Raw genomic sequence first — 144179 nt, forward strand, 5'->3', positions numbered from 1 at the left:
ATCTCAATTCCCCCAAGCCTGACGACAGAGCTGGGTTTTAAGGAGCTTATGAAAGGCAAGGAGGGTGGGGGCAACTCTGATATCTGGGGGGAGTTGGTTCTAGAGGGTCGGGGCCGCCACAGAGAAGGCTCTTCCCCTGGGTCTCGTCAAATGACATTGTTTAGTTGACGGGACCCGGAGAAGGCCAACTCTGTGGGACCTAACTGGTCACTGGGATTCATGCGGCAGAAGAGTTCTCATGGGTGCACCTTGGTACACCCATACAATACCTATATTCCCCCTGAGCTGCCCTGGCTCCCTATTCGTCTCTGGGCACAATTCAAGGTGTTGGGTCTTCCCTATAAAGCCCTCTCTGGCTCAGGGACAGGCTATCTACGGGACGGCCTTCTGCCACATATCTGCCAGAGACCTACAAGAGCACACAGAGTTGGCTTCCTCCAGGTCCCATCAGCTAAACAATGTAGGTCACCTTAGTGTAGTTGCCCATATAAAAAACCCATTTTGCTATTTCTGCTATGATGATCAGAAGCTTCGCCTTACAAGGAAAAAAGGTGCAACCATTTATCAGGTATATTAGAAATGCTCAGGGAAACCGAAAGATCAGGAAATATTTGCACGGCCACATTTGTCTACTTTCTGGATTGTTATTTTTCCACCTAAAAGATTTCAAATAGATTTTCAGTTGAATTGAATAGCTTACTTTTTGTATTCAAGGTGAAGGGGAAGTGATTTATTTTGGTTTGATTTTTAAAATTTGCATCTCAGGAACATCTCTGCAGACTTTCTATGTCCACCATGAAGAGGGTCCTTGACTTGCAACCTCAGTGGAGCCCAAATTATCTGTTGCTAAGCGAGACTGTTGTTAAGCGAATTTTGCCTACATTGTATGACCTATCCTGCCACAGTTGTTGAGTGAATCACTGCGGTTGTTGAGTGACTCACACAGGATGTGAAGTGAACCTGGTTTCCCCATTGACTTTGCTTGTCAGGAGGTCCCAAAAGGGGATCACGTGACTCCCAGACACTGTGACCATCACAAATGTGAGTCAGCCACAAAGCCTTGGAATGTCAATCACGTGACCCTGGGGATGCTGCAAGGGACATAAGGGTGGGAAATGGTCCTGAGTCCCTTCTTTCTACAAACGGTCTCTGAGGGAACCGCCATCAGTTGAGGGCTGCCTGTATTTATGCCCCCAAGGCACCTCTAGACGGAAAGGCCTTTTCCTCACAGGGGCCACAAAAGGCCCATAGTCTTTCAAGACGCTTCCCAGAGGGAGGGGGAGGGAGGGAGGTAGGAGGGGGGAAAGGCCTCCCTTCTCCCCAATCTGTGGCCATACTTGGACCCAAAAGTCACCACAGGCAGAAATAGTCAGATTGTATTGAGACATATTTCTTTAGGACATTTTCATTAGGGGGAATGTAGTGAAATTGCACTCTGGGTAATGTAGCTTTACATGTGACCACATCTGCACATTCCTATATTTATATATCTTCAAATAAAAATGTTCAAAAAGCCTTGTGAGAATGGGCCTAAAAAATAATCAGATGGGTCTTTGCCAGCTTTAGTTCTCCAACTCACTGCCTGAGGAGGCCAGTTAGGATTTAAAGGCCAGAGCCCAGACTGCCCCCTACAGGCAGCGGGAAAGACAGCTAAAGAATGGAAAGGCCCAGGGAAGGAAGGTCCCTGTATGCTGACTGTGGAATTCATTTATTTATTTATTTTTATTTATTTATTTTGTCCAATACACAAGGAGGGTTTTAGTGGGTATATATTTATAAACACATAGTAAAATACATGATGAAGGTTGCTAAGCTAGCCAGTTTTTTTCTACCTTCTCTCTGTTTTTTGTGCATGTTTCTCTTTGTGTGTGTCTCTGTGTTTGTGTGTATGTGAGAGACAGAGAGAGAAAGTTTTTTTTAAAAAAGTTTAAAGTTCATTAAAGTTGCATCAGCCCTTTTGTGTCTGTGTATGTGAGACTCTGCAAAGTTCTGGTAACTTGTTTTTCATTAAAGTTGCATCAGCCCTTTTGTGTCTGTGTATTTGAGACTCTGCAAAGTTCTGGTAACTTGTTTTTCACTAAAGTTGCATCAGCCCTTTTAAGTGGAGCCTTTGAGCTTTAACTTTCAAAATAAAGTGAAATACATGTTGGTTTTAACTCAGCAGGCAGCTATTTCAGATCTGTGAGATGCTCTGGCATTAACTGGCCCCTGGGATTTTGTCTTAATGCCAACAAATCTCAGATTTATTTGTTCCTTCAGCCACAGTTACAGTGTATTCCCTCTGGGGTCAGTTTCAAGCATGGAGCTCCCAAACCTCTCAATTCTAGATGACCGATTTAATTCCATCTCTGTCCCTGCCATTATGAGCCATAGGTGGATTATTTCCCTTTCATTTCTCTCCAGAGAATTCCCCAAAGTTGCATTATCCAAGGATCTCTCCTGAGAAGGATAATGACGATCAAAGTTACAGCTCTGGTCTTTGGCTGAATCCTCCAAGGGAGACTTTGGCCAGAGAAATATGGAGTTTGAGGACAGGCAGAATCTATGTTCTTGCATGTACATATCTTTCCTTTCCAGGTGAAGCTGTGTTTCAATCAGGAAAGTAACTGGATCTGTTGAATATTCACTACCCAAGAATAAAGAAAGTAGCAACCGGACCCCTAGTCTCATTCATTTCAGAATCATATTCCACCTTCTGAGAATCCTCTGCATTCTTCTAATTTTTCTTTAGGAAGAGGAAGGAGATTGATTGATTCACTCCATGAATTATGGACCTCCTGCTTCTGCTTCTGGTGCTGCTTTTGTCCCATCCAGTCTCTGGGAAGCTGAGAAGGAAATGCCCACTGAGTTTGGAGCACCAGGATGGAAAACAACCACGGAGCTTATACAGCCCAGGAGACCATCTCATTGGTATAGTCCTCTCTAAAGATGAAATATCGCCTACAAAGTTACTTTTCAATGCGGCTCCTTCTCTTCAGCGTGGTTTCCGTGATCTGTAAGTCATTCAGGGTGAGGGAGTTGCACTTCCTTCTTTCTAATACTCTCCTTATTTTCTGGGGGTTTCCCCCCATTTATTCCTATACTGGGGAATATGTCTAATTTCCTGAATGATTTTGATTTCCACGGCTTCTCTCTCTTGTCTGATTTTGTGAAAGAGACTCAAATCCAAATAGGGATCTGAAAAAAAAGATGAAAGGGCTCCAGATTATTTTCCTCTCTCTCTTCAATCTTCAATTTATTACTTGAATGAATTTTATTTAAACTAGTGGTGGAATTAGTTGTAGTTACCGTACCTCAGCCAATTTCCATATTTGAGTAATTGATTTGGTTCAATGTTGGCTTAAGGCTTATGGAGGATTATATCCTAAAAGGTGTTTGTTGTTGCTATCCATTATAATAACCCTTTTTTTACAATAGGGCTGCTGATAATTTTTTCTTAGGCTTGCCATTAATTTTCAACATTCAACTGATCAACAAGAACTCCCAGCTCCTGCACAACCTCACACTTGGCTACAATATCCATGTCAACCATCTGAGCACTTTCCGCGCTTCAGATGTCCTGCTGGACATTCTCTCCAACCTTCTGGCTCTTCTTGATAAAGCTAGAAGGGAAATCTCCACACAGATGTCAACCTTAGTAGGCACCTATAAAGTTCCACAGGTTTGTGTGTGTTTTTCTCCATCTGGTAAATGGTGGGTGAGCAACAGATGCAATCATGTCTTCTCCATGGAATTCAAGCGCTGCTTTTCTCCATATTAGCAAAAATCTCAATATTTTATCCCATTATGTTCATGTTGAGATTAATCATAAAAGGCTTGAAATGCAAGCAATACATTCCATTGGGAAGACATTCTACCAACTATTTAACTGACCAAAAATATCCCTGGTTGTTGGGGCCTCTATTGGCATCTTCATTTTCACATATAAATAAAGTCTGCTGTATCCACTCAGATTGAATTTGGCAATAGTAGCATTTTATGTATCTAAAATGTGGAATAAAAAGGACTCTTGCAATTGTAGACCAAATGGACCAGCAGATATTGTGGCTAAAATCTATACCATGATCCTCTTAGCTAAATGTGAGAAAAATGCATTGCTTGCAGAAGAACCAGAAGGTTTTAGGTAGTTAAAAGCTATGCAGATTTTATAAGAAATAATAATAATAATAATAATAATAATAATAATTATTATTATTATTATTATTATTATTATTATTATTACAGTATTATTATTTAGATTTGTATGCCACCCCTCTCCGAGGGCTCGGAGCAGCTCACAACAAAAATACCATATCAAAAATCCAATATATTAAAACACATTTAAACCCATTATTTAAAAAATCACACACTCAAACAAACCATACACAATTCTACCATAGCCTTAGCATAGCCTAGGGGCAACTCAGTTACCCCATGCCTGGCGACATTCATGAGTTAATAATCATATATTGGCTGAAGTTGGTCTTGAAATATCTTATCTACATCAGTGAGGTAAAACAAGGTTTGCAGGCTTTCTAGATGCTAGTGCAGCATTTGACTCAATAAACAGAGCAATATGATGGAGAAAATGGATTGCCCTCCAAATGGAGCTCAGCCTGTTGGCCCTGATCGAAGCCGGGGGTTTGGGCTCAGTGGAGCCATGAGAAAAAGGATCTATGCTTACCAAGTGGGGAGAGAAAGATGCATTTTTGAACCTTTGTTATTCAGTATAGATATGGAGGATTTACAGGACTAATGTAGGATTTAAAAAAACATTATAAATAAATGTTATTTCACCTTTGACCAAAAAATACTAAATTAGTGGACCAATGAAATGCAGTGCACATAGTATACAGCACTTGGATTTCAGAAAGTCTTTGCAAAGTAAACCATAATCTATTTCTCGGTAAACTAAAAATATGTGGGATAGAGAGCGTCATGCCCAGATGGAGTCAGCCTGTGGTCCTCAATGGAACTACGTCTGCATGGAAGAAACCAGCAGTGGGAGAAGCCAAGGTTCCATTTTAGGCCCAGGACTCTTCAACATCTTCATGAATGATTTGGATGAGGGGTGAGAAGAGGAAATCATTAAATTTGAAGACAACACTAAAGTGGCAGGAATAGCCAACTCCCCAGAAGATAGGCTGAAGATCCAAATGGATCTAGATAGACTTGAGCCCTAACAAGATGAAATTCAAGATAGAGAAATGTAAAGTTTTCCACTTAGGCTAGAAAAAACCAAATGTACACTTTCAGATTAGGTGAAACCTGCCTCAATAGCAGTAACTATGAGAAGTATCTTGGAGTCTTACTGGACAATCACTTAAAAAGCTATGTGTGGCACCAGCCAAAAAAGCCCAAAATATTTGCATTAACAGATGGATAAAATCATGTGAAGTATTATTATTGCTTTATAATGCCTTGGCAAGACCACACTTGAAATACTGCATCCAATTTTCATCAAAATATTATAAAAAGATGTAGAGACTAAGATGATTAAGGGTCTGGAGACGAAAACATGTGAAGAACAGTCGCAGGAATTGGGTGTGTCTAGTTTAATGAAAAGGACTGGGTGTGCCATAATAACAGTGTGCAATATTTCAGGGGCTGCCACAAAGAATGGGGGGGGGGAGAGGTCAATCTATTTTCCAAAAACCAGAAAACAAGAGAAGAAACAATGGATTGAAAGTTGAAACTAATCAAGGAGAGAAACAACCTAGAACTAATTTATCTCCAGAAGTTGTGGGTGCTCCAACACTGGAGGTTTTAAAAAAGACACTAGACGGCTACTTGTCTGGAATAGTATAGGGTCCCCTGTTTGAGCAGGGGGTTAGACTAGAAGACCTTCAAGGTCCCTTCCAATTCTTTTATTTTGTTTTAAGTTCTGTTATAGCTGCACATGCTTAACATGCTAAATACCTATTGGAACACACTAATTTACACTGACAAAATGATATTATCATACGTACACATTGGATTGTATACCCTGTGAACAAGACTTGGATTATTTTGCCCTAATAATTATCTGATAATTAATCAATCAAGATCAAAAGTTATAGTCAATGGAAAATAACATGGTAGCCACAGTTGGTCAGCCAATAGAGCATTTAACACCTTTCTTTACCTGGGTTTTTTTTCTGATACTGAATCTGGGACCCACATCATCAAAGGAGCTCAGCGAGAGAAAGGGCCTGAGTGAAAGTGGTGCTTAAATAAAAACCTCATAGCTCTCCAGCTTCCTCAGCCCCAATTATCAAAGTATAAGAGGCCAAGGTTTCCCCCATGTTCTTATATCCATCTGATGTTTGGGGCTTCAGAGAGAAATCTCTAGCAGAACCAACCCAATCACAGCCTCTGAGGGGTATTTTGGGGTGGGTAAAAGGACTCCAGCTGCTGCCCTCACACTTGTATTGGGAATTTATACAATTTCTGATTTGTCTAAATTCAGAAAATATGGATATCGGCATAACATTTAATCTATGGAAACTGACAGACTCCAAAAAGAGACAAAAGTTCAATTAAAGAGAAATCTTGAATTATACAACTGACAAATCGTATTAGGATCTGAGGTCTCCCAGTTTCTTGTATAACTGGAGAAGAAGCTAAAAGGATTCCTGCAGAAAAAATCTGGGATACAGAAACAGAAAAAGATGCACCAATCCTCAAAAATTATGATAGGCCCTTTATTGGAATATAATACTTCAGTCAGCATTTCAATGTGTTATTCTAATTGTAGAGGTGATACAGTAATATTATTCACATTGTTTATAGTTGTTAAACTTTATTATTTTTCAATTGTTATAATACATTCATGAGAAGCAGGTTGGATTTATTAAAATCTAATATTTTGGATTTGATCTGACCCCAAATATAAAACAGTGTCCTTCATTGCTTTTTCAGATCAATTATATACCAGCTCCAGAGGCTCTGAGTGATAAAAGCAAATTCCCCTTTTTCCACCAGATGTTTCCCAAACAAGGGTTCCACTACCCAGCCATTGTCCAACTTCTCCTCCATTTCAGATGGACCCTGATTGGCCTCTTTGCTTCAGACACAGAGCAGGGAGAGAATTTCATGAGGACTTTCCCTCCTGCGCTTGTCAGGAATGGAATTTGTGTGGTGATATCACAACAATTCTCAACCACTGAACATACAGCCTCCCTCAGGGATGCTCTCTCCAAGTGGAGACACATCAATGTCTTTGTTCACTTCATGGAATTTGATTCCCTTTGGGACAGAATTCTTCCTTTCCATGAAACATTTCTGCGCTTGCCGGGACTCATTGAAGGGAAAGTCTGGATCTTCACAACTTCTGCACAGCATAAAATAGAAAAGCACAGACTTCTCAAATACATCCACAGTATTTTGAAATTTGGTTATCTGACCAAACAAAGCCCAAAAGATGAAGCCTTTGTACTCTTTTTCTTTATGGAAGAAAAGTTTCGAGATCTTTATTTTCTTTGTTCTCTTTCAAGGAACATCTTTTCTGTCAAAGGCCGCAGAAGATGCACCCAGAAAGCCCCACTGGAAACCCAGAGGAAAAGGAACAAAAGAAGGATCACAAATTACTATGACATTTACAGCCTCATGAAGACTCTGGCCCAGGCCTTGAATGCAGCCTATTCCCCCAGACTGAGGAGGAGAAGGAAGGAGGGAGAAAAGAGGTTGGGGTCTCCAAGGCTGCAGCCGTGGCAGGTAGAGATGAATCTGAGATCCTTTGGAGGAGGAATCCAGGCCTTCCTTGTCACCCCCAGCCTCAATGATTCTGCATATTGTTCAAAACAGTCATTAGTGTTATGGCTGATGTGGCTGAACATGGAATGGAATAGCGCACTAAGCTGGACTTATGCAACCTGATGTACAAAATAAACATAGCCATATTTATGCTCTTGACTATTTACATGAATGTACGTAATTCCCTGAAAAATATGTGGTAGCCCTGAGCAAAAGAAAGGCAGTAAAATCACTCTGTCTGAAAAATACAGTGATCCCCCGGTTATTGCGTCCCCGACCATTGCGAACAGGGTAATTTGCGATTTTTCAACCCGGAAGTCAAAATACCATCTACGCATGGGTGCCCTTTTTTTTCTATGGGCACGCATGCGTAGATGGCAACCGGGAAATCAGCTGCTGGGCGGCTTCCCTGGGTCTTCCCCCTCTTGCTGGCATCAGAGAGGAGTTTCCCCACCGCCCACGCAAACTCCTCGCTGCCGCTCGCCCGCCCTTCGCCTGCCCACGCCGTTCGCTCCCCCTCTTGCTGGCGGGAGGGCGAGAAGCCCTCCCCAGCACCCGCTCGCCCGCCCTTCGCCGCTCGCCCGCCCTTCGCCCTGGTGGAGAAATTCCAGCCCCCACCTGGTCCTGCCCGATCCTCCTCCCTGAGGCAGCTCGCCCTCCCATGGCCGCTTCCTCCACCCTCCATCGCAAGCCCTCGCCACCGCAGCCAACGCGCGCTGCGATCTTCAAGCCCGGCTCCTTTCAGCCCAGCATCCCGGGCCAAGCAGCTGCCTTCCGTGACTGAGCCTGGCTGGCCCGGAAGATCGTAGCGCGCGTTGGCTGCAGCGGCGAGCGAAGCCAAGCCGGCAGCAATGTCGCCGCCGCTGCAGCCAACGTGCGCTACGATCTTCCGGGCCAGCCAGGCTCAGTCACGGAAGGCAGCCGCTTGGCCCAGGATGCTGGGCCGAGAGGAGCCGGGCTTGATCCGCTGAGCCTGGCTGGCCCGGAAGATTGTAGCGCGCGTTGGCTGCAGCGGCGGCGACATTGCTGCCGGCTTGGCTTCGCTCGCTCGCCGCTGAGGAGCCGAAGATTGGGGGGCGGCGCGGCGAGCGAGCGAGCGAAGCCAAGCCGGCAGCAATGTCGATGCCTCTCTATGCACTTTGTAAGTCTTAATATGATCTCTTACAAATGTTTGATCGAATTTGGACTTACTCTTCCTCCAGTGCTTTTCTAGATGTCTCTTCTGGCGTTTCAACTCCCAGAGCTCCCCGGTAAACCAGTTGCCACAGAGAGGTCGCAATGGCGCAATCCGGTCTAGAGCCTCCATTGCAGCCTTGTTCCAGGCTACAGCAAGAGACTCTGCTGAACTGTGGACGAGTGCATCTGGAATAACCCCAGAAACTCACAACCCGCAATCTCTGGAGCAATGAGTCTATGTAGGCAAAGGCTCTCCTTGGCTATAATAGCCACTACTCCCCCCCCTTCCCTGAGGTCGAGGCTGATGCCCTACCTGAAACCCAGCTGGGCAGATTTCAGAGAGAGGAACTCCTCCCAGGTTTCAGTCACACATGCCATGTCAGCCTCCTCCTCCAGGATCAAATCCCGGATGAGGAGAGCTTTATTTACCACCGACCTGGCATTGAGTAGCAGCAGCCTGAGCCCTGGGCCAAGATTACACTCATCACCAGTGCTCTGGGTTGAGTTCATGGAGCTGGAACAAGGGATTGCTATTAAGCAGCGATCCCTCCTTCCCCTGGAACAGCTAGCTCCGTGGCTCCCACCATACCTGCCCCTCCCCAGCAGCATTGGGATATTCTGACCCTCTGCCACCCTAGAGATAGGTGCCCCCTCCCCTCCTGCCTCTCCAATGTCAGGTGGGCCAAACATGTCATTCATACCATTCCCATTCACCTCACCCATCCCATAATCCCACCCATCCCAATCATTCATTCCAAATATATTGCTACACCCACCCCAGTTATCCATCAATTAAAAAAAAGCCCAGATAACTTAACTAAAAACAGTAAGCATAAACATTTAAACATAAAAAATATACAAAAATTGGGAATCAATTGTTAGCTAATAGTTCTTAGTCATTAGTCAGCTAAAAGTTCTTATAGAACAGCAGCAGCAAGATGACACCAGACTTCAGGCTGGGAAGTTCTAGAAAAATCCAATGCAAATGTCCAGGTCTCTGAATACATTTGGTGTGGGATTACTAGTTTGAACATTCCTGATCCTAAGAAAAATATAAATGAACTGAAAAAAATGATGCTTATTGATTTTTTAAAATCAGAAATAACCCCCCCCCCCCAGCTGCTTGCAACCATTTTCAGTTTAAATTTTTTTTAGGCTCCAAATCCAAAATATTTTTATTATCTTAGGCATTCATTTACTCAATTTAACACTTCTGATCACCATAAAAATATTTTTATGGTGGGGGGGGGACTTTTTTCTGGGCAAAAAAACCTCACGTTGAGTCTGTTTCTGGTCGTATACGATCCAGACCAAAAAAAAATTTTAGGTACTTAAATTTGGTCTTTTTGAAAACCTTTTTCACTGGGAAACTAGTTTGAGAATTTCTGAACATAATGAAAATTGAACTGAAAAGAATTGATACTTATATTTTTATTTTGAGCATTTTGTGTCAGTTTATATTTTTTTTATGCTACAAATCTCTAAGGAATTTCCCCCCAAAAGTTTTGATATACTAAATTGAACATTCCTGATCATAAGAAAAATAGAAATGAACTGAAAAAAATGATGCTTATTTGTTTATTTTGGTCACAAAAGGGCCACCCCCCTCGACCTTGCTGTGTGCCATTAATTTCACTTTTTATATAGATTTGGCTAGAAATATTGGGAATATCCTTTTGAAAAGCAAGCACATGATAGCTGGAGAACTAATTTTATGAAAGAAATCAATTTTACTAAAAACAAGTATGTATTTTTGAAATTAACAGCATAATTTTTATGTAAATTGAAATAATTGAACACAGCGAGGGGGACTTTTATGTGCAAAATAGACAAATAAGCACCAATGTTTTCATTATGTTCAGAAATGTTCAAATAATTCCACACCAAATTTAGTAAAATTGTACATTGTTTGCAGGCAAAACTATGTATAAATTGAAAAACAAATCACAAAAAAGGGAGGGCTTTTATGAGCAAAATAAACCAATAAGCATTATTTTTTTTATTTCAATTTTCATTTCATTGTGTGCATAAATGTTCAACCTAGTTTCCAAGGGAAAGAAGCTTTCAAATTGACCAAATATAAGCACTTAAAATAAAGAATTTTTGGTGCGAGTCACACAGACTCGTAAACAGTACAAGTGTATAGTGATTTTGAACAGAGCAGCAGGGTTAAAGAGAATGAAAGAAACAGGATTTCCTTCAAAATAACTCCTGATCATAGAGCACAGAAGTCATGAGAGGCTGAGAGAGGCTGTCAGTGAGCATCCCTCCCTTCTCCTCTCTATGGGCCCACAGGGGTCCTTCCCCTTCGATTCCAGCCAAAGGCTTCTAGCTTTGCAGAGCTGTGAGTGCCTGACAGCAGGGGAGGGGGCCAGGGGAGGAGGGGGATACCAGCCTCCTTCTTTTAGTTATGTAGGATTTTAAGCCGGAAGAAGAATTCAGACTGATTTGCTTCTTGCCACATTTCTGCATATGTATCCAAACACAGAAAGGCTACAAAAATTGTCCAGCAACCAATTTGGTGGATGTACTTTATATATGGCAAGAACCAAAGCAGTGGGTGAATTCTCCTTCAGGCCTTACACTGTAGTTGCAATTGAATTAGTGTTAGCCAACTTCAGCTGATTTTGAAAAAGCTAGGAGACATGGAAACATGTCCCCCACCCACCCACTTTTAAAGGGCTACTTTTCAAAGCAGCCCTCTCCCCATCTCACCCACCGGCAGCAGCTGTGTCATCAGAAGGGCAGCTCAACCAGTGACAGAAGCGCCAATGGAGTAGATGTTCATGGGAAGATAAGGCCAATGGCAAGGGGTGGAGCAAGGGGCGGGGCTTAAGTCTACCACTCCGTGCATGGTATACTTTGCATTGGTGGGCTATATCCAGTCCACGAACCCTAGTTTGAGGATCCCTGTATTAGAACATAGAATAACAGAGTTGAAAAGGATGTTGGAGGTCTTCTAGTCCAACCCCCTGCCTAGGCAAGAAACCCTACACCACTTCAGATAAATGGTTATCCAACATCTTTAGAACTTCCAGTGTTCACTATAAGATGCACCTGTGCATAAGACACACAAAGATTTCAAAGAGGTAAATAAAAAAAAAAGGTTTTGCCTTCCCTCAGCCCCCAGGATCATTTTCACACCTCCCAAACCATCTACTCGCCAGTTTTCACATGGAGCTGGCCTTAGGGAGGCCAAAAATGGCTGCATTCAGTGTATAAGATACACTAACGTTTCCACCCACTTTTTGGGGGGAGAGGAAGTGCGTCTAATACTCCAAAAATATGGTACTTAAGAAATGTAATGGTATCTGAGAATGACTTTAGGGATGAGGAGAAGAGAGGCTGCCTAGGGAAGGATCAGATCAGAGGGGAGAATCCTGCAGCTGCATAAGGGGAGAGAAAGAAACTCAGAAAGGATCCTGGATAACTTTTCAGGCTGAGAAAACACTTCGTGGGTGATTTGTTCTTTCAGATTTGCAACATTTGGTTAATGTCACATTACCATCGAGTAGAATTAGCGCATCTGAAGGTGTTTTCCATCAGGATGACCAGGGTGAAGATTAGCCTAACACCTTTCTTCTTGATAAACCCATGTGTTCTAGGAATCTACCTGTGGTTTCTAAAGCGTTTATGAATCATCTTTTTTTCCTGTTCATTTTATTCGTCATCTGTTCTAGAATGTTCCCTATAATTGACCAATTGTGTCAATTATATTTTCTCTATATTTTGTCAGTATATGATTGACTATTTTTCTCAAACTTTTTCATTCACTTTTGAAGACAATGGCAGTTTTATTTAACCATATTTGGAGATTAGACAATTATACAAGAAAGACTGAATGTGGGATAAGAACAATGTTTTCTGTATTTCAAATTCCTGGATGTTTCCTTTCTAGTTTCATCCCTTTCTGGAGAAGAATGAATATTGGAATATTTCAAAAAACAAACTGTACTTGGACAAAAATGGAGAGATAAAAGCAGATCTGGGCATTGTCAGCAACTTGGTTCTCCGCAAGGGGGATGTCAAGGAAAAAACTCTGGCGTATTTTATAAGACAGAGACTTTCTATCAAACAAGATGCTCTTTCACGGCTAAAGTTGCTTAATAAGGTGGGCTAAATTTTGCTGTCTTTTCTCTGTTTTCCAAAGCCTGAGGTCCCATTTCAAGTGGGGAAAGCCTAGAGTCTCCAGGGTGGTTGGCCTACCATGCCAATTGGTGTCATCTAATGGATGTTCTTCAACAGACAGTATCAAAAGTGGAGCAACTTTGCCCTGTTTTATGGAAACCTTTCAAGATCTTACTGGTCACAGGTTACTTTCTTCATCATAGTTTTATTCCACATTAAAAACCCTGAATGAAATAAAAGTTTCCTAAACCTTTTACAGTAAACTTTATTCTCAGTTTTAATATGAATATATCATTCTACTTAAATCTTTTTTCTGCAATTCCCTTTTTTTATATAGAAAAGTATTTTATTGTAATATCAAATTCCAAAAGCAAAAGGTAGGAATTAAATGAAGAATCTGCCAGTTGTTATACCTCTTGCATCTGTTTAGAAGTAGTCAGAGATTTCATATTTACTTCAGTGAAGGCTAATTGTCTCCGTCCATTTCTACCTCCGTTTTCCATGGATGGAGAGTCCTGATGTATTTCCTAACACATTCTCTTTTTTCTGCTCAGTCCCTGCCTGAGTCCAAATGTGTGGAAAGTTGTCATCCTGGATTTGTCAAGAGGGCTCGAGAAGGAGAGCCAGTTTGCTGCTACGACTGCGTTCCTTGTCCGGAGGGGACCTTCTCCACTCAGGAAGGTGGGTGACACTGAGGAAAATGGGAGGCTCTGTGGAACTGGATCCATCCAGAACCTTTTCATGAAAGTGCAAGTTAAAAGGCAGATTGAAGCAAAGCTGTTTTTTTTTAACCTGCACAATTTGTTATCTAAAAGGAAGTAAATCAAAAAGACTTTGAAGGAGGACTGGGAAGAAGTGGGAGGAGGGGGTGGCAGACTGAGCAAACGTTACTAATGGTGGGAGAGGGAGTAAATATTGCTTCAGCTTTTTAGTTTGGATAAATGCTGCTAAGTTTACCTTTCTAGGAACATCTGAGATCTTTTAAACTTGATGAAGTCTTTGAGGTCCACCTTTGGAGCGACCTGGCAATTCACTGTATATTGGCCTCCCCTTGAGGATCACTGAGCACGTCCATAATGCGGTGTTGTGGATAGTTTTTGGGGAAACTCATTAAACAAATATTCTGGCAATTATATCGATCAATTGTTCAATCAAAAGAGCTGGAAGGAACTTTGGAGGTCTTCTAGTCTAGCCCCCTGCTCAAACAGGAGAACTTATACCAGTAATAGCGACCGTGTTCGGCACCAAGTGCCCAAACCAGAACATGCAGATACACATGCTGGAGCAACGGAAACCCAAAGACCAGCTGTCCAGTGTGCATATGCCTGTTTTGGCCATTTTGGGGGCATTTTCTGGCTGTTTTTTGGGTCATTTTTGGTCCAAAAAATGGCGTGAAAACTATCTTCCTTTTGGCTGTTTCCTGGACCATTTTTCAGTCCGTTTTCAGGCTGTTTCCCAGTGGTCCAGTGCCTGCAAAGACTGGCATGTACACTGGAAATCAGAAGATCAGCTGACAATGGCACACGTGCCCACAGTGAGGGCTCTGCCTGCCACCTCTGGCATCCATGTCACAGTTTGCTATCATGGAGCTATACCATTTCAGACAAGTCACTGTGCAGTCTCTTCTTGAATACCTCCAACACTGAAGAACCCAAAACCTCTTGAGGCCAGCTGTTCCACTGGTTCATTGTTCTCACTGTTAGGACATTTCTCTTTAATTCCATATTGCTTCCAGATGTTAAGGATGCTGTATGCATCCTCCAAGTCCCTTTAACTGCCATGGGGCAGGACTCAGGATATTTGGCTGAAAAGAGTATATGATTCATTATTAATCTCTAATAATGTAGGTTCCAATGAAGATTCTACACTTTACACAGGAAATAATTAACATCCTATGACTCCTCTCAAATTCATATACCTAGCTACATCTTTTTTTTAAAAAATTATATCATTCTTATACTCTTTTAAATGAATTCAATAAGAAATACTTCTTGGAAATTGCTCATGGTAACAACTGTTATCCAAAGAATGTATTTCTTGTCAGATGAAAGTACAGAATATTAAAGAAAGTTGCTTTTTGCTTTCTCAGATATAGAAAAATGCATCAAGTGTCCAGATGATAAATATCCTAATGAGCGCAGAGTCCAATGTATCCCCAAAGTTATAACCTTCCTGTCTTATGAAGAATTTCTGAGCATCATCCTGGTCTCTTTTGCCCTACTTTTCTTCCTAACCACTGGCCTTGTTTTAATCATCTTCATTAAGTACCGAGAAACCCCCATTGTCAAAGCCAACAACCGGGACCTCTCCTACATCCTCCTGGTCTCCCTCCTGCTTTGTTTCTTGTCTTCTTCTCTCTTCATTGGCCAACCAAGGAAAGCCACCTGCCTTCTCCGACAAACTGTTTTCAGCACCATCTTCTCAGTTTCTATTTCTTCTCTCTTAGCCAAAACCATCATGGTGGTGCTGGCTTTCCTGGCCACAAAACCAGGAAACCAAATGAACAGATGGTTGGGGAAGAGCTTGGCCAACTCCATCATCCTGTCTTCTTCTGCTGTCCAAATTGTCATCTGCTCCATCTGGCTGGGAGTTTCTCCCCCCTTCCCTGACTCTGACCTCCACTCCCAGCATGGAGAGATCATCCTGCAATGCAATGAAGGGGCTGTTGTCATGTTCTACGTCACCCTTAGCTACATGGGCTTTCTGGCTGCCATCTGCTTCACGGTGGCTTTCCTGGCTAGGAATCTCCCTGGGGCCTTCAACGAAGCCAAGCTGATCACCTTCAGCATGCTGGTCTTCTGCAGTGTCTGGGTGACCTTTGTGCCCACCTACCTGAGCACCAAAGGGAAATACATGGTGGCAGTTCAGGTCTTCTCCATCCTGGCCTCCAGTGCTGGTCTGCTAGGTTGCATCTTCATCCCCAAGTGCTACATTATCCTTCTGAGGCCAGACCTGAACACAAAGGAGCATCTCACAGCCAGAACAAATGTAAAAACATGACATGTAACACCATTGTGACAGTGGAAAAATTGTTATCATGATGTTCATTTCATTTCCATTTAGATAGTATGCAGAAGTCAAAGAAAACCCAATCTACATGTTTCAAAATGGGACGTTATTGAATGATGAGTATTCTTGCAGCCCCGTTCTCTTTCAATAAATCTTGTTAAAGAAATCTTTGAAAAATTCAGAGGAATTCAGCTGTTCAACAACAGCTACTGAACGTGAAAGCTTATAGAAAATAATGTGGGCACTTCTTCTTGACAGCAGCTAAAAGTCTTTGTGAGAGAGAATGAGTAGGAAAAGAGGTCAGGACGAAGCTGTTGGGACCAGGTACCAGCCTGGTTGCCTGATCCTCTCCGTGAGAATGCCAGAATGGTGTGAAATGACATGTTTGATTGGTTCTCAGCTTGGAAGGGAAATCTTCATCCTATATAATTCTGTCTTTCTTTGGGATCTGAGTTTGAGATTATTATTTTTTGTTTCTTTACTTTGCACCAAAATAAAAAAAATAAAGTAAATTTTAAAAAATAAAATTTGCAATGAAATTTCCACTGTGTTTTTCTCTTTCAAGCAGAAAAATAAAATCACAGTTTTCATGCCTTTTAATTTTCCACTCTACAATTTCTGCCTAAAGCATTTTCTCTGCTCCTCTTCCAAGCTCTTCTTGTCTGTGAAGGACTGGAGAAGATGTCCAGAAAAAAGGACCTGGAGACTCTTCCCAGGAGGAGTTGAAGGGATCCTGTCTAAAGGCAGGAGGAAGAGGATTAGACATCAAGTGGACTTTGGCTAAACTGGAAAACAGACTGGAAAACACACAAACCTTTAAATATGTACCACACTTTACATCCACAAAGTAACATCGACAAGTTGTACCTGCCAAGAAAAATAGGAGGCTGGAGTGACAATTTGCTTTGCATTTCCCAGACTCTCCTTCCTGGGTTGTCCCCAACCTCAGGCTGGGTAGCTAGGTGAACAGGTGCCAATCAACAGTTGAGAAAAGAGGGGGGAGGAAAAGGCCCCCTGCAACTCCTGCCAGTGCTGGTCTCCCTGCCGCTTTCCAAGGAGGAGAACTGGAGGGGGAGATTTAAAAATATCGGAAAGCCAAGGGAGAGTCACACGGTTATTATTGCCGCACGATGCCTTTTCATCTCAGCTGCGGGTGGAGTAAGGACTTCGCAAGGGGGAAAAGATTTTATTTATTTATTTATTCATTCATTCATTCATCCAATACACAATACATATGGAAGAGGATAGACATGAAGTAATATATATAAAGATAATATGTAAAAATAGAGAAGATATATGAAAGGAAGAAAATATATATGATATATGAGAGAAAGGAAAGACAATTGGACAGGGGACGAAAGGCACACTAGTGCACTTATGTACACCCCTTACTGACCTCTTAGGAACCTGGAGAGGTCAATTGTGGATAGTCTAAGAGAGAAATGTTGGGGGTTAGGGGTTGACACTATTGAGTCCAGTAATGAGTTCCACGCTTCGACAACTCGATTGTTAAAGTCATATTTTTTACAGTCAAGTTTGGAGCGGTTAATATTATGTTTGAATCTGTTGCGCGCTCTTGTGTTGTTGCGGTTGAAGCTGAAGTAGTCATTGACCGGTAGGACGTTGCAGCATATGATCTTGTGGGCAATACTTAAATCGTGTTTTAGGCGCTGTAGTTCTAAGCTTTCTAGACCCAGGATTGTTAGTCTATTTTTGTAGGGTATGGCAGCCCAGACCTCTTTGGCACGGCTCTCCTTTTTCCCCTTGCTGCTGCTGCTGCGTGCTCCTCACTTTTTTCCTCTTTCCTCCTTCCTGGCCTCAGACTGATTAGCCTCCAAAGGAAACTGAGCATGCCTGTCTGCCTTTTGCCTGTTCTGCTTTTCTGGCTCTCCAGCCTGATGAAAAGACTCCGAGGGGGGAGGGGCAAGGGCTTCCCGGCTTCATTGACCCCTGTCCTCGCAGCGGGGATGGCTGGGGTGGGCTGCTGCCCGGATGTGAGGAATGCAGTAGGGTAGCAAAAATAGAGCTCCACCCCAGAGCACCTAATTTGCACTGAAAGTTGAAAGAAAATGCATGGCATCCTGCATAAGCCACCCTACAGTGTGGTAGTAACAATTTTGGTAGCCCTTCACTGGCCGGGAGGAACCGCTGCGCAGCAGGGGGTCCCAGCAGATGGGAGGCTATGGGGTGGGTCCCCTGACCCCCAGGATGGAATCCCATCTTTAGGGGGTTTTCCCAGCATTGGCAGAAAAGTCCTTTCCTTGAACAATCCAGGCTGTCCCTGCAGGATCTCGGAGTAAAAGAATCTCATGGAACCAGCCAGGGATCCCTCCTGAGAGGGAGGAGGAGGGGCCAAGGTTCTCCTCTTCCCCACTGAAGATCAGGGCTGCCTGGAGCCGTTCCCATTCAATAGGTCTGTGGGGCGGGGGGGGGGAGAGAAAGGCTGGCTCCAACTCCAGCCTCCAAGAAATCTCCTGGACCATAAAACCCATCACTCCCTGTTCAGGCCAGCCTCCTCCCCGGAAGAATCCACAAATGGGGGGGAAGGGCGGTCAGTCTCTTTTAGGGCATTCGGGACTCCACCGCCAAGAGTCTCTGCCAAAGGGGGCGACCCAGAAAGGCCCCTTGTTGACCCCCCCTGCCGCCCCCAGTAAAAAGCCCCCAGCAGTACCTGCACGCCAAGTCTCCCCAGCACTTCAGCGAAGGGAAAAGTAATTGCCTGCCTCCCCCAGCTGGCCGCTCCCTGTGTATTCGCTCCCATCTCCTCAGGACTGACAGAAGCTTCCGAGCCTCGCGCGCAGAACGGCAGTTTCAGAGGACCAACGGAACATACGCGAGATAATATTTCCCCACAGTAGCTCCTGGATGGGAGGGGCAGTAATTGCACGTGGGAGGACCTTTTGCAAGAAAGGCAGGAAGCCGGAATTTCTTTCACCTCTAGGACTTCACAACTCTCTGGCCTTAACCCTTGCGCTGCGGCTCCATCAGACATAGATGATGCAGACTCTGTCCGTGAACTCCCCGGTGTCAATTGGCGTTGGGCCTTTCTCGGGAGCCGAAATGAACCCCTTGGTGACCCGTCAGATCTCAGCCCCACTTGGATTGCAGTGCCAAAGAGGCAAAGTCCTGTCTCTCTCTTGCCTCCGGCTCGCAAGGGGAGCTGCCATGGCCGTGGCCGACCACCAGGGGGCTCCTTCCACAGGCAATGCTGCCCTGGCAGCTCTTTAGCCTCAAAGAGGAGCTGAGCATGCGCATCTGCCTTTTGCCCATCTCTGCTCCTTTTGCTCTCCATCCTGATGAAAAGGCATGGAGGGGGGAGGGGAGGAAAGACTTCCCCGGCGTCCGTCCCTTTCCCCCACCCTTTGCATGGATACACCCCCTCCTCCCCAGTCAAGAGGTTGCAAGGGGGTCTGGCCGGAAGGGAGGCGCAGGGGTCCCACCAGATGGCAGGCAGCCATGGGAGGGAGGGGGAGGGCTTGCAAGGAGGGGGGGCTTCCTATCTCCTCCGAGCCCCAATCGCAGCCAGCACAAGAATTTCTTTCCTTTGGGGCTTCTTTCCCACTTGGTGTCAGGAATGTTTAGATGCTCTTCGGGAGCCCAGGAAGGAACCCACCCTTTATATGGGGTCTCCAAGCATCGCCAAGCAAAGGGGGGGGGCTGTCTCCCCTCCCTCCAATCCGGGATTTCCCTCCAGGAAATAAGCTGCTGGCAGCATTGCTGGGGCTTCCCTGTAGGGGGCTGGCGGGGGGGGCGTTTGGGGACCCCTCCTGGGAGGGAGAGAGATACAAGCCTCCCCCCTCCTGGTTTTATGCGTTTGTTTGTGTGGTTGTCTATCTGGGAATCCCCTGTTCGCAAGACGAAGACGTGGGTGGGGTATTGTTGATGTGGTGTTGTGGTTGCATGTTGCATGTGGGTGAAGGAGAGCAGTGGCGAGGGAGGAGGAGGAAGAAGAGGAGGAGGGGGTGGGGGTTTAAAGCCGGGAGGGAACCAAAGGGAACGAGAGAGCAGCAGGCGAGGGACAGGCAAAGCGCCCGAGAAAGTTAGTGATGTATATAGCACATAAAGTGAAAGGTGGATACATTTAGACAAGATGTTATGGGAGAGATAATTGTAATGGGTTGGAATTTAATGAATTGAATATAGATAAGGTAACGAATAAGTGTTGTAGATACACAGAAAATATACCAATACGTAATACTGCTAAATGAATATGTCTTGTTGCTGTCTTTTGAAAGTTTGTTTTGTACATGTGTATATTTGTATTTATGTTTTTTGAAACTGTTCAATAATTATTTTTAAAAAGAGGGAGAGTCAGAAGCTGAAAGAGACCTCGGAGAGTCCCAGGCAAAGTCTGTGGAATGAATAGAAAAAACAGGAGTGAAAGGCCTTGGGAAGATCTGGGGCTAAATGACTTGGGGAGGGAGAGAGAAGGAGAGAGAGGGGGGGGGAGGAAAGGAGGGAGGGAAGAGAAAAATACAGGGAAGGGAGGAGTGGTGGAATTTAGCTGGTTCTCCCTGGTTCAGGAGGTTGGGAGTTCAATCCTAGGTAGAGGCAGATGTTGCTTGGACAGAGGGTTGGACTACCGTGTTTCCCCGATAGTAAGACCCCCCCGATTGTAAGACATATGGGGGGTTTCAGGGGGGTCGGCTTATATAAGCCATACCCCGAAAGTAAGACATATGTCTTACTTTCGGGGAAACACGGTACTAAAAGCGAGGGAGCAGTTCGCAGCGCCCTGGCGGCGGTTCCCTCCGCTTTGACGGCGCTGGTCCGCTCGCTCGTCCCCGCAACCGACCCACATTTCCGGGTTGGCGAGCCTGGATTGTTTTTCCTGCGAGCGCTGGTCCCCGCTAAGCCTTCGCTTAGCGGGGACCAGCGCTCGCAGGAAAAACAATCCAGGCTGAGTGAGGCTTCGGACCAGCGCCGTCCTTCGCCTCACATTTCCGGGTTGGCGAGCCTGGATTGTTTTTCCTGCGAGCGCTGGTCCCCGCTAAGCCTTCGCTTAGTGGGGACCAGCGCTCGCAGGAAAAACAATCCAGGCTGAGTGAGGCTTCGGACCAGCGCCGTCCTTCGCCTCACATTTCCGGGTTGGCGAGCCTGGATTGTTTTTCCTGCGAGCGCTGGTCCCCGCTAAGCCTTCGCTTAGCGGGGACCAGCGCTCGCAGGAAAAACAATCCAGGCTGAGTGAGGCTTCGGACCAGCGCCGTCCTTCGCCTCACATTTCCGGGTTGGCGAGCCTGGATTGTTTTTCCTGCGAGCGCTGGTCCCCGCTAAGCCTTCGCTTAGCGGGGACCAGCGCTCGCAGGAAAAACAATCCAGGCTGAGTGAGGCTTCGGACCAGCGCCGTCCTTCGCCTCACATTTCCGGGTTGGCGAGCCTGGATTGTTTTTCCTGCGAGCGCTGGTCCCCGCTAAGCCTTCGCTTAGCGGGGACCAGCGCTCGCAGGAAAAACAATCCAGGCTCGCCAACCCGGAAATGCGAGGCGAAGGACGGCGCTGGTCCGAAGTTGTAGAAGCGAGCCGAGCGGGCAGCCGGAGCTGCGCCCTCCTTCGCCCGCCTCCTTTCCGGCAGGCAGGTGGGGCTGCCCAACTGCGCAGAGCGGCTCCTCCCCTCCAGACGCGTGTCGGGGAAGCGGGTCGGTTGCGGGAACGAGCGAGCGGACCAGCGCCGTCAAAGCGGAGAGAACCGAGCAGATCAGCTGCTGGGCGGCCTCCCTGGGTCTTCCCGACTTCACCCTGTCAATTTGGTTAGTGGAGGCGGGAAACGGCAGGGGGGGGGTATGTAAGACATACCCCGAAAGTAAGACCTAGTGGGGCTTTTGCGGGTAAAAAGATAGTAAGACACTGTCTTACTATCGGGGAAACACGGTAGATGACCTGCAAGGTCCCTTCCAACTCTGTTGATGCGTTCATCTGAACTGGCTGAGTTGCCTGGGCCTGGCCCCTCCTTCTGGCCTCCCTTGCCTGGCCCTGCCCTGCCTCCCCCCTCCCCCTCCTCAGGGTCCCAACCCCCCAGGAAAACAATATGTCTCAAAAATCCTGTGAATCCCTTTGGCTCAGGCCCGGGGATTCCCCGCCGGTTCCCTCTGTGTGCCAAGCGAAGGAATTGTAGAAAGGTAGCTGAGCCCTGAATGGGGCTTCTTCGAAGTTAGGAATTGTGAGCATCCAGAAAGGAGGAGGACCAATAAGAATTCTCTCTTCTGTAGCGTTAACGGTCTCCGGGCAGACTCTCCCTCGACTTCATTACCTGGAGGAGAGAGTCCCGCCCACAGAAGAAGCCCCAGTTGGTTCTTCGTGCCAAGATTCCCCCTCCCTCCCCCCTCCCAGTTTCCCCGCTTCTCTCTCTCCTCCTTCAGGTGAAGCCACAAAGGACTCTGCCCAGAAACCGATGACGCTCAAGCAGGGAGAATGCCCATTGGTGCTGCCCTTCGTTCTGGCCCCTCCCACCTCCAACGGCAGAGATAAACGTTTCCTCGCGACACACACCCCCCCCCCGCCCCACGCAGAACCGCGGATTCTTCCTCTGGAGCTGGAAGCATCTGGCTGCACACACACACACACGCACGCACAGAAAGACATGTACCCCCCCCAGTGAAATTTTCATAATTCATCCTAAAACATTTGTATTATCATGGCATAAAATAGAAAATAAAAGTAGTAAAGAAACGAGAAAGGGGGGAAAGAGGGAGGCGGAAACGTGTGGAAAAAAGGGGACAAGTAAAGAAAGGGGAAAGAGAAAGAGAAACGAAAGGAAGATAGAAGGAGAGAAAGGGAATCCCTTTGGCTCAGGCAGTGGGATTCCCCGCCGGTTCCCCCTCTGGGCAAAGCAAAGGGATCACGAAAAGGCTGCCCAGCCCCGAATGGGGCTTCAGGCGACGCCCGGCCGGGGAAACGAGAAAGGCTGCCTACAACCAGCCAGGCCAGTTGTGCCAGGAACCCCCGAAGCCCCCGGGGCTCTTTTGGGAGGGATGGAGAGAATGCAGCCGCTCAGCCCCAGAAACGGAGGGGCTGCATGAGGGGGGGGGGGGGCTTTGCCTCGAACTTCGGAATTGGGAGGGCTCAGAAAAGCGGAAGGACCAATGGGAATCCCCCTTTCTTTAGCGTCATCGGTCTCCGGGCAGAGTCTCCCTGGAGTTCACCCGAGGGAGGAGACTTCAGGGGCAGAGAGAGGGGGGGAGGGAGGGGGAGGGAAGGGGGATATTCTCAGTGTTGGGGGGCTCAGCTGAAGGGGGGTCATGGCAGCCCTGGAGGGGAGGGTGGACTTCCTCCTGCCCTCCCCCCATCCATCCATCATGCAGGGGGGCTGCAGTGGATGACTGAAGGGGAGACTCAGCCCCACAGCCAGGGGGGACTTGGGGGGTCTCAGAGGGCTGACTGAGGAGTCCCCGGCAGTGGTGGGATTCCAAGAATTGAACAACCGGTTCTGTGCCCTAATGAGGATTTTAAGTATAAAAAACCCAATATTAAGTCTTATTTGGGGGGAATGTCTGACTTTATAGCAGGTGGGGGGGGCACAGAGGGAGGCTGCATAGAATTCAGCACTTGGCGCCCAGATTTCTTCTGTTTCTGTACATTTGACTCATAGCACGGACAGTAGAAACCTTATGATCTGTGGTATGTTTGTGTGTGTGTTTGGTTTTTATAATAAGGGGTTTTAGTTGTTTTATTAAATTATATTGTTACATGTTGTGAGCCGCCCCAAGGCTGTGGAGAGGGGCGGCATACAAATCCCAATAATAATAATAATAATAATAATAATAATAATAATAATAATAAGATTTAAGAGTATCAGGATGAGGATGGTGTGTATTTTATATAGTTGGTCCTGAGAGCATCAACCAGGCAGGGCAACTGTGTAGTGTTGAAAAATGAATAAAAGTAGTAGTAGTAGTAGTAGTAGTAATAACAACAACAATAACAACAACAATAATTATTATTGTTGTTGTTGTTGTTGTTATTATTATTATTATTATTATTTATTAGATTTGTATGCCGCCCCTCTCCAAAGACTCGGGGCGGCTCACAACACTTTGGGTGGCTCACTAGCCAATAAGAGACTCATTATCATCTGAAGCATTAAAAAAATTCTGTAATTCCCTTAGTAACCAGGACATCGCATGAAAAAAGCAGTTAGTGGTAGTCCTCTACTTATGACCACAACTGAAACCAACATTTCTGTTGTTTTAGGAGATATTTGTTAATATCCCTCCTTCCCTCTCCCCCCTCCTCCTTCTCTCCCCACCCCCAAGTCATTTAGCCCAAGGTCTTTCCTGGGTCTTTCACTCCCCATTTTTTTTTCTATTCATTCCACAGACTTTGCCTGGGACTCTCCGAGTGTCTCTTTCAGCTTCTGACTCTCCATCTTGAAAGACCCACAGTGGCTGGAGGGTCTCTGAGGGAACACCCCCCAGCATCTCCCCACAGCTGGATCAAAGGTTGTGACATAACACCAAAGGTCAGGAAACCTTTCCTGGGCTGATGGTGGACTGGGCTCCATGGGGTCATCCATCAGGGCTCCCTCGGAGGGTCTGCCCAGCTTTTGAGGGGAAGCAATGCAGCAGGAGCCCCCACCTCATTGAAGGAGCTGAGGAAGATCCTGGCAAGGAAGCAGATCTGAAGAGAGGACCCTTCGGAGAATGGGACTCCATGAAAAGTCTCCAGAAAGAGAAGAGAAAAAGAAAACAGGAGACAGCAAGAGAAGGAAGAAGGGGCTCTTGCCGGTGCCGGGAGATTGCCTGGCACACCCATCCACTGGCTCTTTGGGCAGGGGCACTTTCTCCCTCCCCCCCCCAGCCCCCATCATCCCGGAGGCCAGCACAGCTCCATAAGTTCCTGCCCTGACGCTTCCCAGCCCACAAAGATCCTGGAGCTGAACTGGGAAGGCACAGAAAAAGCAGCTCCTTGTTAAAGCGGGGGGGGGGGGAGCCGAGGGAAGGAGACAAGAGCCTGTTGCAGTATAGCATAAATGTTAGAAATAGGATTTATAAATCTGGACCTCTAGCATAAAGAATACTCTACTCATCTTGATTCTATAACCCAGGACAAAGAAGGGCACTAATCTGCCTAATCTGCATTCCTGGCAATCACTACAGGGAAACAAAAGGGGCTGAAATAAACATCTCACAATAAACAAAGTTTTCACCACTCCAGACAGAATGTTATAGGATCAAAGGTGGTGGGGGAGATTTACATTGCCTGAAGCAAACATCAGGACGACAGAGTAATTAAGGAAGATTAGTGAGATAAGAAGATTTTAGAGAAATTAGGTGTGAGGAACATCTGCTCTTGGGGAGAGTTTTCCAGGAAATTGTTTCTTGTTATCTATGGGAAAGGAAGAACTCAAAAGAAACGTTTGAAGTTGTGTTGTTGGATGTATCATTTGACATGTATATGTAATTATCCCCCATTTCCTTATGTTCCTAAATAAAAAGGGGTACATGGCTCTACACCATGTCACTTCACCCAGAGAGAGAATGTGTCCAGGTTTTTCTTTCTAGGATTCACGTTCATGGGTGACCCCACACGGCTGGGTTGCACTTAGCCCCTTTTGAGGACAAAGCCCTCACTAGGGACTTTGACAGCATCCACAAGAGCCAAAGATTGTTTTGCTTCGGGGGCTTCAGGAAAGCTTCCCTGAAGCATCCAGAGGGAGAAACGGCTATTGGCCAGCGCACGCCTGTGTCTGGAGCTGACATGGGGCAACTCTGGCAATCTCACAGTACTTACCAGAGTTTATAAAACTTTCACCAGACCCATTATAGAATACAGCTCATCTGTTTGGAACCCATGTGGTATTTCTGACATTAATACCCTCTAAAATGTCCAGAGATACTTCACCAGAAGAGCCCTTCACTCCTCTACCCATAACAGAACACCCTACAAAACCAGACTTACAATCCTGGGTCCAGAAAGCTTAGAACTAAGATGCCTCAAACATGATCTAAGTATTGCCCACAAGATCATATGCTGCAACGTCCTGCCTCTCAAAGACTACTTCAGCTTCAACCATAACAACACAAGAACCCACAACAGATTAACGTTTAATATTAACCACTCCAAACTTGACTGTAAAAACTACGACTTTAGTAATCAAGTTGTCAAAGCGTGGAATTCACTACCGGACTCTGTAGTATCATCCCATAACCCCCAACACTTTACCCTTAGACTATCCATGGTTGACCTCACCAAATTCCTAAGTGCTCCAGAGTGCCTACCGTCCCCTGTCCTATTGTCTCTCCTATATTTCATATATCTTGTCTTCTATACCTATATCTTTTTCTGCTATTCTTTCGTAGTTATGTTTCACTCCTTTATTTTCTCCTCTATTCCCCCTTTAATACATTCTACCTCATTATAATCCGTTGTGTATTATTGTGTATTGGACAAAACAAACAAACAAATAAATAAATGCTTTGCATGCCCTCCGATATGGCTCTGTATGCCACCTGTGCCATAGGTTTGCCATCCCAGTTCTAGGTGATCTGACACATTCCTCATTGGAGTAGAGCAGCAAGATGCCCCTTCAAACAACATACTTATCATGAGTACATTAACAGTACTGCTTTGGACAGATTTGTAAATACATCCTGATCAGTAAACGGGGAAAGTTTTTTCTCTTCCTGATGTCAGTCTAGGGCTGTGCAACCTTGACAAATGGCTCTTTATAGAAAGATCTGAGTCACCTCAGTTTGTAAACTCAGTCTCCCCTCTTGCTCCCCACCACCATTGGGTAAACAGCTGGATTCTGTGGTGGGCAGTGGAACAGGGCCCCATGCAACGTTTGAAAGACAACACAGTAAGGATTCAGGCCCAGCTACAGCACAGAAACTGCTTTGGTCACATTGATGGATGATCTCTGGCGGGCCCGGGACAGGGGTTTATCCTCTGTCCTGGTGCTTCTTGACCTCTCAGCGGCTTTCGATACCATCGACCATGGTATCCTTCTGCGCCGGCTGGAGGGGTTGGGAGTGGGAGGCACTGTTCTTCAGTGGTTCTCCTCCTACCTCTCTGGTCGGTCACAGTTGGTGTTAGTGGGGGGTCAGAGGTCGACTTCTAGGTTACTCCCTTGAGGGGTGCCTCAGGGGTTGGTCCTCTCCCCCTGCTGTTTAATATCTACATGAAACCACTGGGCGAGATCATCCAACGGGTGAGGTATCATCAGTACGCTGATGATACCCAGCTTTACATCTCCACCCCATGTCCAGTCAGCGAAGCAGTGGAAGTGATGTGCTGGTGCACATCACGGCTGCCATTGTGGAGGCTGTTGGGGTCTGGATGGGTGTCAACAGACTCAAATTCAACCCTGATAAGACGGAGTGGCTGTGGGTTTTGCCTCCCAAGGACAATTCCATCTGTCCATAATTACTGACCCCCTCAGAGAGGGTTCACAACTTGGGAGTCCTCCTCAATCCACAGCTAACATTAGAAAGCCATCTTTCAGCTGTGGTGAGGGGGACGTTTGCCCAGGTTCCCCTTGTGCACCAGTTGCGGCCCTATTTGGACCGGGAGTCTCTGCTCACAGTCTCTGCTCCTGCCCTCATCACCTTGAGGTTCAACTACTGTAACGGTCTCTACATGGGGCTACCTTTGAAGAGTGTTCGAAAACTTCAGATCGTGCAAAATGCAGCTGCGAAAGCAATCATGGGCTTCCCTAGGTATGCCCATGTTACATCAACACTCCGCAGTCTGCATTGGTTGCCGATCAGTTTCCGGTCACAATTCAAAGTGTAGGTTATGACCTATAAAGCCCTTCATGGCATCGGGCCAGAATATCTCCGAGACCGCCTTCTGCCGCACGAATCCCAGCGACCGGTTAGGTCCCACAGAGTTGGCCTTCTCTGGGTCCTGTCGACTAAACAATGTCATCTGGCAGGACCCAGGGGAAGAGCCTTCTCTGTGGCGGTCCCAACCCTCTGGAACCAGCTCCTCCCCGGAGCTTAGAACTGACCCACCCTCCTTGTCTTTCGTAAACTTCTTAAAACCCACCTTTACCGCCAAGCATGGGGGAAGTGAGACATCTCCCCCGGGCCATACAGTTTATGAATGGTATGTTTGAGTGTATGTTTTCTTTTAATAAGGGTTTTAATGATCTTAATTATTAGATTTCTCATATACTGTTTATTATTGTGAGCCGCCCCGAGTCTATGGAGAGGGGCACCATACAAATCTAATAAATAAATAAATAGATAGATAAACACACACAAAGGCTTCCCAAGAGGCCACTTCCAGTTTGGGGACACAACTGGGTGGGTGCAATGCCCTGCTTGAAGAGAGGGTGGGCTGTTCAGGACTCTAAGATTACTTTTAGGACCGCCTTCTGCCACAGGAGTCCCAGCGACTGGTTATGTCCCACAGAGTCGGCCTTCTCTAGGTCCTGTCAACTAGACAGTGTCGCTTGGTGGGACCTAGAGGAAGAGCCTTCTCTGTGGGGGCCCCTGCCCTCTGGATTCAGCTCCCCCTGGAGATTCTTACTGCCCCCCCTCACCTTTCGTAAGAGTCTAAAGACTCATTTACGCCATCAGGCTTGAGGCTATTTAGACTCTAGCAATTTTATTTTTAACAGGGGCAATTGGAACCTTATTTAAACCACGCTAATGGCCTTTTAGGCTTCCTCCACATGAGCAGGAGTTCACTTTTTGAATAGTAAGAACTATATGTCATGGGAGGGGGGCGATCAGGATTTTAGAGATGCTTAGGTGGGACATGGGCAAAAAATGGTTGGGAACCTCTGCTCTAGAGCCTGGGGAGGGTGAAAAACAGGTCTACTGGACCCACCAAAAGTTGGGAATCAGGCCATTGGAAGGGGAGCAGAGAAAATCCTTTAGGCAGATATTGTAGAGTGGAAAATTAAAGCACCTGGAAACTTCTACTTTATTTCTCTGCTTGAAAGAAAAAACCACAGTGGAAATTTCATTAGAAACTTTATTTTTAAATTTTAATTTTTTTTAAAATTTTGCTGTGAAGTACAGAAACAAAAAATAATAATCCCAAATTGAAATCCCAAACAGCTGTTCTGCTGAACCCTTTCTGCAATTTTTTTTAAAAAGAAAGAATTCTGTAAGATTTCCCTTCCAAGCTGACGACCGATCAAACATGGCATTTCACATCCTTCTGGCATTCTCACAGAATCAGGCAACTAGGCTGGTATTTGGTTCCAAGAGCTTCCTCCTGACCTCCTGACCTCTTTTCCTACTCATTTTCTCCCACAAACATTTTAGCTGCTGTCAAGAGGAACAAGTGCCCACATTATTTTCTATAAGCTTCCACATTCAGTGGCTGTTGCTGAACAGCTGAATTCCTCTGAATTTTACAGAGATCTCTTTAGCAAGTGTTGTGAGTGCTCCTTGTCCACCTCTGGCAATGTCAGATTCTGAGGAGGGTGAGCCAGGCCTCTCTGGATACCCTGGGACAGTGGGGGTTGCCAGCTGATGTAGAGAATGAGAGTGAGGGAGAAAGTGACCTGCATAAACCTGAGGAGCCACCAGAGGGCGTTGATGTACCAATGGGGGAGTGGTCTCAGTTGGAGGGTGAAGAAGACATTAGAGGGGATAATTCACTCTTAGATGCCAGATATCAGAGGTTTCTGAGAAGACAACAGGACTTCAGGAAACAAGCTTGCATTTTTACCTCTTAGGGGGTTGATGCCAATCCCAGCCATTATAAAAGCAAAGGATCTTGGGAAATTCGGGGTGGGGTTTCAATGTCACTTCATGGAAGCTGTGTTAGAGTTGGGGTGTTTGAAAATGCCCCCCTGAAACCTGATTGCTGCCTTGCTAAAAACTCTTTGCCGGACACTGATGACTGATAGAACCTGGTGAGCTGATTTCTCTCCTCTATGATGAATTTCCCTTTCTAATTGCAATGGAATGCCATTAGACCGAAGATGGCACCTTTCCCAGAATTTTATCTGCTTTTCTCCTCAGAAACAAAAAATACTCCAACATTCTATAGAGGTGGCCTCATTTTCTCTTGTAATAATCCTTCAATTGTTCTCTCTATGCATCACTCTATGCATGCGTGGATCTGTCATAAGTTGTTGTTCAGAATCCAAGGATGATTATGATGATTGATCTCCTCCTGGGCTGTCTGCCAAACTCCCCCCTTCCCTGCTACCCACACTTTCTTCGTCAGAGGAGCCTTCATCGGGAGATTCTATCGGGAGCAAAACAGACGTATGGCATGTGGATGTTTTCCCCACATCCACCTCCATATTCCCCCACATCCACCTCCACATTCCTTGGGGAAGGAGCTGGGCCAGAGCCAACCACAACACCTTCAGTGACATTTTATTCAGATGTGGATGTTTTCCCCACACCCACCTCCATATTCCCCCACATCCACCTCCACATTCCTTGGGGAAGGAGCTGGGCCAGAGCCAACCACAACACCTTCAGTGACATTTTATTCAGATGGCTTTCTGCTTTATACTGAATTTCATAATAAAGAGTGTGATTTTAAACTTAAATAGTGGAGTTTTAGTAGGTGGTTTCACTCTGAAAGCCCAGGAATAGAACAAGATTTATTGCATTTATTCAAGATTTATTGAAAGAGGATGGAGCTGCAAGAATTCCCATGGTTCAATAATTTCCCACTTTGAAACATAGGGTTTTCTTTGACTCCTGCATACCATCTAAATGGAAATGAAATGAAACTCACATTAACAATTTTCCCAATATCATAATGGTGTTATATATCATGTTTTTACATTTGTTCTGGCTGTGAGATGCTCCTTTGTGTTCAGGTCTGGCCTCAAAAGGATAATGTAGCACTTAGGGATGAAGATGCAACCTAGCAGACCAGCACTTGAGGCCAGGATGGAGAAGACCTGAACAGCCACCATGTATTTCCCTTTGGTGCTCAGGTAGGTGGGCACAAAAGTCACCCAGACACTGCAGAAGACCAGCATGCTGAAGGTGATCAACTTGGCTTCGTTGAAGGCTCCAGGCAGATTCCTGGCCAGGAAAGCCACCGTGAAGCAGATGGCAGCCAGGAAGCCCATGTAGCTGAGGGTGACGTAGAACATGACAACAGCCCCTTCGTTGCATTGCAGGATGATCTCCCCATGGTGGGAGTGGAGGTCAGAGTCAGGGAAGGGGGGAGAAACTCCCAGCCAGATGGAGCAGATGACAATTTGGACAGCAGAACAAGAAAGGATGGTGGAGTTGGCCAAGCTCTTCCCCAACCATCTCTTCACTTGGTTTCCTGGTTTTGTGGCCAGGAAGGCCAGCACCACCATGATGGTTTTGGCCAAGAGAGAAGAAACAGCAACTGAGAAGATGATGCTGAATGCTGTTTGTCGGAGAAGGCAGGTGGCTTTCCTCGGTCGACTAATGAAGAGAGAAGAAGATAAGAAGCAAAGCAGGAGGGAGACCAGGAGGATGTAGGAGAGGTCCCGGTTGTTGGCTTTGACAATGGGAGTTTCTCGATATTTAATGAAGATGATTAAAACAAGGCCAGTGGTTAGAAAGAAGAGTAGAGCAAAAGAGACCAGGATGATGCCCAAATATTCTTCATAAGACAAGAAAGTTATAACTTTGGGGATACATTGGACTCTGTGCTCATTTGGATATTTGTCATCTGGACACTTGGTGCACTTTTCAGTGTCTGAAAAATAAAAAGCAATATTTTCTTATTTTTTTGTTTAAAATTGCAAGAAATACCGGTTTTGGATAAAACCTAATTCCAGGAACATTTTCCAATATGTATTTCTAAACAATTTGCTTCAAAAGAACTAAGGATATTTTTTTAAATGTAGCTAGGTTTATAAAGTTGAGGGGAGTCATAGGATGTTAATTATTTTCTGTGTACAGTGATCCCCCGCTCGTTGCGAGGGTTCCGTTCCAGGACCCCCCACAACGAGCGGGTTTTCGCGAAGTAGCGCTGCGGAAGTAAAAACCCCATCTGCGCATGTGCAGATGGTGTTTTTAACTTCCGCAGCGCTAGCGAGGAGCCGAAGATTGGGGGCGGCGCGGCTGTTTTAAAACGTCGCTGCCGACATGGGGGGCTCGCTAGCACCCCCCCGAACCCCCAACCCGGGTTTGGGGGGGTGCTAGCAAGCCCCCCATGTCGGCGGCGACGTTTTAAAACACCCGTGCGGCTTTCCAATGAGTCCCAAAGACAAACGCGGAAGTTTGACGTTTGTCTTCAGGACTCATTGGAAAGCTCCGATCGTTTTAAAGCAGGCGCGCCATTCTCCGCTGACTTCTAAAGCGGGGAAGTTCACCAGGAGTCAGCGGAGAACGGCGTGCCTGCTTTAAAACGATCGGAGCCAGCCGGCTCCGATCGTTTTAAAGCAGGTGCGCCGTTCTCCGCTGACTTCTAAAGCGGGGAAGTTCGCCAGGAGTCAGCGGAGAACGGCGTGCCTGCTTTAAAACGATCGGAGCCGGCCGGCTCCGATCGTTTTAAAGCAGGCGCGCCGTTCTCCGCTGACTTCTAAAGCGGGGAAGTTCGCCAGGAGTCAGCGGAGAACGGCGTGCCTGCTTTAAAACGATCGGAGCCGGCCGGCTCCGATCGTTTTAAAGCAGGCGCGCCGTTCTCCGCTGACTTCTAAAGCGGGGAAGTTCGCCAGGAGTCAGCGGAGAACGGCGCGCCTGCTTTAAAACGATCGGAGCCAGCCGGCTCCAATCGTTTTAAAGCAGGCGCGCCGTTCTCCGCTGACTCCTGGTGAACTTCCCCGCTTTAGGAGTCAGCGGAGAACGGCGCGCCTGCTTTAAAACGATCGGAGCCGGCGGGGCGAAGGGCGAGCGGGTGGGCGAGCGGGTGGCCGGGCGAAGGGTGAAGGGCGGGCGAGCGGGTGCTGGGGGGCTTCGCCCTCCCGCCAGCAAGAGGGGGAAGACCCAGGGAAGCCACCCAGCAGCTGATCTGCCCGGCGCCATCTACGCATGCGTGCCCATAGAAAAAAAGGGCACGCATGCGCAGATGGTGTTTTGACTTCCGGGTTAAAAAATCGCAAATTACCCTGTTCGCAATGGTCGGGGACGCAATAACCGGGGGATCACTGTAATGTGAAAAATCTTCAAAGGAACTTACATTAACAGAGGTTAAAAAGTCTTTTTTTATTTACTTCCTTTTAGATAAGAAATTGTGCAGGTTACAAATAAAGAAAAAAAACAGGTTTGCTCCAATCTACCTTTTAACTTGCACTTTCATGAAAATGTTCTGGATGGATCCAGTTCCACAAAGCCTCCCATTTTCTTCAGTGTCACCCACCTTCCTGAGTGGAGAAGGTCCCCTCCGGACAAGGAACGCAGTCGTAGCAGCAAACTGGCTCTCCTTCTCGAGCCTTCTTGACAAATCCAGGACAACAACTTTCCACACATTTGGACTCAGGGAGAGACTGAACAGAAAATTGAGAATGTGTTAGGAAATATGTTAGGACTCTCCATCCATGGAAAACGGAGGTAAAAATGGATGGAGACAAGTAGCCTCTGGTCTTCCCTGAGGTTAATATGAAATCTCTGACTTCTTCTGAACAGATGTAACAACTGGCAGGTTCTTCATTTAATTCCTCCCTTTTGCTTTTGGAATTTAACATTACAATAAAGTACTTTTTTATTCAATAAAGTCTGGAGGGATGGAATTGCAGGAAAAAAGATTTAAGTATGGTGATACATTCATATTAAAACTGAAGTTTACTGTAAAAGTTTAGGTCACTTTTATTTCATTCAGAGTTTTTTTTATGTAGAATAAAACTGTGATGAAAAAAGACACCACTGACCAGTAAGATCTTGAAAGATTTCCATAAAACATGTCAAAACTGCTTCACTTAGGTTCTGTTTCTTGAAGAACAATGCTATCACTAGTCTAGGACTAGTGCAACTAGTTACTGACGACACCAGACTCAACAACTGCCTAGACCCCATCTTCTGCAACAGTTTACACTCAATTTATGGACTCCAAGTAAGAGAACCCTTTTCTAACAGTGACCACAGCACAAGAGACTTTTACCTCAATGTACATCCTCTCATAAACAACCCCAAAGGCAGGACAACCAATTTCAACTTTAAAAAGGCCAACTATGAGAACATAGAATCTGACCTCTCATCTCTTGATTGGAACACAATACTCTCTGGCTGTATCACTGTAGATGACTATTACAATATATTTCTGCTCGAAATCCAAAGAGTCATAAAATTACATGTACCTTCAATATTCACCAAACCCAAGAGAAATAAATTACCCATAAAAATAAGAAAGCTACAATCCAAAAAAAGATTACTTTGGCATAAAAACTAAACAGGCTATATTGCAAACTTTAAAAACTGCTATAAAATTTATGTCATCAAATAAACACTCAATGTACCAACTATCATATAAAACAAGAAGAAAACCTCCTACGCACAAAATCCACTCGTGCCTTCTATAACTTTGTAAACAACAAACTTAAGAACTCTAGATCCATCCCACCACTTATGGGACCAAACGACAAAGAGTATATCAATGAAACAATTACAACCAACCTCTTTAACAACTTCTTCAGCTCTGTCTTTGTGAACAGCAACAGCTCATGCCTATCATTTCCTAGTCGCACCCCAACAAACTTCACTGATCTAACACAAATCAACTTTACCGAAGAAAACGTTAAAAAATCACTACACAACCTCTATGTATCGGACCTGATGGACTATGTGCATACTTCTTTAAAAACAACTCTCCTCAACTCTGGCGGAACCCCTAAGCATAATTTTCAAAATATCATCTACAAGTAGCTCCCTACCTAAACTCTGGTCACTAGCCACAGTCATCCCTATCTTCAAAAAAGGTGACCCTAGCAATGTTGAAAATTATAGACCAATCTCCTTGACCTGAGTCACTTGCAAAGTCATGGAATCCATCATTAACCAATCCATTACACTCCACCTTGAAACAAATAACCTACTTTCCAACAAACAATTCAGTTTCAGGAAAAAAATATCCTGCAACCTGTAACTCTTACACTGCAAAACCATGTGGACTACCCAAATTGACCAGAGTAAATCAATTGATGCAATCTAGATAGACTTTTGCAAAGCCTTTGATTCAGTAGTTCATGACAAACTTCTTATGAAACTAAAATCTTATGGCAACTCAGGACCACTGCACAATTGGATATCAGTGTTCTTGTCAAACAGACAATAGGTGGTCAAAATAGGTAATGCCATATCTAATCATGCTCCAGTTAATAGTGGCATTCCCCAAGGCAGTGTCCTAGGATCCACTCTCTTTATACTCTACATAAATGATCTCTGTGACAATATTACAAGTAATTGTGTACTCTTTGCTGATGATGTTAAACTATTTAATACCTACCCTTCAAAAGGACCTTGACCACGTAGCTGAATGGTCTAACAACTGGCAACTCCAAATCGCATCCAAGAAATGTTCTGTCCTATACATTGGTAAAAAGAATCCAAATGCTAAATACACACTTGGACAAACTGAACTCGTGGAGGACCCTCACTCAGTCAAAGACCTTGGATTACTCATTTCCAATGACCTAAGTGCCAGAGTCTACTGCAAGTTTGTTAGTTTGTGACTAACTTAATTCTACACAGCATCTTCTCTAGAAATACTGATCTACCAACTGGAGCATACAAAACATTTGTCAGACCAATTCTTGAATACAGCTCACCTGTATGGAATCCATACTGCATAACAGATATTAATACAATTGAAGGAGTCCAAAAATACTTCACAAGAAGAGTCCTCCACTCCTCTTCACGCAACAAATTACCTTACTCCTCCAGACTTCAATTCCTACATTTAGAAAATTTACAGCTACACCGCCTCTGAACTGATTTAACCGTTGTTCCTAAAATCATACATCATAATATGCTCCCTGTTAGTGACTACTTCACCTTAAACAACAACACAAGAGCATGCAATAGATACAAACTAAATATAAATTGCTCCAAACTAGACTGCAGAAAATACAATTTCAGCAATAGAGTGGTCAATGCCTGGAATTCACTACCGGACTCTGTTGTTTCCTCCCCTAATCCCAAAACTTTCAACCTTACATTATCTACAAAAGACCTCTCCCCTTTTCTAAGAGGTCTGTAAGGGGCGTGCAAAAGTGCACCTTCATGCCTACCATACCTGTCCTAATATCTTTTAGTCTTTTCTATCTCTACTTTATACTTATATTATGTTAAACATACTACAATACTATATTTTTATGACAAAACAAACAAACAAACAAACATTTGATGACCCCAACTGGCTGGAAGGCCAACCACTCTGGAGACTCTAGGCTAGTGATGGTGAACCATTTTTCATTCGCGTGCCAAAAAGTGGGTGGGGTGGGATGCCAGCATGCCTGATGTGCCCACACCCATTCCCTCCCCCGCTCATGCGCACAGGGGTTTCTGAAGCCTGGTAGGTGAAAGAAATTGCCTAATGGACAAACCAGAAGTTTGGAAAAACATACTTGCGGTTTGACGTTGTGCTGGGTTTTTTGCACTCGGGGCAGGCAGAAGCTGCTGAGAGCAGGAGTTTGGGGGAAATAAAGCTTTCCAAAGTGAAAGCTTTCCTCTCAATTTACTCTCTCGTGCGCATCTGAGGAACGCAATCAATGAAGGGCTACCAAAATTTTTACTACCACACTGTGGGCGTAGCTTATGCATTTTCTTTCAACATCTTCCAGTGCAAATTGGGTGTTATGGGGTGGAGCTCCATTTTCGCTATCCCATTGTGTTTCCCCCATATGGGCAGTAGCCCACCCCTGAATGCAACGGACCTATCGTGCAGCAAGGGGGAGAAGCGGCTTCTGCCTGTACCTTGCTGGACACGTGCCTGTGAGATCAATTGAGAAGCTGTCAAGAGCAGGAGTTTGGGAAAAGAAAGCTTTCGAGAGTGAAAGCTTTCTGTTAGATTCGAAGTAACGAGAGAGACACGTGGTGGCCTGATTTGTATTAATTAGAAATTAATAATAATAATTAATAATAATTTATTAGATTTGTATGCCCCTCTCTGAAGACTCGGGGCGGCTCACAACAATAACAAAAAAACAATATTACACTGGAACAAATCTAATATTGGAAAAGAAAAGACATATAAAACTCCATCATTTAAAACCATACAACACATACATACCAAACATAAAATATAAAAGCCTGGGGGAGGTTTCTCAGTTCCCCCATCCCTGTCGATATAGGTGGGTCTTGAGCAATTTGTGAAAGACAAGGATCTAACCAGTAACGAACTTGCAACAAAGTGTAACAAAGTAACTCGAGGCAAAAGACAAGCCGCGTAGCTGGGTTTCCCTTTTTTTCCTATAGGCGTGGCTTTGACAGCATCTTGAATTTCCCAGCTGCAGCTTAGCCAATCCGCAGCCGGTATGCATATACACTTATTTAACATAATGTATTTACATATTGGCTATTGGCATACTCAGTATTTGCCTACATAACACCCCTCCCCTCATAGTTCCTATTCACCCATCAATCATTTAACCACGTAATGTAATCATCCAATCGGGGTGGCTGTCGACTTTCCCATTTGGACCTGTGCAGTTCAGTTGACTCATCGGTGCCAGAAGAGGAAGTCAGCTCGTTCACAGCTCTGCAGATCTTCACAGGCCAAGCCTGTGTTGATTCTCCCTGTGTCGAGTCAGCGATACCTATGCCGACCTCCTGGGGTCCATGACTCCCCCGCACTGGATCCCTGGGGACGTGCAGGTAAGCAGTCCATTATGTCCATGATTGTTTGCACATCCTGGGGAGGGGGGTGTCAGGTGGAGTTGCTCCCTGTGGGAAGCCAAGGGTCAAAGTGTTTATTTATTGTTTGATTGTCCGTCAATCAAAGGCTGGCTGACTCTAGTCACCTCTGGAGGTGAGCTATATGCGTCCACCATTCTCGCCCATTGTCTAAAGTCATAGTGTAAGGTTTGGGTCCAGTTTTATGTACAACTGTACCTTTTAACCAAGTCACACACACACCATCAAAGTTCTTTGTGCAGACAGTTTCCTCCACCTTAAAGTTACGCTCTAAAATGTTTTTATTTTAGTTTGGTGGTTCATGTATGAGGGGTGAAGCTGGTCTAATTTTGACCTTAATTTCCGTCACATTAGGAGCTCTGCTGGGCTTTTATTTGTCGTAGTGCTAGGGGTTATGTGCTGCATTAGAAGGAATTGGTCTGTTTTTTCTTGCCAATCCCCTGATGTTGAGTGGCACAGAGCTTCTTTGGCTACTCTAACCATTCATTCTACTTGTCCATTACCAGATGGAAAATAAGGTGAAACTAATGCATGCCTAATGCCCAGCTCTGCCAGAAATATTTCTATCTGTCTTGCTGTAAACTGGGGGCTGTTGTCAGACACAATTACATCTGGGTATCCATGTGTGGCAAAAAGTTTCTGCAACACTTTTACGGTTGCCGAAGTGGTTGTTGAACTGATGAGTATTATCTCTACCCACTTAGAATAGGTGTCTACCACTATGAGGAATGATTGAGAGTTGATGGGCCCTGCAAAATCTATGTGCAGTCTTGACCAAGGGCTCCTGGGAGACTCCCACTCTGTTGGTGTTGTCTTTGAAGGGCTTGGTCTAGATTCCTGGCAAGGGTTGCATGTGGCCACCCAATGTTCTATATCTGTATCTAATCCTGGCCACCACAACTGGCTTCTGGCTCACTAAGTGGTTTCATCCTCACTATCCCTGGGTGGTCCTTTGTGTAAGCTATCCATTACTCTTTTCCATAGGCTTGGGGGGTTTTCCAGTCTGTGTCTGCCTGGCTCCCCTCCTTGCCTCCTCTGCCAAAGGCGGAGGCTGCTACTCCCTTCCACGCATGCCTACACACACACACACACACACACACACATGCACAGCAGTTTCCAGAATCTTTTACATGGGGAAAGCCCCAGAAACAGCAGTTCAGGCACAATTTGGAAGGCAAAGAGCTCCGATCCCCCCATATTGCAAAGCCTCCCGATTCCTCTCTCTCTCTCTCTCTCTCTCTCTCTCTCTCTCTCTCTCTCTCTCTCTCTCTCTCTCTCTCTCTCTCTCTGTGACATGTGGAAGGCAACAGCTGCTATGCCAAAGGAGGCACAAAAGTTTGTTTGGCCTTTGACAGAGGAGGGGAGGAAGAGAGCTGAGTGCTGTGAGAGGCAGGAGGGGAGTTAGTGTATTTCTTTTAAAAAATGGACTGGAGCCGTGCAAGAGCTCCAGCCGCCTCTCCTGCACAGCTCTGGTCCATTGGCGAAAGCTTCCGCCGGGCTCTCCTCTGCTTCCCTCCCATCGTCAGAAACAGGTTAGGTAGGATGGGTGGTTGCCGTCAGGTGGTGGTGGCAGGGACACACCTACCTCTCCAATTCCTGCAGGCTGCAGCTGCTCGTCCAGCACCCTGACTTTCTCATTGGCAAGCACAGCCGGCAAACCAGTCAGCAGCTTTTGCAGGTCTGGCAGCTGCTCCTCCCTTTTCTCCTCATTGCGCATGCATCACGGCTCTAGGCTTTCCCCACTTGGGGACCTCAGGCATTGGAAAACAGAGAAAAGACAGCAAAATTTATCTCACCTTATTAAGCAACTTTAGCCGTGAAAGAACACCTTGGATGATAAAAAGTCTCTCCCTTTCCAAATATGCCAGAATCTCTCTCTTGACATCCTTCTTGGGGAGAACCAACCGGCTGTTAATGAACAGATCTGCTTTTATCTCTCCATTTTGGTCCAAGTAGAGACCAAAGTCTGAAATATTCCAATATTCATTCTTCTCCAGAAAGGGATGAAACTAGAATGGGAACATCCATGAATTTGAAACACAGAAATCACTGTTTCTTATCCAACAATAAATCTTTCTTCTACAATTGTCTAATCTCCAAATATGGTTAAATAATACTGCCACTATATTCAAAAGTGAATGAAAAAGTTTGAGAAAAATCTAGTGACAAAATTTATAGAAAATATAATTGACATAATTGGTCAATTATAGAGAAGATTCTAGAGCAGATGACAAATAAAATGAACAGAGAAAAAAAGATGATTCCTAAACACTTTAGAAACCACAGGTTGTTTCCCAGAAAGCATGGGGGTTTATCAAGAAGAAAGGTGTCCAGCTAATCTTCTCCCAGGTCATCCTGATGGAAAATACCTCCAGATGTGCTTATTCTACTTGATGGTAATGCGACATTAACCAAATGTTGCAAATCTTCTTCCCTCTTATCTGATCTTTCCCTAGGCAGCCTCTCTTCTCCTGATCCCTAAAGTCATTCTCAGATACCATTATACTTCCTAAATATCATATTTTTGGAGTATAAGCTGCACTTTCTCCCCCCCCAAAAAGAAGGTGGAAATGTTGGTGCTTCTTATACACCAAATACAGCCATTTTTGCCCTCCCGAAGCCCCACCCATGTGAAAACAGTTGTGCAGAAAGTTTGGGAGGTATGCAGAGTGCTCCTGGGAGTTAGTGGAGGGCAAAAACTTTTTTTCTTACTTACCATATTTTTCGGTGCATAAGACACACCTGTTTACCTTTAAAAAGTGCTTTAAAAATTGGGTGCATCTTATACACTGAATGTTGCTGAGACCTCCTGGCAGCCCACACCTTCCCTCCCAATGGGAGACTGGCAGGAGCTGGCCGATGAGCCCTCCCAGCAGGCTGAAAAGAGGCTCGGGCGAGTGGCTCTGGAACGGGGTGAAGCCACTTGGCTGAGCTGCTTTTCAGCCTGCCGAGAGGGCTCCTCGGCAAATGCTGGCTGGCAGGGGTCCCAGCTGGCAGGGAGAATGCATGCCACCTGAGTTAGCCGGTCCCAGCAGATGCAGCGGTGGCGGTGGCAACTGCTGAGGTGACTTGTCCCCTCGGTTGCCTTTCCATGGCAGGAGTGGAGGTGGTGGTGTTCCAGAGCCTGGACAAGCATGTCTCCCAGGACCTGCCACTGGCCATGGGTTTACTGGTGGCTCTGGCCAAGGATCACCCCCTTGTCTCTCCACCCTCCTTCCCTAGCCCTAAGGGGGCTTCGTGGAAGGAGCCAACTGCACCCTGTCACCTGCCTATTGTGCTTAGATGGGCTCAAAAAGCCCCCTCCCCTCCCTCGCAAACCCGCTGCCCGGCTGAGTCTCTGGATTGCAGCAGGCAGCCCATTTCACCGATCCATCTGCCGGTGCAGCAGTCAACGCCAGGACCGCTTGGCTGGGAGGGGGGCATTTCTGGGCAGGCATAGTGGAGAAGGAGGGGAGCAGTTTGGCCACTTTTGCAGCTGCATGGCTACAAACATTGCCGGGTCGCCTTCCCCTCTTCTTGCCCTCTTGCTGGCCAGCACCTCCTTATACTCATTCGGAGCTTCTCCAGCTGACACATGGTTCTGCCAAGGTGGGAGGGAAACAAGAGAGAGCTGCTGCTGCCTGCCCCCCCCCCCCCAGCAATGCTGAGCTGGAGAAGCTACGAACACGTGATTGAATTATTGCACTATTAACTATATTTTGTATACTCTATATTTCTATTTTTATTAGTGTTTTAACCTTTAATATTAATTGATTTATTTTTTAACTAAATTATCGGGGGGGGGGTTTAAATGATGGATAATTGGGGTGAGTATAGTATGTATGGAGTGAATGATTGATATGGATGGGATGGCTGGGATGGGTGGGATTACAAAATGGATGAGATGAATAGGAGAGATGTAAGTAATATATTTGGCCTACCTGGTGCTGGAGAGGCAGGGGGGGGGCATCTGTCTCTGGGGTGGAAAGGGTTGGAATATCCCAGTGTTGCTGGGGAGAGGCAGATATGACGGGAACCACAGAGCTAGCTGTTCCAGGGGAACGAGGGATCGTTGCTTAATAACAATCCCTTGTTCCGGCTCCGTGAGCTCAACCCTGGGAACTGGTGATGAGCGTAATTCTGGCCCTGGGCTCAGGTTGCTGCTACTCAATGCCAGGTCGGTGGTAAATAAAGCTCTCCTCATCCGGGATTTGATCCTGGAGGAGAAGGCCAACCTGGCATGTGTAACTGAAACCTGGCTGGGCCCAGAGGGAGGAGTTCCTCTCTCTGAAATCTGCCCAGCCGGGTTTCAGATATGGCATCAACCTTGACCCCAGGGAAGGGGGGGGAGGAGTGGCTATTATAGCCAGGGGGAGCCTGTGCCTACGTAGGCTCGTTGCTCCAGAGATTGCAGGTTGCGAGTCCCCCCTGGTAAAGTTGGACTTAGGGGTTCAGGTGGGCTTGTTTCTCACGTACTTGCCTCCCAGCTGCGTGGCACAAGCCCTGCCTGTGCTACTCAAGGAGGTAGCTGGGCTGGAGGTGGGGTTCCCAGACTTATTGTCTTGGGGGACCTCAACCTCCCATCACTCGGCAAATCCTCTGGGCTGGCACAGGAGTTCATGGCCAGAAGTAGTACAGGGTCTGACTCACGAGGGGGGGCATGCACCCGACATGGTATTCCTCTCTGAGCAACTGAGTAAGGATCTGAGACTAAGGGGCGTAGAAGTGTTGCCTTTGTCATGGTAAGACCATTTTCTGCTGTGGCTTGACTTCCTGGCTCCAATCCTCCCCCACAGGGAGGCGAAACCGATTAAGTTGTTCCGCCCCAGGCGCCTGATGGATCCAGAAGGTTGTCAGAAGGCCCTTGGGGTTTTTCCAGATACACTCGTCCACAGTTCAGCAGAGTCTCTGGCTGAGGCCTGGAACAAGGCAGCAGCGGAGGCCCTTGACCGAATTGCGCCACTGCGATCTCTCCGTGGCACTATACCCCGTAGAGCTCCATGGTTCAACGAGGAGCTCCGGGTGTTGAAACGCCAGAAGAGACGTCTAGAGAAGCGATGGAGGAAGAGTAAGTCCGAATCCGATCGAACACTTGTAAGAGCTCATATTAAGACTTACAAAGTGGCGCTTAAGGAGGCAAGATATGCGTATCATGCCGCCTTGATTGCATCAGTGGAATCCCGCCCAACCACCCTGTTTAGGGTAACCCGTTCCCTTCTTAACCAGGGGGGAGTTGGGGAGCCCTTACAGAGTAGTGCCAAGGATTTTAACACATTTTTCGCTGATAAAATCGCTCGGATCCGAGCAGACCTCGACTCCAATTGTAAAACAGAGTCGACTGACAACGAGTCAGTCGAGGTGTCTGGGGCTAAACGCCTTTGTCCATCTGTCTGGGGGGAGTTTGACTTGGTGACACCTGATGAAGTGGACAAGGCCATTGGAGCTGTAAGCTCCGCCACCTGTCTACTGCATCCAGGTCCCTCTTGGTTGGTTTTGGCCAGTCGGGAGGTGACACGGAGCTGGGTCCAGGAGATTGCCAATGCCTCCTTGGGGAGGCGGTCCTTTCCGGCTCCTGATAAGGAGGCACTTGTGCGCCCCCTCCTCAAGAAGCCTTCCCTGGACCCAGCCGTGGTTAATAACTACCGTCCAGTCTCCAACCTTCCCTTTATGGGGAAGGTTGTCGAGAAGGTGGTGGTGCTCCAACTCCAGCGGTCCTTGGAAGAAGCCGATTATCTAGGTCCCCAGCAGTCTGGATTCAGGCCCGGCTACAACATGGAAAGTGCTTTGGTCGCGTTGATGGATGATCTCTGGCAGGCCCGGGACAGGCCTGGTGCTACTTGACCTCTCAGCGGCTTTCGATACTATTGACCATGGTATCCTTCTGCGCCGGCTGGAGGGGTTGGGAGTGGGAGGCACTGTTCTTCAGTGGTTCTCCTCCTACCTCTCCGGTCGGTCGTAGTCGGTGTTAGTAGGGGGTCAGAGGTCGACCTCGAGGTCTCTCTCTTGTGGGGTACCTCAGGGGTCGGTCCTCTCCCCCCTGCTATTTAATATCTACATGAAACCACTGGGTGAGATCATCCAAAGGCATGGGGTGAGGTATCATCAGTATGCCGATGATACCCAATTATACAACTCCACCCCATGTCCAGTCAACAAAGCAGTGGAAGTGATGTGCCGGTGCCTGGAGGCTGTTGGGGCCTGGATGGGTGTCAACAAACTCAAACTCAACCCAGACAAGACAGAGTGGCTGTGGGTCTTGCCTCCCAAGGACAATTCCATCTGTCCATCCATTACCTTGGGGGGAGAATCATTGACCCCCTCAGAGAGGGTCCGCAACTTGGGTGTCCTCCTCAATCCACAGCTCACATTAGAGAAACATCTTTCAGCTGTGGCGAGGGGGGCGTTCGCCCAGGTTCGCCTGGTGCACCAGTTGCGACCCTATTTGGACCGGGAGTCACTGCTCACAGTCACTCATGCCCTTATCACCTCGAGGCTTGACTACTGTAACGCTCTCTGCATGAAAAGTGTTCGGAAACTTCAGATCGTGCAGAATGCAGCTGCGAGAGCAATCATGGGCTTTCCCAAATATGCCCATGCTACAGCAACACTCCGCAGTCTGCATTGGTTACCAATCAGTTTCCGGTCACAATTCAAAGTGTTGGTTATGACCTATAAAGCCCTTCATGGCACCGGACCAGATTACCTCAGGGACCGCCTTCTGCTGCACGAATCCCAGCAACCAGTTAGGTCCCACAGAGTGGGTCTTCTCCGGGTCCTGTCAACCAAACAGTGTCGCTTGGCGGGACCCAGGGGAAGAGGCTTCTCTGTGGCAGCCCCGGCCCTCTGGAACCAACTCCCCCGAGAGATTAGAATTGCCCCCACCCTCCTTGCCTTTCGAAAGCTGCTTAAAACCCACCTCTGCCGCCAGGCATGGGGGAACTGAGATACACTTCCCCCTAGGCCTTTACAATTTTATGCATGGTATGTCTGTATGTATGATTGGTTTTTATATAATGGGTTTTTAACTGTTTTTAGTATTGGATTTTGTTATATACTGTTTTATTGCTGTTGTTAGCCGCCCCGAGTCTGCAGAGAGAGGCGGCATACAAATCCAATAAATAAATAAATAAACAAACAAACAAATAAACAAACAAACAAACAAACAAACAAACACACAAACAAAAAGATGTAGATCTACTTTCATAATGCATTCTCACCAGCCTCTTGTTATTTTTGTAGCTCTCCCCCCCCCGTGTCCCTCAATGCTTCCAGTTTTTCAATATCCTTCAGAGAATGAGCCACTATTGCAGAGAGCAAAAGGGGAGGGAGAGAAAGTAGCAGGGGGGAGGGGTGCGTTTGTGAGCGGAAGTGAAGGCTCTGTCTCTTGGATTGCTTTTGCCGTAATGTATTTAATGTGGACCAGAGATCTTGGCCTTTCCATGCCTCTGTGTGCATAGGCACGGCTTCATTTGGCTCAAGGGTATTGAATCAGGGCTGTTTCGGGTAAGGAACCGCTTGAGGAAGAAGTAGGACCCTCTTGAAAGTGCCCTGAGACGTGCAGAGTGGATTCCCAGGTGACTGATTCGGGAGAGAAAGCTCTTGCACGAGGAGGACTTTAGGAGACCATCCCAGATTCTAAGATGGGGATTGCCAGCCAAATGCACTTCTGTTTTGATGCCACATTTTAAGGGATTGCATTCGATTTTGCAGATTCGCATGTAACTTTTTGCCAAGGCTAGGCTACTTAATGTGTTGGTATGGCCGTCCCCTCAATTTCTCAGCTTCTTACACATCCTATTGTAGTAGGAGAAGGAAAGAAATGGAAGGAAGGGAAAGGAGGAAAGGAAAGGAAAGGGGAGGAAAGGGAGGGAGAGAGAGGCAGAGGGAGACAGGGAGGGAGGGAGGGAGGGAGGAAGGAAGGAAAGAAGGAAGGAGTGAGGAAGAAGGTTGGGTGGGCGGGTGGGAGGGAGGGGGAAAAAAGAAAGAAACAGAGAAAAAGGAAGGAAGGAGAAGGAAGGTTGGGAGGGAGGGAGGGAAGAAAGAAAAAGAGGGGGCAGAGAAAGAAAAAGAGAGGGGAGGAGGGAGGAGGGGAAGAGGAATGTTGGGTGAGTGGAATGTATAGAAAGAAAGGGGGGAGAGAGAAAGAAAGAAAAAGAAAGAAAAGAAAGAAGGAAGGAAGGAGAGAAAGAAAGAAAGAGAAGGTAGGGAGGGAGGGATAGATGAGAAAGAGAATGAAAAAGGAAGAAAGACAAAAAGAGAAAAACTGTACTATTACTGTATTTTTAACTGTTCCATTATTTATCATGTCTTATTATTTTATACACTATTTTACAGATAGAGTGATTTTACTGCCTTTCTTTTGCCCAGTGCTACCACATATTTTTCAGGGATTTACTTGCATTCAGCATTTATAGTCCAGAGCATAAATATGGTTGTGTTTATTCTGTACATCGGGTTGCATAGGTCCAGCTTAATATGCTAATCCATTCCATAATCAACCACATCAGCCATAACACTAATGACTGTTTTGAACAATATGCAGGTTGTATTCCACGAATGGCAATTTTATATGTGAAATTGCAACCAACTTTTTTCTGCACCTCTATTGGTTCTCACGGTCAGGAAATGTTTCCTTAGTTTTAAGTGGCTTCTCTCTTTCTTCTGTTTCCATTCATTGCTTCTTGTTTGGCCTTCTGGTGCTTTGGAAAATACATTGCCTCCCCATCTTTCTGGGATCCCTCCAGAGCCAGTTGCCTCTCACACTCTTGGGCAAAGCATGGGGGCCATTTCCTCCTTTCAGGGGTCCATGAAAGGACATCTTGAGTATGTAAAGTTAGAAAAAAGGTGAACATCATTTTTGCAGAACTGTAGATTCATTGAGGCTGAGTGCGACAAGGAATGGCAGGGAGGGGAGGGGCCAGGGAGGCACCCCTTGATGTGAGTGACATTGAGTTGGTCACGCCCACCCAGTCACATGGCCACCAAGCCTCACCTGCTGAATCACATGACCATGAAGCCACACCCACCCAGTCACATGGCTGGCAAGCAACTCCCACCCGGTTACATGACCAAGCCACATCCACAAAATAAGCCACGGCCACAGAGTGGTACTAAAAAATTTAGGAAACCCCACCCCACACACTTTGGAACCATTATTCCCTGAGTAATTAAATTGGGCAGATCTGTTTAGGTGGTTCCCCTCCTTCTCCTCTGGATTCCTCCTCCAAAGACCTCAGATTAAATGATCCATATTGGGACCCCTACCTGCCATGGCTGCAGCCTTGGAGACCCCAACCTCTTTTCTCCCTCCTTCCTTCTCCTCCTCAATCTGGGGGAATAGGCGGCATTCAAGGCCTGGGCTAGAGTCTTCATGACGCTGTAAAGTTTATAGTCATTTGGGATATGTAGGCTGTTCCTCTGGGTCTCCAGTGGGGCTTTCTGGGTGCATCTTCTGCGGCCTTTGACAGAAAAGACGTTCTTTGAAAGAGAACAGAGAAAATAAATATCTTGAAACTTTTCTTCCACAAAGAAATGGGGTTCAAAGGATTCATCTTTTGGCCTTCTTTTGGTCAGATAACCAAACTGCAAAATACTGTGGACGAATTTGAGAAGTCTGCGCTTGTCTATTGGATACCCTGCAAAAGTTGTGAGGATCCAGACTTTCTCTTCAATGAGTCCGGGCAAGCGCAGAAATGTTTCATGAAAAGGAAGAATTCTGTCACTAAGAGACTCATATTCAATGAAGTGAACAAAGACATTGACTTGTCTCCACTTAGAGAGGGCATCCCTGAGGGAAGCTGTATGTTCAGTTGTGGAGAATTGTTGTGATATAACCACACAAATTCCATTCCTGATAAGCAGAGGAGGGAAAGTCCTCATGAAATTCTCTCCCTTCTCTGTGTCTGAAGCAAAGAGGCCAATCAGGGTCCATTTGAAATGGAGGAGCAGTTGGACAATGGCTGGGTAGTGGAACCCTTCTTTGGGCTTCATCTGGTGGAAAAAGGGGAATTTGCTTTTATCACTCAGAGCCTCTGGAGCAGTTGAATAAATGATCTGAAAAAGCAATGAAGAATGCTGTGTTATATTTGGGGGAAGATTAAATCCAAAATATTAGATTTTAATGAATCCAACCCACTTCTCATGAAGGATTAAAACAATTTGTATTTAGACATTGTTTGAAATATTAAAGACAGAATATTAGCTTGACTCTATTATAAAAAGGAAAAAGAATAAAATTTAAAAACTATAAACAATGTGAATAATATTACTGTATCACCTCTATAATTTACCATAATTTGATTAACACATTGAAATGCCGACTGAAGTATTATATTCCAATAAAGGGCATATTATAATTTTTGAGGATTGGTGCATCTTTTTCTGTTTCTGTATCCCAGATTTTTTCTGGAGGACTATTTTTAGCTTCTTCTCCAGTTATACAAGAAACAGGGAGACCTCAGTTCCTAATACGATTTGTCAATTTTTATAATCCAAGATTTCTCTTTAATTAAACTTTTGTCTATTTTGGGAGTCTGTAAGTTTCCATAGATTAAATTTTATGCTGATATCCATATTTTCTGAATTTAGGCAAAGCAGAAATTGTGTAAATTCCCTATACAACTGTGAGGGCAGCAGCTGGAGTCCTTCTACCCACCCCAAGATACTCCTCAGAGGCTGTGATTAGATTGGTTCTGCTAGTGATTAGATTGGTTCTGCTAGTGAGCCCCAAACATCAGATGGATGTAAGAACATGGGGGAAACCTTGGCTTTTTATACTTTGATAATTGGTGCTGAGGAAGCTGGAGAGCTATGAGGTCTTTCATTTAAGCACCACTTTCACTCATGGCCTTTCTCTGACTGAGCTCCTTTGATGATGAGGGTCCCAGATTCAGTCTCAGAGAAAACAACCCCAGGTAAAGAAAGGTGTTAAATGCTCTATTGGCTGACCAACTGTGGCTACCATGTCAATTCCCAAAGACCATAGGTTTTGAACCTTATTTGATTAATTATCAGATAATTATTATGACAAAAGAATCCAAGTCTTATTCACAGGATATACAATCCAATGTGTAAGTATAATAATATCATTTTGTTAGTGTAAATTAGTGAGTTCCAATAGGTATTTAGCATGCTCAACATGTGTACCTATAACATAACTTAAAACAGAATAAAAGAATTAGAAGGGACATTGGAGGTCGTCTAGTCTAACCACCTCCTCAATCATGTGACCCTATACTATTCCTGACAAGTAGCTGTCTAGTCTCTTTTTAAAAATCTAGTGTTGGCGCTCCCACAACTTCTGGAGATAAGTTATTCCACTAATTAATTGTTCTAAGTGCCAGAAAAGTTTTCTTCAATTCTAGGTTATTTCTCTCCTTGATTAGTTCAATCCATTGTTTCTTGTCTAGTTTTCCGGTTTTTGGAAAATAGGTTTTTCAACCAGTGTGCTGTGGTGCACTAGTGTGCCATGAGACATTCATTCATTCATTCATTCATTCATTCATTCATTCATTCATTTATTTATTTATTTACTCATTCATTCATTCATTCATTAGATTTGTATGCCGCCCCTCTCTGAAGACTCGGGGTGGCTCACAACAACAAAACAGTACAAATCCAATAGTTAAAAACAATTTAAAACCCTTAATGTAAAAAACAATCATACATCTCATACAAACCATACATAACATGGAAACGGCCTGGGGGAATCAATTTCCCCATGCCTGACGACAGAGGTGGGTTTTAAGGAGTTTGCGAAAGGCAAGGAGGGTGGGGGCAATCCTAATCTCCGGGGGGAGTTGTTTCCAGAGGGTCAGGGCCGCCACAGAGAAGGCTCTTCCCCTGGGTCCTCGGGCAGGCCCCTGCTACCCCAACAGCATCCCCCTGACTGCCATGCTCACCTTGTACCATGAGGGTGGGGTGGCGGCCGCTTGCAAGCCTGGGGAGGGCAACATGCGGCATTGGGGCCACTTCTAGGCTGGTCCCTCTGGTTAAATAAAACAAAACAAACCGGCGGGGGAGGGGACAGACACCGCGGAAGCCTTTCCTCCCCTCCCCTCCCCGTTCGTGCCTTTTTGGCTGGGGAGCGAGAGAAGCGGAGGTGGGCAAAGGTGGACGTGCATGCTCAGTTCCCTTTGGAAACTAATGAGCTGCCAGGGCAGCGCCGCCTGTGAAGGGAGCCCCTTGGTGGTCAGCCACGGCCACAGCAGCCCCCCTTGTGAGCCAGAGGCAAGAGAAACACACCTTTGCCCCTTCCTGCCGAGAGGGAAAGTGAACGGCTCTGCTGTGTCGAGAAAGGGAGGGAGGGAGGAAGAGAGACAGAAAGAGAGGGGGGAAGAAAGAGGGAGAGAGGGAAGGAAGGAAGGGAAAGAGAGAGAGAGAGCAGTGACTCTTGATTTAAGCATATGGTAAAAAGCACCCAAGTAATAACAGGGGGGAAAAAGCAGCCCTCACCTGTTTTTTGTAAATGGTTCAAGAGTTCCCCCACACACACGCACACACAAGGGGGAAGGAGACAGGAATGGAAAAAGAGAGGAGGTGAGAGAGGGAAGGAATGAGAGAAAAAGGGAGGAAGAGAGAGAAATGACGAGTTACACTCGTCACCAGTGCCTCGAGTTCAGCTCATGGAGCCAGAAGAAGGAATCGCTACTAAGCAGCGATCCCTCCTTCCCCTGGAATGGCTAGCTCCATGGCTCCCGCCTGTCAGTCACCCCCAGTCCTTTCATTCAGCTAGACATACCCAATTCCTGCAACTGGTCTTCAAATGTTTTAGTCTCTAGACCCTTAATCATCTTAATCTCTACATCCTTTTTTATAATATGGCCATCAAAATTGGATGCAGTATTCCAAGTGCGGTCTTGCCAAGGCATTATAAAGCGGTACTAAAATTTCACATGATCTTGATTTTAGCTGTTAATTCAAATGTTTTTGGCTTTTTTGGCTGGTGCCACACATTGCTGATTCATTTTTAAGTGATTGTCCACTAAGACTCCAAGGTCCCTCTCACAGTTACTGCTAGTGAGGTAGATTTCACATACTCTGTAAAGCGTACATTTGGTTTTTCTAGCCTAAGTGTAAAACCTTACACTTTTCTCTGCACTGAATTTCATTTTGGTAGATAGGCGCAGGGTTCAAGTCTATCTAGACCCACCAGTCTATCTTCTGGGGTGTTGGCTATTCCATATGTAGTTCCATTGAGGAGCAGAGGCTGACTCCATCTCACCATGATGCTGCCTATCTCACATTTTTAACTTACCAAGAAATAAGTTGTGGTTTACTTTACACAGACTTTCTGAAATCCAAGGGCTGTATCCTACGTGCACTGCATTTCAATGGTCCACTAATTTAGTAATTTTTCTCAAAAAATGAAATAACATTTATTTATGATCTGTTTTTTTATCCCGCATAAGTTCTAGTAAGTGATTCATATCTATATTGAATAACAAGGGTTCAAATATGTGTCTTTTCCTTTCCACCCTTGGTAAGCATAGATCCTTGTACTCATGGCTCCATTGAGCCCAAACCTCCCACTCAAACAAGGGGTTGGATCAGGGCCAACAGGCTGAGCTCCATTTTGAGGACAATCCATTTTCTCCACCATATTTCTCTGTTTATTGAGTCAAAAGCTGCACTACCATCTAGAAAGCCAGCAAACATTGTTTTCCCTCACTGATGTAGATTAGATATTTCAAGACCAATTTGCGTCAATATATGATTAATAACATGCATTATTTCTTATAAAATCTAATAGCTTTTAACTCTACCTAAAACCTTCTTTTTCTTCTGCAAGGAATGCATTTTTCTTTAGTTTAACTAAGAGGATCATGGCATAAATTTTAGTTACAATATCTGTTAGTCCATTTGGTCTATAATTGGGGTTAAACATTGGCTTTTTTGCTAATATGGAGAAAATCAGCTTTTGATTTCCATGGAGAAAATCAGCTTTTGATTTCCATGGAGAAGACATGATTGTATTTGTTGCTCACTCACCGCCACCCAACATTTACTTTTACCAGATGGAGAAAAACACACACAAACTTGTGGGATTTTGTAGGTGCCTCCTATTGTTGACATCTGGATGGAGATTTCCCTTCTAGCTAGATCAAGAAGGGCCAGAAGGTTCTCCTTTCTTCCACAGCCGTAGTTGGGGACATTGGCTTCTCCAGTGGAGAGAATGTCCAGCAAGGCATCTGAAGTGTAGAAAGTGTCATGGATATTGTCATGGATATTGCATCCCAGTGTGAGGTTGTGCAGAAGCTGGGAATTCTTATTGATCAATTGAATGTTGAAAATGAATATTAAGCCTTGCATAAAACCATAAATATCCCTATTGTAAAAAAAACGTTATTATAATCAATAGCAACAACAAATACTTATTTTAACATATAATCCTCCATAAGCCTACTGAGCCTTAAGCCAGCATTGAACCAAAAGCAATGATCAGTTACACAAATATGGAAATTGGCTGAGGAATGACAACTACAGCTGATTCTACCACTACTTCAAATAAAATTCATTATTCTAGTGATAAATTAAAGATTGAACAGAGAGAAGAAAATAATCTGCAGCCCTTTCAGGTTTTTCTCAGATCCCTTTTTGGATCAGAGTCTCTTTCAAAAAATCAGACAAAAGAGAAAAGCTGTGGAAATCAAAATCATTCAGGAAATTAGACATATTCCCCAATATAGGAATGAATGGGGGGGGGCAAAAAATGAGTGTTAGAATGGAGTGCAACTCCATCACCCTGAATGACTTACGGATCATGGGAAACAAACTGAAGAGAAGGAGCCACATTGAAAAGCAAGTTTACATGCAATCTTTCCTTTCCAGTGGTGACTATACCAATGAGATGGTCTCCTGCGCTGTATAAGCTCTGTGGTTTATTTCCATCCTGGTGCTCCAAACTCAGTGGGCATTTCCTTCTCAGCTCCCCAGAGACTGGATGGGACCAAAGCAGCACCACAACCAGAAGCAGGAGCTCCATAATTCATGGGGTGACTCAATCAATCTCCTTCCTGTTCCTAAAGAAGAATTAGAAGAATTCAGAGGATTCTCAGAAGGTGGAATATGATCCAGTTGCTCTCCTGGTTGAAACACAGCTTCATGTGGAAAGGAGGGAGATGTACATACAAGGGCACAGACTGCCTGTATGAAAACTCCATATTTCTCTGCCCAAAGTCTCCCCTGGAGGATTCAGCCAAAGCAGAGCTGAAATTTTTATCATAATTCTCCCTCTCAGAAGATATTCCTGGATAATTCAACTTCGGAGAATTCTCTGGAGAGAAATGAAAGGGAAATAATCACCATATGGCACATAATGAAAGGGGCAGAGGTGGAATTAAATTGGTTATCTAGAACTGAGAATTTTGGGAGCTCCATGCTTGAAACTGACCCTGGAGGGAATACACAGCAACTGTGGCTGAAGAAACAAACAAATCTGAAATCTGTTGGCATAAAGTCAAAATCCCAGGGGCCAATTAATGCCAGAGCATCTCACAGATCTGAAATAGCTGCCTGCTGAGTTAAAGCTAACATGTATTTAACTTTATTTTGAACGTTTAAGCTCAAACACAAAGGGGCTGATGCAACTTTAGTGAAAACCTAGTTACCAGAACTTTGCAGAGTTTTTTAAAAATCCTCTGTCTCTCTCTCTCTCTCTCTCTCTCTCTCTCTCACACACACACACACAGACAGACACAGAAATAAACATACACACAGAAAACAGAGAAGCTAGAAAAAAAAATGGCTAACTTAGCATCCTGAAGATGAGTAGACTTCAACACCCAGAATTCCACTGTCTGCACTCAGGGACCTTCCTCCCCTTGGCCTTTCCATGCTTTAGTTGTCCCTCTCATTGCCTGCATGGGGCAGTCTATGCTCTGGTCTTCAAGTCACATCTGGCCTCCTCAGGCAGTGAATTGGACAACTAAAACTGGCAAAGACCCATGTGGGGGGATGGTTTAGGCCCATTCTCACAAGGTCTTTTGAATATGAATCCTATCTGATATATTATTATTATTATTATTATTATTATTATTATTTATTAGATTTGTGTGCCGCCCCTCTCCGAAGACTTGGGGCAGCTCACAACAACAAAAAGAGTACAAACCCAATAATTAAAACAGTTTAAAACCCTTGATATAAAAAACAATTATACATCTCATACGAACCATACATAAAACAGAAACGGCCCAGGGGAATCAATTTCCCCATGGCTGACGACAGAGGTGGGTTTTAAGGAGTTTACGAAAGGCAATGCCTGTTTCTCTTTCATCTTCCCTGGAGAGGAAGACCCGGATTCTCTGGATCTCTAATACAAGATTCCACATCCAATGGACCAGATTTTAACCTGGACTCCACCCCCAGCGAAGGAAGTAGCAGAATCTGGGGCTCTTCAGCCTCTCCAGGCTACTGACATTTCCCCCTTCAGAGGGAGCCGTTCTCGCTGAAGCGAACTGGGGGCTCGAAACCCCTTCAGAGCAGACTCATCAATGGACAAGCCATGACCCCGGGGAAGGCAGCTGATTGGTGGTTATATGAATACTATGGGGTCTATGTGCATTCTTCCTAAAAATGCTCTCCACGGACATAGCCGAACCTCTAAGCATAACCTTTGAAAAATCATTTAGGACCAGCTCATTACCAAAGCTATCGTTGCTATCCTCAAAAAAGAAAATCCCAGTCTAGTTGAAAACTACAGACCAATCTCTCTATTCTGCATCACATGCAAAGTCATGGAATCAATCAGAAACCAATCAATTACCCTTCACCTAGAAACTAAAAACTTTCTCTCTAACAAACAATTTGGCTTCAGGAAAAAATTATCTTGTAACCTGCAACTCCTTTACTGCAAAAACATATAGACAGCACATCTCAATCAGGGCAAATCAACAGAAGCAATTTACATACACCTCTGTAAAATCTTTGACTCAGTGGTTCACGATAGACTACTGCTAAAACTGAATTCCTACAGCATCTCAGGATCGCTACATGGTTGGATAACTGCATTCCTATTAAACCAGACTAGAAGTTGTCAAAATAGAGAGGGTCATATCTAATCCTGTTCCAGTTAGCAACGGTGTACCCCAAGGCAGCGTGGTTGGTGTTGTGGTTGGCTCTGGGCCAGCTCCTGCTCCAAGGACTGTGGATGTTGGTTTGGGAGAATCCGCAAGTTCTCAGAGACTGGTTTTACTGCCAACAGATTTGGACAGTGAAGATTCTGTGTCAAGGGCAGACTCTGGGATTGAAGCAGAATCGGACAGTGAGGTAGATGCAGGCAGCCCATTAGCTAATGACCCCATTAGTGAGTCATCAGACTCAGAGGAAGATAGATTAATAGATGCTCGCAGGCGCAGGTTTATGACGAGAAGGGAACAACTGCACAAGTATTATAGACAATAAGGGAGAATACCTGTGGCTGGGACAATTAGGCTAATCAGGATGCTGATAAATTGCCAGTGTCGCTGAGAGCATGCATGGAAGATTATCCATTTGGAAAAGGAGACGTCATGTTTGCATTTTGTTCACAGCTAAGTAAAAACTTGTGGACTGACAGGAAGAGGTCTGGCTGTGACGCTGCCACAGCTGCTTTTATCTGATTGGCTTGTTTTTGTTCTCGCAACTTTCATGGACTGTAATTTGCTCAGTTTAAAGTGTGCACAGCTTTATTTTGGATGAAAGGGGGTTTTGGGGTTTACTTTACAACAGCGTGTGTATTTGAATTTACATTTCTGACTTAATTGAGGCTCGTAACGTGAAGCCCGGCATAAGACTCTATATACTCTATTACAAGCAACTGCGTTCTCTTTCCCGACAATGTAAAACTTTTCAACACCACCGATAGCTACTCTCCAAAAAGACCTTGACTTTGTGTCTGAATTGGCAAACATCTCATAACTCCAAATCTCAACCAAGAAATGCTATGTCCTACACATTGGCAAAAAGAATCCAAGCATCAAATCCAAGCTGGATAAATAAGACCTTACAGACAATCCTCACTCCATAAAAGACCTTCTAATACTCATATCAAATGACCTAAGTGCCAAAGCCCACTACAGTGGAACCCCGACATACGAGCAGCTCTACTTACGAGCTACTCGAGATACGAGCTGGGAGAGTAGAGAAATTTTTGCTCGACTCACGAGCTTCCATTCGGGATACGAGCCGAGAAGAGCCGGCCTGGCTTGCTTTGCTTCCGAGCTGATGCAGAGCCGAATAAAGCGTCACGCCCCTCTGACGCTTTCGGCGGCTTCCGAAGCGATGCTGGGCTCTTTTGCCGCCAAAAGCGTCAGGGGGGCGTGACGCTTTATTCGGCTCTGCAAAGCAAACCAGCCTGGCTCTTCTCCGTTCGTATCCAGCGCTTGGTGAGTCCTTGGCTTCTGCTGGGGGTGGGGGGATCTGAACGCTTTCTGCTGGGGATGGGGGGATCTGAACGCTCTCCCTGGCTGGGAGCACTTTCGCTGCGAGAGAGGGCTTTCCCGAAAGGGACGGAGAAAGCCCTCTCTCGCAGCGAAAGTGCTCCCAGCCAGGAGGCTGCGAGAGAGGGCTTTCTCCGCCCTTTCGAGAAAGCGCGCCTGTCTGAAAAGATCGCCGCCGGTCTGGTGGGGTTTTGCAGCAACCTCCAAGCAACCTGGGCTCGGAGGTTGCTGCAAAACCCCACCGGACCGACGGCGATCTTTTCAGACAGGCGTGCCGATTCTCCGCTTTTAGCAGTGAGCGGAGAATCGGCGCGCCTGTCTGAAAAGCTCGTAGCCGGCATGGGGGGATGTTCCATGCCGGCTACGATCTTTTTAAACAGATGCGCCGATTCGCCGCTCACCCGGAGTGAGCGGAGAATCGGCGCGCTTGTCTGAAAAGCTCGTGGCTGGCATGGGGGGATGTTCCATGCCGGCTACGATCTTTTTAAACAGATGCGCCGATTCGCCGCTCACCCGGAGTGAGCGGAGAATCGGCGTGCTTGTCTGAAAAGCTCGTAGCTGGCATGGGGGGATGTTCCATGCCGGCTACGATCTTTTTAAACAGATGCGCCGATTCGCCGCTCACCTGGAGTGAGCGGAGAATCGGCGCGCTTGTCTGAAAAGCTCGTAGCTGGCATGGGGGGATTTTCCATGCCGGCTACGATCTTTTTAAACAGATGCGCCGATTCGCCGCTCACCCGGAGTGAGCGGAGAATCGGCGCGCTTGTCTGAAAAGCTCGTAGCTGGCATGGGGGGATGTTCCATGCCGGCTACGATCTTTTTAAACAGATGCGCCGATTCGCCGCTCACCCGGAGTGAGCGGAGAATCGGCGCGCTTGTCTGAAAAGCTCGTAGCTGGCATGGGGGGATGTTCCATGCCGGCTACGATCTTTTTAAACAGATGCGCCGATTCGCCGCTCACCCGGAGTGAGCGGAGAATCGGCGCGCTTGTCTGAAAAGCTCGTAGCTGGCATGGGGGGATGTTCCATGCCGGCTACGATCTTTTTAAACAGATGCGCCGATTCGCCGCTCACCCGGAGTGAGCGGAGAATCAGCGCGCTTGTCTGAAAAGCTCGTAGCTGGCATGGGGGGATGTTCCATGCCGGCTACGATCTTTTTAAACAGATGCGCCGATTCGCCGCTCACCCGGAGTGAGAGGAGAATCGGCGCGCTTGTCTGAAAAGCTCGTAGCCGGCATGGGGGGATGTTCCATGCCGGCTACGATCTTTTTAAACAGATGCGCCGATTCGCCGCTCACCCGGAGTGAGCGGAGAATCGGCGCGCTTGTCTGAAAAGCTCGTAGCTGGCATGGGGGGATTTTCCATGCCGGCTACAATCTTTTTAAACAGATGCGCCGATTCGCCGCTCACCCGGAGTGAGCGGAGAATCGGCGCGCTTGTCTGAAAAGCTCGTAGCTGGCATGGGGGGATTTTCCATGCCGGCTACAATCTTTTTAAACAGATGCGCCGATTCGCCGCTCACCCGGAGTGAGCGGAGAATCGGCGCGCTTGTCTGAAAAGATCGGAGCCAGCATGGAAAGCCCCCCCATGCCGGCTCCGAAGCACCGGGCACCCCTCAGCCGACGTCTTTTCCCCTCAGCCCTCGGGCTTGCACACATTAATCACTTTTCCATTGTTTCCTATGGGAAACAATGCTTCGACCTACGAGCTCTTCGACATACGAGGTTCCTTCCGGAACCAATTAATTTCGTATGTCGGGGTTCCACTGTATATACTGAGACACACAAAACATACAAAATTAAGGCTTAATACTTTTTAATTTAAGAAAAAGGTTCACGTTTTAAGTAAAAAAAAGAAGTAAGGAGGCCAATTTCTCTCTCTCTTCATAATGTACGGGAAGACTATGGAAATTTCATGGCTGTTGTCAGGAAAAGAGGAGCTCCAATTGAAGAACAAGCAGCTTAAGGTGAACAAGATCCAACTAATTGCAGAAAATGAGGAGCTCTGCAAAGATTTGGAGGAGAAACTGAGCAGGTGACCAAAGTTTAGAGAGCAACCCTGACTTTCACTTCCTCCATTTTCTTTTTTTATTCCACAGACTTTGCCTGAGGCCTCCCGGGATCTCTCTCTTGGCTTGCAACAACCCCTCCCTACTGAAAGGTCCAGAGCTGCCAAAGGGGCACCCCTGGCATCTCTCCACAGCTGGATCAAAGATCGGGACACCATAGCCCCTGTCATAGAAGGTGTCCTGGGCTGCCCTGGGTCATTTAAGGGGCTAGTCCTCAGTGCTGAACGCTCAAGACACCACTAGAAAGAGCCCAGAAGCATGGCAGGAAATTTTCCCCAGCCACTGAAAAGGAAGAGGAAATTCTCAAATGGAAGTAGGATAAAATTAAAAAGAAGAGATGTATATAATACTATAAACATTAGCAGTTAGATTAGAAAAGACTCAACCCTGGATAATAAAACAATGGAGAAGTGGATTAATAAGGCCCCTTTGAAGGCCACACCAGAATCCGTTAGGGCCTATGCCAGCTTTAGCTATTCCTCTCACTGCCTGTAGGGGGCAATCTGTGGTCTGGTCTTTAAATCATAACTGGTTTCTGCTGCAGGCAGTGAGAGGGACACTAAAGCTTGCAAAGACCCCACAGTGTCCTCCATTTTGTTGCCTATGCGCCTTTTTGGAGAGGATTCTTTTGCCCTCCATAAACAGGGAAGCAGTTAGAATAAGGGGCAAATGGAAGACACTTCAATGGTGATCCTTCTAAAATGTTATCCCTCCAACTGCCCAATGCAGGATTTACTAGAGCCTGTTTCCCAAACTTAGGAACCTGAAGATGAGTGGACTTCAACTCCCAGAACTCCACCAGCACTCAGGGTCCTTCCTCCCCTGGGCCTTTCCATGCTTTAGCTGTCCTCCTCATTGCCTGCAGGGGGCAGTCTGTGCTCTGGCCTTTAAACCCTAAGTAGCCTCCTCAGGCAGTGAGGAAGACAGCTAAAGCTGGCAAAGCCCCACATGGTTTCTTTAGGCCCATTCCTACAGGGCCTTTTGAACATGAATCATTTCTTATCTTTTATGCGTGTTTTTATCTCCCCTGGAAACTTGTGAAAGTTGAGAGAGGGGCTGGCTCGAGGTCACCCACCTGGCTTTCGTGGCTGAGATGGGACTGGTAAGTACTTGGGGGGGGGGGTCCATCTTAATTTCAATTGGCTGCCACCTTTTCCTGTTATCAGAAGCATCAAAGAAATGCAAAGGTGGCCACAACGAATGAGAGATGATGCCGACTCCTTTGGAGGTTTTTGAGGGATTATATGTCTTGAGTTGCACTCAGAATCAAATAGGAAGTCAGGATACTTTGAAGTGAGATCAGTACTGTATGTGCAAAAGAAAAATGATCTCATGATAAAATGTGTGCTTATAATAGACAATGTGTGTTTATATGTTTGTTAGTCCAAAAAAAATTGTTTTATTTTAATTCAAATATTTAATAAAGATTATTTTAAAAAAAGAAAAAAAATTCCTGGGCTTCAGTTGTACAGATAGCTGCTCTATAGCCTCAATCCACTGCAGCCAGGGCTGGTGCCATGGCAGTTGCAATTTAAAACAGGACTCAAAGTTCTGATTCCATGGGAGCAGACTTTCAGTTGCCTTGCTATGATTTGAAATATTGTGTGTAGGCAGATGCTGATTGCCACCTGAATTTGCTTTCTTGGCCAGACATATGGGGACAACTGCTGTTTTCCAGCTGTGCCCAATTGCTAACAGCTCATAAGCTTTCCCTAATAAATCCCCCTTGGGGCCCTGTTTGTGTGTGAGGGATTGCTAGTGCTGGATTTTGTCTGCATCTTATACACAAATATTTGAATGGAGGTGAAGTACTTAGAGTTGGCGTAGTTCTAATGTAAAGGCATAATTTACTGCAAAATCAGTGAGTCTTTTTATCTCCAGTACCTTGTTCTTCTCCTCAAGTAAGTCTTCCATTTTAGTTAACTGAAACTTAGTTAACAATAGCTAGTAAACAATACCGTTGCTTAACATTGCTAAATCTATGCCTGACTTCTCAAATTATCTCAGTGCTGGTGTTTCCCACCTGGTGCGTAGATATTATAGTTTATGTATGGTATGTTGTGTGTATGTCTTTTTAAAATATGGGTTTTAGATTTTTAAATATTAGATTTGTATTGTACATTATTTTTTACTATTGCTGTGAGCTGCCCCGAGTCTACGGAGAGGGGCGGCATACAAATTTAATTAATAATAATAATAATAATAATAATAATAATAATAATAATAATAATGGCTTTCGGGATGTGTAAAGCTTGCCTGCTGTTAAATGAAGAATTGCCTATCCAAATTGTGTACTATGACACACAAAAATTATTGTCAAAAAGTAGATCCAAATTGTTACCATGGCATCAACTTGTTGGAAAGTTATAGATTTGAATTGGGGATGGTTGAGTGGAGACTGGGTGAGTGGTACAGTGGCTGTGAGTTCAATCCTAGGCAGAGGCAGATATTTCTCCCTCTGAACACGAGGAGAATATGTCTGCTGAATATAACTCCACATTGGCGACAGGAAAGGCATCCGGCCAGACCCTCATCTCAACCCTATACTGCTTAAACCGTTGTCTGGATTCTAAGACTTCTTCCCTAGCCTGGGAGGCCCTAAAGAAGATCTCCCTGCTAAAAATGTCCCATTCTCAAGCCTGTTGAGAAGAGATTTACCTCTTTGAAATCTTACCTATGCTCTGAATTGGTGGTTGAGAGTTTTTCACTGCTTCACAATAATCAAATCTATTCCCTGAGTGCCTTTTCCTTATGTATAGTTAAAAAAAAGTTTTTTCTTCCTTTCTTTTATTCTTCCTGCAGAATTCATCCTTGAGTTGCAGTGACTCTTGGTGGCCCGTTTCTTGGGATTTGGCAGAATTTGATGAAGCCTGCATGTTGCTTCATGCAGACACAGTAAGTTTTGTGTGTGTGTTCGGTGTTTATTCTGTAATTAATTGTGTGTGTGTGTATGTGTGTCTGTATGTGTGCAAGTGATTTTTGGGTAAGAAAATTAATACATTAAGGCTTGCAACAATTTCAGTAGCGGGTTCTAAAACCCTTTGCTACCACTTCTGCACAGAAGCATCCCAGGCTTTTAAAAAAGTCCCTATACATAGTTTAAAATCTATGTTTATTCTTTAATTTAATCTATGTTGTAATGTTAAATTCCAAAAGCAAAAGGAAGGAATTAAATGAAGAATCTGCCGGTTGTTATACCTCCTGCACCTGCTTAAAAGAAGTCAGAGATTTCATATTAACCTCAATAATAGCATTATAAAGGGTTGAATGTATGGATTTAGCTGTACATTCATTTAGGGTCCAATTTATATGTGGTAGGTTTAGGTCACCAAGCAATATAAGAGGATGTGGGTAGGAGGCTGCCCAAGTTAGCAATGAGGTTAGCTTGTCATAATCAGGAGCTCTATAACATAGAAGGAGGCGAACTGTGGTATCTAAGGTCAATTCACAGATGATAGTTTCAGGAAAAAGAAGTTCATGTTTAACTTTTTTTAGGTTCAGAGATTTCTTATAGAAGATTGCAACTCCACCTCCTCTATAGGTTTCTCGATCAGATCGGTAGACGTGATAGTCCCTGATCGAAATAATGGAGTCAGGAAGGGATGCATTTAGCCATGTTTTGCAGAAAAATATGATGCCGAGATTTGCAGTTTTCAGCAGGAGAAATAGTTCAGTTATTTTGTTGACATTGCTTCTTGAATTAATGAGTTTGCATTTAAGATTATTAATGGTTGATATAGAGGAAGTAAGGGGGAATGCATACCTAGTCTTGGTTTGTTGGAAGTTGGTTTAGGTTTGAGGAGGATTGAATGTTAGGATAGCTTTGGGTAATGTTGGTTTGGAGGATATGGTTTAAAGTTGGCTTGTCCTTGGTCTTGGCGTTTTTTAAGATCAGCTCTGAGTTCACGGGATTTGATACGTTGCAATATTGATAAGTCGGGCCTTGAGCATACTTTCTTTGGATTGGAGTTTATAGTGTTGATGAATATTCATTTACTGAGTTCAGTTTTGCAGATTATAAAATTTAGGTGCTATCGTGCCATCTCTGTATTTAAAGTCAGGGCCATCTCTAGATACTTCAATTATTTCCTCTGCTGGTAATTTTAGTGCAATAATTTTACATATCTTATCTATATCTGGTTCGTTTGTGACATTAAGACCAAATAGAATGGCATTATTGTGTTTCTACTCTCGTTCGAGGGTGTCTTTGAGAAGTAAGGATATATTGTTTGTGTAGTGATTGTTGAGGTTGAGTGTATGGTGAAGGTGGTGGTTGTTGAGATGGTTGTTGATGAGTTGGAATAAGATTATGATTGTTTGAGTTACCATTTGTTGAATTGAAATTTTATTGTCCAGAGATGTAAAGTACGCTTGTAAGTGGGCTTCAATTCTTAATTCCCTAGAATAATTGTATTCTTTTTGAGATTATAAGGTTATTGGTCTCTGGGAGGTATGCGGCAGGAGATCGTTTATATATATGTGGGGAGTGGGGGTGGGAGGGTGTACACTCAAATACATACACACACAAAAACCTACAAAGAACTGATAAAGAAGTAAAGGGAAACTAGTATAGCTCTATTTCAAGCTATTTAGCTCTCGTCAGCTAGCCATAGCCTTCTAAGATCCAAACCTGGGCTGCTTGCCTTGTTAGGCAGTGCTTATCATGGCTAGCTGATGAGACCAAATAGCCTGAAATGGATCTTTATTTCAAATAGTCTCCCTTTATTTCTTTAATAATTCTTTGTAAGTTTAAAAATATGGTTTATAGCCTGGATGTCTCCTGGAGTGGGGCAGAAAGGCAAAAAGGAAGCAGTAGGCTCCCTCCCATATTTAGGTCTATCAGGTGGCTCAACAGAAAAAAACATATACATACATACATACATACATACATACATACATACATACACATGCATAAATAAATACATACATACATACATACATACATACATACACACATACATAAATCACACATACATACAAACACACACATACAAACACTTTAGGAGACCATGAGTTCTGGCCTCATCTCTTTTTTTGGAGAGGGTCCTAGTCATCCCAGGTAAGTCCTAGGAAGATGAGGGCCAGGAGACATCACTTCTGAAATCAAGGACTCAACATTGATCTGAAAGACACGCCCCCTCCCTAAGGGGTGACATTCAAATTTTCCCCTACCGGTTCTGTGGGCGTGGCTTGGTGGTGGGGTCATGTGACTGAGTGGGTGTGCCCAAAAACTGAGGAATTTGGAGGCAATATGCTGACTCTGTAAACTGCTTAGAGAGGGCTGTAAAGCATTGTGAAGTGGTATATAAGTGCTCTTCCTTCCTTCCTTCCCTTCCTTCTCTTGTCCTCCCTCCCTCCCTTCCTTTCCTTCTCTTCTCTTGTCCTTTCCTTCCTTCCATCCCTCCCTTTCCTCTCCCTCCCTCTCTTCCTTCCTTCCCTTCCTTCCCTTGTCCTCTCTCCCTCCCTTCCTTCCCTTCCTTCTCTTCTTCTCTTGTCCTTTCCTTCCTTCCATCCCTCCCTTTCCTCTCCCTCCCTCCCTCTCTTCCTTCCTTCCTTCCCTTCCCTTCCTTCCCTTGTCCTCCCTCCCTTCCCTTCCTTCTCTTCTTCTCTTGTCCTTTCCTTCCTTCCATCCCTCCCTCCCTTTCCTCTCCCTCCCTCCCTCTCTTCCTTCCTTTGGGTTTGGGTTCGGGTAGGGTAAAGGTTAGTGTTAGTGTTAGTCTAAGTGCTATTGCTGTAACTGATCATTTTTGTAATCCTCATGCAAATAGGAGAAGGATCGTAGATGAAGTGCGGTGAAGAGGTCAGTTACTTATTTTGGAAGGTCATTTGGACAAGATCATAAAGACAAAAAAGAGACCAGATGAAAGATCTGGACCTGCTGCTATCATGGTTCCAATGCATGAAGACTCAGGTATTATCTTGGACCTCCTGGAGAAAATCTGGGAGTTTTCAGGTCATGACTTGGAAAACACAGTCTGGGGGATTGGAGAGAGAATTCCTGCCCCTCCCTCAGCCATCTTTAGGCTGATCTTAACCTCTTCATTATCTGGGGGTTGCAAATCCCCAGGCCTTACCTGCCACCTGATCTGGAGCTGAGTATAAGGGGACTTTAAAATTTGCAATCCCAGGCCACGTGGATGTGGAAGCTTCTTTGAGGAGAAACTTGCCCTGAAATATTTTTTTTCAATTTAATGTTTACGTACATGCTCCTGTAATGAATATTATTTGCAAGGGGATGTTGCATAATTCATAGATGCCATGAGCTACTTATTTTGAATCACTTTACCAGCAACAACAAACAGGATTCCTCCTTGACCTTGGCAATTTTAGGGAGGTTCATGATACATATTTTTTTTGCTTTTATTGGGGGAGAGGACATCTAAGTTTACAACAATGAAATCAATGCTACTGATATATAGTATAGCACAGTGATGGTGAGCCTATGGCACGGGTGGCACGCGGAGCCATATCTGAGGGCACGCAGGCTGTTGCCCTAGCTCAGCTCCAGCAAGCATGTACGCATAGGCCAGCTGATTTTTGTCTCACACAGAGGCTCTGGGAGGGCATTTTTGGCTCCCAGAAGGCCTCTTGGGGGGGGGATGTGGGAGGATGTTTTTGCCCTCTCCAGTCTCCAGGAAATCTCTGGAGCCTGGAGAGGGTGAAAAATGGGCCTATCAGGCCCACCAGAAGTGGGGAAACAGGCTGTTTTTGGCCTCCAGAGGGCCTCTGGGGAGCAGGAGAGGCAATTTTCACCCTCCCCAGGCATTGAATTATGGGTGTGGATACTAGCGCAGGTGTGATTGAGTGAGTGCACATGCTCTCAGCACCCGAGGGAACAATGGTTCGCCATCACGGCTGTAGCATCTCCAAACTATAGTCTAACTCTACAATTAATCTGATGTTTTTCTTGTGGCTGGCTTCCCCTGCTACTGGGGTGCTCCGCGTCCTGCTCTGTGTCTCCGGAGGGCACACACACCTGCCTGATTCGAGATTTTGTTTCTGCGCATGCATAGGGAGCAAAATCTTGCCAGGGGACATACGCACTCACAAAATTTATTTATTTATTTATTTATCAGATTTGTATGCCGCCCCTCTCCGTAGACTCGGGGCGGCTAACAACAATAATAATACAATGTAAACAAATCTAATATTTAAGTTAATTTAAAAAACCCCAATTTAAGAAACCAATCATACATACTGACATGCCATGCATAAATTTTATAAGCCTAGAGGGAAGGGAAAGTCTCAATTCCCCCATGCCTGACGACAGAGGAGCTTACAAAAGGCAAGGAGGGTGGGAGCAACTCTGATATCTGGGGGGAGTTGGTTCCAAAGGGTCGGGGCCACCACAGAAAAGGCTCTTCCCCTGGGTCCCACCAAATGACATTGTTTAGTTGACGGGACCCGGAGAAGGCCAACTCTATGAGACCTAACTGGGATTTGTGCGGCAGAAGGTGGTCCCGGAGATATTCTGGTCCGGTGCCATGAAGGGATTTATAGGTCATAACCATCAGTGATTTGCCGACATCACAAGATAGAATCTCGCTCACGTGAAGTAATTATTCCTCTCTACAGTACTTTGGTACGACCACACTTCAAATACTGTGTTCAATTCTGGGGCCCCCAATTTTTAAAAGGACATTGATAAACTAAAGCAAGTTCAAAGAAGAGTTACAAGGATGGTGAGTGGTCTGGAAACCAGGTCCTCTGAGGTACGGTTAAAGGACCTAGGGATGTTTAGTATGTAAAGGAGAAGACTGAGAGGAGACTTGATAGCTGTCTACAAATATCTGAAGGGCTGTCACAGAGCAGAGGGATCAGCATTGTTCTCATTAGCACATGGAAGGACTAGAAACAATGGAATGAAACTGCAAGGGAATAGATTTAGATTAGATATAAGAAAAACATTTCTAACATTAAGGGTGATAAACCAGTGGGACAGTTTGCCACAGGAGGTGGTGGGCTCACCTTCACTGGAGGTCTTCAAACAGAGACTGGACAGTCATCTTTCTGGAATGATTTAATGAATCCTGCATTGAGCAGAGGGTTGGACCCGATGACCCTAGAGGTCCCTTCCAACTCTATGATTATATGATTCAGATATATTCTAAAATATGATGTTCCGAGTAGCCTAGTTTTTTGCAGTTCTGCTGGTGTTATTGCAGGAAGCTACAATTTCCTGATGTCTTTTGTGAAATTCTAAGTGGTACCAATTTCCACAATGACAATAGGTATCTTGTTACATGTTTCATCCATAGCTGTGTAGTTTCAATGGCCAGGTCGCGATATTTTGTAATTTTTTCTAGTTCTTTTTCTTCGACTCTGGCATCTCCTGCTACAGCGCTATCAATAAACTGCACGCTTCGCTCATTGATAACCGTGATATCTAGCGTATTGTGTTCCAAATGACAATACTGTACATTGAAAGTCCCATAAGATCTTCACCGTCTCATTTTCAGTAACGTTTTCCACTTTGTGCTCACATGGCTTTTTAGATATAGGTATGTCGTATTTTTTACATAATGACCAGTGAAGTAATATAGCAACTGAACAATGTCTAGCTTTGCAACCAGTTTGCATGATATTGCTGCACTCACATATTAAGTGTGAAACAGTTTCAACTTTGTCTTTAGACAGGATCCCTTCAATCTCCTCCTGGGAAGAGTCTCCAGGTCCTTTTTCTCTGGACATCTTCTCCAGCCCTTCACACACAAGACAAGATTGGAAGAGGAGCAGAGAAAATGCTTTAGGCAGAAATTGTAGAGTGGAAAATTAAAGGGCCTGAAAACTGGTATTTTATTTTTCTGCTTAAAAGAAAGAAACACAGTGGAAATTTCATTAGGAACTTTATTTTTTAAATGTACTTTATTTTTTTAATTTCGGTGCGAAGTACAGAAACAAAAAATAATAATCCTAAATGGAAATCCCAAAGAGCTGTTCTGCTGAACACTTTGTGCAAAGGAGGTTTTATCAGGAAATCAAGAAAGAATGATATAAAATTTAAAAAAATTTAAAAAGAAAGAATACTATAAAAGGGGTGAAGAACCTTCCAACCTAAGAACCGACCAAACCTGGAATTTCACATCATTCTGGCATTCTTACAGAGAGGATCAGGCAACAGGGCAGGTACTTGGACTCAACAGCTTCATCCTGACCTCTTTTCCTGCTCACTCTCTCTCACAAACACATTTAGCTGCTGTTAATAGGAAAGAGTGCCCACAGTATTTTCTATAAGCTTTCACATTCAGTAGTGTTGCTGAACAGCTGAATTCCTCTGAAGTTTACAAAGCAAGATTTAGTGAAAGGGGACAGAGCTGCAAGAATTCCCATCGTTCAACTATTTCACATTTTGAAACATATAGATATGGTGTTCTTGGACTCCTGCATACTATCTAAATGGAAATCAAATAAAAGCCACATTAACAATTTTTCACATATCACATTGGTGTTATATATCATGTTTTTACATTTGTTCTGGCTGTGAGATGCTCCTTTGTGTTCAGGTCTGGCCTCAGAAGGATAATGTAGCACTTGGGGATAAAGATGCAGCCTAGCAGACCAGCACTGGAGGCCATGATGGAGAAGACCTCAACAGTCACCATGTATTTCCCTTTGGTGTTCAGGTAGGTGGGCACAAAAGTCACCCAGACACTGCAGAAGACCAGCATGCTGAAGGTGATCAGCTTGGCTTCGTTGAAGGCCCCAGGCAGATTCCTGGCCAGGAAAGCCACCGTGAAGCAGATGGCAGCCAGGAAGCCCATGTAGCTGAGGGTGACATAGAACATGAAAACAGCCCCTTCGTTGCATTGCAGGATGATCTCTCCATGCTGGGAGTGGAGGTCAGATTCAGGGAAGGGGGGAGAAACTCCCAGCCAGATGGAGCAGATGACAATTTGGACAGCAGAAGAAGAAAGGATGATGGAGTTGGCCAAGCTCTTCCCCAACCATCTCTTCATATGGTTTCCTGGTTTTGTGGCCAGAAAAGCCAGAACTACCATGATGGTTTTGGCCAAGAGAGAAGAAACAGCAACTGAGAAGATGAGGCTGAAAACTGTTTGTCGGAGAAGGCAGGTGGCTTTCCTTGGTTGACCAATGAAGAGAGAAGAAGACAAGAAGCAAAGCAGGAGGGAAACCAGGAGGATGTAGGAGAGGTCCCGGTTGTTGGCTTTGACAATGGGGGTTTCTCGGTATTTAATGAAGATGATTAAAACAAGGTCTGTGATTAAGAACAACAGTAGGGCAAAAGAGACCAGGATGATGCCCAGAAATTCTTCATAAGACAGGAAGCTTATAACTTTGGGAACACATTGGACTCTGTCCTCATTAGGATATTTATCAACTGGACACTTGGTGCATTTTTTAGTATCTAAAAAATAAAAAGCAATATTTCTTTTATATACTTTTTACATTACAAGAAATATTTTTTTGGACAACACCTAATTCCAGGAACATTTTCCAATAGTATTTCTGAACTATTTCATTAAAAAGAGCTAAGAAGGGTATTTTTAAAAAATGTAGCTAGGTATATGAAGTTGAAGGGAGTCATGGAACATTAATTATTTTCTGTGTAATGTGTAGAGAATCTTCATAGGAACCTACATTATTAGAGGTTAATAATGAATCATATAATCTTTTAGCCAAACATCCTGTGTCCTGCTCCATGGCAGTTAATATATGGGACTTGGAGGATGCCTAGAGTATCCTATGACATCTGGAAGCAATATGCAATTAAGGAAACCCTTCCTAACAGTGAGAACAATTAACCAGTGGAAAATATGGCCTCCAGAGGTTTTGGGTAGTCAATAGTAGAGGTTTTTCAGAAGAGACTGGACAGTCACTTGTCTGAAATGGTATAGGTCCGTGATGGCAGACTAGGCCCACAGTGGTAGAGGTGGCATGCAGAGCCCTCACTCTGGGACATGTGCCATTGCCAGCTGGTCTTCTGATTTCCAGTGTACATGTCAGTCTTCGCAGGCACTGGAGCACTGGGAAACAGCCTGAAAATGGTCCAGAAAACAGCTAAAAGAAAGAGAGTTTTCAGGCCATATTTCAGACCAAAAATGATCTGAAATACTCCCTGAAAATGCCCCCCAAAATAGCCAAAATAGACATGTAAGTGCTGGCCAGCTGGTCTTGGGATTTCTGGTGCGCATGCATGTGTGTTTGGGCACTCAATGCTGAAAAGGTTCACCATCACTGGTATAGGTTCTCCTGTTTGAGCAGGGGGCTGGACTAGAAGACCTCCAAGGTCCCTTCCAGCTCTATTTTGATTGATTGATCGATTGATCCTTCTGATTGGCAGAGTATTTGTGTAAGGAGTTCCCCCCATTACTATCCACAACACCACATTATGGATTTCTCAGTGTTCCTCAAGGGGAGGCCAATAAACAGTGAATTGCAAGGTGTTTTAGAAGGTGGATCTAAAACAATGCATCAAGTTTCAAAGACCTCAGAACTTAGCAGCACTTCTCCAATCTAAAAAGCATAAGAGATATTTCCTCTGCTGTTAGTAAAGCTTGTCCAGTCTGCTATCCCCTCCTCCCGTCTCTTCCCAGCCTTCCTTCAAAGTCTTTTTGATTTACTTCCTTTTAGATAAGAAATTGTGCAGGTTAAAAAAAAAAGGTTTGCTTCAATCTGCCTTTTAAAAACCCTGCTGTGCTGCTCGGGTCTGTGAGACCCTAAATCAAAGTTTGAGACCCTGTAAAAAATTTTCCCTGCATATCTGAAACTTGAAATTTCATGGTTTTGCATCATTTCAGGGTTTCTCTCTATAATTCTGTTCCCGGGTCACCCTGACCCAGACCGAAAATTCTTCATTTGAAGTGCTTATGTTTGGTCAATTTGAAACTTTTTTCACTTGGAAAGTAGTCTGAACATTTCTGCACACAATGATATAAAAATTGAACTGAAAAAAATAATGCTTATTGGTTTATTTTGCTGATAAAATGTGCTCCCCCGTTTTTGTGATTTTGTTTTTCAATTTATAGATAGTTTTGCTTGCAAAATGCGTTCAATTTTACCAAAGTTGGTGTGGGATTCTGAACATAAGAAAAATATAAATGAACTGAAAAAAATGAAGCTTCTTGGTTTTTTAAAATCAGAAATAAGCCCCCCCTCCCCGGCTGCTTGCAACCATTTTCAGTTTAAATTTTTTTAGGCTACAAATCCGAAATATTTTTAATATCTTAGGCATTCATTTACTCAATTTAACATTGCTGATCATCATAAAAAATATTTTTGGGGGGTGGGAGGTGGGGGCTAACCTTTTTCTGGGCAAAAAACCCCTCATTAAAAGCAAGTATGTAATTTTGAAATTAACAGCATAATTTTTATATAAATTGAAATACTTGAAAACAGTGGGGGGGACTTTTATGTGCAAAATAAACAAATATGCATCATTTTTTTTCAGTTCAATTTTCATATCATTATGTTCAGAAATGTTCAAGTTACAAATCCCACACCAACTTTAGTAAAATAGAATGCATTTTGCAAGCAAACCTATCTATAAATTGAAAAACAATTCACAAAAATGGGGGCGCACACGCATTTTATCAGCAAAATAAACCAATAAGCATTAATGTTTTCATTTCAATGTGTGCAGAAATATTCAAACTTGTTTCCAAGTGAAAAAAGCTTTCAAAAAGACCAAATATAAGTACCTAAAATGAACAATTTGCAGTCCGGGTCAGATAGACACGGGAACAGAAGATTAGGGTGTGTTATTGAGCAGCACACCAGGGTTAACTTGCACTTTCAAGAAAAAGGTTCTGGATGGATCCAGTTCCACAAAGCCTCCCATTTTCCTCAGTGTCACCCACCTTCCTGAGTGGAGAAGGTCCCCTCTGGACAAGGAACACAGTCGTAGCAGCAAACTGGCTCTCCTTCTTGAGCCCTCTTGACAAATCCCGGATGACAACTTTCCACACATTTGGACTCAGGCAGGGACTAAGCGGAAAAAAGAGAATGTGTTAGGAAATATGTTCGGACTCTCCATCCATGGAAAACGGAGGTAGAAATGGCAGGAGACAATTAGCCTCTGGTTTTCACTGAGGTAAATACGAAGTCTCTGACTACTTCTGAACAGATGCAGGAGGTATAACAATTGGCAGATTCTTCATTTAATTCCTCCCTTTTGGTTTTGGAATTGAACATTCCAATAAAGTACTTTTCCATTTAATAAAGTCTGAACGGATGGAATTGTAGAAAAAAGATTTAAGAATGATGATATCTTCATATTAAAACTGAGAATAAACTTTACTGTAAAAGGTTTAGGAAACTTTTATTTCATTCAGGTTTTTTTAATGTAGAGTAAAACTGTGATGAAGAGAGAAATCTCTCACCAGTAAGATCTTGAAAGATTTCCATAAAACATGGCAAAGCTCCTACACTTAGGTCCTGTCTGTGGATGAACGTCCAGTAGATGACACCAACTGGCATGGAAGGCCAACCATCCTGGAGACTCTAGGCTTTCCCCACTTGAAATGGGACCTCAGGCTTTGGAAAACAGAGAAAAGACAGCAAAATTTCTCCCACCTTATTGAGCATCTTTAGCCGTGAAATAGAATCTTGGTCGATAGAAAATCTCTGCCTTTCAAAATACGCCAGAGTCTCTATGTTAACACCCTTCTTGGGAAGAACCAAGTAGGTATCAATGAAAATATCTGCTTTTATCTCTCCATTTTGGTCCAAGTACAGTTTAAAGTGTGAAATATTCCAATATTGATTCTTCTCCAGAAAAAGATGAAACTAGAATGGGAACATCCAGGAATTTGAAATATAGAAAACATTGTTTCTCATCCCACATTGAATCTTTCTTCTACAATTGTCAAATCTGCAAATACTGTATGGTTAAATAATACTGTCCTTATCTTCAAAAGTGAATGAAAAAGTTTGAGAAAAAATTGTCAATCATATACTGGCAAAATATATAGAAAATGTAAATGACACGATTGGTCAATTTTACAGAACATCCTGCACTGGCTGCCGATCAGTTTCCGGTCACAATTCAAAGTTTTGGTTACATGGCATCAGACCAGAATACCTCCGGCATCGCCTTCTGCCACACACATCCCAGCAACCGATTAGATCCCACAGAGTTGGCCTTCTCCGAGTCCCGTCGACAAAAAAATGTTGTCTACCGGGACCCAGGGAAAGAGCGTTCTTTGTGGCGGCCTCGGCTCTCTGGAATCAGTTCCTCCCAGAGATTAGGACTGCCCCCACCCTCCTTGCCTTTCGCAAACTTTTGAAAACTCATCTGTCACCAGGCATGGAGGAATTGAAATATCCATAACTGTCTTGACTTTATGTATGGTGTGTTTGGGTTATATGACTGTTTTAATAGGGTTTTTTAAAAACTGTTTTAATATTGGATTTGCATATGATGTTTTATTTGTTATGAGCCGCTCCGAATCCCTGGAGAGGGGCGGCATACAAATCTAATAAACTGTTGTTGTTGTTGTTATTATATTTATAAAACTCTCATCACCAGAACCAAACGCTTAGCTGACCATGAGCACTTAAAAACTGAATTGAACAAACTCAAAGATGTACTAATTTCTAATGGATTCAAAGAGAAAACAATAACAAACCTAATCAATAAAGAGACACCCCCCAAAAAACAAGATCAAGAACAGGACAATGGCACCACCATCCTTCCTTACATCAAAGGCACCACGGATAAAATTAGTAAAATTCTACAAAAACATAACATCAAAACCTCATTTTGCACTAACCAAAAAATATCTAATATCCTAAGGAGCCCCAAAGATAAAATCCAATTAGAATACCAAGGTATCTATGAAATCCCTTGCAAAACATGTGCAGCCACATACATTGGACAAACTAACCGAAGAGTGAGCCAGCGCATGGCAGAACATATGAATGCAGTCAAGAAACAGGAGAAGACCTCCTCCCTTGTCCAGCACATTAAAAGAACAGGGCACGAAATTGACTTTGAAAAAACTAAATTACTCCACAAAACAGAGAATTTATATAAAAGAATCTCTCTAGAAGCTATAGAAATTGAAAAGAGGTCCTTTTGTTTAAATAAAAGGGATGATACCTCGCGCCTGCCAGAGATTTGGAAACCAGCCTTAAACAAAATAAACACTTCATTATAATCAATATGTCAATCCTTTAATTATCATGATTTTAGAATTTTATATTTGGAAATCAGACTTAAACAAAACACTTCATAATCTTCATGCCATTCCTTCTATAACCATGATTACACCAACCAATCAGATCACGGAAGCATAGTCACCCAATCTATTTGCTACATTCAAAGCAAATCTCCACCCCCACACTACATGCTAAGAAGAAATGTCAGTTGCTAATATTCATTTGCAAAAACACAAAGATTGGAACTCCAGCCTGATGATGGTGAATGTGATTTCACCGAAACGTCGCATAGACATGCAAAACATTACACAGGGCAAAACCCGAACTCAGAACAATCTACATATATATATATATATATATATATATATATATATATATATATATATATATATATATATATAATTAATATTATTATGTCAATACAACACAGAAAACGAGATCACTTTGCTGGATTTCGTATTTCATCACCAGTCAGATGCTTCCCAAGCACCTAGGACTACATGATGTAGCGGCGAATTATGCTTGCCAATCCCAGTAAAGCAGCCTTTTGCAATTGACAGATGGAGATTTTGTCAATTCCGATGGTTTTCAAATGTCCGGTGAGATCCTTTGGCACTGCGCCCAGCGTGCCAAGTACCACTGGGACCACTTTCACTGGCTTATGCCAGAGTCGTTGCAGCTCAATTTTTAGATCTTCTTATTCACTAATTTCTCTAGCTGCTCCTCCTCAATTCTGCTGTCTCCTGGGATTGCGATGTCGATGATCCATACTTTCTTTTTCTCCACAATCAGGATGGTGTGTTATGCTTCAGAATTCGGTCAGTCGGAAGTCGGAAGTCCCACAGTAGTTTTGCTTGCTCATTTTCGACCACTTTTTCAGGCTTGGGTTAGGTTGTTGAGGGAGTTTGAGGTACGATTGATGAAATTGAGGGATGAGCCATTGCTGGTAACAAAGACAGAGCCAAAGAAAGAGTTGAAGAGGTTGGCTTTGGATGAATCATCATGGTATTCTTTGTTGTTGTGTCCTTTGAGAGGTGGGATAGGTCTAGAGTCTTTGAGTTTATTGTTGACAAAGTTGTAGAAAGCTCTATTAGATTTGGTGTAGGAGGTTTTCCCTTTGTTTGCTGTAGTAGTTAAGGCATTCTGTTTTTATTTGATTGCAAATGCTTTTATATCAGCTTTTGAAGTTGGAAACTTGTCCTTTTTTGTTTTTCCTCCAGAGAGATTTTTTTCTTGTTTGTAATTTTCTTATTGAGATGGGGAGGTTATTTTTTTGTTTGTTTATGGTACATGTTAGAGATACATGAAGTCTGATGATAATTTTCATTTCGAGTAGGAATGTGTTGTAGAGGTCATCAGTAGTGTAGCATTCAGAGAATAGAGTTTTCCAGTTTAATGTTGAGAGGTGGGCTTCAATGAGTTAGGGTTAGGGAAAACAGGTGTGGAGAGGGTTTGGGAGGTCTGAAGAGTGCTCTTAGAAGCTCTTTTTTACCTCTTCGAAATCTTGGTACATCTTGTAGTCCAACATTGGAAATTTTTAAGATGAAGTTGGATAACCATTTGTCTGAAGTGGTGTAAGGTTTCCTGCCTAGGCAGTGGGTTTAATTAGAAGACCTCCAACGTCTCTTCCAACCCTGTTATTCTATGTTCTAATACAGGGATCCTCAAACTATGGTTCGAGGGCTAGATATGCAAAGTATCTGGTGCACGGAGTAGTAGAATTAAGTCCCGCCCCTTGCCCAACCCCTCACCATTGGCCTTATCTTCCCATGAGCATCTGCACCAGTGGCGCTTCTTTCACTGGTTGAGTTGCCCTTCTGATGACACAGCTGCTGCCGGTGGGTGAGCAGGGGAGGGGATGCTTTTAAAAGTAGCCCTTTAAAAGTGGGTGGGTGGGTGGGGGACATGTCTCCATGTCTCCTAGCCTTTTCAAAATCAGCTGAAGTTGGCTAACACTAATTCAAGTGCAACCACAGTTTAATCCCTGAAGGAGAAGTCACCCACTGCTTTGCACAAGTGTGGCAAGAAGCAAATCAGTTTGAATTCTCCTTCCGGCTTAAAATCCCAAATAACTGAAACCAGGAGGCTGGTCTCCCCTCCCTCCACTGGCCCCCTCCCCTGCTGGCAGGCACTCACAGCTCTGCAAAGCCAGAAACCTTTGGCTGGAATCAAAGGGGAAGGACCCATATGGGCACCTAGAGAGGGGAAGGGAGGGGTGTTCACCATCTGTTTTTCAACTTGGGGGGGGGGGGGGTTGCCACACTCTGCAGGAGGAAGCAAACTGGAACATCAGTTGTATTCCATGAATGGCTATTTTATCTGTGAAATTATGACCGAAATATTTCTGCACATATATTGGTTCTCACTGCCAGGAAATGTTTCCTTAGTTTTCGGGGACTTCTCTCTTTCTTCAGTTTCCCTCCATTGATTCTTGTTTTGCCCTCTGGTGCTTTGGAAAATACATTGCCCCCCCCTTCTTTCTGGCAGCCCCTTAAGAGTCTGTTGCCTCTCACACTCTGGGGCAAAGCATGGGAGCCATTTCCTCCTTTCAGAGGTCCATGAAAGGACATATTGAGTATGTAAAGTTGGAAAAACATTGTTGCACAAGTGTAGATTCATTGAGCTGAGTGTGACAATGAATGGCTAAGAGGGGAGGGGCCAGGCGGGGCACCCCTTGATGTGAGTGACATTGAGTTGAATCACACATGACCATGAAACCACTCCCACCCAGTGACGACTGCCAAGCCACCCACCCAGTCACATGGCTGATAAGCCACTCCCATCCGGTCACATGATCATCAAGCAACACCCACAAAATAAGCCACACCCACAGAATGGTAGAAAAAAAATAGGAAACTCCCCCCCCCCCCCTTTGGAATCATTATTCCCTGAGTAATTAAATTGGTCAGATCTGTTGAGGTGGTTCCCCTCCTTCTTTGGAGTCCTTCACCAAAGGATCTAAGATTCATGGATCCATATCAGGACGGACCCCCTACCACTGTTCACTCTAAGCTGCGCGTGAGCGCAGCCCTGTGCCCCAAAACACCCCCTGTGCACCCTTTTCCAGTGCCTCTGGCCCCCTCGCGCCCTGGCTTCTCGCCACTGCCTCCACCCGCCCACCCGATCTCTTTCTCCTCCTCCGCTTCCCGCCTTGGGGGGCGGCTCCTCCCGCAGCGGGAATGCCCACCCCGCCCCTTTCGCAGTCCCCTCACCGAGAGCGCTTTCGTCCTGGGCTGTCAGCGAGTGGGCTGCAGGAGAGGCGGGGCAGGCGTTCTCACAGCAAAGGCTGGCAAAAGTGATTTTTAATGTCGGGCGCACAGGGGGGCGCGCTCCCCATCCCCCTGCCAGCCCGCCCGGAACATTCAAAATAAGAAAAACCTTCGCCAGCGAAGGTTTTTCTTATTTTGAATGTTCCGGGCGGGCTGGCAGGGGAATGGGGAGCCTGCTTACCCACGCGCCCGACATTGAAAATCACTTTCGCCAGCCTCTGCTGTGAGAAGAATGGAGAGAGAACGAGAGAGAGTGAGAGCAACAGACAAAGCAAAAGAGAAAATGAGAAAGAGAGAGAGAGAGAAAGAGGGGGGAGAGAAAGAGAGATAGCACGAGAGAGAACAAGAGAGAGAAAGAGTGAGTGAGAGAGAAAGAAAATGAGAGAAAGAGTGAAAGAGAGAGAAAGCAAGAGAGAGAGAAAAGAGTGGAAGGAAGAGAGAGAGAGAAATGATAGAAAAAGGGGGAGAAAAAAAGAAATGAGAAAATGATTGAGGCAGAGAATGACAGGAAAGAGAGAGAAACAGAGAGAGAAGTGACTTGATTTAAAGCATATGGTAAAAGCATAATAACAGAAAAAAAAACCCAGCCCTCACCTGTTTTTATTAATAGTTATGTTTTTGGTTTTGCTGGTTGTTTTAGTTTTAATAGTAATGGATTTTTTTAAATTATTAATATCTTTTAATAAAAAAGAAGGGATTTTTTTTCTTATTTATTTATTTATTGTTTGTTTGTTAGTTAGTTAGTTTGTTTATTCATTCATTCATTCATTCATTCATTCATTCATTCATTCATTCATTCATTCATACTTCTATGCCGTCCAGTCCCAAGGGGACTGCCGCTCAGACACTATACTTTTCCGCCCACACCGAAAAAAATTAGATGGAACACTGCCCCCTACCTGCCATGGCGGCAGCCTTGGAGACCCCAACCTCTTTTCTCCCTCCTTCCATCTCCTCCTCAATCTGGAGGAATAGGCGGCATTCAAGGCCTGGGCCAGAGTCTTCATGATAGTGTAAAAGTCATAATGATTTTGGACCTCTCTTCTGTTCCTTTTCTCCTGGGTCTCCAGTGGGGCTTTCTGGGTGCATCTTCTGCGACCTTTGACAGAAAAGACATTCTTTGAAAGAGAACAGAGAAAATAATGATCTTGAAACTTTTCTTCCACAAAGAAAAAGGGTTCAAAGGGCCCATCCTTTGGCCTTCTTTTGCCCAGACAACCAAAGTTCAAAATACTGTGGACGTATTTGAGAAGTCTGGGCCTGTCTATTTCATATGCCCTAAAATTTGTGATGATCCAGACTTTCTCTTCAATGAGTCCCGGCAAGCGCAGAAATGTTAAATGGAAAGGAAGAATTCTGTCCCAAAGGGAATCAATTTCCATGAAGTGAACAAAGACATTGACTTGTCTCCACTTAGAGAGGGCATCCCTGAGATAGGCTGTATATCCTGTTGTTGAGAATTGTTGTGATAGAACCACACAAATTCCATTCCTGACAAGCACAGGAGGGAAAGTCCTCATGAAATTCTCTCCCTTCTCTGTGTCTGAAGCAAAGAGGCCGATCAAGGTCCATCTGAAATGGAGGAGCAGTTGGACAATGGCTGGGTAGTGGAACCCTTCTTTGGGTTTCATCTGATGGAAAAAGGGGAATTTGCTTTTATCCCTCAGAGCCTCTGAAGCAAATTGAAGACTGATCTGAAAAAGCAATGAAGAATGCTCTGTTATATTTGGGTTTATATTAAATCCAAAATATTAGATTTTAACAAATCCAACTTGCTTCTCATGAATGATTAGAACAATTTGTAGTTAGACATTGTTTGAAATATTAAAGATAGAATATTAGCAAGTTCTTATTATAAAAATAAAAAATAATTAATTTTAAAAACTATAAACAATGTGGATAATATTACTGTACCACCTCTACAATTTACTATACTTAGATTAAAACATTGAAATGTTGACTGAAGTGTTATTTTCCAATAAAGGATCAATAATGTTTGAGGATTGGTGCATATTTTTCTGTTTCTGTATGCCAGATTTTTTTTCTGGAGGACTCTTTTTAGTTTCCTCTCCAGTTATACAAAAAATAGGGTGACGTCAGTTCCTAATACGAGTTGTCAGTTGTATAATCCAAGATTTCTCTTTAATTGAACTTTTGTCTGGTTTTGGAGTCTGCCAGTTTCCATAGATTAAATGTTATGCCAATATCCATATTTTCTGAATTTAGACAAAGCAGAAATTTTGTAAATTCCCAATACAACTGTGAGGGCAGCAGCTGGAGCCCTTTTACCTACCCCAGGATATTCCTCAGAGGCTGTGATTGGGTTGGTTCTACTAGTGATTTCTCTCTGAAGCCCCAAACATCAGATGGATGTAAGAACATGGGGGAAACCTTGGCCTCTTATACTTTGATAATTGGGACTGAGGAAGCTGGAGAGATATGAGGTTTTCATGTAAGCACCACTTTCACTCAGGCCCTTTCTCTAACTGAGCTCCTTTGATGATGAAGGTCCCAGATTCAGTATCAGAGAAAACAACCCCAGGTAAGGAAAGGTGTTACACACTCCATTGGCTGACTAACTGTGGCTACCATGTCATTTCCCAAAGACCATAACTTTTGAACTTGATTGATTAATTATCACATCATTATTATGGCAAACGAATCCAAGTTTTGTTCACGGAGTATACAATCCAATGTGTAAGTGTGATAATATCATTTTGTTAGTGTAAATTAGTATGTTCCAATAGGTATTTAGCATGCTCAACATGTTTACCTATAACAGAACATAAAAGAGAATAAAAGAATTGGAAGGGACCTTGGAGGACTTCTACTTTAACCTCCTCCTCAATCAGGGGACCGTATACTATTCCAGACAAATAGCCATCTATTGTCTTTTTACAAACCTCCAGTGTTGGAGCACCCACAACCTCTAGACAAATTATTCCACTGATTAATTGTTCTAAGTGTCAGGAAAGTTCTCCTTAGTTCTAGATTGTTTCTCTCCATGATTAGTTTCAATCCATTGTTTGTTGTCTTGTTTTTCGGTTTTTGGAAAATAGGTTATCCACACACACCCTCTTCTTTGTGGCAGCCCCTGAAATATTGCACACTGTTATTTTGCGGCAGAGGCAGAGTAACACTTGGACAGAGATAGTGGGTATAAGGGGTCACTTTATTAAAATCTGATTAATTAATTAATTAATTAATTATTGATGACCTGCGGAGGTGAAGACTATAAACGGAGCGAAATCCCTTATCAAAACATTTCTAAGCAACAATAGGGCGAAAGCTCCTTGCTTGGGCGAAGGGGAGTGGTTTCCTTACACCTGCCCCCTTCCCCGGGCTATGCCACCTGGCATGTGGGACAGCTCACTCCCAGTCTCTAGGAAGCACCAGCCAGTGAGCCCCAAGGGGTTGAGATCATCCAAGGGCATGGGGTGAGGTATCATCAGTACCCTGATGATACCCAGCTTTACATCTCCACCCCATGTCCAGTCAACGAAGCAGTGGAAGTGATGTGCCGGTGCCTGGAGGCTGATGGGGCCTGGATGGGTGTCAACAGACTCAAACTCAACCCGGATAAGACGGAGTGGCTGTGGGTTTTGCCTTCCAAGGACAATCCCATCTGTCCATCCATCACCCTGGGGGGGGGGGAATTATTGACCCCCTCAAAGAGGGCCCGCAACTTGGGCGTCCTCCTCGATCCACAGCTCACATTAGAGAACCATCTTTCAGCTGTGGCGAGGGGGGCGTTTGCCCAGGTTCGCCTGGTGCACCAGTTGCGACCCTGTCTGGACCGGGACTCATTGCTCACAGTCACTCATGCCCTCATCACCTCGAAGTTCGACTACTGTAATGCTCTCTACATGGGGCTACCTTTGAAAAGTGTTTGGAAACTTCAGATCGTGCAGAATGCAGCTATGAGAGCAGTCATGGGCTTACCTAGGTATGCCCATGTTTCACCAACACTCCGCAGTCTGCATTGGCTGCCGATCAATTTCTGGTCACAATTCAAAGTGTTGCTTATGACCTTTAAAGCCCTTCATGGCACTGGACCAGAATATCTCCGAGACCGCCTTCTGCCGCACGAATCCCAGCGACCGATTAGGTCCCACAGAGTGGGCCTTCTCCAGGTCCCGTCAACTAAACAATGTCGGTTGGCGGGCCCCAGGGGAAGAGCCTTCTCTGTGGCAGCCCCGACTCTCTGGAACCAACTCCCCCCAGAGATTAGAACTGCCCCTACTCTCCCTGCCTTTCGTAAACTCCTTAAAACCCACCTTTGTCATCAGGCATGGGGGAACTGAATCACCTCCCCCAGGCATGTACAATTTATGCATGGTATGTTTGTGTGTATGTTTGTTTAGTAAATGGGTTTTTTTAAATATTTTAAATTATATTTAGATTTGTCCTGAATTGTTGTATCCTGCTGTGAGCCACCCCGAGTCTGCGGAGTGGGGCGGCATACAAATCTAAATGAATGAATGAATGAATGAATGAATGAATGAATGCGGCCCTCCTCCTGCACCCAGGCCGGCCCAGCCCTGCAGTTCAGGCGAGAACTCATCCATCACCTCCCAAGAGGTGCCCTAAAGGAGATCACACAGTAGCTGCTTATGCCTATTCTCCACTGCATCTGGAAGGAGAGTCCAACATGGGTATTTAACCAATCCTATTGGTAGAGACTGAGTAAAAAATTTACATAATAATAGGTACCGCCCCCTTGCAGTCTCCCCATGAGCTCAGTTTTAAAAACTCAGTCCCAGAGTAGAGACATACTGAGTTTTGCTAAATAAATTTAATGGTTGTTATTACCAGTTTAATCTTGTTTCTTTTGTCTCCTTACAGATTTGATCAACGTTGGAGGAAGGGGTCTCTGTCCTCCGCGGACAACACCCCCAACGATCTCCTTAGGGGCTGTTTCCCCCCGAGGGAACTGCCCCCAAGAGGAGCACCTCAGCCCGGAGTCCCTGGCCCCAGCGGTCAAACAAGGGCTGCGAGCCGAAGGTGGGGGGGTCCGCCACCCCCACTGGGAGGCTCGAGGAGGACAGCTGCCCCCCGGAGGGGCTCGCAGGCAGCGCCGGAGCCCGGATCAGCTGTAAAGCGGCTAGAGGAATGCCGCAGAGACTACCGCCGCCGCCGCCGCAGCCGCCAGCGCTGGGATCGCCGCGGCTGGCCTGGGCGAGCCCCGGACGGCCGAGAACGGGCTGGGTGAGCCCGAAGACGCGGCGAGAGCGGGGGGTGGGTGCAAAAGCCCGCGAAGACGCTGGGCAGCGCCATTTTGGCAAGCCCCCCCCACGGAGCGCAAGGGCGCCAACCGGAAGGGCTTCCAGCAGCTGAGAGGCGCGAATTGGGCTACGGCTCTAATGCGCAGTCGCAAGGGCGAGGCCAGCAGCAGCAGCCATTTTTCTATTCGTGACGAAGCTGTTGAGAGGCATTTTTCTCACAATACACCTGTTACAACCACCGGAGCTGTGAGTACAATGGAGGATAAGCCCAATACCGAGAAAGCCAGCTCCCCAGTGGTGAGCAAGGAGAAGGCTAAGGGGAAAGATAAGGAGAGGTCAAAGCCCTCCCAGTCCCCTGCTTCGGTGGCCTCATTAAAAGAGGCAGAAAAGCGCATAAAAGCGCTAGAGAAGAAATTGGAGGCAGCCTTGCACCCCTCCCCCTCACCAGTACCACTGACTCAGAGGCAGTCAACCACACCTGAACCTGGGACCCCTCAGTCAGCCTTTGGACACCTGGGGCCCCTACAGGAGGGTGACTGGTCCCCAGAGGGGCAGTTCATGTCGTTGCCACAGGCCCCGTCTCCAGCCTTGTCCTGGACTAGGCCTGAACCTTCCGGGCTCCCAAGAAGGGGCACCCAGGCACCTTCGGCTACATTTATACCTACAGCGGCGGGCCTGCGCCCCCAGACTGGTTCGTAGCAGCACATGCCTCCAGATTTACAGGAGATGTTTGCAAATGTCTATGCTCAAGGAGTGAATGCCGGGACAGGTCAGCAGGTGAACCGTCCTCAGACTCAAGCAAGAAACCTTTGGCCAATACCGCCCCCCTCGGGCTTGGGGTCTCTTTCAGAGGATCCGGACTTTGGCGAGGACAGTGATAAAGAGTACGAATTCTCAGAGGATGAGAACACCCCAGAACAGCAGCCAGTGGCTGGTCTGTTTAAACCCACACTGTTTCGGACTCTGCTTTTTAAGGCAAAGCAGGTAATGGACCTGCAAGGAGCGGCCAAGACACCAGAAGCAGAGACCGGCAAGACATCTGCTTCCCTTTTACGAGAACCCCAACCCGAGTCAGACCACATCCCGGCCTCGCATATCTTTGTTGAGGGAGTTAAAAAACCCTGGCAGCACCCCGCAGCGGCTCAGGGACCTTCGAATTTGGAGCGCAAGTTCTACACATTCGACGAAGAGGTGGAAAAACTTTTGGAGTTTCCCCCCATTGACCAGCCGGTAGTCACGCTGGTTTCTAGTGCCCTTGTACCGTCAGAGACGGGGGAGAGTTTGAAACCAGAGGACAGGAAGGCGGAAACCCTATTACGCAAGACCCACCAAATGGCGGGCTGGGGTTTCCGAGCGGCTGCCGCGGCCTCCTTCTTCAACAGGGCCTCCGTCATGTGGCTCCAGGAGCTGCAGTCACGCCTCGGCCCGGAGGAGGCCAGACTTCGCCAGGATATCAGCAAACTGCAGGCCGCAGCTGAGTTTTCTGCCGACGCCACCCTACACGCAGCTAAGTTTGCCAGTAGAGGCATGGCCACTACACTGTCGTCATGCCGACTGTTGTGGCTGAGAAATTGGCCAGCAGACTTGAAATCAAAATGGCGCCTGGCATCAGCTCCGCTGCAGGGATCGATGCTCTTCGGTGACATTTTGGATAAAGTCCTCATAGAGGACAAGGACAAGAGGAAGGTCCTCCTTAAGTCCAATAGACGCCAGGACCGTCGTTTTACTCCCTACACTAGACGGCAGAACCCACGTTGGGATGCTTCTACCGGACAAGGACAGGCGCAGAGAGGTTTTCACCAGAATCAATATTCCCAACAATCATTCAGGAATGATCGCGGATCTTATCAGGATCGTTCCAGAGGCTTCCAGCAGTCCAGGCGGCCCTTTCGAGGAGGCAACCAGAGGGGATATCGTCGTTCCAAATGACTCCTCCGGGCCTCTACCTTTAGGAGGGAAGCTGCAACACTTCAGCCCCTCCTGGCTGCTCACTTCCTCGGACAAGTGGGTTCTAGCCACCGTATCAGAAGGACTTCGTCTGGAATTCATGGGGCCTCCTCCTCATCGCTTTGTAAGTTGCCCGAGGCTTCGGGACCTGCACAAGAGGCAGCAGATCTGCAAGGAGATTGCCCATTTACTGGAAATACAAGCCATCGAACAGGTACCTCGGCAAGAAGTGGGCAGGGGATTTTACTCCAGGATCTTCCTGGTACCCAAGACTTCAGGAGGATACCGAATGATACTGAATTTGAAACAACTCAATATCTACATCAAATACAGGAGGTTCCACATGCACTCCTTACAGACTATTCTTCCCTCAATACGTTCCAGGGACCTGTTGACTTCAATAGATTTAAAGGAGGCCTACCTCCACGTACCTGTGCACCCGACACACCGGGAATTTCTCAGGTTCTGTTCAGAAGGCGTACATTACCAATACAGGGCGATGCCCTTCGGCCTCTCCTCGGCCCCACGGACTTTTACCAAGTTGCTGGACGCCCTGACGGCCAGCCTTCGGTCTCATTCTATCAGACTGATGGCCTACCTGGACGACATAATTATTTTGTCCAGGTCCCCCGAGCAGGCCAGAGAGGACCTAGCCAGAACAATACGGACACTAGAAGCGCATGGCTTCACTATAAACGTGGAGAAAAGTCAGCTGTCCCCGGCAACCAGACTACAACACCTGGGTTCCATCATCAATACCATATCAGGCAAGGTAACCCTTTCTCCCGAGAGACAGGAGAATATTCATCGTCTGGTCTCCGGCTTGATCCGCCTCAGACGGGCCCCGCTGGCACTGTTGTCGAAAGTGCTAGGAACGTTGGTGTCAGCCATAGGTATAGTTCCCTGGGCCAGGCACCATATAAGAGGCCTTCAGTGGTTTCTTTTACCAGCTCAGAGGGCCAGGGTCAGCCACTCACAAAGGATTATCTCCCTACCAAAGAGAGTCAGAGAGTCGTTGAAGTGGTGGCTCACCGCAGCAATTCAGGAAGGCTCCCCCTTTCGCACTCAAGACCGTCTCATTCTCACCACAGACGCCAGTTTATACGGGTGGGGTGCCCACCTGGGACGACATATGGCCCAAGGACAATGGACAGTGGAGGAATTGGCTTCGGTCAATATCAACTTCTTAGAACTAAGGGCAGTGTTTCTAGCCCTGCTGGCCTTTGCCCCCCTAGTAAAGGGCAAACACATACTTATCTTAACAGACAATGTAGCAACCAGGGCCCACCTGAATCACCAGGGAGGCACAAGGTCTCAGCGTCTTATGGAGGAAACTATGCGGCTTTTCAACTGGGCCGAGACCCATCTAGCGTCGCTGACCGCAGAACATATCGCAGGGATCAGCAATTCCACAGCGGATTGGCTCAGCAGGGCTACCCTGGACCCGTCAGAGTGGCAACTCGATCCAGACCTGTTCTACCAGTTGACCCAGAGGTTCGGGGTTCCCCTAGTGGACCTATTTGCCAGCAGCCAGAACACTCAGCTCCTGCGGTTTTTCACACGGTTTCCGGATCCAAGGGCAGAAGGGATCAACGCCCTACTGTCTCCTTGGCCTCCCGGTCTCCTGTACGCCTTTCCCCCCATGAATCTCATCCCGAGGGTGGTGGAGAAGATTCTTCACGAGGAGGCGGAAGTGATTTTACTAGCACCGTACTGGCCACGTCGCCCGTGGTTCGCGGACTTGGTGGAACTTTCAGTGTCACCCCCGTGGAGGATCCCGGATCAGATCATCTCGTTGAGCCAAGGGAATCTGAAGCACCCAGATCCTCAATGGCTACACTTGACAGGTTGGCACTTGAAAGGCATAAATTGAACCAGTTGGACTTACCAGAGAAGGTAATAGATACCATGCAGGCTGCCAGGCGCCCATCGACTTCACGGATTTATCAGGCGACCTGGGCTGCATTTTGTAAATTTTGCAACAAAGATTTATGGGACCCTAGGGAAGCTTCTGTAATTACTGTTTTAGAATTTCTGCAAGCAGGGGTGGAACGTGGCTTAGCCCCTAATACCTTGAGACGACAGGTGGCAGCTCTAGCCACCATGATTCAGACTCCGGAGTCTCGGCCCTTGGCTCAGCATGCTTGGATCAGAGACTTTATTAAAGGAGCCACGAATAAACATTCTCCACCGGTCAGGAGATTTCCATCCTGGGACCTCACGTGGGTACATAAGGCCTTAACTAAGCCTCCCTTTGAACCATTGAGGTCTATACCAATTAGGCTACTTTCCATCAAGACAGCCTTCCTTGTAGCTGTTACATCTGCGCGCAGGGTGTCGGAGATATCGGCCTTATCCGTGAGACCTGACCTCTGTGTCTTTTATCCGGATAGGGTGGTTCTTCGTTTGGACCCCACCTTTGTACCAAAGGTAAATACAGCGTTCCATAGGAAGCAGGAACTCATTCTTCCGGATTTCTGCTCTCATGGGAGTCATCCATCGGAGCTACTGTGGCATAAGGTGGATGTCCGGAGGGCTCTAAAGATTTACATTAGAAGGACAGAGGAGTTTCGTAAGTCTGAGACTCTCTTTATTTCATTTTCTGAATATAGGAAGGGACTTGGACTATCGGCAAAATCCATCAGTAGGTGGATTAAGGACTGTATCTCGGAGGCCTACAAGGCCGGAGGACACACAGTTCCAGAAGGATTGAACGCTCACTCAACTAGGAGTGCGGCGACTTCGGCGGCTTGGTCTACTCAAGCATCGATAGAGGACATTTGTCGGGCTGCAACCTGGGCAGCCCCTACAACATTTATTAGACATTATAAGTTGGACTCCTTTGCTTCAGCGGAAGCGGCCTTTGGCAGGAGGGTTCTTCAAAGAGTTTGTGTTTCTCCTAAGTCCCTAGTTAGACCTTCTCCCTCCCATGGGCTTTAAAGATCTTTGGTATATCCCATGTTGGACTCTCCTTCCAGATGCAGTGGAGAAGACCCGTTGTACCTACCTGAACGGTCTTCTCGATGCACTGGAAGGAGAGTCCAAACCCACCCGGTAGTTGAAGTTCTGGGACACCGGAGGTTGGGTTGGTTCATGAGTTATTACATTGGTTAATAAAAATTGGTTATCCTCTTAAGTGCCTTTCGTTTTTTAAACTGAGCTCATGGGGGGACTGCAAGGGGGCGGTACCTATTATTATGTAAATTTTTTACTCAGTCTCTACCAATAGGATTGGTTAAATACCCATGTTGGACTCTCCTTCCAGTGCATCGAGAAGACCGTTCAGGTAGGTACAACGGGTCTTTCCACCCCTTCCGGTCCCCAAGTGACTACAGGGGGTGTTGATGTAACTAGGTGGAAGAACACACCCGAACCACCCTCTAACTCACAGAGTGGAGTAGGCGAAAAAAATGCCCAATTTGAAGCCAATTCTTCTTCACCACAAAAAATTCATACTCGGACCCCCAAGAGGCGACCCATCATATGCACCCTATAACAGAGGGAGGGAGGGCGGCTGTCTTTGGCTTCACAGAGCCAGCCAAAAGGGGGTGGCGTCGGCAGGAGGCTTCCTATATACCTCCCTCTCCCAGCCCGTCAACAAGCCAACCGGTGCCTGCGTGCCACTTTTGTCACCTGGGCGATCTCGCTCCCTCACGCGAGACCGCCCACCCCGCCCACAACATGGCGGCCTCCTTGTCACCCATTCCCCGCCGCAAACACCGCTGGCTGGGTCAGCAGCCAACAGTCCCATGTCACTGTGAGAAAAGGAAAAATAATGACACAGGAGCCAGGTGAACAGGAAGAGACGTTTACTATCTTGTTAATCAAGGAGAGGCCAACTCAGGTAGAGAATCACACCTGAAGAAGGCAATTGACATCTTCACACATCCATTTTTATACCAAATCAACAATACTCCCAGTATACTGAACACACCCATAAGTCATGACGTGAGCAATGGCATAGGTTCTTAATGTTTTATTCCCTCTTACTTAGGGACTAGCCCAGTTTTTATATCCTGTTTTTCACACAATGAGCTAAAAATACAATATTTGTTCATAATACTGCTTCGCACACATGGTTATCTAATGGTACAGGGGAAAGGCCATTTGAGCATAAAAGACAACTTGATCACAATATGGCTGCACTTTGGTTCCCTTCTTTATACAAAATAAACCATCTTTACATTTTCCTCTCAGTCACTCAAAGTCCTTTTCACTAGACTAGACATACCCAATTCCTGCAACTGTTCTTCATAAGTTTTCATCTCCAGACCCTCAATCATCTTTGTTTCTATATCTTTTTTATAATATGGTGATAAAAATTGGATGCAGTATTCCAAGTGTGGTCTTGCAAAGGCATTATAAAGCGATACTAATGCTTCACATGATCTTGATTTTATCCATCTGTTGATGGAAAAGTTTTTGGCTTCTTTGGCTGGTGCCACACATTGATGGTCCATTTTTAAGTGATTGTCCACTAAGACTCCAAGATCCCACTCGTAGTTGCTGCAATTCAAATAGGTTTCACCTAATCTGAAAGTTTACATTTGGTTTTTCTAGCCTAAGTGTAAAACCTTACATTTCTTACATTAAATTTCATTTTTTTACATAAGCCCAGGGTTCAGGTTTATGTAGATCAATCTGGATCTTCACCTTATCTTCTGGGGCAGGGGTCCCCAAACTTTTTACACAGGGGGTCAGTTCACTGTCCCTCAGACTGTTGGAGGGCCGGACTATTAAAAAAAACTATGAATAAATCCCTATGCACACTGCACATACCTTATTTTAACGTAAAAAAACAAAATGGGAATGTACTATTTAGAGGGGGGGAAGAAGTCTGAAATTCATACATGTTTGTTTTGTTTATAATTTTCTTTTGTTAACATCTGATTGGCTATACAAGGTTTTCTTGGTTTATAGAAAAATGTATAAAAATATTTATAGAAAAATATATAAAGAAAGAAGGAAGCACTTTGGCATAATGGTTAATAAGTTAGAAATATAATTGGTGTTGTACTTTTTGAAGGAACATTAAGGAGGGAATTTAATTAAAAGAAAATTATGTACCTGGATGACAACATTAGAAAAAGAAACTTTTGCAACTTTTTTGATGATTGATATTAGTTACTGACATATTATTCAGGAAAATTAGATGGTACATTGTATTGTTTGAATGTATGTTGAGAGAAAAATTAAAAAAAATTTACAACCCCCCCCAAAAGGTCCTTCCTTCCTCCGCCCCTCCATTCATTTCATTCTTCCTTCCTTCCTTGTTCCCTCCATTTCTTCTTCCTTCCTTCTTCCTTTCCTTCCTTCTTTTTCCCTCCATTTCTCCATCTTTCCCTCCCTCCTTCCCACTTCTCTCTTCCCTCACCCTTTTTTTCCTTCTTCCTCATTTGTTTTTTTCCCTCTCCCTCCTTCTTTCCCTCCATCATTTTCTCATTTTTCTCTTTTTCTCTCTCACATTCCCTCCCCTTCTCACTTGTTTTCACTCCCTCTCTCTCTTGCTTTCTTTCTCTCTCTCTCCTTTTCTTCTCTCTTCCTTCCTCTCTTCTTTTTTTTTCTCCCCTGCAACATGCTGCGGGGCAGTCGTCTGCAAGCAGAAGCTCCAAGACGGGACCAAGAGCTGGTCTTTCTCGGGGCTGAATTGTTGCAGCCTCTGAGGCCGCCTCCGCCTCGGGGCAAAGGGATCTCCTCAGTGGGCGGCCTCGGAGGCTGCAGCAATGCAGCTCCGAAAAGGACCGGCTGTTGGTCCCTTGAAGCTGCAGCCACCCACTGCGGAGATCCCTTCGCCCGAATGGAGGCGGCGGTGGCGGCGGGTTCAAGGGACCAACAGCCGGTCCTTTCGGAGCTGTGTTGCTGCAGCCTCCGAGGCCGCCCACCGAGGAGATCCCTTCACCCGGAGGTGGCCTCGGAGGCTGCAACAATTCATCCCCAAGAAAGACCGGCTCTTGGTCCCTTGAGCCCGCCACCGCCACCTCCGTTCGGGCGAAGGGATCTCTCCAGTGGGCGGCAGCTTCAAGGGACCAACAGCTGGTCCTTTTCGGAGCTGCGTTGCTGCAGCCTCCGAGGCCGCCCACCGAGGAGATCCCTTCGCCCGGAGGCAGCAACAATTCAGCCCCGAGAAAGACCGGCTCTTGGTCCCTTGAGCTTCAAGGGACTAACAGCCGGTCCTCGTTGAGCTGAGCTTCCTTTGGCTTCCTTCGAGGTGGCAGGTGAGCTTTGCAGCTTTGCCTCGAAGGAAGCCAAAGGAAGCTCAGCTTGGGGGCTTCGGCCGCGCCGGGGCCAAGTAAGCCGAGGCTAGGCCCATCGCCCCCAGCTCCAAGCACGGGGCCTGGGTGGTGAGCAAGCATCGGAAGGGCCTCGCCATCGCCTGGCCAGGGAAAAGCTCTCCTCCCTGCGATCCGGGATGGCATGGCCGTTTACAAGTTAGTGCGCAGGGGGATCATAATGGCTTGTTTACTGCCCCCTCCAGACGCTCATGCAGGGCTTCTGGAGAAGGAGGAGGCGGAAAGCCAGGGGGCGGGGTGGAAAGCAATTGGCCAATTTCTTTCTCGCCTTTAGGGAGAGGAACTATTGCTGCTCTGCCATAGGGTGCTTTCCTCCTCGCCCCCTGGCTTTCCTCTTCCTTGCCGCCGCCAGACGCTCAGCAGCAGAGTGGAGGGGAGATTCGGGAACTTAGTACTGTATATAGATGGTAAAATCTTGTAGGCTGCCGCGGGCCAGGTAAATGGCATCAGCGGGCTGCATCCGGCCCGCGGGCCGTAGTTTGGGGACCGCTGTTCTGGGGTTTGGGTATTTCTGTCACTTTAGTGTTGTCTTCAAATTTGATGATTTCCCCATTTCTCCTCTCATCCAAATCATTGTTGAAGTTGTTGAAGAGTCCTGGACCTAAAATGGAACCTTGGGGTCCCCCACTGCTGGTTTCCCTCCATGTAGACGTAGTTCCATTGAGGACCACAGGCTGACTCCATCTGGGCATGATGCTCTCTATCCCACATATTTTTAGCTTACCAAGAAGTAGGTTCTAGTTTACTTTTAAAGACTTTCTGAAATCCAAGTGCTTTATACTATGTGCACTACATTTCACTGGTAACTAATTTACTAATTTTTTTCAAAAAATGAAATATTTATTTATTTATGATCTTCTTTTTAATCCTGCATTACTCCTAGTGTCATTCATATTTATACTGAATAACAAGGGTTCAAATATGCATCTTTCCTTTCCTCCTTCTTCTCGTGGCTCCATTGAGCCCAAACCTCCCTCTCAAACAACGACTTTGATCAGGGCCAACAATCTGAGTTCCATTTTGAGGGCAATCCATTTTCTCAATCATATTTCTCTGTTCATTGAGTCAAATGTTGCACTAGAATCTAGAAAGCCTACAAACTTTCTTTTACCTCACTGATATAGATTAGATATTTCAAGACCAATTTGAGCCAATATATGATTATTAACTAATGCATTATTTCTTATAAAGTCTATATAGCTTTTAACTCTACCTAAAACCTTCTGGTTCTTCTGCCAGGAATGCATTTTTTCAAGTTTAACTAAGAGGATCATGGCATAAATTTTAGCCACAATATCTGCTAGTCCATCTGGTCTATAATTGCTACAGTCCTTTTTATTCCACATTTTAGATAAATAAAATGCTATCATTGCCAACTTCAATCCGAGTGGATAGGGCAGGTCTTATTTATATGTGAAAATTAAGATACAAATAGAGGCCTCAACAACCAGGGATATTTTTTGATGAGTTAAATGGTTGGTAGAATGTCTTCTCCATGGAATATATTGCTTGTATTTTAGGCCTTTTATAATTAATTTCAACATGAACACAATGGGTAAAACATTGACATTTTTGCTAATATGAAGAAAAGCAGCTCTTGATTTCAATGGAGAAGACATGATTGCATCTGTTGCTCATCCACCATCATCCATCACTTACCAGATGGAGAAAAACACACACAAACCTGAGGGACTTTGTAGGTGCTTACTAATGTTGACATCTGGATGGAGATATCCTTGTCAGCTCTATCAAGAAGAGCCAGAAGGTTCTCCTTCCTTCCACAGCCGTAGTTGGGGACATTGGCTTCTCCAGTGGAGAGAATGTCCAGCAAGGCATCTGAAGTGTGGAAAGTGCTCATATAGTTGTCATGGATATTGCAGCCAAGTGTGAGGTTGTGCAGGAACTGGGAATTCTTGTTGATCAGTTGAATGTTGAAAATTAATTTTAAGCGAAAGGAAAAATCATAAAAATTCCTATTGTAAAAAAAATGTTATTATGATTGATAGCAAACAACAAACACCGTATTTTTGGTGTATAAGACACACCTTTTTCCTCCCTAAAATAGGCTGATAATTAGGGTGCATCTTATACACTGAATGTAGCTTTTTTCCATCCCTAACTAACTGCTAACGGTCTTCCCAGCTCTTACCTTACAGGCTCTTGAAGGCTCTTTCATTGTTAATCTCTGCCAAGAATGTATTCCAAATCCTGCCTTTGATTTTTTTTAATTCTCCATTTGCTCCAAATGTTTCTTTCTAGCCCCCACCAGGTGCTAACAATGTTCCCAGCTTTTACTGCTTGCAAGCTCTTTCATTGTTAATCTCTGCCAAGAATGTATTCCAAAACCTGTGTTTGTATGGGGGGTTTTTCATTGCTTTACCTGCTCCAGATATTTATTTCCAGCCCTAACCAGGTGCTATTAATGTACCCAAGCTCTTTCATTGTTACTCTCTGTGAAGAAGGTTTTCTAGCCCTAAGTCTTTGCAGGGTACGTTTCATTACTCTATCTTGCTCTGAGTAAGTTTCTTCCAGCTCTTTCACTGTTACTCTCTGCAAAGAAGAATGTTTTCCAAGCCCTAAGTCTTTGCAGGGTTTTTTCCATTGCTCTACTTGCAATGTAAGGAAGATCTGAGGAAGGTTAGGCACCTGAGGTCAGCTGGGGTTTGAGTTCAGATGGGGATGGCTAGCTTTCCACCAGGTTATTTTCTTTTAAAGAGAGAGAGAGAGAAAAAGGGGGTGGGCGAATAACAAGCTTCTCTAGGGATATTATCTAGGGCCTCAGCAGTCAGGATTCAGGCCCAGCTACAGCACGGAAACTGCTTTGGTCACATTGATGGATGATCTCTGGCGGGCCCGGGACAGGGGTTTATCCTCTGTCCTGGTGCTTCTCGATCTCTCAGCGGCATTCGATACCATCGACCATTGTATCCTTCTGCACCAATTCAAGGGGTTGGGAGTGGGAGGCACTGTTCTTCAGTGGTTCTCCTCCTACCTCTCCGGTCGGTCGCAGTCGGTGTTGGTGGGGGGTCATAGGTCGACCTCAAGGTTACTCCCTTGTGGGGTGCCTCAGGGGTCAGTCCTCTCCCCCCTACTATTCAATATCTACATGAAACCACTTGGTGAGATCATCAAAGGGCATGGGGTGAGGTATCATCAGTACGCAGATGATATTCAGTTGCACATCTCCACCCCATGCCCAGTCAACGAAGCAGTGGAAGTGATGTGCCGGTGCCTGGAGGCTGTTGGGGTCTGGATGGGTGTCAACAGACTCAAACTCAACCTGGACAAGACGGAGTGGCTGTGGGTTCTGCCTCCCAGAGGCAATTCCATCTGTCCGTCCATCACCCTGGGGGGGGGGGAACTGTTGACCCCCTGAGAGAGGGTCCGCAACTTAGGCGTCCTCCTCGATCCACAGCTCACATTAGAGAACCCTCTTTCAGCTGTGGCGAGGGGGACGTTTGCCCAGGTTCGCCTGGTGCACCAGTTGCGGCCCTGTCTGGACCGGGACTCATTGCTCACAGTCACTCATGCCCTCATCACCTCGAGGTTCAACTACTGTAATGCTCTCTACATGGGGCTACCTTTGAAAAGGGTTCGGAAACTTCAGATCGTGCAGAATGCAGCTGCGAGAGCAGTCATGGGCTTCCCAAGGTATGCCCATGTTACACCAACACTCCGCAGTCTGCATTGGTTGCCGATCAATTTCCAGTCACAATTCAAAGTGTTGGTTATGAGCTATAAAGCCCTTCATGGCATCGGACCAGAATATCTCCGAGACCGCCTTCTGCAGCACGAATCCCAACAACTGATTAGGTCCCACAGAGTGGGCCTTCTCTGGGTCCCGTCAACTAAACAATGTCATTTGGTGGGCCCCAGGGGAAGAGCCTTCTCTGGAACCAGCTCCCCCCAGAGATTAGAACTGCCCCCACTCTCCTTGCCTTTTGTAAACTCCTCAAAACCCACCTTTGTTGTCAGGCATGGGGGAGCTGAGATATCTCCCCCAGGCCTATACAATTTATGTATGGTATGTTTGTACGTATGTCTGCTTAATAGTGGGGTTTTTTAAAATATTTTAAATTGCAAATTATTAATTTGTTATGAACTGTTTTATTATGTTGTGAGCCACCCCGAGTCTACGGAGAGGGGCAGCATACAAATCTAATAAATAAATAATAAATAAATAAATAAATAATAATAGGGGCTTAAAGGTGTTGCCTTTGTCATGGTCAGACCATTTTCTATTACAGCTTGACTTCCTGGCTCCAATCCTTCCCCGCAGAGAGGTGGAACCGATTAGACAGTTCCGCCCCAGACGCCTGATGGACCCACAGGGCTTTCAGAGGGCGCTTGGGGTTATTTCAGATGCACTCATCCACAGTTCAGCGGAGTCTCTTGCTGAGGCCTGGAACAAGGCTGCAGCGGAGGCTCTTGACCGGATTGCGCCGTTGCGACCTCTCTGCAGCACTAGACCCTGTAGAGCTCCATGGTTCAACGAGGAGCTCCGGGAGTTGAAACACCAGAAGAGACGTCTAGAGAAGTGATGGAGGAAGAGTAAGTCCGAATCCGATGGAATACTTGTAAGAGCTCATATTAACACTTTCAAAGGGGCGCTCAAGGAGGCAAGATGCGCGTATCATGCCGCCTTGATTGCATCAGCGGAATCCCACCTGGCCGCTCTGTTTAGGGTGACCCGCTCCCTTCTTAACCAGGGGGGAGTTGGGGAGCCCTTGCAGAGTAGTGCCAAGGATTTTAATATGTTTTTCGCTGATAAAATCTCTCGGATCCGGTTGGACCTCGACTCCAATTGGATAACAGAGTCGACTGACAACGAGTCAGTCGAGGTGACTGGGGCACGTACTTGTCCACCTGTCTGGGAAGAGTTTGATCTGGTGACACCTGATGAAGTGGACAAGGCCATTGGAGCTGTGAGTTCCGCCACCTGCTTACTGGATCCGTATCCCTCCTGGCTGGTTTTGGCCAGCAGGGAGGTGACATGGAGCTGGGTCCAGGAGATTGTCAATGCCTCCTTGGGGAGGGGGTCCTTTCTGGCTCCTTATAAGGAGGCACTTGTGCATCCCCTCCTCAAGAAGCCTTCCCTGGACCCAGCCCAGCTTAATAACTACCGTCCAGTCTCCAACCTTCCCTTTATGGTGTAGGTTGTCGAGAAGGTGGTGGTGCTCTAACTCCAGCAGTCCTTGGAAGAAGCCGATTATCTAGGTCCCCAGCAGTCTGGATTCAGGCCCGGCTACAGCATGGAAACTGCTTTGGTCGCATTGATGGATGATCTCTGGCGGGCCTGGGACAGGGGCTTGTCCTCTGTCCTGGTGCTTCTTGACCTCTCAGCAGCTTTCAATACTATCGACCATGGTATCCTTCTGCGCTGGCTGGAGGGGTTGGGAGTGGGAGGCACTGTTCTCCAGTGGTTCTCCTCCTACCTCTCCGGTCGGTCGCAGTCAGTGTTAGTGGGGGATCAGAGGTCGACCTTGAGGTTACTCCCTTGTGGGGTATCTACATGAAACCACTGGGTGAGATCATCCGGAGGCATGGGGTGAGGTATCATCAGTATGCGGATGATACCAAGTTATACATCTCCACACCATGTCCAGTCAACGAAGCAGTGGAAGTGATGTGCCGGTGCCTGGAGGCTGTTGGGGTCTGGATGGGTGTCAACAGACTCAAACTCAACCTGGATAAGATGGAGTGGCTGTGGGTTCTGCCTCCCAGGGACAATTCCATCTGTCCATCCATAACCCTGGGGGGGGATTATTGACCCCCTCAGAGAGGGTCCGCAACTTGGGTGTCCTTCTCAATCCACAGCTCACATTAGAGAAACATTTTTCAGCTGTGGTGAGGGGGGCGTTTGCCCAGGTTTGCCTGGTGCACCAGTTGCGGTCCTATCTGGACCGGGAGTCACTGCTCACAGTCACTCATGCCCTCATCACCTCGAGGTTCGACTACTGTAATGCTCTCTACATGGGGCTACCTTTGAAAGTGTTCGGAAACTTCAGATCGTGCAGAATGCAGCTGCGAGAGCAATCATGGGCTTCCCAAGGCATGCCCATGTTGCACCAACACTCCACATTTCTGAACTAGCATGACTGGAATTCTGGGAGTTGAAGTCTACAAGTCTTAAAGCTGTCAAGTTTGAAGTTTGTAAAAGGTGTACATGGTTTTAAAAAGTATACATGGTTTTAAAAAGTATACATGGTTGTGAAAAGTATTCTGCTACACTGGTATTTTATGATCAGTTACAGAAGTATGGAAATTGGCTGAGGTAGGGCAACTACAACTGATTCCCCCTCTACTTCAAATAAAATTGATTATTCAAGTGATAAATTAAAGATTGAACAGAGAGAGGACAATAATCTGCAGCCCTTTCAGCTTTTTGTCAGATACCTTTTTGGATTTCAGTCTCTTTCACAAAATCAGACAAAAGTGGGAAGCTGTGGAAATCAAAATCATTCAGGAAATTAGACATATTCTTCAATATAGGAATAAATGGCGGGGGAGGGGGACAGAAAAGAAGGAGAATGTTAGAATGACTTACAGATCATAGAAAACAAACTGAAGAGAAGGAGCCATGTTGAAAAGCCGCTTTGCATGCAATGTGTCATCTCCAGTGATGACTATACCAATGTGATGGTCTCCTGGGCTGTAAAAGCTCTGTGGTTGTTTTCCATCCTGGTGCTCGAAACTCAGTGGGCATTTCCTTCTCAGCTTCCCAGAGTCTGTATGGAACAAGAGCGGTATGAGAAGCAGAAGCAGGAGCATAATTCATGGGGTGACACAATCACTCTCCTTCCTGTTCTTAAAGAAGAATTAGAAGGATTCAAAGGATTTCAGAAGGTGGAATATGATGCAGTTGCTTTCCTGATTGAAACACAGCTTCACCTGGAAAGGAGAGAGATGTACCTGCAAGAGTACAGATTCTGCCTGTCTTGAAACTCCATATTTCTCTGCCCAAAGTCTCCCCCGGAGGATTCAGCCCAAGAGCAGAGCTGAAACATTGATCATAATTCACCCACTCAGGAGGGATACCTGGATAATTCAACTTTTGGGGAATTCTCAGGAGAGGAATGAAAGGGAAATAATCCCCATATGGCTCATAATGGCAGGAGCAGAGATGGAATTAAATTGGTCATCTAGAATTGAAAGGTTTGGGAGCTTCATGCTTGAAACTGACCCTGGAGGGAATACACGGCAACTGTGGCTGAAGAAACAAATAAATCTCAGATCTTTTGGCATAAAGACAAAATCCCAGGGGCCAGTTAATGCCAGAGCATCTCACAGATCTGAAATAGCTGCCTGCTGAGTTAAAGCCAACATGTATTTAACTTTATTTTGAACATTAAAGCTCAAAGCTCCACACAAAAGGGCTGATGCAACTTTGGTGAAAAACTAGTTGCCAGAACTTTTCTCTCTCAAACACACACACATACAGCCACACAAATAGACACACACACACACACAAACCCATAGAGAAGTTAGAAAAAAACTGGCTAGCTTAGCAACTTGAAGATGAGTGGACTTCAACTCCCACAATTCCACAGTAAGCACTCAGGGACCTTATTTTCCTGGGCTTTTCCATGCTTTAGCTGTCCATCTCACTGCCTGTAGGGGCAGTCTGTGCTCTGGCTGTTAAGTCAAAACTGACCTCCTCAGGCAGTGAGTTGGACAACTAAAGCTGACAAAGACCCATCTCATGTTTTTTTTAGGCCCATTCTCAGAAGGCCTTTTGAACATGTTTGTTTAGAAATAAATAAATAGATATAAGAATATGCAGATGTGGACACATGGAGAAATACTTATCCAGAGTGCAATTTCACTACATTTCTCCGAATGCAATGTCTTAAACTTAAGAAACATGTCTCAATGCAATCTGACTATTTTTGCCAGTGGCGACTATTTGGGGTCCGGGGATGGCCACAGATTGGGGAGAAGGGAGGCCTTCCCCCCCTCCTGCCTCTGTCCCCCCTTCCTCTGGGAAGCGTCTTGAAGGGCTTTGGGCCTTGTGTGGCCCCTGTGAGGAAAAGGCCTTTCGGTCTAGAGGCGCCTTGGGGGCATCAATCCAGGCAGCCCTCAACTGACGACTGTTCCCTCAGAGACCGTTTGTAGAAAGAAGGGACTCAGGACCATTGTCCACCCTTATGACCCTTGCAGCATCCCCAGGGTCACGTGATTGACATTCCGATGCTTTGCGGCTGACCCACATTTCTGACGGTCACAGTGTCTGGGAGTCATGTGATCCCCTTTTGGGACCTCCTGACAAGCAAAGTCAATGGGGAAGCCAGGTTCACGTCACATTCCGTGTGAGTCACATCCCGAGTTTATAAACTGTTATATAGTATACTATACTAAGATTTAACCGTTATCTGTTTTGATTATTCTTTTTATGTTTTGTATATTTGTAAATAAAATTTATAATAATAATAATTAAAAAAAACATCGGTCTCGCTTAGCAACAGATAATTTTGGCTCCACTGTAGTTGCAACTCAAGGACCACCTTCATGGTGGACATAGAAAGTCTGCAGAGATGTTTCTGAGATGCAAATTTAAAAAATCAAACCAAATTTTAAAAATCAAACCAAAAAATCAAACTTTTCCCTCCACCTTTAGTACAATAAGTAAGCTATTCAATTTAACTGAAAATCTATTTGAAATCTTTTAGGTGGAAAAATAACAATCAAAAAGTTGACAAATGTGGCTGTGTAAACATTTCCTGATCTGTCCGTCTCCCTGATCATTTCTAATATACCTGATAAATGGTTGCACCTTTTTTTCCCTGTAAGGAGAAGCTTCTGATTATCATAGCAGAAATAGGATAAATGAATTATTATATGAACAACTGCACACTAATGCATGAAATTATATTTAATATTATTTAAGAGTTTCAAGTAAAAAAACACAATGAGTCTAATTTCTCTCTGTTCTTTGTAATTGAAAGAAACACAATAGAAAAATCTCCAACTAATTGCACAAAAAGATGCAAAAATTTGGAACAAAAACTGAGAACTTTTAGATAGCAACCCCATTTTTTCTTCCAGAATTTGATATTAAATTCTCAACAGTTTTCCTACCTCCAAATAAATATTCTATAATAGTCATGGTTTGACATAATATGAGTTTTTATTGATTAGCTCTTGGGCCATATCAAAGTGCAAAGTTCCAGAAACAAATTATTATTAAAATTTGATAAAATAATTTAAAATTGAATATAATATAATACAATTTAAAATGAAATTGGAATAAAATATGGCTTAAGATGAAGTTGGAATAAAATACATTCTAAAATTAAATTGAACAAAATGCAATAATTCAAAATATAGATATGATTAAATTATAATTTGATGTTTACATAAAGAAATAGAGAACTGGTGCGGCCATCCAGTGAGAGTCCACCAAAGTTCCTTGGAGACCCTGGAAAGTGACATTGTTATCTTTGGGGTCTGTGTATGGTTTGGCTTCTGCGTTCAGGATGTTGCATCACCAGAACCACCATCTGAATCCTTTCTGACCTCTGAGGAATCGGGAGAGGTCAACAGTGGATAGTCTAAGGGTAAAGTTTGGGGGGTTAGGTGATGATACTACAGAATCAGGTATTGAGTTCCAGGCATTAACAACTCGATTACTAAAGTCGTATTTCCTACAGTTGAGTTTAGAGTGGTTTACTTTGAGTTTATATCTGTTGTGTGCTCGTGTGTTGTTGTGGTTGAAGCTGAAGTGGTCCTTGGCAGGAAGGACATTGTAGCCCATTTTATTTTATTTTATTTGTAGCCCTATAGGGTTAGGGTTAGGGTTGTAGCCCATTTTATGGACTATTCTTAGGTCGTGTTTAAGGTTTAATGGAGTTAATGGTGTTTAAGTTTGCTAGCATGATTGGCTCAGGAATTCTGGGAGTTGAAGTCCACAAGTTATAGAAGAGCCAACTTTGCCTACCACTGGATGAGTGTATAATAATGTCCACTCAATGAAGCAGTGGAAGTGATGTGCCAGTGTCTGGAGGCTGTTAGGGTCTGGATAGGTGCTAAGAGGCTCAACCTCAACTTCGACAAGATGAAGTGGCTGTGGGTTCTGCCTCCCAAGGACCCCTCCATCTGTCATCCATTACCCTGCGTGTGTGTAATAGAATATATTTACCTTTATTGTGTGGTTTCTCCTTATGCAAGATAAATATCATCTTGTAGAAGAAAGATGTTATAATTAATGATTTTGTAACCCCAAATTGTTATTTACTGATCTATCGAGATAGTAATGCTTTTAGAAACATAGAAACAAAGAAGTCTGACGCAGAAAAAGACCTCATGGTCCATCTAGTCTGCCCTTATACTATTTTCTGTATTTTATCTTAGGATGGACATATGTTTATCCCAGGCATGTTTAAATTCAGTTACTGTGGATTTATCTACCACGTCTGCTGGAAGTTTGTTCCAAGGATCTACTACTCTTTCAGTAAAATAATATTTTCTCATGTTGCTTTTGATCTTTCTCCCAACTAACTTCAGATTGTGTCCCTTTGTTCTTGTGTTTACTTTCCTATTAAAAACACTTCCATCCTGGACCTTATTTAACCCTTTAATATACATTTAAATGTTTCGATCATGTCCCCCCTTTTCCTTCTGTCCTCCAGACTATACAGATTGAGTTCATTAAGTTTTTCCTGATACGTTTTATGCTTAAGACCTTCCACCATTCTTGTAGCCCGTCTTTGGACCCGTTCAATTTTGTCAATATCTTTTTGTAGGTGAGGTCTCCAGAACTGAACACAGTATTCCAAATGTGGTCTCACCAGCATTCTATATAGTGGGATCATAATCTCCCTCTTCCTGCTTGTTATACCTCTAGCTATGCAGCCAAGCATCCTACTTGCTTTCCCTACCGCCTGACTGCACTGTTCACCCATTTTGAGACTGTCAGAAATCACTACCCCTAAATCCTTTTCTTTTAACTTATGAAATATGTTTTAAATGGAGAATATGAATATTTATCACATGGAAGTTTGATTTAAGCAATTGTTTTGAAATAATATATGAAATCCCAATTATTAAGAAAATTATGATATTGTAATGAAGATAACAGATTTGATTACATTCCTAAAAATATTTTAGAGGTTTTTAGTTATGATAAAAGAAGGAATTTTTTTTAAAAGATACTGAGGAATATATTTAGAAAGGGGAGGTAGTAGTAGGCCCCAAAATGGAAAGGTTCAGGAAATAACCATTTTGGAAGGAAAAATTACACAATAATAATATCAACAGAGTTGGAAGGAATCTTGGAGGTCTTATAGTCTAATCCCCTGCTTAGGCAGGAAACCCTACACTACTACAGACAAATGAGTATCCAACATCTTCTTAAAAACTGTCAATGTTGGAGCATTTACAACTTCTGGTGGCAGGCTGTTCCACGGATTAATCCATTGTTCTGTCAGAAATTTTCTCCATAGTCCTCTCCTTGTTTAGTTTCCACACATTCCTTCTAGTCTTATCCTCAGGTGCTTTGGAAAATAGCTTGACTTATCTCAGATAATTTAGGTAACTTATTTATTTAATAGAATAATTTTTTAATTAAGGAACCCAACACATACACACCAATGGTGTTCTGCTTTACCAATGTGATAATCTGGTCACCTTATTTTAGCAGCACCTTTAGGACTCCCCCCAAAGAGTCTCTGCCAAAGGGGGAAGACCCAGAAAAACCGCTTGGTGACCCCCCCTGCAAAAACCTCAAAAGCCTCCAGTTCCTGGCAAAAAGCTCCCATCAGTGCCTGCACGCCAAATACCCCCAGCAATTCAGCACAGGGAAAAGGGGGGCGCCAAGTCCCCCTGGCCGGATTGCCTGTTCCACCCTCCACGGCGTGTATTCACTTCCAACCCCCCCCCCCCAGGACTGAGGAGCCTCGCGGGCACAACGGCCGCGTCAGAGGACCAAGGGAACATGCGGGAGAACATTTCCCACAGTAGTTCCTGGATGGGTGGGGCGGGGGAGAAATTCCACTTGGGAGGATCTTTACAAGGAAGGCAGGAAGTCGGGACTCCTTTCCGCTCTAGGACTTCACACCTCTCTGGTGTTAACACTTGCGTTGCGCCTCCATCAGGCATAGATGATGCGGAGTCTGTCCGTTAACTGCCCGGTGTCAGTTGGCGTTGGGCCTTTCTCGTGAGCCGAAATGAGCCCCTTGGCGACCCGTCATCCACTCCCTCCACCCAATCCCGCTTGGATTGCGGCGCCAAAGATGCAAAGGAGTCTCTCTTGCCTCCGGCTCGCAAGGGGGGCTGCTGTGGACGTGGACGACCACCAGGGGGCTCCCTTCGTAGAGAGCGCATCCCTGGCAGCTCTTTAGCCTCAAGGGGGAACTGAGCATGCGCGTCCGCCTTTTATCTGTCTCTGTTTCTCTCGCTATCCAGCCTAATGAAAAGGCACGGAGGGGGTGGAGAGGAAAGGCTTCCCCCGGCGTCCGTCCCATCTCCCCACCCTTTGCACAGAGACACCCCCTCCCCCCCACCAAGAGGCTGCGATAGAGAGGGGCCGGGAGGAGCATCCTCAGGAAGGGAGTCCCACCAGATGGCAGGCAGCTATGGAAGGGAGAGAGGGAGGGGGAGGGCTTGCAAGGAGCGGGGGGGGGTCTTCCTATCTCCTCCGAGCCACAATCCCAGCCAGCGTGGGAATTTCTTTCCCACTTGGTGCCAGGAATGTTTGGATGCTCTTCGGGAGCGCCAGGAAGGAACCCGGCCTTTATAAGGGGTCTCCCCAGCGTCGTGAAGCAAAGGGTGAGTGGCCCCTGTCTCCCCTCCCTCCAACCCAGGATTTCCCTCCAGGAAAGAAGCTGCTGGAGGCATTGCTGGGGGTTCTCTGCGCGGGCCTGGCGGGGGGGGCATTTGGGGAACCCCTCCTGATTTTGTGTGTGTGTGTTTACCTGGGATTCCCCTACTCATAAGATGAAGGAGTGGTTGGGGTATTGTTGGTGTAGTGTTGTGGTTGCGTGTTGCATGTGGGTGAAGGAGAGCAGGGGAGGAGGAAGAGGAGGAGGAAGAAGAGGGGGGGCTTAAAGCCCGGGAGGCAACCGAAGGGAACGTGGGAGCAGCAGGCGAGGGGCGGGCAAAGCGCCCGAGAAAGGCGGCGGAGGAGCCGCAAGAGAAACCAGTTCAAGCGGCCAAAGATCTGCGGAGATTCTCCCGGAGTGGTTTCAAGGGCTCGGCCGGCAGCTTTGCCTGGAGCGTCTTGGGTGCTAATCAGGGAGGCTGAGGGTCCCACCTTGATGGGCAACCAGGACAAAGGCTACGGAAAAGCAAAGAAGCCTTTCTCTTTCGCCCTCACCCCCAATTTAACCCCCCCAATCCGAGGCTAGATTTAAAACTGGAAATATTATTACTAGGAATTATAAAGGGGAAAATAAATAACAATAATTGATATCTTAGGGTACATATACGGTAATAACAGCAGCCAGAATCACATACGTTCAATACTGGAAAGCAGCAACAATTCCTTCAAGTTCAATGATAATAACTAAAATTTTAGAATTCGTGGAAATGTGTAAATTAGCGATGAAAATTCACGATAAAGAGGAAACAGAATTTTATAAAATGTGGAATAATTGGTATAATTGGATGGAAGATAGACACAAAGTAGCCGCTCCGAGTCCTCAGAGAGGGGCGGCATACAAATCTAATAGATAGATAGATAGATAGATAGATAGATAGATAGATAGATAGATAGATAGATAGATAGATAGATAGACAGACAGACAGACAGACAGACAGACAGACAGACAGACAGACAGACAGACAGACAGACAGACAGACAGACAGACAGACAGACAGACAGACAGGACAGACAGATAGATATAAAGATAGATAGATAGATAGATAGATAGATAGATAGATAGATAGATAGATAGATAGATAGAGATAGATAGATATAGATAGATAGATAGATAGATAGATAGATAGATAGATAGATAGATAGATAGTGGTGTATATAGGACATAAGGTGCAAGGTGAATATATTTAGAGAAGATGTTATGAGACAGAAAAAATTGCAATGAGTTGGAGTTTAAAGAATTATGTGAATATAGATAAGTTAACAAACAAGTGTTACAGATACACAGGAAATATACCAATACACAATACTGCTAAATGAATATTATTTTTTACTGTTTAGGTCTTGTTGTGTTAAGTGATGTCATGTGGTGTCTTTTGAAACATACATTTGTATTTATATGTTTTAAAACTGTTCAATATTTTTTTTTAATGATAGAGAGTCAGAAGCTGAAAGAGACCCCCGGAGAGTCCCAGGCAAAGTCTGTGGAATGGATAGAAAAAAATTACTTGGGGGGGGGGAGGAGAGAGATGAGGGAAGGAGGGGGAGAGAAAGTAGAGGCAAAGGAGGAGTGGTGGGATTTAGCTGGCTCTCCCGGGTTAGGAGGTTGGGAGTTCGATCCTAGCTAGAGGCAGATGTAGGTTCCGTTGCTTGGACAGCGAGGGTTGGACTAGATGACCTTGAAGGCCTATTCCAATTCTGTTGATGTGTTCATCTGAACCGGCTGAATTGACTGTGCCTAGCCCCTCCTTCTGGCCTCCCTTGCCTCCTGAGACACGCACACGCACACACAAATTTCATTTCACAGATGTTCCCCAGGGAAATTTGCATATTCCAGCCGTGGAACAAGAAGCGCTCCTAAAACAAAAGGCTCCTTTTTACTATTTTTATTATCAAAACATAAAATAGAAAATAAAGGTAGTAAAGGAACGAGAAAGTGGGAAAAGGGGGGAAGAAAGAGGAAAAGAAAGGGAAAGGAAAAAGAAAGGGAAAGGAAAGGAAGGAAGATAGAATAGAAATGAAACGTTTCTCTGTGCGTGTCTATGTGTGTGTAGACAGATGCTTCCAGCCCGAGGAAGAATCCCAGGTTCTGCGGGGGTGGGGGTGGGGGGCGGAGAAACGTTTATCTCGGCCGTTGGAGGTGGGAGGGGACAGAACGAGGGACAGCACCAATGGGAATTCTCCCTGCTCGAGCGTCATCGGTTTCTGGGCAGAGTCCTTTGTGGCTTCACCTGAAGGAGGAGAAAGAGAAGCGGAGAGACGGGGAGGGGGAGGGAGGGGGGATCTTGGCTTATTCTCCGGGCAGAACTCTCCTCCAGGGGGTGAAGTCGAGGGAGAGTCTGCCCAGAGACCGATGACGCAGCACAAGGCATTATTACCATTGGTCCTTCTCTTTTCTCGAGTCTCACAATTCCTAATTTCGAAGAAGCCCCGTTCTGGGCTCAGCAGCCTTTCCACGATTCCTTCGCTTGACACAGAGGGGGAACCGGCGGGGAATCCCACTGCCTCAGCCAAAGGGATCTACGGGATCTTGAGACAGGTCGTTTTATGGGGGGAGGGGGGAGGCAGGGCAGGGCCAGGCAAAGGAGGGGCCAGGCAATTCAGCCGGTTCAGATGAACACATCAACAGAGTTGGAAGGGACCTTGCAGATCACCTAGTCCAACCCTCCAACCACACAACATCTGCCTCTACCTAGGATCGGCATTCGCCGCCTTACTGGAACGATGAGAAGGGAGCGCATGCGCCCACACTTCAGTTTTCTGCGCATGCGTAAAATCGTAGCCCGAAGTAGTCACCGCCCAGGAGCGCGTCTGCGTTTCCCCGGAAAGAATACCTTTGGCCTCATCATGGTTGGGGTGCAGGAGGTGGGGGGGAAGAGAAGAGGAGGCTTCCACTGACCATAGAGAAGGAAGCGCAATCATAGATTGGCTGCTGGCCTGGCTGGGGGTTTGGAAGCCACAGAGCCGGAGTTCAAACTGGAGGTGGGGAGGGGGGAGAGGCGGACGCCGACTGAGCTGGACTCTTCCTGGGGAGGGGAGCCTCGCCGGGACCCTTGCCTGGACTCCCCCCACGCCGGGCTCCGCTTACTCTTCCTCCAACGAGGCGCCAGGCAGCCATGTTGAGAGCAGTCCTGGGAGACGCTGCTCTCCCCGCAGCTGAGCTTGGCCTGCAGGGGGCGGTAGGCGCTTCCGCAGGCGCCGGCAGCAGCAACATCCGCAGCGGCTTCAGCCATCCCCGCCGAGCAGAAACCTCTCGGGCGGAGGGGCGGAGAAAGTGCACGTCAAGGCCCCGCACCAAGACAACGGCCATCTTGGCTGCACGCTGCCTTGCAAGGAATCTCTCTCCTTTTTCTTTTCTTTTTTAATGTTTTATTTATTGTTTTTGGTACGGAAAGAAAACTTCTATTTACAGATCATTGCCCGTTTTTTAATATACAATTATCATTTGTCTTCACAGAAAATGGGAAACTTACTTCAATCCAAAAAGAAATACTGTATATTAAAATAGAAAAAAAATTGTGAGTATATACATATGTATTTACAATAAGCCCTTTGAAGAAAAGGTTGTTAAATATTTCGCTACATCTATAGTCTGAAGTTAACATTCTATCTCGTATCTTTTTTGAATCCACTTTCTCCCATATTTTAATGGTTTCATTATCTTTATCCGCTCCGAATCTTGGGAGAGGGGTGGCATACAAGTCTAATAAATTATTAGTATTATTATTATTATTATTATTATTATTATTATTATTATTATTATTACTTTGTTCCTTTAATATCCCTTGTCATCTCATCCAATTCTGCACATCTGTATACCTTTTCAATAATTTGACCTTCTGAGGGTATATTTTTATTTTTCCAGATCTGGGCATAAACTACTCTAGTTGTGGTGATTATGTGTGTGACTAAATATAATACAGTATATATGTCTGGGATATTTTTATATTCCAGATTCCAAGTAAGAAGCCTTTGGGGCTAAATTCTATTTCTGTCTCTGTAATTTCTGTCACCCACTTCTCCATTTTCACTCCGAGAAGGCTGTGCAGGCTGAAGACTCATTTCTGAGGGAGTTTGGGAGAAAGATTCCTTGCCTGCAGCCAAAAAGGTTCCTTGTTCCGGGGCTGTACCTCCCCCCACCCCCCCGAGAGAACGAGGGAAGGAAGAAGGGAGGAAAGGCAGGGTCTTTTACCTCAGGCAGCCTGGGCCCACCTTCTTCCTGCTGGGGGCTCCCAGGTGGGATTGACCACAGCCACTGCCCCTGGCTGCAGCAGCAGAGGCACCCTGTCAATCACACCCAGAAGCCACCAGCGAGAAGATATCCTCAAGGAAGGGGGGCCCAGAGCGTGGGCTTTCTGGGCCCACCTAGTGTGGGGGGGTGCTATTGCCGCTGGCTGGGGCAGTGAGATTCGGCTTCTGCACCCACCGTGGTCCTTGATGCCCAACCCTGGTGAGGGGGCTTGGGGGGGGCAGCTTGGCGCTTTGGGGGGAACTGCAGGGAGGTCACCAGGGGACCTTTCTGAGTCTCTCCTTTGGCAGAGACTCTTGGTGGGGGAGTCTCGAAGGTGACTGCCCCTCCCACCCCCGTGAGAAAGGAGCGCTGGATTTCCCAGGGAGGGGGAGGTCTGAAGAGTGAGTGATGGGTTTTGTGGTCCAGGAGATTTGGGGGAGGTTGGAGTTGGAGCCAGCCTTTCTTTTCCCCCCGGGATGGGAAGGGCTCCAGACAACTTCTCCACTTCATAGAATCTGTTCTGGTTCAGCGATTCTAAAACAAAATTGCATCCCCTCCCATCCCATTCTTCATTCCTTGTGCTTTATAACCTCCCTCCCTCTCCTCCCCTGTGTATGAACTTTTTAGGAGAAGAAAGGGGAAGGGGTAGCCTCCCTCCCTCCCTCTCTCTGCTTTCCAGTCCAGAGCCCGGTCTGACTACAGCAGCTCTGAGACTTTTTTTTTTTTTGCAGAAGGACCTTCCCTTCCACCTGCCTCGCTTCTCCAACCAACCAACAAGATAAGGGGGCATTGCAGATTTCGTTGCGCCCCCTCCCCCAAATATCTCCCCACAGGCTGCTAACTGCTTGTGCTTGTTTGTGTGTGACACAGAGAGAGGGAGGGAGAGTGGGAGAGAGAGAGAAAGAGAGGAAAGAAAAGAGAAAGAAAGGGAAGAAGGAAGAGAGAGAGAGAGAAAGGGGAAAAAGAGAGGAAGGAATGAAGAGAGAAAGAAAAAGAGTGAGGGAGGGAAGGAGGGAGAGTGGGAGAAGGAGAAAAAGAGAGGGTGAAGGTAGGTGATAACTACCAAGGGAGGACAAAAAACTCCCCAAAGCGATCAAGGACACCAGATCTCTGCGGACTGCTGGAAGCGACTGGCAGGACACACAGACACACATACACAATCAAACAAACACACAGACGCAAACACCTGTTTCATTTCCCAGATGAAGATTCTGCCAAAGGAAAAGTTATCGCACTGGATGACGGGGGGGAGGGGAAGCCCCTCAGCCAGCGAGGACTTGGAGGTCACAGACACCCCCCAGTCTGAAGAGAAGCTAAATCAGGAGGAGGCAGAGGGGATCTTCAGGGATCCCTCCTAGATCAGCCAGATCCTCCCCCCAGCCTCCCCCTACAAGAGTTCAGCTCTCTTGGGAAAGGCACAGCTTCACTTTACGGGAGACAAACCCGATTTCCTTCATGGAAACAGGCGTCTCTCTTGCCCACAACATCTAAAGGAACCGGCTCCTTCCAATTCTCCACCCCACAACCCAAGATTTGAAGGAAACACCCCCCACCCCCTTTGTGGGTGAGGAAGAAATTTTGCCTGTTTTTCCCCAGCGAAATTTTGCATATTCTAGCTGTGGAATAAGAAGTGGTCCTAAAACAAACCTTTATTATTTTTTATTATTATCATCGCATAAAATAGAAAATAAAGGTAGTAAAGAAACAAAAAAGGGGGAAGAGAGTGAGAGAAAAAGAGTGGAATAAAGAGGAGAAGAAAAAGAAAAAGGAAAGAAAGGGAAAGGAAAGGAATAGAGTGGTCACTGCCTGGAACTCATTACCTGACTCTGTTGTTGCTTCCCCCAACCCCAAAATCTTCAACCTTACATTATGTACAATTGACCTCTCCCCTTTTCTAAGAGGTCTGTAAGGGGCGTGCAGAAGTGCACTTATGTGCCTAATGTCCCTGTCCTACTGTCTGATTATCCTTTCTATTACTACGTTCTACTTATGCTATGTTATGTTACGTTAATATGTACTATAATACTATACTTGTTTGACAGACAAACAAACAAACAAATAAAGAAAGAAAGGAAAGGAAAGGAAAATGTTGTCAATAAGAAGGCAGGAGGCAAGAATCGTATCATCTGAGAAGGCACTCCTCCATGACAAAGCCTGGCCCTTCCTTTTAATTATCATCCAGTGCCATTAGTCATCAAGTTACATCTAATTGGATATTAGAGAATACAGAATCTCATTGGCTGGTTCAATGCATGGGTTGCCTCATGTTTGCCTCGTGGACAGTGAATGATCAATTGATGTTGTTCCTTAAAGCCATTGCCTACATGCTTTATGGAGGTCTCCTCCAGAGCTGCCTGCAACTGATAAGGAAGCATGAGGGAGAAATGTATGGAATGTCACGTATCAGCCTAAGTGTTGATCTGGTGCTTACAGAAAGTCACATAGACAAAGGATCATACAGGTCAGAGAGCTTATCACAGAATGTCGCATATATCTAGCATGGTTTGCCAGCCACTACTGGGCGCTATTCTGTCTCCACAGAAAGGAAAGGGAAGGAAAGGAAAGGAAGCTACCTTGCTCGGATGTTCTTGAAAGCAAACCCAGGTGAGAGCACAATAAACACGACCCAACCAACCAAACTCTTCAATCAAAAACATCTCCACACAAACACACCCGGTAAAAAAATAATTTCATTACTCGGTCTACCTAATTTTTATTCATTTATTTATTTATTTTATTTATTTATTTTACTTTACTTTATTTTATTTTTTTATTTGTTTATTTAGTCCAATACATAATACACATTGAAGAGAATAGATATGTAACAATATAAATAAAGAAAAGAATAGAAGAAAAGATATAAAAGTATAGGTGAACATATTTGAAAGGAAGCAAAGATAAATGAGATAAGGAGAGACAATTGGACAGGGGACGGAAGGCACACTGGTGCACTTATGTACGCTCCTTAATTTAACAATCCTCTTTGTTCCCCCTTCGTTCATCCTCACCCACCTTGATCGTTTTGGGGTGCTTTAATATCTAATCCTCACTTAGTCATGAAAATCATCTGGCTCAGAGTTCTAATCCTCCCTTACGGTATGAACATCCTGGATGACTTTGGACCAATCACCAGGAGACTCCTAAGTTCCAGTCCTGCCTTAGTGTTTTTTGATTGGGAGTATGAAACTTGCAAAAAATTAATCTCAGATTAATGTGGGATGCCAGAATTGGGGGTTCCTAGAATGTTAGATGGCTGAGTGTACAATCCTGTATGATGAGATGGAGGAAAGTGAAATCGAGGGGAAATGCCTGTTCCATGTTGGGCAAAGCCATAAGTCTCCATCTTCTGCTTGTGGGAGAACCAGAGGGATTTCTGTGGTTACTGCGCATCTTGGACTGAACTTCAACTGATCCATCAGAGCTTTTCTTATCTCCTTAAAATGAAAGTTGCAAAGGGATTCCATTCGCTATTAGGGGCCATTTTGAGACCTAAACATTGATTCCCAATTGATCAGCAATCTGTGTGGTTGGAGAGCAGAACAGCTTCCATGGGAGCCTCTTCCATAAATCTATATGTTCCCATCAGTGGTGAGATTCAGCCAGATCACACCAATTCGGGAGAACCGGTTGTTAACTTTCTGAGCAGTTTCGCAAACTGGTTGTTGGAAGAAATCATTAGGGCAGAGAACAGGTTGTTAAATTACTTGAATCCTCCCCCCCTGGTTCCCCCCCTTATTCAACCCCTTCTTGGACCTGGATGAATATTATGCAGCATTTAATTTTTGTGACCTACTTTTAGAGAGAATCCCTTCAACCTCCTCCTGGGGAGAGTCTCAAGGTCTCCTTTCTCTGGAAATCTTCTCCTGTCCTTCACCAACAAGACAAGCTTGGAAGAGGAGCAGAGAAAATGCTTTAGGCAGATATTGTAGAGTGAAAAATTGAAGGATCTGAAAACTGCTATTTTATTTCTCTGCTTGAAAGAAAAAAAGTGGAAAATTAATTACAAAACTTTTTTTTAAATTTACTTAATTTTTTTTTAATTTTGGTGCAAAGTACAGAAACATAAAAATAAGAATCTCAAACTGAAATCCCAAAGAGCTGTTCTGCTGAACACTTTCTGCAATGGAGGTTTTATCAGGAAATCATGGAAGAATTATATAAAATAAAAAACCTTTTTAAAAGGAAAGAATTATATAAGAGGAATCAAGATTTCCTTTCCAAGCTGAGAACTGATCAAACCTGGAATTTCACACAATTCTGGCATTTTCATGGAGAGGATCAGGCAACCAGGCTGGTACTTGGTGCCAACAGCTTCATCCTGATCTCTTTTCCTACTCATTCTCTCTCACAAACACTTTTAGCTGTTGTCAATAGTAACAAGTGCCCACATTTTTTTCTATAAGCTTTCACATTCAGTAGCTGTTGCTGAACAGCTGAATTCCTCTGAATTTTACAGAGCAAGATTTATTGAAAGGGGACGGAGCTGCAAGAATTCGAATTGTTCAACAATTTCCCACTTTGAAACATATAGATATGTTTTTCTTTGACTCCTACATACTATCTAAATGGAAATCAAATGAACATCACATTAATAATTTTTCCAATATCACAATGGTGTTATATATCATGTTTTTACATTTGTTCTGGCTGTGAGATGCTCCTTTGTGTTCAGGTCTGGTCTTACAAGGATAATGTAGCACTTAGGGATGAAGATGCAGCCCAGAAGACCAGCACTGGAGGCCAGGATGGAAAATATCTGAACAGCCACCATGTATTTCCCTTTGGTGCTCAGGTAGGTGGGGACAAAGGTCACCCAGACACTGCAGAAGACCAGCATGCTGAAGGTGATCAGCTTGGCTTCGTTGAAGGCCCCAGGCAGATTCCTGGCCAGGAAAGCCACCGTGAAGCATATAGCAGCTAGGAAACCCATGTAGCTGAGGGTGACGTAGAACATGACAACAGCACCTTCGTTGCATTGCAGGATGATCTCTCCATGCTGGGAGTGGAGATCAGATTCAGGAAAGGGGGGACAAACCGCCAACCAGATGGAGCAGATGACAATTTGGACAGCAGAAGAAGAAAGGATGATGGAGTTGGCCAAGCTCTTCCCCAACCATCTCTTCATTTGGTTTCCTGGCTTTGTGGCCAGAAAAGCCAGCACCACTGTGATGGTTTTGGCCAAGAGAGAAGAAACAGCAACTGAGAAGATGATGCTGAAAACTGTCTGTCGGAGAAGGCAGGTGGCTTTCCTTGGATGACCAATGAAGAGAGAAGAAGACAAGAAGCAAAGCAGGAGGGAGACCAGGAGGATGTAGGAGAGGTCCCGGTTGTTGGCTTTGACAATGGGGGTTTCTCGATATTTAATGAAGATGATTAAAACAAGGTCTGTGATTAAGAACAACAGTAGGGCAAAAGAGACCAGAATGATGCCCAGAAAGTCTTCATAAGACAGGAAGGTTATAACTTTGGGGATACATTGGACTCTGTGCTCATTAGGATATTTATCATCCGGACACTTGGTGCATTTTTTAGTATCTGAAAAATAAAAAGCAATATTTTTTAATAGATTTTTTACATTACAATAAATATTTTTTTGGACAACACCTAATTCCAGGAACATTTTCCAATAAGTATTTCTGAACTATTTCATTAAAAAGAGCTAAGAAGGTTATTTTTAAAAATGTAGCTATGTATGTGAAGTTGAGGAGACTCATATGATATTATTTTCTGTGTAATGTGTAGAATCTTCATATGAACCTACATTATTAGAGGTTAATAATAAATCATATAATCTTTTAGCCAAACATCCTGAGCCCTGCCCCATGGAAGTTAAAGGGACTTGGAGGATGCCTAGAGTATCCTATAACATCTGGAAGTAATATGCAATTAAGGAGAAACTTCCTAACAATGAGAACAATTAACCAGTGGAACAGCTGCCCTCCAGAGGTTTTGTGTCCTTCAATATTGGAGGTTTCTAAGAAGATATTGGACAGTCACTTGTCTGAAATGATATAGATCTAGGATGGCAAACTATGGCACGGGTGTCAGAGGTGTCACACAGAGCCCTCACTCCGGGAATGTGTGCCATTTCCAGCTGATCTTCTGATTTCCAGTGCAGGCAGTGGAGCATTGAGAAACAGCCTGAAAAGAGCCTGGAAAATGGCCCAGAAAACAGCCAAAAGAAAGACAGTTTTCACGCTATTTTTCAGACCAAAAATGACCTGAAAAACAGCCAGAAATAGCCAGAAAAAGGCCCGAAAAATGGCCAAAACAGGCATTTTCACACTGGCCAGCTCGTCTTTGAGTTTCCAATGCTCCAGCATGTGTATCTGCATGTTCTGGTTTGGGCCAAATAGGTTCACCATCACGAGTATAGGTTCTCCTATTTGAGCAGGGGGCTGGACTAGAAGACCTCCAAGGTCCCTTCCAGCTCTATTTTCATTGATTGATGGATCGATATGACAGGCAGAATATTTGTGTAAGGAGTTCCCCCCAAAACTATCCACAACACCACATGATGGACCTTCTCAGGGATCCTCAAGGGGAGGCCAATATACAGTGAATTGTAATGTCTTTCAGAAGGTGGACCTGAAGGAATTCAAGTTTCAAAGATCTCAGATGTTCCTAGAAACTTAGCAGCACTTCCCCAAACTAAAAAGCAGAAGAGATATTTCCTTTGCTATTAGTAAAGCTTGCCCAGTCTGCCACCCCCTCCTCCCGTCTCTTCCCAGCCCTCCTTCAAAGTCTTTTTGATTTACTTCCTTTTAGATAAGAAATTGTGCAGGTTAAAAAAAACAGGTTTGCTCCAATCTGCCTTTTAACTTGCACTTTCATCAAAATGTTCTGGATGGATCCAGTTCCACCCAGCCTCCCATTTTCCCCAGGGTCACCCACCTTCCTGAGTGGAGAAGGTCCCCTCCGGACAAGGAACGCAGTTGTAGCAGCAAACTGGCTCTCCTTCTCGAGCCCTCTTGACAAATCCAGGATGACAACTTTCCACACATTTGGACTCAGGCAGGGACTGAGCAGAGAAAAGAGAATGTGTTAGGAAATATGTTAGGACTCTCTGTCCATAGAAAATGAACGTAAAAATGGATGGAGACAATTAGCATCTGGTCTTCACTGAGGTTAATATGAAATCTCTGACTCCTTCTAAACAGATGCAGGAGGTATAATGATTGGCATATTCTTCATTTAATTCCTCCCTTTTGCTTTTGGAATTTAACATTACCATAAAGTACCTTTATATTTAATAAAGTCTGGAGGGATGGAATTGGAGAAAAAAGATTTAAGTATGATGATATATTCATATTAAAACTGAGAATAAAGTTCACTGTAAAAGGTTTAGGAAACTTTTATTTAATTCAGTTTTTTTAATGTAGAATAAATGTGATGAAGAAAGAAACCTCTGACCAGTAAGATCTTGAAAGATTTCCATAAAACATGGCAAAGCTGCTGCACTTAGGTCCTGTCTGTTGAAGAACTTCCAGTAGATGATACCAACTGGCATGGAAGGCCAACCACCCTGGAGACTCTAGGCTTTCCCCACTTGAAATGGGACCTCAGACTTCGGAAAACAGACAAGACAGCAAAATTTCTCCCACCTTATTAAGCAACTTTAGCTGTGAAAGAGCATCTTGGTTGATAGAAAGTCTCTGTCTTTCAAAATACGCCAGAGCCTCTGCCCTGGGATCCTCTTTGGGGAGAACCAAGTAGTAGAAAATGCCCAGATCTGCTTTTATCTCTCCATTTTGGTCCAAGTATACTTTCCAGCGAGAAATATTCCAATATTCATTCTTCTCCAGAAAGGGATGAAACTAGAATGGGAACATCCAGGAATTTGAAATACAGAAAACTGTTTCTTATCCTGCATTGAATCTTTGTTTTCCAATTGTCTAATCTCCAAATATGGTTAAATAATACTGCCAGTATCTTCAAAAGTGAATGAAAAAGTTTGAGAAAAATTGTCAATCATATACTGACAAAATATAGAGAAAATATAATTGACACAATTGTTAATTATAGAGAAGATTCTAGAGCAGATGAGAAATAAAATGAACAGAGAGAAAAAAAGATGGTTCATAAACTCTTTGAAAACAACAGGTAGATTCCCAGAAAGCATGGGTTTACCAAGAAGAAAGGTGTCAGGCTAATCTTCTCCCTTGTCATCCTGATGGAAAACACCTCCAGATGCGCTAAATCTACTTGATTGGAATGTGCCATTAAGAAAATGTTGCATGTCTGAAAGAACAAATCTCCCACCAACTCTTTTCTCAGACTGAAAAGTTAGCCAGAACCCTGTTTGAGTTTCCTTCTCTCCCATTACGCAGCTGCAGGATTCTCCCCTTTTATCTGATCTTTCCCTAGGCAGCCTCTACTCTCTTCATCCCTAATGTAATTCTCAGCTATCATTACATTTCCTAAAGTACCATATTTTTCAGAGTAGGTTGCACTTCCTCCCCCCCCAAAAAAGAGGATGGAAATGTTGGTGCATCATATACACCAAATACAGCCATTTTTGACCTCCCGAAGCCCTGTCCCATGTGGAAACAGGTCAGGTGTGCAGAGGGTTTGGGAGGTCTGCAGAGTGCTTCTGGGGGCTAGCAGAGGGCAAAAACTTCTTTTCTTACTTACCTCTTTGAAATCTAGGTGCAAAAAATATACTAAATTATGGGAACTCTGGTGATAGAACTGGATTTCAGTAAAGGAGTCACAAATAATTATGTGATGTGATTAGAAACCTGAGGGTTGGATGGTATGATAACTAAGTGGACAAAAACTGTCTTCAAAATAATACTGAAATAATTTTTAATCTTTCTTAACTTTTCCTGTGAAACTGAAAGTTATAAATGACAATTTGCCATTGGTCATCAATTTTTTAAAGCTAATTTGATGTGATTTAAAAATATAAGTCTCTCAATTTACAAGCCTTATTTGAAACTTCAGTTTAAAAGTTTTATATAATAACAATTGTTTTAAATCAGTTTAAAGATGATAATTAGAAGCAAGCAACAATTGTTGAATCGGATGGATTGGATGGATGGATGGATGGATGGATGGGTGGATGGGTGGGTGGGTGGCCAAGTGGGCGGGAACTTAATTTGATGCTGGCATCCCTGAAAAAGGAATCTGCTTATAAGGCAGGCTGCTTGGAGATAGCTAGAGAGGAGAGAACTGATGACTGATGAAATGATCCTTTCAAGAAGATCGAGGGAGATGGGGGAATGGACTTCTCATATTTAACTGGAAAACAAATCTTAAGAGTTGCCATGTTTCAATTTACAGGAGCTCCAATGACTTTGGGGAGTGGAATGTCTTTGTTGGAAAATATCTTAATTAAAATTTGAAGGGCATCTATTAATATTAAGAATGGAACAAAGAAATTTAATCATTGGATGGATCAGATTCTGGATGGATCAGAGATAATGATTGTGGCCTGTGGTAGATAAGAAACTCCTGTAACTTCAATGTAAAATGTAAAAACCCCTAAAAATAGTTCCAAGCAATTTAAAACAGTTTTAAAACTCATGCATGTCTCTATTATCACTAGGATATTTGAGTCCTAGTGGAGAACTATTTAAATAGGAGCCAGCCGTGTGCAGCAGCTGCCAAAAAACCCAACACAGTTCTAGGCTGCATAAACAAAATGATAGAATCAAGATCACCTGAAGTGTTACTACCCCTTTATAATGTTTTTTTAAGGCCAAACCTGGAATACAGCATTCCGTTTTGGTTGCCAGAATGTAAAAAAGATCTGGAGATTCTAGAAAGAGTGCAGAGAAGAGCAACAAAGAGGATTAGGGGACTAGAGGCTAAAACATACGAAGAACGGTTGCAGGAACTGGGTATGTCTAGTTTAATGAAAAGAAGGACCAGGGGAGACATGATAGCAGTCTTCCAATATCTCAGGGGTTTCCACAAGGAAGAGGGAGTCTAGCTATTCTCCAGAGCACCTGAGGGCTGGACAAGAATCAATGGGTGAAAACTAAACAGGGAGAGAAGCAACTTAAAACTAAGGAGAAATTTCCCGACAGTTAATCAGTGTAACAACTTGCCTCCAGAATCTGTGAATGCTCCAATTCTGGAAGTTTTAAAGATGTTGGATAACCATTTGTCTGAAGTGATATAGGGTTTCCTGCCTAGGCAGGAGGTTGGATTAGAAGACCTCCAAGGTCCTTTCCAACTCTGTTATTCTAGGTTCTAATACAGGGATCCTCAAACTACAGCACATGGGCTGGATATGGCCCACCAATGCAAAGTATCTGGTGCACAGAGTGGCGGAATGAAGCCCCTCCCCTTGCCCCTCCCCTCACCATTGGCCTTATCTTCCCGCGAGCATCTACTCCAGCGTCGCCTCTTTCACTGGTTGAGCTGCCCTTCTGATGACACAGCTGCTGCCAGTGGGCAAGTAGGGGAGGGGCTGCTTTGAAAATTAGCCCTTTAAAAGTGGGTGGGGGACATGTCTCCATGTCTCCTAGCTTTTTCAAAATCAGCTGAAGTTGGCTAACACTCATTCAAGTGCAACCACAGTGTAAGGCCTGAAGGAGAATTCACCCACTGCTTTGAATCTTTCCATATATAAAGTACATCCACCCAATTGATTGCTGGACCATTTTTGTACCTTTCATGTGTGTGTTTCCTGTGTGTGGATACATATGCACAAGTGTGGCAAGAAGCAAATCAGTTTGAAGTCTCCTTCCGGCTTAAAATCCCAAATAAATGAAACAAGGAGGCTGTTCTCCCCTCCCTCCCCTGGCCCCTTCCTCTGCTGTCAGGCCCTCACAGCTCTGCAAAGCCAGAAGCCTTTGGCTGGGACCGAAGGGGAAGGACCCACCTGGGCCCCTAGAGAGGAGAAGGGAGGGGTCTTGATTGACAGCTTCTCTCAGTCACTCACGACTTCTGTGCTCTGTGATCATGAGATATTTTGAAGGAAATCCTGTTTCTTTCATTCTTTTTTTAATGGCCTATTTTGAGGAGCCTGAAGCTGCAGTTGCAATGAAGTTAGGCAAGTGGCAAGGAAGTTTGTGCTCTTTTTCCCTTTGGGGGTGGGTCTTATTATTATTATTATTATTAATAATAATAATAATAATAATAATAATAATGTATTATATTTGTATGCTGCCCCTCTACATTCCTTGGGGTGAGCAAGTACAGCTCAGGAAGGAGAAAGGCAAAAAAATTAGATTGTTAAATTGGCCACGCCTACCCAGACACATGACCACCCACCTTGTTCCACCCCCCAGCCATCTGAAGGACTGAATCGCCCACCTATGTTTGAGGAACCCCATTATAGCATTCAACTGGGGGACAATATATAGTATATGTATGTGGGTTTGTCTGTTTTTAAATATACACTTTTAAAAATATGTTTCATCTACTTTTGTTTTGTCTTTGTAAAAGTTCAATTTTTTGAAGCTTGTTTTTTTACCTTTTTAAATAAGAGAAAATTTAATGAGTGGAATATCAAGTTTGCAGAAAAAATATGCCTGATTTCCACAGAGAGAAGGGTGCAGGAGTAAAAAGCAGTAGAAAAATCATCTAGGGGTTTTTTGGCACATAGGACTTGACTAACAATAGAGTCTCCTATAAGAACATTAATGGTGGACTGGAAGAAAGATGAGGGACACCAAACTTGATATGCATGTTTGTGAAAATGACCTCAAAATCATAGTTAACTGGAAACAGAATATGAATCAGCAGGGAGATGTTCTTGGAAAGGAGGCAAAGGCAGCCATAAGAATCTCAGGAAGTGGACGCTCTATCTTGGGGAGACATCAACTCAAGGACCTGGTCCCCTTTTGCAGGCACCAAGCTTGGAGGAGAATTTGCAAAAAATCTACATCAAGTTCAGGGAAGGACAAATACAGTATTTCCGAGTCTGCGGAGAGGGGCGGCATGCAAATCTAATTTTATTATTATTATTATTATTATTATTATTATTATTATTATTATTATTATTCAGAGTATAAGACGCTACGGATTATCAGACGCACCTACCTTTTTTGGGGAGGAAAACAAGGGGAAAAAATCTGCCTCCCAGAAATTTGCCTCCTTGCAGCAAGCAGCCCGTTTCAGCTTCAGCACAGCCTGATTAGACTCAAACTCAACCCGGATAAGACGGAGTGGCTGTGGGTTTTGCCTCCCAAGGACAATTCCATCTGTCCATCCATCACCCTGGGGGGGGAGTCACTAACCCCCTCGGAGAGGGTCCGCAACTTGGGCGTCCTCCTCGATCCACAGCTCACATTAGAGAAACATCTTTCAGCTGTGGCGAGGGGGGCGTTTGCCCAGGTTCGTCTGGTGCACCAGTTGTGGCCCTATTTGGACCGGGAGTCACTGCTCACAGTCACTCATGCCCTCATCACCTCGAGGCTCGACTACTGTAATGCCCTCTACATGGGGCTACCTTTGAAAAGTGTTCGGAAACTTCAGATCGTGCAGAATGCAGCTGCGAGAGCTATCATGGGCTTTCCTAAATTTGCCCATGTCACACCAACACTCCGCAGTCTGCATTGGTTGCCGATCAGTTTCCGGTCACAATTCAAAGTGTTGGTTATGACCTATAAAGCCCTTCATGGCACCGGACCAGAATATCTCCGGGACCGCCTTCTGCCGCACGAATCCCAGCGACCAGTTAGGTCCCACAGAGTTGGCCTTCTCCGGGTCCCGTCAACTAAACAATGTCGTTTGGCGGGACCCAGGGGAAGAGCCTTCTCTGTGGCGGCCCCGACCCTTTGGAATCAACTCCCCCCAGATATCAGAGTTGCCCCCACCCTCCTAGCCTTTCGTAAGCTCCTTAAAACCCACCTCTGTCGTCAGGCATGGGGGAATTGACATGTTCCTTCCCCCTAGGCTTATAAAATTTGTGTATGGTATGCTAGTGTGTATGATTGGTTTTTAACTTGTGGTGTTCTTAAAATTAATTTAATATTGGATTTGTCTTGTATTGCTGTTGCTGTGAGCCGCCCCGAGTCTGCGGAGAGGGGCGGCATACAAATCTGATTAAACTTAAACTTAAACTGATTAGCACAAGCAGAGAATTGTGGGTGGAATCAGCCTCATCAGCTGTTTCAGGCTGCAAGGAGTGCCATGGGCTATGGCCGCCTCTGCACGCTCCATTTTCTGGGTGGTGGGGATCAGAAGGGTTGGAAAATGGGGCAGATGGAGACAGCAATGTGAATCTCTCAGCCTGAAACAGCTGAGGGTCATGTGGATGCTTGTATTCATCAGGCTGTGCTGAAACTGAAACAGGCTGTTTACCGTTTGCTGCAAGGAGGCAAATTGCTGGGAGGCAGAGGCCAAAGGGTGGGGGTTGGTGGGTGGGTGGGTCTACATTGAGTCTGTAAGATGGACCCAAATTTTCACCCTCTTTTTGGGGTGGAGCAATATTGGCTTGCTACCAGTATGGAAAAGGGTGGTGCATTGGTAGCATAATTTGAGCTGCGCGTGTGTGTGTCCCAGCGAGATTTTGCTTGTGTGCGTGCAGAATGGGAATCCACCCTGGGTGGGGGAGAGAGCACCTTATACTCCGAAAAATACTGGGATGGCTGCAGAGAGGAGTGGTTGGGCTAGATGGTCTCAGGGGCCTCCTCCAAATTCATAAAGGTCAAATTCCACAATGCTAATTACAAACCTATACATCATTTATAAATTAACAGTGTTTAATATCGAAATGCCCTGGTATCTAGTCTTTGGAACAGGGACGGGTTCCTACCGGTCCAGTCCAGTCCAGTCCAGGCACAACGGTAGCCTCGTACTGGCCTCGTACTGGTTCCCAGGGGCTGCCATTCCCCCCCAAATTGTTTGGAATGTCTTTTTGATTTTGGGATTTCTTTATTTTTATCTTCTTCTGTGCATGCACAGAAGCCAGGTTTTCAGCACGGCACATGTGTCACCATTTTGTTTTTGGTGGCTTTAAAAAAAATAAATTTAAATGTTTTTCCTTCTGGTTTTCAGCCCATTCATGATGGTCACTGGCCTGGTACCAGTCCCTGGGGGCTGAAATTTTTTCCCCAATTTTTTTTATTTTGGGGGGATTTCTTAAATTTTTTTCTTTTTCTGAGCATGTGCAGAAGGAGGGAAAGAAAGAAAGAGGGGGAAAGAAAGAGATAGAAAAAGAAAGGGAGGAAGCAAGGAAGGAAAGAGTGAGAAGGAACATTGAGTGGGAGGGAGGAAAAGAAAGAAAAAGAAAAAAGAGAGGGAGGGAGGGAGGAAGAACATAGGAGGTTTGGGAGATTGGGTTGGTGGGAGCATGGGAGGGAAAGAAAGAGGGGAGAGAGAGGGGGGAGGAAGGAAGTACTGAGGAGGAAGTTTGGGTGGGTGGGTGGGTGGGAAAGAAGGAGGGAAAGAAAGAAAGAGAGGGGAGAGAGAGGGGGAGGAAGGAAGTACTGAGGAGGAAGTTTGTGTGGGTGGGTGGGATAGAAGGAGGGAAAGAAAGAAAGAGGGGGGAGAGAGAAAGAAAGAAAGAAATGAGAGGGAGGGGAGGGCGGAAGGACTGAGGAGGAAGTTTGGGTGGGTGGCAGTGAAGGAGGGAAAAAAGAAAAGGGGGGAGAGAAAGAGAAAGGATGGAAGGAACGGAGGGAGGGAGAGAAAGAGAGAGGGAGGGAGGGGAAAGGAAGCAGGGAGGGAAGGAGGAAGGAAGGAAGGAGAAGTTGAGTGGGTGGACAGAAGGAATGGAGAGAAAGAAAGAGAGGGGGAGAGAAAGAGAAAGAAAAGAAAGAGAGAGAGAGAGAGAGAAAGAAAGGGGAGCAAAGGGGAAGGAGGGAGTGGAGGGCAGAAGGACTGAGGAGGAAGTTTGGGTGGGTGGCAGTGAGGGAGGGAAAGAAAGAAAGGGGAGAGAAAGAGAAAAAAGAAAGAAAGAGGGGAGGGAAAAAGAGTGAATGAATGAAAGAAAGAAAGAAAGGGGAGGGAGTGGAGGGCGGAAGGACAGAGGAGGAAGTTTGGGTGGGTGGGAGTGAGGGAGTGAAACAGGGGGAGAGAAAGAGAAAAAAGAAAGAAAGGAGGGAGGGAGAAAGAATGAAAGAAAGAAATAATGAATGAAAGAAAGAAAGAATGAAAGAAAGAAAGAAAAGGAATGAAATAAAGAGAGAAGTGAGGGAGGGTTGGACGAACGAAGGAAGTAAGGGAGAAAGGAGGGAAGAAGTTGGATGGGAGGGAGGGATAGTAAGAGAGGGAAAGAGAAAGAGAAAGAAAGGAGGGAGGGAGGGGAAAGGAGGCAGGGAGGGAGGGAAGGAGGAAGGAAGGAGAAGTTGAGTGGGTGGACAGAAGGAATGGAGAGAAAGAAAGAGAGGGGGAGAGAAAGAGAAAAGAAAGAGAGAGAGAAAGAAAGAAAGGGGAGCAAAGGGGAAGGAGGGAGTGGAGGGCGGAAGGACTGAGGAGGAAGTTTGGGTGGGTGGGAGTGAGGGAGGTGAAAGAAAGAAAGGGGGAGAGAAAGAGAAAAAAGAAAAGGAGGGAGGGAGGGAGAAAGAATAAATGAATGAATGAATGAAAGAAATAATGAATGAAAGAAAGAAAGAAAGAATGAAAGAAAGAAAGAAAAGGAATGAAATAAAGAGAGAGAAGTGAGGGAGGGTTGGACAAACGAAGGAAGTAAGGGAGAAAGGAGGGAAGAAGTTGGATGGGAGGGAGGGATAGTAAGAGAGGAAAAGAGAAAGAGAAAGAAAGGAGGGAGGGAGGGAACAATGAATGAATGAAGGAAGGAAGGTGGGAGGGAGGGAGCGAGGGGAGGAAGGAGGGAAGGAAGGAAGAGGAAAGTTGGGTGGGTAGTCGAACTCGGAAGTGAAGGAAAGAAAGAAAGAAAGAAGAGAGAGAAGAGGGAAGGAAGGTAGGAAGGAAGGATTGAGGAGAAAGTTTGTGTGTGTGGGTGGGTGGGAAAGAAGGAGGGAAAGAAAGAAAGAAAGAAAGGGGGAGGGAGGGAGTGGAAGGAGGGAGTGGAAGGAGGAAGGGTTGAGGAGGAGGTTTGGGTGGGTGGGAGGGTGGCAGGGATAGAAAGAAAGGGGGGAGAAAGAGAAAAAAGAAAGAAAGGAGGGAGGGAGAGAAAAAAAGAAAGGGAAGGGAGAAGAAGGGAGGGAGTGGAGGGAGGAAGGGCTGAGGAGGACGTTTGGGTGGGTGGGTGGGAGTGATGGATGGAGAGAAAAGAGAAAGAAAGAGAAAGAAAGAATGAAAGAAAGAAAGAAAGAGAAAGAAAGAATGAAAGAAAGAGAAAGAATGAAAGAAAGAAAGAAAGAAAGGGGAGGGAGAGTGAGGGAGTGGACGGCGGAAGGAGTGAGGAGGAAGTTTGGGTGGGTGGCAGTGAGGGAGGGAAAAAAGAAAGAGGGGGGAGAGAAAGGAAGGAAGGAACAAAGAGAGAGGGAATGAGGGAGAGGGAAGGAGGCAGGGAGGGAGGGAAGGAGGAAGGAAGGAAGGAGGTTGAATGGGTGGGTGGAAGGAATGGAGAGAAAGAGAGGGAGAGAGAAAGAGAAACAAGCAAACAAACAAAAAAGAAAGAAAGAGAAAGAAGGAAAGAAAGAAAGAAAGGGAGTGGGGAGGGAGGAAGGACAGAGGAGGAAGTTTGGGTGGGTGGGAGTGAGGGAGGGAAAGAAACAAAGGGGGAGAGAAAGAGAAAAAAGAAAGAAAGAGTGGGAGGGAGGGAGAAAGAAAGAATGAAAGAAAGAAAGAAAGAAAAGGAATGAACGAGAGAGAAGTGAGGGAGGGTTGGACAAAAGAAGGAAGGGAGAAAGGAGGGAAGTTGGATGGGAGGGAGGGAAAGAAAGGAGGGAGGAATGAATGAAGGAAGGAAGGAAGAAAGAAAGAAAGAAGGGGAAAGTTGGGTGGGTAGTCGGGAGTGAGGGAAAGAAAGAAAGAAAGAAGAGTGACAGGAAGGGAGGGAGGGAGGAAGGAAGGAGGAAGTTGGATGGGTGGGTGAGAGGGAGGAAAAGTGAAAGAAGGAAAAAGACAGAGAGAAAGAAAGGGAGGAAGGAGGCAAGGAGGGAAGCAGGGAAGCAAGAGGGAGGGAGAAGGGAGGAAGGATGGATGGATGGAGGAAGTTGGATGGGTTGGAGGGAGGGAGAGTAAGAGAAAGAGAGAGGAAGGAGGGAGGGAGGAAGGAGAAAGAAAGAAAAAGAAAGAGAGAAATAGAAAAATCCTATTATTTTTAATTGTTCCGTGACATGACCACCAAGCATCGCCTGCTGAATCACATGACCATTAAGCCGTCCCCCCACCTGGTCACATGGCTAGTAAGCCCCTCCCACCCAACCACATGACCATAAAGCCACAGCCACAAAATAAGCCACACCCACAGAGTGTTAATAAAATACTTGGGAAACACACACACACACACACGCTGCTTTGGAACCATTATTCCCTGAGTAATTAAATTGGGCAGATCTGTTGAGGTGGTTCCCCTCCTTCTCCTCGGGATTCCTTCTCCAAAGGATCTGAGATTCATGGATCCCTATCGGGACCCCCTACCTGCCACGGTTGCAGCCTTGGAGACCCCGACCTCTTTTCTCCCTCCGTCCTTCTCCTCCTCGATCTGGGGGAATAGGCGACTTTCAAGACATGGGCCAGAGTCTTCATGAGGCTGTAAATGTCATAGAGATTTCTGATCCCTCTACTGTTCCTTTTCCTCTGGGTCTCCAGTGGGGCTTTCTGGGTGCATCTCCTGCGGCCTTTGACAGAAAAGACCTTCTTTGAAAGAGAACAGAGAAAATAAAGATCTTGAAACTTTTCTTCCACAATGAAATGGGGTTGAAAGGCTTCATCTCTTGGCCTTGTTTTGGTCAGATAACCAAAGTTCACAATGCTGTGGATGTATTTGAGAAGTCTGCGCTTGTCCATTTTATACCCTATAAAAGTTGTGAGGATCCAGACTTTCTCTTCAATGAGTCCCGGCAAGTGCAGAAGTGTTTCATGGAAAGGAAGAATTCTGTCCCAAAGGGACTCATTTTCCATGAAGTGAACAAAGACATTGACTTGTCTCCACTTAGAGAGGGCATCCCTGAGATAGGCTGTATATCCTGTTGTTGAGAATTGTTGTGATAGAACCACACAAATTCCATTCCTGACAAGCACAGGAGGGAAAGTCCTCATGAAATTCTCTCCCTGCTCTGTGTCTGAAGCAAAGAGGCCAATCAGGGTCCATCTGAAATGGAGGAGCAGTTGGACAACGGCTGGATACTGGATCCCTTCTTTGGGAAACGTCTGGTGGAAAAAGGGGAATTTGCTTTTATCACTCAGAGCCTCTGAAGCATCTCCATATTTGATCTGAAAAAGCAATGAAAATGCTGTGTCATATTTGGGGTCAGATCGAATCCAAAATATTAGATTTTAATAAATCCAACCTGCTTCTCATAAATGTATTAGAACAATTTGTAGTCAGACATTGTTTGAAATATTAAAGACAGAATATTAGCAAGATTGTATAATAAAAATGAAAAAGAATAAATTTTAAAAACTATAAATATTGTAAATAATATTACTGTATCACATTTACAATTTACCACAATTAGATTAACACATTGAAATGCTGACTGAAGTATTATATTCCAATAAAGGGCCTATTATAATTTTTGAGGATTGGTGCATCTTTTTCTGTTTCTGTATCCCAGATTTTCTCTGAAGGACTTTTTTTAGCTTCTTCTCCAGTTATACAAGAAACAGGGAGACCTCGGTTCCTAATACGATTTGTCAGTTGTATAATCCAAGATTTCTCTTTCATTGAAATTTTGTCTCTTTTCGGAGCCTTTCAGTTTTCGTAGACTAGAATTTATGCCGATATCCATATTTTCTGAATTTAGACATAGCAGAAATTGTATAAATTCCATATATAGTGATCCCTCGATTTTCACGATCTCGATCTTCGCGAAACGCTATTTCGTGATTTTTCAGCAAATAATACCATCTCGATCTTCGCGAAACGCTATATCGTGATTTTTCAAAAAATAATAAATTAAAAATACGTGCGCGGTTTTTCCCGCCCGATGACGTCACGTGTCATCACCAAACTGACGTCTACCATTGCTGGTTGGCCGAAATCTCGGCCAATCAGCTTTGCCATTGCAATAAGTTTGCCCGGCAATGGTGATACAGCAAAATTTCAGCCAATCAGCGTTGTCATTGCAAACATTTCGCCCGACAATGCTGATGGACAGAAATCTCGGCCAATCAGTGTTGTTTGCTCAGCGTGCTTTGCTTTGAAACTTTTGCAACTTTTTGAGCTGTTTGTCGGAGCTGTTTGTCGGAGCTGTTTCTTGGAGCTGTTTCTTGGAGCTGTTTCTTGGAGCTGTTTCTTGGAGCTGTTTGTGAAGACTTCTTGGAAGATGGCACCTAAACGTTGCATGCGGAGTGGAGGCGGCGACACTAAAAAGAGCAGGAAGATTCTGACAATCAAGGAGAAAATTGAACTTTTGGACATGCTGAAAGCGGAACGTTCTAATGTAGATGTTGGTCGGCATTATGGGATCAACGAATCGACTGTGCGATACATTCGGAAAGACGAAAAGAAGATAAGGCAAACTTCTCAGATAACATTCAACAAGGCTGCAAAAAAGAATGGTGACGCCTAGAAACAAACGCCTTTTGAAGATGGAAGCTGCTTTGTCTGTGTGGGTACAAGACTGCCGCAAAAAGAGCATTGCTTTGGATACGAACCAAGGCGCAGCAACTGTACAACCGTCTTGAAGACACAGAAGGAGGTGATGCAGATGAGGGAAACCCAGGTGAGGGCTGGGTTTTTTTATTCTGTCATTACTGTATTTAAGTGTTTTTTAAGGAAGGAGGGAGGGATGGATGGAAGGAGGGAGGGATGGAAGGAAGGAGGGAGGGATGGAAGGAGGGAGGGAGAGAAGGGAAGGAAGGAGGAAGGGAGGGATGGAAGGAAGGAGGGAGGGATGGAAGGAGGGAGGAAGAGAAGGGAAGGAAGGAGGGAGGGAAGGATGGAAGGAGGGAGGGATGGAAGGAAGGAGGGAGGGATGGAAGGAGGGAGGGAGAGAAGGGAAGGGAGGAGGGAGGGATGGAAGGAGGGAGGGATGGAAGGAAGGAGGGAGGGATGGAAGGAAGGAGGGAGGCATGGAAGGAGGGAGGCATAGAAGGAGGGAGGGAGAGAAGGGAAGGAAGAAAGGAGGGAGGGAGGGATGGAAGGAGGGAAGGAGGGAAGGAAGGAGGGAAGGAAGGAAGGAAGGAGGTGGGCATTTACCATACAGTACTGTATGCTTTCATTCAAGCCACTTCTCTCTCCCTTTCCTGTCATTCTCTGTAGATGAAGGTGCTGGTGAAGGTGCTGATGACTCTGAAGACCCCCAGCCATCAACATCATCTGCTTCTTCAGCCCCATCCCCATCCACATTCACAGCAAGCAAAGGGTGGTTTGAGAAATTTCAACGGCGCTATGGCCTGAAGAGTGTGTCATTGCATGGAGAAGCTGCCTCAGCAGATACAGGTGCAGCCAAAAACTTTGTCCAGCGCACGTTTAAAGACCTAATTGCAGAAGGAGGCTACCTTCCAGAACAGGTGTTCAACATGGACAAAACAGGCCTGTTCTGGAAGAGGATGCCTTCACGGACTTTCTTGATGCAAGATGAAGCCAAAGCCCCTGGCTTTAAGGCCATGAAAGATAGAGTGACTTTGATCATGTGTGGGAATGCAGCAGGCTTTTTGATGAAGCCAGGGCTAATCTATAAGTCACGAAATCCAAGAGCCCTCAAGAACAGAAATAAGAATGCATTGCCAGTGTACTGGATGCATAATCCTAAAGCATGGATTACAAAACCCCTCACGCGGGACTGGTTTCATCAGTGCTTCATCCCACAGGTGCAGGTTTATTTGGCTGCCAAAGGACTCGATTTCAAAGTGCTTCTCCTAATGGACAATGCTGGAGGCCATGATGACCTGGTGAATGAATGCCTGCTGGAGGAAATTGTGGCCAGAAGTGGTGCATGATTACAGGGGATTTGCTCCCGAAGAAATTCAAGATGCTGCAGTCCAGAACTCTGTGAAGCTGGCACAGGCACTGGGTGGAGAAGGCTTCGTTGACATGACACCAGAGGAAGTCAATGGTTTGCTTGATGAGCATGGCCTACCGCTGACAGACAGAAATCTGGAGGAGCTGACCAGGTCAGCGAGTGAAGAAGATGAGGAAGAGGGAGCTGAAGAAGCTGAGGAAGAAGAAGATGTTGGCCTAACGCTTGAGCGGCTTGCAGAACTGAACAGAGCTGCTGCAAATGTACAATGCATGGTGGAACTTTGGGATCCCAACATGACTCGCTCTATACAGTTTAAGGCCTCCCTTGACAACACCTTTGCACCATACAGAGCCATGTTAGCCAAGAAAAAGAAAATGTGCCAACAACTGCCCATAACTATGTTTGTCACAAAAACCATGAGGTCTGTCACACCATCACCTGCAGCGTCCATTGTAGACATGGTGATAGAAGAAGATCCCGATTTATCCTAGTTATGCTAACCCCCCCAAAAAAATGTAAATAAATATTGTTATTATTTCTATCAGGAGGACTAAGTGTGTTATTCAATGTGTACAGTACAGGTACAGGTAGAGGTACAGTACAGTACATTAAGGGGATGGGAAATGGTAATTTGTGGGTTGAAAGTGTTGGGACTGAGTGGCATACAGAAGAATGAATGAATGACTGAGTGAATGAAATTCAAACACAGGTGAGGGCTGGGGTTTTTTATTCTGTCATTGTTTAAGTGCTTTTTACGAAAGGAAGGAAGGAGGGGGGGAAGGAGGGAGGGAGAGAAGGGAAGGAAGGAGGGAGGGAGGGATGGAAGGAGGACATGAGGGCAAAACAGGTTCTAATTGGACTTGAAAATCAGAAGTAGGGGAGGTGTTCTCACTCAGAACTAGCAACTTGAGAGGGCAAAACATCCAGGTTCAAATTGGACTTGAAAATCAGAAGTGACAGAAGTGTTCTCATTCAGAACTAGCAACTTGGGAGGACAAAACATCCAGGTTCTAATTGGACTTGAAAATCAGAAGTGACAGAAGTGTTCTCATTCAGAACTAGCAACTTGAGAGGGCAAAACATCCAGGTTCAAATTGGACTTGAAAATCAGAAGTGACAGAAGTGTTCTCATTCAGAACTAGCAACTTGAGAGGGCAAAACATCCAGGTTCAAATTGGACTTGAAAATCAGAAGTGGGGGAGGTGTTCTCATTCAGAACTAGCAACTTGAGAGGGCAAAACATCCAGGTTCTAATTGGACTTGAAAATCAGAAGTGGGGGAGGTGTTCTCACTCAGAAGTAGCAACTTGAGAGGGCAAAACATCCAGGTTCAAATTGGACTTGAAAATCAGAAGTGACAGAAGTGTTCTCATTCAGAACTAGCAGCTTGAGAGGGCAAAACATCCAGGTTCTAATTGGACTTGAAAATCAGAAGTGGGGGAGGTGTTCTCATTCAGAACTAGCAACTTGAGAGGGCAAAACATCCAGTGTCTAATTGGACTTGAAAATCAGAAGTGGGGGAAGTGTTCTCACTCAGAACTAGAAACATGAGGGCAAAACATCCAGCGTCTAATTGGACTTGAATATCAGAAGTGGGGGAGGTGTTCTCACTCAGAACTAGCAACTTGAGAGGGCGAAAAATCCAGGTTCTAATTGGACTTGAATATCAGAAGTAGGGGAGGTGTTCTCACTCAGAACTAGAAACCTGAGGGCAAAAAATCCACGTTCTAAGGAGGAAGGGATGGAAGGAGGGAGGGATGGAAGGAGGGAGGGAAGAAAAAAGCCGAGAAGCCGTTGCCACAAGCGCTGCTGAAGGAGGACTCGTGCCCCAAGAAAGCCGGTGAGAGGGGCGAATCGGGCGGGCGGGGGGTAGCGGCGAGGAGCCCGGAGGCGCTGGGGGGGGGGTGGCCGGCATGAAAAATAACCATTGCCAGCCTCCGAACTGCCGTCGCCCCACCATCTGCGCATGCGCGGCCATGGAAAACAGGACGCGCATGCGCAGATGGTGTTTTTACTTCCGCACCGCTACATCGTGAAAAATCGATTATCGCGAGAGGTCTTGGAACGGAACCCTCGCGATAATCGAGGGATCACTGTATTGCCAACTTCAATCCGAGTGGATAGGGCAGGTGTTGTCTTCTAAAATGAAGATGCCAATAGGGGCCCAACAACTAGAGATATTTTTGGATCAATTAACTAGTTGGTAGAATGTCTTCTCCAGGGAAGGTATTGCTTGTATCTCAGGCCTTTTATGATTAATCTCAACATGGACATAATGGGGGAGAACATTGACATTTTGGCTAATATGGAGGAAATCAGTTCCTGAATTCCATGCAGAAAAGATGATTGCATCTATTGCTCATCTACCATCACCCACCACTTACTTTTGCCAGATGGAGAATAGAACAAACAAACCTGTGGGACTTTGTAGATGTCTCCTATTGTTGACATCTGGATGGAGATTTCCCTTGCAGATGAATCAAGAAGAGCCAGAAGGTTGTCCTTCCTTCCGCAGCTGTAGTTGGGGACATTGGCTTCTCCAGTGGAGAGAATGTCCAGCAAGGCATCTGAAGTGTGGAAAGTGCTCCAATAGTTGTCATGGATATTGTAGCCAAGTGTGAGGTTGTGCATGAACTGGGGATTCTTGTTGATCAGGTGAATGTTGAAAATGAATATTAAGACAGATACAAAACTATAAATATCCCTGTTGTAAAAAACATGTTATTATAATTTATTTATCATTTATTTATTTATTGGATTTATATGCCGCCCCTCTCTGAAGACTCGGGGCGGCTAACAGCAATCATAAAACATTGTACAATAATAATCCAATACTAAAAACGAATTAAAAACCCCTTAATATAAACAACCAAACATACATACAAACATACCATGCATACAATTGTAAAGGCCTAGGGGGAAAAGGAATCTTAATTGCCCCATGCCTGGCGGCAGAGGTGGGTTTTGAGTAGCTTACGAAAGGCAAGGAGGGTGGGGGCAATTCTAATCTCTGGGGGGAGTTGGTTCCAGAGGGCCGGGGCCGCCACAGAGAAGGCTCTTCCCCTGGGTCCCGCCAAGTGGCATTGTTTAGTTGACGGGACCTTGAGAAGGCCCACTCTGTGGGACCTAACTGGTCGCTGGGATTCGTGTCGCAGAAGGCGGCCCCTCAGGTAATCTGGTCTGGTAATCAACAGCAACAACAAATACTTCTTTTAATATATACTACTCAAATAAATAAAGGGAACACTCAAAGAACCCATTCTAGATCTGAATGAATGAAATATCCTCATTGAACACTTTGTTCTGTACAAAGTTGAATGTGCTGACAACAGCATGTGAAGAGCAACACAATCAGTGTTGCTTCCTAAGTGGACAGTTTGATTTCACAGAAGTTTTATTGACTTGGAGTTATATTCTGTTATTTAAGTGTTCCCATTATTTTATTGGAGCAGCGTATAATCTTCCACATGCCTAGTGAACCAAACGCAATGATCATTTACACAAATATGGAAATCGACTAAGGTACGGCAACTACAATTGATTCCCCAATTACTTCAAATAAAATTCATGATTCAAATGATAAATTAAGGATTGAACAGAGAGAGGAAAATAATCTGCAGCCCTTTCAGCTTTTTCTCAGACCTTTTTTGAGTCTCTTTCACAAAATCAGACAAAAACGAGAAGCCGTGGAAATCAAAATCATTCAGGAAATTAGACATATTCACAATATAGGAATAAATGAGGAAAAAACATAAAAGAAGGAGAGTGTTAGAATAGAGGGAGTGAAACTCCATCACCCTGAATGACTTACGGATCAGGAAGAGAAGGAGCCACGTTGAAATGCAACTTTGTATGCAACGTTTCCTTTCCACTGTTGACTATAGCAATGAGATGGTCTCCTGGGCTGTAAAAGCTCTGTGGTTGTTTTCCATCCTGGTGCTCCAAACTCATCAGGCATTTCCTTCTCAGCTTCCCAGAGACTGGATGGGACACAAGCAGCACCACAACCAGAAGCAGGAGGTCCATCATCCATGGGGTGAGTCAATCAATCTCCTTCCTGTTCCTACAGAAGAATTCAGAGGATTTTCAAAAGGTGGGATATGATGCAGTTGCTTTCCTGATTGAAACACAGCTTCACCTGGAAAGGAGAGAGACGTACATGCAAGAGACTCTACCTGTCTCCAAACTCCCTATTTCTCTGCCCAAAGTCTCCCCTGGAGGATTCAGCCCAAGAGCAGAGCTGAAACGTTGATCGTAATAATTCTCCCTCTCAGGAGAGATCCCTGGATGATTCAACTTTGGGGGCTTATCTGGAGAGAGGTGAAAGGGAAATAATCCCCCTATGGCACCTAATGGCCGGTGCAGAGATGGAATTAAATGGGTCATCTAGAATTGAGTGGTTTGGGAGCTCCATGGTGGAAACTGAGCCCAAAGGGAATACATGGCAATTGTGGCTGAAGAAATAAATAAATCTGACATTTGTGGGCACGGAGACAAAATCCCAGGGGCCAGTTAATGCCAGAGCATCTCACAGGTCTGAAATAGCTGCCTGCTGAGTTAAAGCTTTATTGTGAATATTAAAGCTCAAAGGCTCCACACAAAAGGGCTGATGCAACTTTAGTGAAAAATTAGTTGACAGAACTTTTCAGTTTAAAAAAACTTTCTGTCTCTCACATACACATACACCAAAGGGCTGATGCAACTTCAGTGAACTTTGAACTTTTTAAAAAGAGTTTTAAAATAAAGATTTCTCTCTGTGTCTCTCACATACACACAAACACACAGACACTCAAAAACATGCACAAAAATCAGAGAGGAGTTAGAAAAAAAACTGGCTAGCTTAGCAACATGAAGATGAGTGGACTTCAACTCCCAGAATTCCACAGTCAGCTCACAGAGACCTTCCTCCCCTGGGCCTTTCCATGCTTTAGCTGTCCTTCTTGCTGCCTGTAGGGGGAAGTCTGGACTCTGGCCTTTAAATCCTAACTGGCCTCCTCAGGAAGTGAGATGGACAACTAAAGGTGGCAAAGACCCATCTGGTTTTTTTTTAGGCCCATTCGCACAAGGCCTTTTGAACATGTTTGTTTGAAAATGAATGAATGAATGAATGAATGAATGAATGAATGAATGAATGAATGAATAAATAAATAAATAAATAAATAAATACTGTAAAGGAATGTGCAGATGTGGGCACATGTAAAACTACATTATCTAGAGTGCAATTTCACTACATTGCCCCTAATGCAATATCTTTAAGAAACATGTCTCAATTCAATCTGACTATTTCTGCCTGTGGTGACTTTTTGGGGTCCGAGGATGGCCACAGATTGAGAAGGGAGGCCTTTCCCCCCCCCTCCTGCTTTCGTCCCTCCCCCTCCCTCTGGGAAGCGTCTTGAAGGGATTTGGGCCTTTTGTGGCCCCTGCGATGAAAAGGCCTTTCCGTCTAGAGGCACCTTGGGGGCATCAATACAGGTGGACCTCAACTGTCGACAGTTCCCTTGGAGACCGTTTGTAGAAAGAAGAGACACTGGACCATTGTCCACCCTTATGACCTTTGTAGCATCCCCATGGTCACGTGATTGACATTCCGAGGCTTTGCGGCTGACTCCCATTTGTGACGGTCACAGCGTCTGGGAGTCACGTGATCCCCTTTTGGGACCTCCTGGCAAGCAACATCAATGGGGAAGCCAGGTTCTCTTCACATCCTGTGTGAGTTACTCAACAACCACAGTGATTCGCTCAACAATTATGGCAGGATAGGTCATACAATGGGGCAAAATTTGCTTAACAACGGTCTTGCTTAGCAACAGAGAATTTGGGCTCCACTGTGGTTGAACGTCAAGCACCACCTTCATGGTGGTCATAGAATGTCTGCAGAGATGTTTCGGAGATGCAATTTCAAAAAAATCAAACCAAAATAAATCACTTTTTCCGCAACTTTAAATACAACAAGCAAGCTATTCAATTCAACTGAAAAATCTATTTGAAATCTTTTAGGTGGAAAAATAACAATCAGAAAGTAGACAAATGTGGCTGTGTAAACATTTCCTGATCTGTCGGTTTCCCTGAGCATTTCTAATCTACCTGATCAATGGTTGCACCTTTTTTCCTGTAGGGAGAAGCTTCCGATCGTCTGAGCAGAAATAGCAAAATTGGATTTTTATATGCACAACCACACACAAAGACATGAAATTATATTTAATATTATTGAATGTAAGTGTTTCAAGTAAAAAAGCCCAAGGAGTCTAATTACTCTATGTTCTCTGTAATTGATAGGAAAACAACAGTGTACGGAGAGGGGCGGTATACAAATTTAATTAATAATAATAATAATAATAATAATAATAATAATAATAATAACAATAACAATAACAATAACAACAACAACAACAGAAAAATCTCCAACTCATTGCACAAAAGGAAGAGCTCTGCAAAAATTTGGAACAAAGACTGAGAACTTTTAGATTGCAACCATGGCTTTTCTTTCAGAATTTCATATTAAATTCTCAATAGTCCCCCCCCCCAAAACAAATATTCTATAATGGTCATGGTTTGACATAACATGAGTTTTTATTGATTAGCTCTTGGGCCATATCAAAGTGCAACGTTCCAGAAATTACAGCTATACCTCTTCTTACGAACGCCTCTTCATACGAACTTTTCGAGATACGAACCCCGTGTTTAAGATTTGTTTGCTTCTCCTTAAGAACCATTTTCACCTTACGAACCTGAGCTTGGGTGCGTGGGCTCTCTTACTGTGCATGCGCTCTCTTACTGGCAGAAGGATTTCCCCTGCCTTGTGACGGCCACTGCCGGGATTTCCCATTTGCTTGCCGCCCCCGCCGGGATTCTCCGCCTTCTTTTGCTTGCACCGGCAGTCCCGAGGCGGGGAATCCCAGCCATGGCAAGGATGTGGGCTTCGGCCTCAGACAAGGCTCCCTGGCTCTCACTCCGTGCTGGCGGTTGCTGCCAAAATGGAGGCCAAAAATGTTTTCCGTCACTCAGTGGCATCTCAGCTGCTCCCTCCAGTCCAGACCCTGCTGTATCTCGGGCAGACGGTGGCAGCTGGTGCGGCTCAGCAGAAAGCAAAAGCCGAAGCCATCTGGAGTGGGACATCTTCGGGAGGGGGGACGCTTGAGGGGGGATGCTTGAGACTGTCCCTGAGAGATGCCACCAGGAAGAAGGAAGAGGTGTTTGTCCCGAATTCTCATGTGCGCTTCAGCGGGGCAGCTCTGCCCAGCCGGGCTACTGCTCCTCCCCCTGGAGCTCTCAACGTGGTGGGAGAGCAAGTGAGCAAGCAAGAGAGATGAGCCGCGGTGTCCTTGTAGCGGGCAGGAAAGCGAGCGTGAGAGAGAAATGAGCCTTCTCCAGTTGTTGTTGGGAGATCGGGCAGGAGGAGCAGTAGCCTGGCCATGCAGAGTTTTTTTTTAATTTATTATTTATTTATTCTTTGTCCAATATACAATACATATGAGAGAGAATATACATTAGGAATATATATATAAAGATAGGAAGTAAAAAGAAGGGAAGTGGATAGGAAGAGAATATATATAGAGGAGAGTATATATAAGATAAAAGGGGTAAGGAAAGAGAATTGGACAGGGGACGATAGGCACATCAGTGCACTTATGTACGGCCCTTACTGGCCTCTGAGGAATCGGGAGAGGTCAATCGTGGAGAGTTTAATGGAGAAGTGTAGCACGGAACAGAATTTGAGACCAACTCCTCTTCCTTCGTGTGGCTGGAGAAGGCTAGTTTCTCTCTCACGCTCACTCTCTTGCTCGCTACAAGGGCACCACAGCTCATCTCTCTCGCTCGTTCACTTGTTCTCCTGCCGGCTACAAAGACAGGGAGGCATGGCATCAGGACTTTCTCCCCACAGTGTCCTTGTAGTGGGCAGGAGAGTGAGCGAGAGGGAGAAACGAGCCTTGTTCGGATGCCTGAAAGAAGATGAGTTGGTCCCCGAATTCTCGTGTGTGTTGCAGCAGGGCAGTTCTGCCAAGCCAGGCTAATGCTCCTCCCGCCGGAGCTCCCAATGACCACCGGAGAAGGCTCATTTCTCTCGCGCGAGGTTGGAGGGGAGGAGGAGAGAAGGAGAGGGGGGGAAGAAAGAGGAAAGGAGGGAGGGAAGAGAAAATACAGGGAAGGGAGCATTGGAGGGATTCAGCCGGTTTATTTGTTTTGTCAAGTACATATTGGTGGTATAAAAAGATATGAAAATATTTATATACATGATACCAGTAAGAGAGAAACATTAGGACAGGGGAGGGAAGGCACTCTGGTGCACTTATGCACACCCCTTACTGTCCTCTGAGGAATCGGGAGAGGTCAACAGTGGATTGTCTAGGTGATGATACTACAGAGTCAGTAACTACTCAGTTACTAAAGCGGTTTGCTTTAAGTTTGTACCTGTTCTGTTCTTGTGTGTTGTTGTGGTTGAAGATGAAGTAGTCGTTGACAGGAAGGACATTGGATCAGATGATTTTATGGGCTATGCTTAGGTCGTGTTGAAGGTTTAATGGAGTCAATCGTGTTGAAGATGGTTCTCCCTGTTTTGCTAGAACCGTTTAATTTTATGCCCAGTTCGGGGAACCGTCTGAATTGCCTGGCCCTGGCCCCTCCTTCTGGCCACCCTTGCCTGTCCCCGCCCTGCCTCTCCCCTTCCATCCTGAGGGTCACCCCTCCCCGAGAAAACAATCTTTCTCAAGATCTCCTGGATCCCTTTGGCTCAGGCAGTGGGATTCCTCGCCAGTTCCCTCTCTGCGCCAAGCGAAGAGATCCCAGAAAGGCTACCGAGCCGAAGGTCCTGGGATACCCTTTTACAGCTTTCCCACAAACAGGGAAACCAGATTCACATCACGACCATGGTCGAAACGGAATGGTGGTGGGAAAGGTCATAAAGTGGGGCAGAATTCACATTACAAATATCTCCCCTCACAACAGAAATGTTGGGGTCAGTTGTGGTTGTAAGTCTAGGACTCCCACTAACTGCTTTTTTCATGCTGTGTCCTGGTGCTGGATGGAGGTGGCGTTGCCTGAGACAGCCTGAAAGAGCCCAGGCCCACTGGATGGACCAGGGACGTTAGGATGCTATTTGGTGGGAGCGCTCAGCATTAGAGGGTTTGCCGGGTGAAGGCCCTGCATGGAGAAGTTGGACCGGCTGCGGACTGGGATGGGTGGGGCGATATGTATGGAACGAATGACTGGGGTGGGTGGGATGGTATGTATGAGATGAATGGGAATAGTATGAATGAAAAATTTGGCCTACCTGGCAATGGAGAGGCAAGAGGGAAGGGGGTGTCTAGGGGCAGATATGGCGGGAGCCACGGAGCTAGCCATTCTGGGGGAAGAAGAGATCACTGCTTAAAATTGATTTTTAATTGATTTTTAACGTTATTAGGGTTCTAAGTAATGGATGATTGGGATAAATTTGCTTGTGGTTATGAATGGAATGACTGGTACGATTGGGTGGGTGGGGGTGGGGTGGGGGTGCGGTATGGATGAATTTATTGATAGTAGTGTGAATGATAGGTCTGGCCCACCTGACGCTCAGGAGGCAGGAGAGGGGGGGGTCGCCGATCTCTGGGGGGCCAGAGGGTCAGAATATCCCTGTGTTGCTGGGGAGAGGCAGATATGGCGGGGGCCACAGAGTTAGCCGTTCCAGGGGAACGAGGGATCGTTGCCTAATAACGGTCCCTTGTTCTGGCTCTGTGAGCCCAATCTTGGGTACTGGTGGTGAGTGTAACTCTGGCCCTGGGCTCAGGTTGCTGCTGCTGAATGCCAGGTCGGTGGTAAATAAAGCTCTCCTCATCCGGGATTTGATCCTGGATGAGGAGGCCGACCTGGCATGTATTACTGAAACCTGGCTGGGCCCGGAGGGAGGTGTTCCTCTCTCTGAAATTTGCCCAGCCAGGTTTCAGATATGGCATCAACCTCGACCCCAGGGAAGGGGGGGAGGAGTGGCTATTGTAGCCAGGGAGAGCCTTTGCCTGCGTAGACTCATTGCTCCGGAAATTGCGGGTTGCGAGTCTCTCTTGATGAAGTTGGACTTAGGGGTTCAGGTGGGCTTATTTCTCACGTACCTGCCTCCCAGCTGCGTGTCAAAAGCCCTGCCTGTGCTACTCGAGGAGGTAGCCGGGTTGGCGATGGAGTTCCCCGGACTCATCGTCCTGGGGGACTTCAACCTGCCGTCACTCGGCGAAACCTCTGGGTTGGCACAGGAGTTCATGGCCACCATGACAGCCGTGGACCTGACTCAAGTAGTACAGGGTCCGACTCACGAGGGAGGGCACGCACCTGACATGGTATTCCTTTCCGAGCAATTGAGTAATGGTCTGAGACTAAGGGGCTTAGAAGTATTGCCTTTGTCATGGTCAGACCATTTCCTACTACGGCTTGACTTCCTGGCTCCAATCCTCCCCCGCAGGGAGGCGGAACCAATGAAGATGTTCCGCCCCAGACGCCTGATGGACCCAGAGGGCTTTCAGACGGCGCTTGGGGTTATTCCAGAGGCACGTGTCCACAGTTCGGCGGAGTCTCTCGCGGAGGCCTGGAACACGGCTGCAGCGGGGGCTCTTGACCGGATTGCGACTTTGCGACCTCTCCGAGGCGTTAGACCCCGTAGAGCCCCATGGTTGAACGAGGAGCTCCGGGAGTTGAAACGCCAAAAGAGACGTCTAGAGAAGCGATGGAGGAAGAGTAGGTCTGAATCCGATCGAACACTTGTAAGAGCTTTTATTAAGACTTACAAAGTGGCGCTGAAGGCGGCAAGATGCGCGTACCATGCCGCCTTGATTGCATCAGCGGAATCCCGCCCAGCCGCTCTGTTTAGGGTGACCCGCTCCCTTCTTAATCAGGGGGGAGTTGGGGAGCCCTTGCAGAGTAGTGCCGAGGATTTTAACACGTTTTTTGCTGATAAAGTCGCTCGGATTCGGGCCGACCTCGACTCCAATTGTACAACAGAGTCGACTGACAACGAGTCAGTCGAGGTGACTGGGGCACGTACTTGTCCACCTGTCTGGGAAGAGTTTGATCTGGTGACACCTGATGAAGTGGACAAGGCCATTGGAGCTGTGAGTTCCGCCACCTGTTTACTGGATCCGTGTCCCTCCTGGTTGGTTTCGGCCAGCAGGGAGGTGACACGGAGCTGGGCCCAGGAGATTACCAACGCTTCCTTGGGGAGGGGAGATTTTCCATCACTCTATAAAGAAGCGCTTGTGCGCCCCCTCCTCAAGAAGCCCTCCCTGGACCCAGCTGTCCATAATAACTATCGTCCAGTCTCCAACCTTCCCTTTATGGGGAAGGTTGTTGAGAAGGTGGTGGCACTCCAGCTCCAGCGGTCCTTGGAAGAAGCCGATTATCTAGGTCCCCGGCAGTCGGGTTTCAGGCCCGGTTACAGCACGGAAACCGCTTTGGTCGCGTTGATGGATGATCTCTGGCGGGCCCGGGACAGGGGTTTATCCTCTGTCCTGGTGCTCCTTGACCTCTCAGCGGCTTTCGATACCATCGACCATGGTATCCTTCTGCACCGGCTGGAGGGGCTGGGGGTGGGAGGCACTGTTCTGCAGTGGTTCTCCTCCTACCTCTCTGGCCGGTCACAGTCGGTGTTAGTGGGGGGGTCAGAGGTCGACTCCTAGGTCTCTCCCTTGTGGGGTGCCTCAGGGGTCGGTCCTCTCCCCCCTGCTATTTAACATCTACATGAAACCGCTGGGCGAGATCATCCAAGGACATGGGGTGAGGTATCATCAATATGCGAATGATACCCAGCTTTACATCTCCACCCCATGCCCAGTCAACGAAGCGGTGGAAGTGATGTGCCGGTGCCTGGAGGCTGTCGGGGCCTGGATGGGTGTCAACAGACTCAAGCTCAACCCGGATAAGACGGAGTGGCTGTGGGTTTTGCCTCCCAAGGACAATTCCATCTGTCCGTCCATTACCCTGGGGGGGGAATCATTGACCCCCTCAGAGAGGGTCCGCAACTTGGGCGTCCTCCTCGATCCACAGCTCACATTAGAACAACATCTTTCAGCTGTGGCGAGGGGGGCGTTTGCCCAGGTTCGCCTGGTGCACCAGTTGCGGCCCTATCTGGACCGGTACTCATTGCTCACAGTCACTCATGCCCTCATCACCTCGAGGTTCGACTACTGTAATGCTCTCTACATGGGGCTACCTTTGAAAAGTGTTCGGAAACTTCAGATCGTGCAAAATGCAGCTGCGAGAGCAGTCATGGGCCTACCTAGGTATGCCCATGTTTCACCATCACTCCGCAGTCTGCATTGGCTGCCGATCAATTTCCGGTCACAATTCAAAGTGTTGGTTATGACCTTTAAAGCCCTTCATGGCATCGGACCAGAATATCTCCGAGACCGCCTCCTGCCGCACGAATCCCAGCGACCGATTAGGTCCCACAGAGTGGGCCTTCTCCGGGTTCCGTCAACTAAACAATGTCGGTTGGTGGGCCCCAGGGGAAGAGCCTTCTCTGTGGCGGCACCGGCCCTCTGGAACCAACTCCCCCCGGAGATTAGGACTGCCCCTACTCTTCCTGCCTTCCGTAAACTCCTCAAAACCCACCTTTGCCGTCAGGCATGGGGGAACTGAAACATCTCCCCCTGGGCACATTTAATTTATGCATGGTATATCTGTGTGTGTGTCTGTTAGCATATGGGGTTTTTAATATTTAAACATTTTAAACTTGTTTGATTACCTATGATTTGTTTCTACATGTTGTGAGCCGCCTCGAGTCTTCGGAGAGGGGCGGCATACAAATCTAAGTAATAAATAAATAAATAAAAGCAATGCCTTGTTGCAGCCCCATGAGCTCAACCCAGGGTACTGGTGATGAGTGTAATCCAGGCCCTGGGCTCAGGCTGCTGCTACTCAATGCCTGGTTGGTGGTAAATAAAGCTCTCCTCATCCGGGATTTGATCCTGGAGGAGGTGGCCGACCTGGCATGTGTGACTGAAACCTGGCTGGGCCCAGAGGGAGGAATTCCTCTCTCTGAAATTTGCCCAGCTGGGTTTCAGGTATGGCACCAGCCTCGACCCCAGGGAAGGGGTGTAGGAGTGGCTATCACAGCCAAGGAGACTTTTTGCCTACGTAGACTCATTGTTCCTGAGACTGCGGGTTGTGAGTCCCTCTTGGTGAAGTTGGACCTAGAGGTTCAGGTGAGCTTGTTACTCACGTACCTGCCTCCCAGCTGCATGGCAACAGCCCTGCCTGTGCTAGTCGAGGAGTGAGCCAGGTTGGCGGTGGAGTTCCCCGGACTTATTGTCCTGGGGGACTTCGATCTACTGTCACTTGGCGGGTCCTCAGGGTTAGCACAGGAGTTCATGGCCACCATGACATCCATGGATGTGACTCAAGTAGTTCAGGGTCCGACTCACGAAGGGGGGGCACGCACCCGACATAATATTTTTCTTGGAGCAACTGAGTAATGGTCTGAGACTAAGGGGCTAAGTCTTGCCTTTGTCATGGTCAGACCATTTTCTACTGCAGCTTGACTTCATGGCTCCAATCCTCCCCTGCAGGGAGGCGGAACCAACTAGGTGGTTCCGCCCCAGACGCCTGATGGACCCTGACGGCTTTCAGAAGGCACTTGGGCTTATACCCGATTCACTTGTCCACAGTTCAGCAGAGTCTCTTGCCGTGGCGTGAAACAGGGTTGCGACAGTGGCTCTTGACCGGATTGCACTGTTGCAACCTCTCTATGGCACTAGACCCCAGAGAGCTCCTTGGTTTACCGAGGAACTCTGGGAGTTGAAAGGCCAGAAGAGATGTCTAGAGAAGCGGTTGAGGAAAAGTAAATCCAAGTCCAATCGAACAGTTGTAAGAGCTCATATTGAGACTTACAAAGCGGTGCTCAAGGCAGCAAGGTGCGCGTACCATGCCGCCTTGATTGTGTTCTGTCTGGGTTCCCCCAGACCTCAACACCAACTGGAAAAAACAGCCAGACACGCTGGTAAAAGCAAAAGTACTTTATAGCTTGAAAAATAAACACAGAGAAGAACCTGTTCTTCCCAACAGGCAGGCTAGGAGACTTTACAGCAGAGTCCTGATGTCCAGACAATACAGCAAACTTCTTGCTGGCACACCCACCACTGTAGAGCATAAGACCCCCATCTTTTCCCCCCAAGGTTTCAGTAGTCAAAGTCACAAACCAGAATTCCAAGACGCCAAAGATCACAGCCAGGTCCCAAGACTCCCAAAGATAATACTCCACAAGCCAGGAAGGGTGGGTCTGCCTTTTAACCGTTCCAGAGAGCACCATACCCAAACCCAGCTGTTGCCTCTTTAGTGCTGAAAGTACCTAGCTAATTGGTCCCTTCTTTGTTTTGCTCTTCTCTGTCGCAGATCGATTATGGCTTGTGCATTTTCCTCTAAGGAATCCAGGCTGCTTGCTTGGGAGAGCTCCCTCTCGGGGGCCTCTGGCTGTTCCCCCTCCTCCTCAGCCTGGGATTCCTCTTCCTCGTCTGCCTGAACCTCTTGTTCCTCATCCTCCCCCTCTGAGCAGGAAACCGACAGCAGATCAGCCGTTCCCGGAGGGGCCTCAGACGGAATCACAACAGATTGCATCAGCGGAATCTTGCCCAGCTGATCTGTTCACGGTAACTCGCTCCCTTCTCAATCAGGGGGGAGTTGGGAAGCCCTTGCAGAGCAGTGCCAAGGATTTTCACTCATTTTTCACTGATAAAATCACTTGGATCCGGACGGACTTTGACTCCGATTGGATAGCAGAGTCGGCAGATAATGAGCCAGGCCCAATTAACAAGATTAGAGGAACAAGAAGAAAAACTTTTAATTTTGGTACCTCAAGTGGAGGAACCTGAAGAGCCTGACCTATTTTCACTGAAAAAGAAAAGGAGAAACTTACACAGTTAGGGGGTCAAGAAGAGGAAAATGGGAAGTGGTATTTCTGACAGTCTCAAAATGGGTGAGCAGTGTGGTTTGGGCGGTAGGAAAAGCAAGTAGGATGCTTGGCTGCATAGCTAGAGGTATAACAAGCAGGAAGAGGGAGATTGTGATCCCGCTATATAGAGCGCTGGTGAGACCACATTTGGAATAATACTGTGTTCAGTTCTGGAGACCTCACCTACAAAAAGATATTGACAAAATTGAACGGGTCCAAAGACGGGCTACAATAATGGTAGAAGGTCTTAAGCATCAAACGTATCAGGAAAGACTTCATGAACTCAATCTGTATAGTCTGGAGGACAGAAGGAAAAGGGGGGGCATGATCAAAACATTAAAATATGTCAAAGGGTTAAATAAGGTTCAGGAGGGAAGTGTTTTTAATAGGAAAGTGAACACAAGAACAAGGGGACACAATCTGAGGTTAGTTGGGGGAAAGATCAAAAGCAACTGAGAAAATATAATTTGACTGAAAGAGTCGTAGATCCTTGGAACAAACTTCCAGCAGACGTGGTTGGTAATTCCACAGTAACTGAATTTAAATATGCCTGGGATAAACATATATCCATCCTAAGATAAAATACAGAAAATAGTATAAGGGCAGACTAGATGGATCATGAGGCCTTTTTCTGACGACAATCTTCTATGTTTCTATGTTTCTATGTTTATGTTTCTATGTTTCTATGTTTCTATGTTTCTATGATGTATTTGCCAGATGGGAGGCAGATATTGAATCAACCATAATAATGGAAAGATTGCATGAGCGAAGTCCTTGGGGAACTCAGGGCCTGACTGACGCTGTGTTGAGAATTTTTGCAAGGATCAAAAGTGTATACATGTTTGAAAATGTGCAAAATTGATTTCACAGAAATGCCCAGGTGGGGAGGCTCAGAGATTTGTTAAGAACTGTAATTAGGTTTTTCTTAAAACAGGTCATTCTCAGATATGGATTGGTGCAGAGAATTGATTCAGATGGAGAAAATAATTTAAATTGAAACAAGGAATTAGGAGGACATTTGGGGATCACAGCCCTTGATATCCTACCAGTTCTGGGAAAAATTGAAACGATGGACAACAAAATAAAACATTGAATTAACGAAGATATACATGAAGATGGGAATAAAATGGATTAAAAAATAACCTATATCTTTGTTGGGAATTAGAACTCAGCCATAGGGACACAGGGTTGAATCATTATCATTATGAACGGATGGTTGTTATGTCTGTTTAAGGGGGAGGAAATTGAAGAAGGT

The 144179-nt window shown here is 45.5% G+C and overlaps 2 protein-coding genes across 2 annotated transcripts; both read right to left on the bottom strand.

Annotated features, from left to right (window-relative positions):
• Positions 1-30717: 30717 nt before the first annotated feature.
• LOC139155137 (vomeronasal type-2 receptor 26-like) lies at positions 30718-96811 on the bottom strand. Its single transcript, XM_070730221.1, has 5 exons — positions 96666-96811; positions 91718-92006; positions 77471-78265; positions 71001-71127; positions 30718-31628 (listed from the first exon to the last, which is right to left on the bottom strand). The coding sequence occupies exons 1-5, from the start codon at positions 96809-96811 to the stop codon at positions 30718-30720; spliced, it is 2268 nt and encodes a 755-aa protein (XP_070586322.1).
• A 14276-nt stretch (positions 96812-111087) lies between these two features.
• On the bottom strand, positions 111088-117547 carry LOC139155136 (vomeronasal type-2 receptor 26-like). Its single transcript, XM_070730220.1, has 4 exons — positions 117392-117547; positions 114683-114895; positions 113973-114099; positions 111088-112613 (listed from the first exon to the last, which is right to left on the bottom strand). The coding sequence occupies exons 1-4, from the start codon at positions 117545-117547 to the stop codon at positions 111703-111705; spliced, it is 1407 nt and encodes a 468-aa protein (XP_070586321.1). The 3' UTR covers positions 111088-111702.
• Positions 117548-144179: the final 26632 nt, after the last annotated feature.

The sequence above is a fragment of the Erythrolamprus reginae genome (assembly GCF_031021105.1).
Source record: "Erythrolamprus reginae isolate rEryReg1 chromosome 13 unlocalized genomic scaffold, rEryReg1.hap1 SUPER_13_unloc_10, whole genome shotgun sequence".
NCBI lineage: Eukaryota > Metazoa > Chordata > Lepidosauria > Squamata > Dipsadidae > Erythrolamprus > Erythrolamprus reginae.

What these genes read in the sequence shown, in the direction of transcription:
- LOC139155137 (XM_070730221.1), bottom strand. Translation starts at nt 96,811, where the DNA reads ATGAATTATGCTCCTGCTTCTGCTTCTCATACCGCTCTTGTTCCATAC. An exon ending in CCCAGGAGACCATCACATTG is followed by an intron (nt 92,007 to 96,665) that starts GTATAGTCATCA and finishes TTTTTACAATAG; the next exon opens with GAATTTTTATGATTTTTCCT. An exon ending in CAAGGCTGCCGCCATGGCAG is followed by an intron (nt 71,128 to 77,470) that starts GTAGGGGGCAGT and finishes TTTTCCGCTTAG; the next exon opens with TCCCTGCCTGAGTCCAAATG.
- LOC139155136 (XM_070730220.1), bottom strand. Translation starts at nt 117,547, where the DNA reads ATGGAGACATGTCCCCCACCCACTTTTAAAGGGCTAATTTTCAAAGCA. An exon ending in GCGGGAAGATAAGGCCAATG is followed by an intron (nt 114,896 to 117,391) that starts GTGAGGGGAGGG and finishes TTCCCATTCTAG; the next exon opens with TTTCATCCCTTTCTGGAGAA. An exon ending in GACCTTCTCCACTCAGGAAG is followed by an intron (nt 112,614 to 113,972) that starts GTGGGTGACCCT and finishes TTTATTTTTCAG; the next exon opens with ATACTAAAAAATGCACCAAG.